The 123,724-nt window shown below is 51.5% G+C and overlaps 5 protein-coding genes across 6 annotated transcripts; 4 read left to right on the top strand and 1 right to left on the bottom strand.

Annotated features, from left to right (window-relative positions):
• Positions 1-13,658: 13,658 nt before the first annotated feature.
• LOC128977740 (protein argonaute-1) lies at positions 13,659-25,396 on the top strand. Of its 2 annotated transcripts, XM_054395396.1 has the most exons (17): positions 13,659-13,778; positions 13,909-14,090; positions 14,334-14,470; positions 14,610-14,744; positions 15,026-15,113; positions 16,373-16,520; positions 16,804-16,923; positions 17,752-17,874; positions 18,691-18,824; positions 20,034-20,218; positions 20,384-20,543; positions 20,949-21,039; positions 22,806-23,000; positions 23,128-23,262; positions 23,738-23,839; positions 24,789-24,988; positions 25,288-25,396. In XM_054395396.1, exons 1-17 carry the CDS (start codon positions 13,674-13,676, stop codon positions 25,394-25,396), a joined length of 2,349 nt encoding a protein of 782 aa, XP_054251371.1. In that variant the 5' UTR covers positions 13,659-13,673. The 2 variants fall into 2 exon arrangements, with proteins under 2 accessions (XP_054251371.1, XP_054251372.1); XM_054395397.1 differs by lacking the exon at positions 23,738-23,839.
• A 7,424-nt stretch (positions 25,397-32,820) lies between these two features.
• LOC128977771 (protein argonaute-3) lies at positions 32,821-62,638 on the top strand. Its single transcript, XM_054395447.1, has 19 exons — positions 32,821-32,839; positions 41,755-41,926; positions 44,247-44,367; positions 44,902-45,110; positions 46,670-46,806; positions 49,802-49,936; positions 52,971-53,058; positions 53,202-53,349; positions 53,600-53,719; positions 53,960-54,082; positions 54,500-54,633; positions 55,096-55,280; positions 56,088-56,247; positions 56,768-56,858; positions 57,637-57,831; positions 58,481-58,615; positions 59,313-59,414; positions 61,005-61,204; positions 62,530-62,638. Exons 1-19 carry the CDS (start codon positions 32,821-32,823, stop codon positions 62,636-62,638), a joined length of 2,583 nt encoding a protein of 860 aa, XP_054251422.1.
• A 13,311-nt stretch (positions 62,639-75,949) lies between these two features.
• On the top strand, positions 75,950-80,570 carry TEKT2 (tektin 2). The gene is made up of 9 exons (XM_054395403.1): positions 75,950-76,105; positions 76,667-76,792; positions 77,428-77,633; positions 77,934-78,077; positions 78,595-78,709; positions 79,050-79,157; positions 79,574-79,717; positions 79,946-80,025; positions 80,366-80,570. Exons 1-9 carry the CDS (start codon positions 75,950-75,952, stop codon positions 80,568-80,570), a joined length of 1,284 nt encoding a protein of 427 aa, XP_054251378.1.
• Positions 80,571-81,107: 537 nt separating this feature from the next.
• Positions 81,108-85,301, top strand: ADPRS (ADP-ribosylserine hydrolase). The gene is made up of 6 exons (XM_054395188.1): positions 81,108-81,333; positions 82,979-83,075; positions 83,869-84,076; positions 84,186-84,370; positions 84,441-84,541; positions 84,985-85,301. The coding sequence occupies exons 1-6, from the start codon at positions 81,108-81,110 to the stop codon at positions 85,299-85,301; spliced, it is 1,134 nt and encodes a 377-aa protein (XP_054251163.1).
• Positions 85,302-91,678: 6,377 nt separating this feature from the next.
• Positions 91,679-98,871, bottom strand: COL8A2 (collagen type VIII alpha 2 chain). Its single transcript, XM_054395402.1, has 2 exons — positions 98,712-98,871; positions 91,679-93,600 (listed from the first exon to the last, which is right to left on the bottom strand). Exons 1-2 carry the CDS (start codon positions 98,866-98,868, stop codon positions 91,679-91,681), a joined length of 2,079 nt encoding a protein of 692 aa, XP_054251377.1. The 5' UTR covers positions 98,869-98,871.
• Between the last annotated feature and the right edge of the window lie 24,853 nt (positions 98,872-123,724).

Genomic DNA, 123,724 nt, shown 5'->3' with positions numbered 1-123,724 from the left:
TGGACTGAATTTTTACCTCAAAGAGAAAAAAAAAAAAAAAAAGGCGCAAAAGGTTTGATCATGCTGAAATTTTTCAAGGGACTTGGCACGAAAGGTTTCTTAGTGAACGTTTTGCTGTCGTTTTTAAGTTCTCTTCTCATCCCTTGAGCCTGATCATGATGACTGCTTCCCCGTCTCCGTGCACTGCTTTAGTGAGTACCTGTGTGATGGCAAAATGGTTTACTCCAGTTAAAACCTTCTATTGTGTGGGGCCATAGGTTTTTTTAATGGAGATTTTAGACTTCACTACTGTAAATGCCTTTTAACCAACGTAACTTTCACAGGTATTGCAGGTTTTTTGTCCTTTTTTTTTTTTTCTTCTTAATTAACCTTCAAAAAAAAAAAATCTCTGCAGACTTGGGGCTGCAAAAAAAAAAAAAGCAATTGCACTATAATGCCAGTTTCAAATAGGTGGTTCTTGTTCTGTGAATGTGTAATATATAAGCAGATAGTGATGCCTGTCAGTAGGTTTTTAATTGTAATGGTTACAAATAATACTGCCATGGTATCTTAACAAGTTACTGAACCATCATTTTTTTTCCCCCTCTAAAAATGATAAAAACCAACAAAAAAAAAAAAAAAAAGGAATTTAGCTTTTAGGTATTTTGCAGACTTTTACAAAAGTGCCCACTTTATGCTGCTGTGTGGTTTGATAAATCAAAGTGATTTTAAAACTTTTTCTCATAGAAGGTTTGACTTTGGCAATAAATCTTTTGGTTTTTTTAAAGCCCCCCCCCCCTTCCCCAACAGTGTAATTTTCTAGCTGAGGATTGTGCATGAGTTTAACCGAACCAACGTTCTCGTGTCCTTTTGGGAACACACAATTTGGCAATTTCTTGAAATTTATTTAGAAAAGACACACACTTCCATGCTTTTTTTAAAAGGATTATTTTTAACTGTTTTATATTCACTGTTGGTGTCCTGTCTACAACATTTTTTATAAAGCTTGGAAAACTGGGTGTTAAGTGTAGGAAAGGTTTGCCAATCTGTACAGTCTAAATGTATTGTGTGACAGGCAACCTAAGGACTTGTTACCAGCATTTTAACCCTGTTTTTTTTGGTTTGGTTTTTTTTTTTTTTTTTTCTTCCCTGGGAATCTGGGTTGCCCCCACAACTGCATCCAACAGCATGTTTAACCCATGTGAGTCCCATGTACTGATTCTGTCCCAGCCTAGAAATTAGGGATTTTTTTTAAATCTGCTTGGCTTTTTTTGTTGTTGTTTTTTTCAGCTGCAATGTGTAATCAAGAACAGGGGCTTGGTTTCACCGAATACTCTTGGAGAATCCATGAGCATAGTACCTTGAGAGTAGATTCCTCTTAGTGTTAACCTGAGTTAGACCAGATTAAAAGCTTGTTCCTCCCCTGAGTAGAGCCGACACCACTGCTTTGATAAAGAGAAGTTTGAGAAGTCCAACGATTGCACTGTGGTCTCCAACACTCGTGTGGGGTTTGCTGCTAAGTCGTCTGCTGTTCCAAAGCTTAGGAACCAGCCCCCTCCAAATGTCAGCAATAGGAAATGCTGTTTCCTTCAGTCTTTAAGCTTGTGTAAATAAATTAAAGTTTACATTTCTCAATGCTGGGGTTGTTTTCCTCTCAGTTGTACCCAAGTACACTGAACTTAGTTTTCAAACAGTTTTAGAACCTTCTTTCAAGTAGTAAATTAAGTTTAAACATTTTTATTTCTGTTGCAAATGGGACTGAAGTGAACTCTGCTCCTGGCACATCCTGTGCACAGGTTTAGATTTAAAAAGAGAATTCTTTTTAGTTTTAGTTGCTTTGGGGTTTGGGTTTTGTTTGTTTGTTTGTTGTGGTTTTGTTGTTTTTTTTTTTTTTCTTTTTTTAAAAGAATACCTCACTTGTGTAATGAAATCAGGACACGTGGGTGGGAGACTGACCGCTGCTTCAGCTAGATGGCTGCTTTTCTCAGTACTTGTTCAGGGAGAATACAAACAAGAAAAAACCCTTTTTAGAATGAACTCTGACTGACCCAACACATGTGTGGAGAACTTTGGCACCTTGAAAAGAAACTGCACCCACCTTAGGTGGTAGGATCCAAGATCGCTATGTTGAGTTTGTGCACTAGGCAAGAATATGAGGCTGGTTTCATCAAGGGTGCATAATGAAATACTGCATTTTATCATCAGTTAGTTGTCCAGTGCCAAGCACTCTTAGTTCAGATTGAGTGAAGTGAGAGCCTCTCCTCTGTTCGCCTGTGACTGGACTGAATATTTAACCCCAGATTGTCAGCCCTCAGCTGGCCCCAGGCCATGGGGTAAGGACCTGAACTCAGCCTTGAGTAAGGGGTGCAGTGCTGGCACTTTGGGAGAAGAGCTCTCAAGTCGAGGACCATTGTGTGCCACTCACGGCAAGATCAAGGTCCTGGCAGCACTGTCCCGTGCAGCTCTGAGGCTGGAGGTTGGGCTTGCCAGTCTGGAGTAACCCCTTGGGCCTGGCTGAATCGTTATGCATGTGTCAATCAATGGGAAAATGTGCATTCTGTAGATGTAGTTCTTAGGGTGTTTTTGTTTTGGGGTTTGGGTTTTGTTTTGGTTTGGTTTGTTTTTAATAAGCCTGTTGGCCACTGTTTTAGCTCTGTGGTGTGAAAGATTTAAATGTAGCAAAGTTTAAAGAGTTGGGGAAGGGGGTGGTTGATTAAAAAGGGCAGAAATCCCTTTTTCAAAGCAGTTCTGCTTGCTTGGTGAACAGCTGATTCTGACCCAGCTCTGGCAGTCCTGGTGAGCCCATCTCAAACACCTGAGCAGCCTGGCTTAGGTGTTGTGAGTGCCACCCTGCAGGGCCGTGCCTGTGGCCACATTCAGAGCGGTCACTCAGGCTCTGCCCCTGGGCCGGGGAAGGGCATCTCTGTTCAGAGCCAGTTTGACAGAACCAACACCACCCCCACCCCAAACTACCTTCGTGGATGTGCTGTAGGATTTTTCTTGCTCAATAGCAAGGGAGTAGCTCTGCTTTCATTTTAGGAAGGCAGGGTTGGGAGGGCATTGTATCAATACTGTTCAACTACAAGGTTTTTTCCTTGTGCATCGGAGGAAAGATCTTGTGAATATCACTTTGAGATTTTCTTATTCCTTGCTATTGACATTTTCATATTTCTATGTCTAGAGGCTGAAAATTTCAGTGTAAGATGTTTGCATTTGTTCTTTTCTTTTTTTTTTGACTTCTGATGTAATTTTGTTTGTTCGTTCGTTTGTTTTTGGGGGTTGGTTGGTTTGTTTGTTTCTCTATTGTTAGACTTGTAATGTTTCCAACTGTATTTTATTCAATTGGGACTGGATGTATGTCTATAGCAATACGAGGTACTCTTTTATTCTGGCTGGGTTAGCAGCCCCATGTTGCGGTAAGATGCTGGTCGTGTACAACTTGCAATGTATTTTATTATTTTATTACTTTTATTATTATTATTCCTTTTTTTTTTTTTTTTTTCGCCTGCAGGGATATTTTGTGTTCATGTGTCCAAAAATAATAATAATAAAAAAAAATTGGCATTCTTGTGCCAAATGTTGTTTTTTCCTTGTTGATGTCGAATAAATGCAATGTACAGAGTGAGCAACTGATAACTGCTGCCTGTAAACAAATGTCTTAAATTATTTAACTTTTAATTAAAACTTGTACACCATGTGTAACCTGTGGAACTCATTGCCACAATATATTTATTTCTGATCAGAGAATGCTTGGAAGGGACCTCTAGGGCTCATCAAGTCCAGCCCCTCTGCCAAAGCAGTATTACCTAAGGCAGGTCACACAGGAACGTGTCCAGGTGGGTTTGGAATCTCTCCATAGGAAACTCCACAACCTCTTTAGGCAGCCTGCTCCAGCACCTTCACACCAAAGGAGTTTCTTCTAATGTTGAGGTAGAACCTCCTGTGTTCCAGGTTATATTCTTTGTTCCTTGTACCTGTTAATGGGTGCCACCCAAAAGAGTCTGGCACCTTCATCTTGACACCTACCCCTCACGTATTTATAGACATTGGTAAGATTCATTCTCAGCCTTCTCAAGACTAAACAGCCCCAGCTCTCTGAGTCTTTCCTCAGGGGAGAGGAAATGATGTAGTAGGACTTGGAAACCTGATATAATTACCCATGGAGCCCATCTCTAGTGATGGAGATACCCATGGATACTATATAGTGATACTAAAAGGAGGGTGTTGCTGCCTCTGTGTCAGTCTCCCATGGGGTGTTCAGGACAGGGATGGATTTTTAATGCTCTCAGAAATTCCATAGCCATGTGTAGAAAAAAAATTGGTGTCCTTAGGCTCCTTGTCTGCACAGAGCAGTGATTGTGTACTGGAGTCACAGATGAACCAATGAAAGCTGTTTGCTTACTCATTTTCTCCATTTCAGGTGAGGCTTTGTTGTTTCCTCACTAGAAGTAGGATACTGAGAACAGGAAAAGTTTGGTTGAGGCCAAAACAGAACAGCTATAAAGGAACCTGTGACACACAGTTGCTTTAAATAAGCATCTTGGGCAAAGCTTTGCTTCCAGGCTTGAAATGTTTTTTGTAGTGGATATCCTGTGCGTTTGGGAATCAGGATGGTTCAGCCTCAGGTCTGAGGAGCCCAAAAGCAAGAGATGACTTTGTCCTAGTGCCTTCTGCAAACAACACAAAGATCATCACTTGGATGGAACCCCACGAACTGGGGCTGGTGTCCATCCCAGCCTCAAATGTGCCTTAAAAACCCAACTGCAGGTGGATTTGTCCCCCAGGGCTGTCCATGGGGACACCAGGAGCTCCTCATGCCTGCTCCTGTGCACGGACACAACCACACCATGGAATGAGAGGGGAAAATGCTTTAGCAATTTCAGTTTCTGTGGGTCTCTTCTACTTCCTTGCGCAATCCAGAGCAGGATTACAAAGCCCAGCTCATTCAGCATGGAAAAAAATGAATGGATTAATCAACAAAAGAGTCCAAAAAAGGGATTAAAAAAAAAAAAAGTCATAAAGGAAATGTTTTAAAATGGGGAGAATGAAGAAAATAATTAGTAAAAAAAAAAAAGCGGGGGGGGGGGAGAAAGGAGGAGAAACAAAGAGTCAAAAAAAAAAATGAGTAAAAAAAAAAATTTGAGTCAAAAAAAAAGAGGGGAAATAACCCAACCCTGTCTCTGGCTGCGGAGCGGGGCAGGCCGGAGCGCGGACGGGGCACGGACGCTGCGCCGCTCGCAGGCCCGGGCCCGAGTTCCCCCTCGGTGCCTCCTTCGCCGCCGGTCCCAGCCCCGCTCTGACCGCTCCGCCTCGCACGGGCCCAAGATGGCGGCGGGCACCGCCTTTGTTGGTGGCGGGGCCGGGCGGCGGCGGCGGCGCGTGCGCGCTGAGGCGCGGCGAGAAGCGGCTGCGGCGGGCGGCGGAGCAGCCCCGGTCCCCGGCTCCGGCCTCGGCCCCGACCGGCCCCGGCCCTGCCCGCGGCTCCCGGCCTCTGGCTCGGTAGCGGCGCCCGCGTGGATGGGATGGAAGCGGGACCCTCGGGAGCAGGTAACGGCAGCGGCCTGCGGGAAGGCCGGGGAGCTGCGCACCGGGGGGCGAGCAGCGTGCGGCCGGGGAACGTGCAACGGGAGGCGAAGAGCGTGTAACGGGGGGCTGGGAACTGCAACGGGGAGCAAGGAGCGTGTGCCGGGGAGGGTCGAAAGCCGGTAATAAGAGGCGAGGAGGGTGCAGTGGGAAGCGAGGGCCTGTGAAGGGGGCCGTGCAATGAGGGAGGTTGCAACCGGGGGCGAGTCTACAACGGGGGTGGGGGGCTGCACAATGAGGGCCGGGAAGCTCCGGTCGGGGAGCCGAAGGGGGGCTGTAACGGGGGGCTGCGCGGCGGGGGACACGAGGTAGGGGCTGTGTGATGGAGGGATATGTTGGGGGCACGGGGGCTGCGCTGCGGGGTGCGGAGGGATGTGCGCCGGGGGTGTGCGGTGGGAAGCGCGGGGAGAGCCCCGCGGGGGGGTGTGTGAGGTGTGTGGGGGTCTGAGCAGTGGGGGGTGGGGGGCAGAGTGTGCCGGGGGGTGCCTGTGCAATGGGACGTTGTCGGGAAGGCTCCTTTCCGGGCCTGCAGCCCACCAAGAGGGGCTGGGAGTGTCGGGGAGGGAGCTGCTGGGCATCTTTGCGGGGGGGAGTCATAGGGCTGGGAGCTTTGTCCCCCTGGGGTGCCTTGCGGAGGCAGGGCACCCGGTAAGGGGGCAACGGAGGGGCTTGTGCGGGGCAGAGCACTGCAGGGTTGTGTCCAGCTGCAGGGTTGTGTCCAGCTGCAGGGTTGGGGGTGCCGGGTGCCCCCGGAGTGCGGTGCCAGCCCTGTGCAAAGAGCCTGTTTTTCACGGAGCAGCAGCAGCAGTACCTTGGCTCCCTGTTCCCTTCCCGAGCTCCCTGAACCCCAGTGCGGTGTTTCGGGACAGAGGGTGCAGGCCAGGAGCTGGCAGAGGCTGGCAATGCCACACGCCGTGACAGCACGAAGCGGCTCCGCTCCTGGCACTGAGACATGCGCGAAACTGGGGCTGTGTGTGGCCAGCTGTTGGCGAGGGACCGCGGGGGCCCAGATCCAGGGTCACCCCGTGTCCCCCCAGCCCTGTCTCTGCACACGCGGCTGCAGACGGGAGCAGCTGGCAGTGCTTTTCACCCCAATCTCTTCATGTGGGCTCCCCAAAGCCTACCCAGCCATCACATCAGCAGATGCTCGTTCCCGTGCCCAGCCTGAGCATCGTGAACTTGAGCTGCTAGAAGTCACAGAAGGATTTCGGTGCCCGAAAAAAGGAGGGGGGCAGAGAGCAATGGGGACTGGTAACTGTTGTGTCCTTTCTGGCTCTTATGCCAGCAGGTTTGCTGCCTACTGTAACGTAGCAGAGAAGTGCTGCATCTTTGCAATCAAACTTTGGTCCTTCCTTGCAGCATTATTTTAGCGAGGCGTGGAGATCTCTTGGTGTCTGTGTTACCTTCTGCCTGCTGGTGCTTTGTGTTTGGGGTGATTTATTGGCCTCTGGAAGCTGTGATTTTGGCCTTGTCACAGGCTTTGCCGGCGCCTCGGGGTGATGCAGATAACGCTGCCGGCGCCTGCACCCTCCTGCTCCTGCCAGCTTTAACAAATTCTGCTAAGATGCGTTCAGACTGCCTCCCAGATGGGATGGGGCCATGCTTGGAAGGAATGGGTTTAGGTTTGAGTCCTGCTGACTGTGCTGGGGTAGTGGGGGTTGTGCTTCTGTGCTCTTGGGAGTCTTTCTTTTCGTCCCCGTATGGGGCTGGGGGATCCCAGGTCATCCTTCATGCAGAGCTGATGTTTACCCCATGCTGCAGGATCTGCTGCAGATCCCACCCTGCCTTAGCATCCCTTTGGCTGCCTGTGGGCCCCAGGTATGGGGCTGAGCCTCCTGTGTGAGCTCTTACAATGCTGGGCTACAACCTATCAGGGTAATAAAGCAGAAACGTGGTGTGTGCCTGCATGTGTCCAGCGTGAGGATGCCTGGAAAGGTGTTGGGGAACCCAGGCCATCTTCTGACCCGCAGGCACTGCCTGGGGAGGCCTGCTCTGGTTTTGCAAACTGAAGTCTGTTTCCCCCCCACCCAACTTTTCGTTTTCTGTATCCCTCACAAACTTCCTACATGCTGTTAATTGTAACCGTTGCCTTCCTGTGCTGGAGCCCTGCACCAAGCCCCAAAGCTGCTCCGTCGGCTGGATCTCTTTATCTTCAGGAAACATGAAATCGCTTGTGCCTGGTTCTGGGACAGGATTAGACCAAGAAACAAAGCTGGGAGAAGCCCCTTGCCTGGAGACACGGCCGCTGATGATTTATCTCTGAGCACTTTCTGCAGCCACTCTCTGAACCCCGGGAAGAACAAAACAGGGGCAATTTATTAAGATGGCAGACGGTGCAAGGGAGCTAAATCAGGCAGAAAAGCGCTGCTCTTTCAGCAGGGTGATCTGTGGTCAAGCTGTGTGTGGGTTTTAACCTCCTCACCCAGCTGCCAGCTCTGCGGGGCTGCCCGTGGCGTGGCACGCCCGACACGGGGACGTGGTGGGATGCAGAGAGGAGCTGACGTCGCCTTTGTCCTGTCCCCTCTGGCGCTGGGTCTGCCTTTGTCTGCTGCTCCCAGCTCTGCGCGTCCCTGGCTGCTGTCTGGAAGGTCAGCAGGAGACCCTGCAGGGTGTCAGCCTTTGCCAGCTCCAGGCACCGTTACAGGGACCCTGGGGTTACGGAGTGGGGTCACATAGTTCAGACAACCACCCAGTGTGTTCGGTGGAGGTGATGGTGCTCAGGTGCCAGCTGCTTCTCACACCCCCTCAGAGGGATCAAAAAGGGGCTTGTGGAGCTGTTGGGCAGCCATGGTCAGAGTAAGACCCTCATGGGTCAGAGTATGCCACCGTGGATCAAGTTGTGTCTGTGTTGCTGGCATCACCACACTGCTCTCCCTGCAGCCCAGGCAGCTGTTTGGTGGCGATGCTCTTGCTGCTGTTTGTCCATTGCAGCATCTGCAGGTTCAGTCTCTGGCCCAGCCTGGACCCATGGGACTGTGTGTGCAACTGCTTTCAGAAGTAAACACCTTGGTGAAACAGATTGGAGGCCGCTTGACACTTCTCTGGGATGCAGCCACCACAGTGCAGGGTGGGAGCAGTGCTTGGTCAGCCCATCAGAAGATGGGCTCTGGGTACAGGATGTGTTCAGTGCTGCACGGGGATGGCTGCCTTTGAGTGTCAAACCAAAAGTGCCTGCAGCCACCTGCACCTGGTTGTGCTCACAGGGACTTGGGAAGGGGCAGGCAGCAGTGTCTGGGCTGGCAGAGGCTAGATGCTGCTTTTTGAAGTCTGAGCTTTGTGGGACAGCTTTGGTCACAGCTTGGAGGTGGAGATTGGGAAGCCAATTGCCTACCCCACCACCACCTTTCCTGCTGGTGGTGCTGCTTGCTTCACTTCCCCATGGGAGGAACGGGGGTTTTCCCCTCCCTGCGAGTGTTTTCACTTCCCTGGCAGGTTTTGGGAGCTGTTTTAGGGTGGGGCATGGAATAGGTTAGCCAGGGAGTTGGTGGAATTACTATCCCTGGAGGTATTCAAGAAACGTGGGGACATGGCACTTCGGGATGTGATTTAATGGCCATGGTGGTGTTGGCTTGATGGTTGGACTGGATGATCCTAGAGGTCTTTTCCAGCCCGAACGATTCAATGATTCTATGGCTTGGAGCGAGGATAGACCATGCCACGTCTCCGGCAGCGCTCGGCGTGCCGCAGCTCCGCTTGCCGATTCCCGGCGGGATTTTGGTGGGGAGGGGGCTGTGGCGGACCGGCCGCCGCAATAAACCTCCCTTTTGTCTGGGCCCCGTTCCCGCGGCCCCTCGGCTGAATGCGGCGCTGGGCAGGGTTTCAATGGCAATGGTAATTTCACGCCGGCCCACCGGCGGCTCGCCCGGGTGCAGGCAGCTGTTGGGCAGCGGGGTCGTGTTCCCCAGCTGTTCCAGTAAAGCAGGGAAACAAAGCCCCTTCCAGCGCTCATTACCCCAACTGGGCTTTCACCTTGGCAGCACTGCCCTCGCCGCCGCCTCTTCCCGCCGGTGCTTGGCCGACACCCGGTGGAGGGAGCGATGGTTGCGGCGGCGGTGGCGATGCTCCCGCTGCCGACACGTCCCCGGGGCACGGCTTTTGTGTAGGGCGGTCTGTGATTCCTCCGGGCTGCTGAATTTATAATGGCAGGCGGATTCCATCCCCTCACTGCCCGCATTGTGCTGCAGGAGCAACATTGGCCCCTCCAGCCCCCGGCCCCGCATTTACATGACAAAGTGGGAGCCTGTGCAGCTTGCCATGGAGAGTCGAGGCATGCAGAAGCCCCTCTGTCTCTGCGAGGTTTGGGATGCTTTTTAACCAGGCTTCTGCCAAAGGAGAACTTGCACGTTTTGCCCTGGCCCCTTTGCTGCTGATCCCTGGCTGCAGCTGGGGACTGCGGGCACAAGGTGCCCAGGGGTGCCACATCACGCTGCCTGGGCTTCCCTGGCACGGCAGACATAGGTGATGCTCCTGGCAACTTCTCACGGAAGCCCCCCACTACCAAAACCTTGCCACACAAACCCAACACAGCCCTGAGTGCCCTGGCACAGGGATGTGGTGCAGGAGGGGTGAGCCCAGCCTGTGTGTTCACCAAAGGGCTTTGGGGTCTCTCTTACCGTGGCTGAAGCAACCATTGGCCAAAACAGAGCCCATCCTTGCATGCCAGGTACAACAGCTCCCATCTGGTGTCACCCCTGGACCCCTCCCTGTGTTGACTCCCCCCTTGTCACTGGTCTTGTGAATAGCCATGTCCCAGGTAGGCATCACTGTGCCAGGCTGCTTGCAGGCACTGGGAGATGATAGCTTCTGAAATATCTTCAGATCTCAAAATCATTTGGACAGGAAAAGTCATTATCACTCCCATCTTTGCATGCACCCCGTGGTGAGCCTGGGGCTGTGCTGCCGAGGAGGTTGCTATGGCTGGTGGTATTTGAGGACCTTGAATTTGCAGTCACCAAAACTCTCTGGATCAGCTCAGGGATGAATTTTCCCATCCTTGATGGACCAATCTCATGTCCTGCCGTGATCTTTGCACAGCATCTCCCTCCCATTGCCGTGCTGTTCCCTGGATGCAGCTCAGCTGCCCATCGTTGTTACCTTGTGTTTGCAGTATCTCCTGGCTTCCATCAAACTCAGGAGCCAACTTCTGCCTTGCTGGAGGCTGACTCCTTCATCTGTGATCCTGCTTGCAAGGCTTTATGTTGATAAAGCATCTCATGATGCTCCAGCAAGAGGCAGAGTGTAGTGTCTGGGCTGACCAGTGCAGCACTGGGATTGTGAGATGGGTGTGAGACTGTTGGGTTGCTCCTCTGCAGCTTCTGCCAGCCCCAGACCTGCCACAGCTCCTTTCTTGGCACCCAAGTGTGCAACTGTGGGTGCTGCCCTGAGTCCCCTGCATCCGTGGGGACACTCTGGGCAGCATTGTCCTGCCAGGATCATCTCAGGGATGAGCACGTCTGGAAGAGGAGCACCATAAGGTGCCAGCCCTGGTGTGGTTGCAGGGCAGGCAGCAGAGAGCTGCTGTCCTCTGGCAGGTCTTGCAAGTGGGCTCTGTGTTTTTTAGCTCAAAAGGCAGAGCAAGGACTGGAGGCTCCAGCAGCGCTGGCAAATACTCCTGATTGCAAACCATGGTAGAAAAATGCATCAGCTCACAGCCAGGGAGCTGGTGAGTGCCAAGAAATGTTTGTCATGTGGAGACATGAATTGCACCATGAGTAGATCATCTGAAAATCCTTTTCTTAAAATCAGCTGCCCCTGGAGCACCTTTATCTCAGGGATGCTGGTGGTCACCATGTCCTGGAGCAGCTGTGAATGCCTGGGGAGAAGTCCAAGCCCCACGTCAGCCTTGAAGGTCTCATCCTGCTTGTTGTCTGCCTTAAGTCCTATGCTGCCTTGTCCAAGGAGGTGCTGAGGCTGGGTTAGCTCCACGCTTAGGGCTCCTGGTAGATTTGGAGTTCCTGGGCTCCTGCCACAGGGCACAAGCAAGAGCAGGGGTTGGCTTTGCAGAAGCTAACACTGCACTTCAGCCCCTGGGTGCTCACCAGGGTTGTCCTGTCCCCTTCTCCTGCGGTGTGGTGGCCTTCCAGCAGCAGAAGTCTTTCAGAGATGGGGTGCAAAACTGAACAGCAAATCAGGAGTTTGCTGCTCTTCTCCTTTTCTGTTTTTGATATTTTTAGCCTGGAATTGAAATCTGGATTTAAAAAGAAGGTGGCTGGGAGCAGGGGGTGCTAAGAGTTCCATGTGTTCAGGAGCCAAAATTGGAGCCAGGACACTGTGTAGGGGCTGACTTGGACAGTTGGCCACCCAGATGGAGTGCTCCAAATATCCCAAACGTTGTGCTCCCCACACCCATCCCAGCTGGCCAAGGCCTCACAGGGTTTGAGGAACAGAGAGGCTGGAAACTGGGGTAGGTGAGGATGGGCAAAGTGAGAACAGGGCAGGAAGGGCAGATCTCAGCTTGGGGAGAGCGGAGTCCAACACTGCTTTGGCAATATCTAGGAGTCTGAGGGTGCTGTCAGCTCAGAGCTGGGTTCAGCCCCATGGCCATGCTTTGGTGCCCATCCTTGCATCTCCTGAGCTGGAAAGAGATGAGCACTTGGTCAGTTTCTTGCTGCTGTTCTGATTGTTTTGAACAGTTCTTGTGCAGAACAGAATTGAAGTGCAGCTTTGCAGCAGCATAGGCACATTCAAAGCTCTTTTAGTGTGGGCATTAGGTACAACATGTCCTTCACTGTCAGGAGGACTGAACATGGCCTTCTGTCCCCACATCTGGTCAGAGAATTGAGTCAGAGCTATCCTGGTGCATGCCAGGACAGATGTGCTCATGGTCGGGGTGGGTGATGGGACTGTTCCACCTTGTCCTCTGAAGGTCTGTACTGCAGCCAGACCTGGCTCCAGATGAGTTACCTTCTGTGAGGCAAAGCAGAAGCTACTTGTCTGCCAGTGTGTGGGATGAGGTCTGCACAGCTGGTGGTGGCACAGCAGAGCAGTGGGCTTGGCACTGCCCTTGGACAGCTTGGCTGGTGCTTGCCAGACGGTTGGTGTCCGGGGACCAGCTGCGCCAGTCTGAATTCTGCCACCGCCACCTCCTGCCAGGAGCTGAGTACTGGGAGACCTCCTGGGCCAGAATGGAATGGTGGTGATGGGAAGTGCATCGTGTGTGTGCTCCCAGCCCTCCTGACCGCTGTCTGTCCCGCAGCTGCAGGTGCATACCTGCCTCCACTGCAGCAGGTGTTCCAAGCACCGCGTCGGCCCGGGATAGGAACCGTTGGGAAGCCCATCAAGCTCTTGGCCAACTACTTTGAGGTGGACATTCCCAAGATTGATGTCTATCACTATGAAGTGGATATCAAACCTGACAAATGTCCACGCAGAGTCAACAGGTAAGGCAAGTATTAAAGGTTTTGGCACTCATTTCTTGCTTCCTTGTGAAGGATCCATAAGTGCCTGTCTCTGTCCTAGCGGGGGGAAGCCATCAGGGTGACATGGTGGCAGGGGTCATAGTGCTGCCTGGGTGGCTGGACCCCACCAGTCATGTTTGTGCAGCAGTGCTGGTTCCTGTCCCTGGCAGTCTCAGAGATCCTAGACCTCTACACAGTCCCCTGCTTCTTCACAGCAGCTGTGTGATTTTGGCAGCAGTCCTGTGTTTAAAAATAGCAAACCTGACCTCGGGCCATCGCCTGCTTTGCTTTTCTTTGTTTTTCTTTCTGATGTCCTCTGATTCACTGCCTGTCCCCTCCTGCCCCGGCAGCCAGGGTAGCTCTGTGTCCTGAAGGCCAGTGAGCAGCTGCTTTCAGTGGCTGCAGGCAGTGAGTGACTCCCTCTCACCCTCCTGGCACATGCCAGCCAGCTCTGATGGGCACACGTTGCTGTGTGCCATGGAAACTTGTTCTGCTGGAGCCAAAACGCCAAGGGCAGGGCACGTGGCTGCTTGTCTGGGGGACGTTCACCTCTGCTCCCTGGTGTCTTGTGGTTCAGAAGTGCCCTGGGTGGAGACTGGGCAGATCACAGGTGATGTTGAGTTGTAAAGAAACCATCCAAGTGAACCTCACCCTTTTCTCCCCCTTGCCCCTCTTCCTGGCCACGCTCACCTGCATAGGGAAGTTGTGGAGTACATGGTGCAGCACTTCAAACCCCAGATCTTTGGAGAACGAAAGCCAGTCTATGATGGGAAGAAGAACATCTACACTGTCACAGCCTTGCCCATTGGAAACGAGAGGGTAAGAGAGGATGACAAGCCCCATTGCATGCACCACACCCTGCCTCCTGCTGGGAAGGACCAGCCAAAGCCAGCCTTCTCCCCTTGTTCCTGCAGGGATGCCACCATTGCTTCTCTCCTTCTGTACCCAGGTTGATTTTGAGGTGACAATCCCAGGAGAAGGCAAGGACAGGATATTTAAGGTCTCCATCAAATGGATGGCCATCGTCAGCTGGCGCATGCTGCACGAGGCCCTGGTCAGTGGGCAGATCCCTGTCCCTCTGGAGTCCGTCCAGGCGCTGGATGTTGCCATGAGGCACTTGGCTTCCATGAGGTACCTGCACCAGGGGGCTGCCATGAACAGCAGCACCAAGTGTGCCAGGGACAGGCTGCCCTGGGCGTGCTGCTGTGGCTGAGACTGCCCTTGATGGTCTTTGGGAGGAGGTGGCTGAATGTGATTTCTCTGGGTGCTCCTGCAGTAGAGATCAAGGAGGTGATGCAGTCAGTGGGGCGAGCGCTGCTGGGGGGGCAGGGGTGCTGAGGGTGGCTGTCTGACCTGGTGTGCCCCGGTTCACAGGTACACTCCCGTCGGCCGCTCCTTCTTCTCCCCCCCTGAAGGTTATTACCACCCCCTGGGAGGTGGCAGGGAGGTCTGGTTTGGTTTCCACCAGTCGGTCAGGCCTGCCATGTGGAAGATGATGCTCAACATTGATGGTGATGTGTTTTTCATTCTGGGGAACCACAGAGTCGGGGCTGGATGTGTCTGGGGAGGCTGGATCTGGCTGGCTTTTGGCCAGGTCTGCCTGCTTGGAGAGAGAGGAGAGACTCATGGTGCTGTCTGTGTGTCCTGCAGTGTCAGCCACTGCCTTCTACAAAGCCCAGCCTGTGATTGAGTTCATGTGTGAGGTGCTGGACATCCGGAACATCGACGAGCAGCCCAAGCCCCTGACGGACTCGCAGCGAGTGCGTTTCACCAAGGAGATCAAAGGTAGAGCCCCTGGGGATCCATCCCCAGCCAGCTGCTGCCCCAGACACCGCTGGCTTCTCTCTCCCCTGCCCCTGCAGCGAGGTGGGGGTACAGGGGTTGCACCTTTCAAATGCCTCCTGGGGCAGCGTTGCTGCCTCCACGCACTTCACTGGATGCCTGCAAGCACCTCTGCTCTGCTGACAGTTAATTCTTCAAGGCAGGTGGTGGTGGGGAAGTGTGGGCAAGGGCGATCTTTCCCACTTTTACTGGTGCCTCTGCTGTGTCTCCCTGTCCCACCCCAGGTCTGAAGGTGGAGGTTACCCACTGTGGGCAGATGAAGAGGAAGTACCGTGTGTGTAACGTGACCCGGCGGCCGGCCAGCCACCAGACGTAAGGCAGCTGGGGAGCAGTCCCTGCTCTCCTCCTCTTTAGCAGCTGCTGGTGTCGTTGGGGAGAGCTGGACAGGAACTGCCAGCCTGTGGTGGCAGAAGGGAGATGGGTTTGGGGCTCTGCAGCTCGCACAGGATGCAGGGGAGGGTGGGAGGGCAGAGGATGCTTTGTCTGGCAGGCGCTGCGCTGCAGCGGGCGGGAGCTGACATGCCAGGAATTGTCCTAGATTTTACCTCCTGAGTTTGGTTTTCTTCTTGCTTAAAATAGGCACTGTCAAAGCAGAAGCTTTGTCAGAGGATAAAGCCATTCCCTGCTTTGAAATTGCTTGCATGTGCCTGGCAGCAGGCTGGCCCTGTGCTTCTCCTCGTGTTGGGAGGCTGCCCTCCTCCCCACATCACCCTGCCAGCGGGGACTGTAGCACCACCAAGGTGCCCTCAGCACCAGGCTGCTGGGTGCCACACCCCATGGGTGATTCCAGGGCTTGTCGCTGGGGTTTGCCCTGGAAATTGCCCTCAGGGAGGCTTGGAAGCAAAATGAGGTTCAAGGCAGAGGCTGGGAAGAGAGCAAAGAGACCCTCCAGAAGTCTCCATTGGGACAGTGCTGGGGCAGGAGGGACTGTGCTGGTGCTCTCTGCTGGGTGCTTGCTGAGTGGAGCTGGAGGGGAGGAGAGATGTTTTTCAGCCTGCACACCCCCTACATTTTTGCAGTGTTTCCATAAATTTTTCCATCAGTAAAGAGGTTAAAAGAAAAAAGAGACAAAAAACAGGGTGAGAAATTTTGGCTCCTGCTGTGCAAACCTGAGCAGTGCTGGAAAATCTCTGCTCCCAGTTCCTGCCTTATACCAAACCAGCAGTGCATGCTCAGGCCAGCAGTGTTGGGCTGCAGAGCCCCAAGAGGGGAACCTCCCTTGCCACAGCCACATCTCTTCATTACACAAGTTCCCAGGGAGGGCACCAAGCACATCCCAAATACCAGTGTGTTGTATTTATTACCTGGCAGTGGCATGCATGGCATGTCCTGCAATCAACATTTGCCCTGATGAGCTGAATTAGTGAGGGCAGCTTTATTTAGGGACCTCAGACCCACGCTGGGCTCAGAGTATTTCTGACTCCATTCCTGTACTGCTTTTTGTTTTCTTTGATGGGAGCCTGGAGTGGGAGCCTGCCAGTTCCCTCTCCTCCCAGCCGGAGTCAGTAGTGCTGGAGGTGTGGAATTGCCTCTTTTGAGTGGGTGCATCCTTTGTGTCCTGCCTCTGCCAGGTTTCCCCTGCAGCTGGAGAGTGGTCAGACAGTGGAGTGCACAGTGGCCCAGTACTTTAAGCAGAAATACAACCTGCAGCTGAAATACCCTCACCTCCCCTGCCTCCAGGTTGGCCAGGAGCAGAAGCACACATACCTGCCCTTGGAGGTGAGTGTTGGCTCTGAACTGCTGCCTGCTCAGCTTTTGGGCACCATGCAAAGCCAAGGCAAGTGGCCGTGGTGGCAGCTGCATGACAGTGTGTTGTGGACACTAGTTGCCTCAATGTTGACCTGGCAAGAGCCACTTCTAGTAAGTGAGGGAGGTGTAAAACACCATTGTCCTGCACTGCAGGCTTGGCTCCTCTGGCTGCGGCTGGCTGCAGGGCTCAGCCATGGTCCCCTGTGTCTTTCTGTCCCTGACACGTGGCTGCTGTCTCTCCCTTGCCCTGCAGGTGTGCAACATCGTGGCAGGCCAGAGGTGCATCAAGAAGCTCACAGACAATCAAACATCAACCATGATAAAAGCCACAGCCAGGTCTGCCCCAGACAGGCAGGAGGAAATCAGTCGCCTGGTATGTGGCAGGAGGCCCTAGGAGAGATGGGAAGGGCAGGGTTGGGGCTGTGGCTTTGTTGGAAGGCTATGGTGTCATGTCTTTGATAGACCTTGTGGTCCTGCTCCTCAGCTCCTCTGTGCCTGGAGAGCTGCAGCCCTCTCAGAAGGTGCTGGTGGGGTTAAGAGGCTTGGTTTGATCCCCATCTTCTCACTGCATCCCTGGTCAGAGACACCTGCATGGGTGTGTAGAGGAGCCCAGCTCAAAGTGACTGTGGAAACTCATGTGCAACAAATTCAGGTCCTGATGGAACCTGACCTGAAGGGAGCTGGAACTAAAAACAGGAAAGTGAAATAAGAGAAATGAACCCAGCTCTGGGTGTATGTAGGGACCATGGTGGGACTCTGGTGGGAGAACTGTCTGCAGGTCAGCTTGGGGAACCCATCTCTGCAAGAGGCCAGGCAGGAGCTGTTATGGCCCAAAGTGATGTCTCTGGGCTGGGGACATTTGATATTCCTTCTGGGACTTTTGGTAGTCTTGCCAGTAGTAGTCTTAGATTCTCTTACCAGTCTGAACTTTCAGCATTAAATCTCAGGAGCATGTTCTGCTCTCAGTTGCACTGGTTAGTGTTCAAAAATCAGGTCCCATTGTGGATCAGTTGGGAGCAGAGGGTTTGACCCTTGGCGTTGAACCACTGGCCCTCCCCTTACAGAGAGGACTGAGGCTCTGTAGAGAGTAGGACTTGTGGTGCCCATGTTGCCCAGCCAGCTGAAGCTGTGTGGGATGTAGCAGTTGATCTCACTCCCTCCTGTGACCTTTCCTTTCTTCCTTCCTTCCTTCCCTCTGCAGATGAAGAATGCCAGCTACAACCTGGATCCATACATTCAGGAGTTTGGGATCAAGGTGAAAGATGACATGACGGAGGTGACCGGGAGGGTGCTGCCAGCACCCATCCTGCAGTACGGAGGCAGGGTAAGCAGAGCAAGCAGGGCTGCCTTGGGCAGAGAGATGCTTTCAGACCAGAAAATGCTGTTTCTCAGCAAAACTTGTGCTGCCTTCAGGTTCTAGGTTAGAGCTAGAATATTTTGTCAGAGTACCTTGGGTTTGGATTTTGGTGGGGTGGGTTTTTTTTGATATAATTAGAATCACAGGATTGTTTTGGTTGTCAAAGCCCTCTAAGATCGTGCAGTCCAACTACCAACCCACCACCACCATGGCCATTAAACCATGTCCCAAAGTGCCATGGCCACAGGTTTCTTGAACACCTCCAGGGATGGTGGCTCCACCACTTCCCTGGGCAGCCTGTTCCAGTCCCTGACCACTCCTGCAGGAAACAATTTTTTCTTAATCTCCAACCTAACCCTCCCCTGGCACAATTTCAGGCCATTTCCTCTGGTTCTGTTACCTGACACTAGAGAGAAGAGATCAACCTCCTCCTCGCTCCAACCTCCTTTCAGGCAGTTGTAGACAGCAACATGGTCTCCCCTCAGCCTCCTCTTCTCCAGACTAAACCACCCCAGTTCCCTCAGCCAGTCCTCTGAAAGTTGTAGCCAGGAGTCATTTGGTGAGCTGAAGGGGAGATGAATGCTCAGGGGAGGGCAGCTCAGGTGAATTTTCAATCAGCTTTGAGGAGCTGAGCTTGCCAAGTCCCCATCACTGAGCACTCCCTTGGCAGTGCAGGCAGTTGGCTGCCGTCAGGGGCAGCTGTGATGGGGAGCAGGAGAGCAGCACTGGAGGTGCTCCCTGGGCAGGTGGTGGCAGTGCTGTGACCCTCTGCTTGCCTTGCAGAACCGAGCCATTGCAACTCCCAACCAGGGCGTGTGGGACATGCGAGGGAAGCAGTTCTACAACGGCATTGAGATCAAAGTCTGGGCCATTGCCTGCTTTGCCCCGCAGAAGCAGTGTCGAGAGGAGGTGCTGAAGTAAGGAAGGGGGCAGCCCTTGCGTGGGTGGGGTGATGGTGGGGAGCTGTGGCCACCCTGCTGTTCCCAGCCTGGGGCTGCACCTCTTTCACCTAATGCTGGATCTGAACGGCTGGTGGTACGGATCAGATGCAGGTTCAGGCTGGGGGTTCAGGGTTGTTTCTGTGAGTTGATGCAGGGTGCCTGTTTATCCTGGCTGCAACCAAGCCCCTGAGCCACCCATGGCAAAGCCTGTGGGGTTGGAGTCAGCACATCTGCCCGTGGGAGCTGGCAGTCAGGCTCTCCTCCATCTGCTCTTTGCATCAGGTAGCAGCAGTGTTGTGATCTGACGCTGCCAGCCCTAAAGCTGGACTGAACCCTGAGCTGAGGCTCCTGAGAGAGACGGGCCTGTGAGGGATATTTCATCAAAAGTTTCCCCAATACTTGGAGATGGTTTAATTCATCCTGACTCACCATGGGGTTTTATGACAGAGAAGCTTTGAGCTTTCTGAAAGCCTTTGGTGGCTCAGAGCTACCAGAGCTGCTGCAGTAGCAAAATGATGCAGAGTGGGGACAGTTTATCTGATTTAGGGAAGTGGTCACCTGGGCTTTGGATTCTGCTGGAGACTCAGGTTTCTCCTGACCAAGAATGGATGCATCGAGGCAAGCATTTTGTGTGCTTCCTCTGGGTGTTTGAAATGGTTTGGAGCAGCTCAAAGTCTCCACATCTGCAGTAACTGGGTGGAGGTGACAGTGACACCACACTCACTCCTGTTGTGACCCCTGTGGGGCAGAGCTGGGAGCTCTGTGCTCCCTCTGGCTCTGCCTGCATCAAATTAATCCTTGGCTGTCCAAAAACAGAGAGTGTGACTGAGCTCTTTGTCTGGTTTGGTAAGTGAAGGTTTGCAGCAGCTCTGCAAATCATCTGGAGGTCCAGCAGGTCTGCTCCTCCTTCTCCAGCTTGCTCATGGGGAGCAGCTCACAGCCCTGGCACTTCAGGAAGAGTCAGTTCCTGGGTGGGTAGAGGCACCAAGAGGGGCCAGCTCAGCTCTGACACATTGGCCTCTTGTTTCCTGCACTGTGCACTTGCAGGATGCTGGAAAGCCACAGGCATGGTGCTGTGATGTCCCCATCTCTGTCCTCTGCTGGGCCTCTTCTCACTCAGTGCCCAGGGTGCATGGCAGAGGTGCCAGGTGGGCTCAGGGCTCACTGTTCTCCTCCTGGGCACAGGAACTTCACAGATCAGCTGCGCAAGATCTCCAAGGACGCCGGGATGCCCATCCAAGGCCAGCCCTGCTTCTGCAAATATGCCCAGGGGGCAGACAGTGTGGAGCCCATGTTCAGACACCTCAAGAACACCTATTCAGGGCTTCAGCTCATCATTGTCATCCTGCCAGGGAAGACCCCAGTGTACGGTGCGTGTGGGGCTGGGGCAGCCAGGGCTTCACTGTGGCTCAGCAGGGCTGGCTCTGCTCCTCCTGCAGTGCTACCCCTCCCCATTTCCCAGGGCGCTGCTGGAAGTGGTGCTCACCTGCTTCCTCTGGCTCACCTGGCTGCTCACCTGCTTCCTCTGCCCACAGCTGAGGTGAAGCGTGTTGGGGACACCCTCCTGGGAATGGCCACGCAGTGTGTCCAGGTCAAGAACGTGGTGAAAACCTCCCCACAGACCCTTTCCAACCTCTGCCTCAAGATCAACGTCAAGCTTGGCGGGATCAACAACATCCTCGTGCCTCACCAGCGGTTCGTAGGGACCCTGCCCTCTCTGGGGGCTTGGGAAACAAGTCCCTGCTGGAGTTTGTTGGCTTTACCTGGGGCCAAGGGGAGCTGTGGGTTGCTGTGGAAAGTAGCTCTTTGAAATCATAGAATCATAGAATGGGTTGGGTTGGAAGGTACCTTGAAGGTCATCTGGTTCCAACCCCCCTGCCATGGGCAGGGACAACTCCCACTAGATCAGGTTGCTTAAGGCCCTGTCCAACCTGAAGTGGGGGTTTGCAGCCTGTCTCACCTTGTACTGAGCTGTTGTTGATGTGCCCAAGCCGAAGCCCAGGAGGTGTCCTCTGTGTGGAGGTCTTGCCTCTCTTGGGCTTGCATCACCATGCGATGGCCCCAACTGACTGACTGTTGCTTTCTCTTCTCTCCCACCAGCTCTGCTGTCTTTCAGCAGCCAGTGATCTTCCTGGGGGCTGATGTCACTCACCCACCAGCAGGAGATGGGAAGAAGCCCTCCATCACGGCTGTAAGTTCCCTCTTTGGGGCCACCCTGGGTGCCCGAGAGCCCTGCAGAGTTGCAGGGACTGGAACAGAACTCTTGTGTCCATAAAGGGGCTCTGCCACTTATGTGTGACACTTCTCAGCCTGTCCCCCATGCCCTGTCTGGCTTTTTGATCCCACTCCCTGGGCAGTGAGTCCTTGATCTTATCCTGCCTTTCTGCAGAGGAGCTGCACTTTTGGGGAGCCGCTGGTGGCTGCCAGCAGGTGGGGCTGGTGATTTGCTGGACCCCCGGTAGGGTGTGAGGAGCTTGGTGTGCCTGCTCTGCTCACCAGAGTCATCCCTGGGCATCCCAGTCCGGCAGTGCAGCCCTGAGAGGGACCTTCCTCAGGCAGGAGGGGTGGGGGTTTGGACATGGGGGAGACTGGGCTGCTTCTGAGCCTTTTGGGGAGGAGGATTTGCCTTCACCTCAAACGAATGATGTGCACCCCCCCAGAGAAGGGCTGCTCATGTGCTGGTGAGGCTGGGTGGCAGCTTGTGCCTTTCCTCAGGCTGTGGCAGCAAAGGAGAGTGTCAGGTTCTCATGGTGTCTGTTTTAATGAAGCACGTCAGCATTTTCCTATTAAGTTCTTAACTTTCCAACACTCATAGCTCAGGTTTTCCTTGGTATGCAGATGCCTCTTTGGAGGAGTGTGAGGGTTTGTTGGTGTTTTGGTTGGTTGTTTTTTTTTATTTCTTAATTAGAAGGGGTTGGGAAAGGCTTTTGGCTGTTTGCTGTAGGTGTGGGTGGGACAGAGCAGTCTGTTTCCTGGCGGCACCACTTCCCCTCCAAAAACATCTGCTGTGGGTTTTTTGTGCAGGACCACTCTGGGGAATTTTTTCTTTAATTCTTCTGAAAGCTTTTTTGGAGCTGCAGAGGGGAGGAGAAGGGTAGAACCTTCAGGTTGCCACGATCTTGTCCTTGGTGTGTCATTAATTAGCCCCTAGAAGGGGCTCTGTGGCTGAGATTGTGCACAGCAGCTCTGGTGGCACAGCCTACACCCCGTTTGCAAAGCAAAAGTGAACCTGGTACAGAGGGCAGGGGCAGGAGGCTGGGTATGGGGGCTGCTGAGGTTGTGGGGGCTGTGGTGTTTCCCCTGCACTCAGGGGAACATGGACCATGTGGTGCAGCTGGGCACTTGTCTCCCAGGATGGGCCAGTAGCTGCTTTGGCACCCATGGCTCATGGTGAACCCTCAGCCCTGCGTCACTGCCAAGCCTGGCTGTACTTGGCCTCTTTGCCCTAATGTCTTTGAGGTGTCCCTTCCAGAGGGCCTGGCTGTGATGGGAACTCCTGCTGGAGGACTGCCATGTGGTGACTCAACCAAGTTACATATCTGGGGGCAGCTCCAGGGCTGCAGTGGGGCTAGGGCAGGCCTGGGGGTGTGGTGCCAGCAGATGCTCTGTGCAAATGTCCTGGTTCAGGCAACCCTGCTTGTCCCTCTGGTGTTGGGCAGCAGCAACCCCCACAGCTGCAACACTCAGTGGCACAAGCCAGGTTGTCACGCTGGAAGTTCCCATGGATAACTCTGGGCAGAGCATGAAACCAGGACATGGCCACAAATAGGGATGTCCCTTCTGGCTGCTAGCTGCCTGTCCATTGGCTGTGCCATCCCTGATCTGTGAGCTCAGGTGCTCTGCCCACGGCCAGCTGTGGGTGTTGGAAGCAGGTGGAGGCCAGCAGTGTCTCATGTCCCCCCCACCCCCATCCTTCCCACTGTAAGGCTTGGGCCTGGCCCATGTCTGTCACCGCAGGTCGTGGGCAGCATGGACGCCCACCCCAGCCGGTACTGTGCCACGGTGCGCGTGCAGCGGCCTCGCCAGGAGATCATCGAGGACTTGTCCTACATGGTGAGGGAGCTCCTCATCCAGTTCTACAAATCCACACGCTTCAAGCCCACCAGGATCATCTTCTACCGCGACGGCGTTCCCGAGGGGCAGCTCCCACAGGTGAGGACCCCTCCGCTCCCCTTCAGCCAGTGTGGCTGCACCGGCTCCCACGGGGGCTCCCTGTGGGTACATGGGGACAGCTGTGGGCTGGTCTGTCCCCTCACTCTGCATGCCCTTGTCTCTCCAGATCCTTCACTACGAGCTCCTAGCGATCCGAGATGCCTGCATCAAGCTGGAGAAGGATTACCAGCCTGGCATCACCTACATCGTGGTGCAGAAAAGGCACCACACTCGTCTCTTCTGTGCTGACAAGAACGAGAGGGTGAGCACCAGGGGGTGCTGGGGACAGCTGATTCATCCCCAGCCTTTGGGAAGAGCCAGCCCTGATGTCGCCAAGGAGAAAGCTCAGCCCTGGCAGGCTAGGAGCTCTTCCTTGGGTGAAACACACTGCCTGGCAGCCTCCTGCATCCATGTGAATCAGGCTGCTTCTGGAAAGCCAACCAGGTGTTTGCTGGTACCAGCACTCACCCTGACTGCTTTCCCTCTGGTGCTGGGCATGGGGCGCGGTGTTGGTGCTTGCAGAAAATGCCGTTCAGGCTGGGAGCAGAGCAGGGTGAGCTGCTTCCCCTTAATGGGCACTTGGGGAGCAGCTCTGCGTGGTGCTCTCAGACATGCTGAGATGGGGATCCTGTGCTGGGGTCCCTCGTGCGGGGCAGGGGTGTTATAGACACTGCTCTGGGCAGCTGGAAATAACCAAACTGTGCAGCGCTTGGATCTCTCTTTTCTATTCCCTGTAGATCGGGAAGAGCGGGAACATCCCAGCGGGAACAACAGTGGATACAAATATCACCCACCCCTTTGAGTTTGACTTCTACCTGTGCAGCCATGCAGGCATTCAGGTACTGTGCTGTGAGCTGGCTGCTGGGCTGCTGCTGGCCCTCCTGGGCTGTTGTCAGGGGCTGTGCTGTGGGGCACAGCCCTGCCTTAACCTCCCTTGGGCACCGCAGCCACAGTTGGTTCAGTTCACACTGCTGTGGCCATGGTTTGGCAAGCAGATGTTGCATTAGGTGGCATGTCCTGGATTCCTCTCCTGGAGCCAAGGATCTCTCCTGTGAGCTTTTCCTCCTTCAGAGCAGCAGCTTGTCAACTGGTGGCTGAGCGTGCTGGGCTCGCTGAGTGCCTGCTCATCAGCAGGGACCTGCTGTCTGGCTGTGGGTGGGAGAGCCGTGGCCAGCAGCCTGCCTGCAGCAGGGGCTTGCAGTGCAGCTGCCTTTCTGCAGGCAGCCAGGGTTAGTGAGAACCACACTGCAAAAGCTGCACTCCTTTAATCACTCCAGCTGCTTCTGTCAGAGGTTCTTTGGCTTCTCTCTGAGGACAGTGGGAAGCTGGCCTGGTTCAGCAGGGAGCATGTTGCAGTGGGACTGTGGCAGTGCCAGGGGCAGGAGTACCTGGGCATAGGGCAGCAGAGTTGACACTGGTCTGTACCTTGGTGCTGGGTGGGTGCTGAAATGGGGGAAGCACAGGCAGCCCTCCTGCCCAGGCTGTCTGCAGGACATTGTAATTGGGGAGGGGGTGATCAGAATCCCAGTATGGTGAGGGTCAGAAGGGACCTCCTGGAGATCATCCAGTCCTAAGACAGGGTCACCCACAGCAGCTTGCCCAGAATCACAATGTCCAGGTGGGTTTGGAATCTCTTCAGAGAAGGAGACTCCACAACCTCTCTGGGCAGCCTGCTCCAGGGCTCCAGCACCCTCGCAGCAAAGTTTCTCCTCGGTTTACTAGGATGTGATGCAGCTGCTCACATCTGAGTGTTGGCAGCACCTCTCACTCTGCCCCTCTGCTGCCCAGGGTACGAGCCGGCCGTCCCATTACTACGTGCTGTGGGATGACAACCGGTTCACGGCGGACGAGCTGCAGATCCTCACCTACCAGCTGTGCCACACCTACGTGCGCTGCACCCGCTCCGTCTCCATCCCCGCCCCAGCGTACTACGCCCGGCTGGTGGCATTCAGAGCCCGGTACCATCTCGTGGACAAGGAGCACGACAGGTGAGGAGGCTCTGCCCTGGAAGAGTCTTTCAAAAGCGTGCAGGGTTTCCTTTCAAAGACCTGCAGATAGTTCCCCAGTGTAAAGGAGGGTTAAATCCCATCCCGAGCCTGGGGGAGCATCCCCAGGATGTCACCTTGAGGTGCTGGGGTCATGGCAGTGCCAGGCACACTCAGTGGCAATCTACAGCCTCTCAGTGCTGCCAGCACTCACAGACCTTGATCTCTGAGGGAGGAGGGGGGTTTCTCAGTGTTCCTGTGGGGGAAACATGAAATAATTGCAGTGATTCCTTGCTTTGCAGTGGCGAGGGCAGCCATATCTCCGGACAGAGCAACGGCAGAGACCCCCAGGCCTTGGCCAAGGCTGTGCAGGTTCATCAGGACACTTTACGTACCATGTACTTTGCTTGAAAGCCTAACTTTTGTTACCTCACTCAAGAAAGCTTTCAGATTTGTAGGAGCCATACAAAAAAGGAAGCGTTGGGACACCTTGTGTTTGTTTTATTTTTTTTTTCCTGGGTTATTTTTTGTTTGTTTGTTGTTGTTTCTTTTCTAATGAGAAATCACTGCAGGGCAGGCAGCGTCGATGCGAGGCAGGAGACCAGCACCACAGGACAGAAAGATTTGACACCTTTCTAGGATTGGAAGAGACTTTGACAATTTCTTTGGGTTTTAAAATTTTTTTTTTGTTTTGTTTTTTTTACAAAATTTTGACCTGACCAAACGCAAATGAAGGCATTTCAAGGAGGGGGATAAAACTCCCAGGAGGTGGAAGCAGGTTTTTTTGAGTTTTAAGATGCAATACTTATAGACTCCAGACTGTGAACTGGCGACTTTTGGTCCTCCATTGCCCACCAGGCGCTGGTAGGTATTTTTGGTTTGGTTGCTTGTTGGTGTTGGTTTTGGGTTTTATTTTTTTTGGAGAAGTGGGGAAGGTTTTTTCTTTTGGGGGGGGGGGGAGGGGCAGGGGAGGGGAGGGGATTTTTAGAGCCTTAAAACAGAAGACTTAGATTTATAAAACTAATATTTTAGAATATGAGATGCTTTAATGGGTTAAGGGGGAAAAATAATTAAAAAAAAAAAAAACAAGAAAAAAAAACAACAACTAGTTTCTAGGAGAATTCTAACACTAACAGTTCCTTGCCCCTCCAATAATCCCCTCTCTGTGTAACGTAAGGCACCCTAGCACTTAGCTCAGACTGAAAACTGTCTTCCTCGTGTTCCAAGCTAGTTTAGCTGCTGCCACTTGAAGCAACAGTCACAGACTTTCCCATGGGTGAGTGCCTTACTATGATGCTGCAAAATTTCCATGTTTTTTTAATCTCGTGAGGGAAACAGTTACCCTTGTCTGGGTGGTGGCCGTGTTTCCATCAGAAGGAGTTAATTTCTCTTGAAGTTGCAGTTTTGTCTTTAGCTCACGACCTCACGGTGGTTCAACTCCATTCAAAGATGTGCACTTTTCACACAGGACACCTTTAATGGCTGCTGACCCAATGTTTATGTTTGTTTGGGGTTTTTTTTCTTTAGTTTGCCATGTACTGCTTGTTATTTAAAACTTCCTGACAGGTGGAGGTTTCTCCATCCCATGAGGACAGAAATCGCTGTCGATTCGATTCGATTTTTTCTTTCCTTTTAGTTTGTTTTTTTTTTCTTTTTCCCCTGAATTTTTACAATGGACACCAGGATTTTTTTACTAAACATTATTTTTATATGATACCGAGTCTGTTGCCAAAATACACAAGTCATTAACCTTCTCAGAGTTTACATCATTGCACCTCCCAGGGCTGTGCACTCGCACCGGAGATCTCCCAACGCTTCCTGTCTGCTGAGTGCCACCATGTGCAGCACCGGGTGCCCCCCAGCTCCTCTCTCCCCTGTGCCCTCAGCACATTTCTGCCTGGGCCAGCTGCTTTCCTGTCGTGTGTACCCCAATCCAGCACCTCCACACTGACACCCTCTCTGCTGCTAGGTTTTGCTGCTCTTTGTGTTATGGGCTGACTGATCCTGTGCACAGGGTTGTGTTGTTTGTTTGTTTTTTTATCCTGGAAGCACACCAGATTGGTTCCTCAGAAGGATGAAATCCTCACTGTCATGGGGGTAAAACTTCTCCTGATTTGTGTTGCAGCAGGAGAAAAGCCTTTTCCCCCCCTCAGTGACATAGAGGCTGCTTTTCAGACCCGTTTTGCTGCGCAGAATGACCACAGTGGCAGCAACTCCTTACCAATATCCTGGGGGCAGGTGATTTGGTTTTTGCAGGGCAGGATGCACAGCTCTTCCTCTGAGAGCAGAGCCATGGTGCACACTCCCACCCAGCTGCTCCAGGGCTGCGCACTTCTCCTCCTGCCAAACGTCAGCGCTGGCCCACCAGGTGCACTGCCCTCGTCAGCCCACCTGGGCAGAGCACACCTTTCTGTTCTGTACCTTCTGATGGTTCACCTTGCCTTGCCTTCATGGTCCCGTTGGCCCACTGACCTGTCCTGACGCCGGGAATTCGCTTTTCCCGTTTTCTTTTTGGGCAACGTCTTTGTGCAAACCGAAGGCATCACTACGCTATGCAAACCAAGTGCTGAGTCCACTGCTGTCACGTTTGGTGAAGATCCTACCTTGAACACAGTCCTGGTTTTCCTCCAGGCTACAGCATTTGGTTCATATTCTTCTCCTTTGCACCTTGTGTCAACCTCCACTGCTGTATATTGGCAAGGTGATGGGGAGGAGACCAGGAGCTCATCGTGGTCAGGAGGGGACTGAGCTCTAGGAAGGCTTTTAGAGAGTAGGGAACACATCAACACTAAGTGTCCACGTGAGAAGTCGACATTCCTGTACACAAGTGCCTGCATAGTGACACAAACCCAGCACCTCCATCTCATCCTCTGAGCTCTGGCTTGTATTCATTGAAAGCAGAATGATCTCAGAGGGGCCCTACCTGCTCCCCCTCTGTCAGAAAGCCCCTGGGTAAGAGTAAAATTGGGGTTAAGGTCAAGGTTCTCTCTCTGCAAATCAGTTTGTTCACCAGCATTACAACAGAAAGCTCCTGGCTGCTGCTGTTCTGCAGCGAGGGGCAAAGGTGTTTTGGTTTCTGGTTTTTTATTTTGGTGTTCTAGTTGGGTCTAGGATTCTGAAATGTCTTTTAGTAGCTGTGGCATCTCTCGTGCCATTTTTAACCATTTGAAAAGAGATAGTGTGGGCATTTACAGAAACAGCTTGTTGCTCTGTAACAATTTTGTTGTTTTTTTGGGGGGGTTTTGTTTTGTTTTTTTTTTTTAACCTTGAGACTTGAAATGTAAAATGGACCTTTAAGATTTGCACTCATTTGTAAGGTGGCTGTTCATAGAAAACTATGAATGAAGACTTGCTGATGTAGCACCTACTTTTAACAGCAATTTTAACTACACAAAAGCTTCACAGCTTCTGAAACTCTCAGCTGTTGACTTGCAGATCGTGTTCTGCCCTTATTTCACCCTCTGCGTTGGGTTTTCATGGTTTTGAATAAATGGAAAAAAAAAAAAAGCCAAACTCCATAGCTGCTGTGCCCTTTGAACCCTCTTTCCACCTGGAAGAAGTCGAGGAGGGGTCCGAGTTCCCCGCATGTTTTGTATCATGGACTATGCACCTTCTGTGCGGCTCCAGCCTTTCCACCCTTTCCTTCTCCGAGATGCAAATGGTAACTGCATGTTGAGGTGCTGTGCATTTTTGCTCCCTGTAGCAGATAGGTGTTAACCCCAAGACATATCAGGTTCTGTAGTTAGCCGCAAGCCCCACACAGGACGTCCCCAGCGGCTGCCTGGGCTCTGCCTTCTCCCTGCGCTCGGGGCTCCTCCCGCCGCTGGAAGCGTCGCCCAGTGCTTGCCGTTCTGGGGAGAGAGGAGTGACTGCCCGTTCCCCGTCAGTGGTTGAATGCTGTTGGTCACCCTTACCTCATATCTGAGCTTATTTGAGGCAGGGGGACCCAGCAGCCCGCTCCCCACAGCTTCCAGGGGGTGTTCTGCCATCCACAGGCCAAGACTTGATGTCTTAGTGTCAAAAAGGCCAAGCGTTCAACGTTGCCTCTGCGGAAGGTTTTCTTCTTGGAAAAATGAGTGTGACATAAAAGAATGTGCTTGCTTCAGGAAGGGAAAAGCCAGGCAGCAGGACAGCAATAAACAAAGAGAAACGAATATCTTGCCTGAGCGATTTGCACTTCAATAGTTGTGAAAGAAAATTGATGGGACTCCAGTGCTTTTGTGTTCCATTTTTAGCCCCTTTCGTACCTCCTTTAGACGAGCAAGCGTTGAACTGTACGTGGGGTGTTTACAGGACACTCTCCTTGGGCTGTTCTTTTTCTTGTGGGTTGGGGTGGGGATTTTTTTGTTGTTGTTGTAGTATTTGGGTTTTGGGGGATTGTTTTTGTTTTTTTTTTTTTGCTTTAGCTTGAACTCTGTATGGTCCCTTTGTTGACTAGATGTGAGCAGTTGATGTACAGTACTTAACAAACAGCAGCACAAAACTTATTTTATTAAGAAAATGTGGCTTATATTTTAAAGGTTTGAATATCGATTTGGTTTTGTATGCGTGGAATCAAGACTGCTAAAGAGTAACAAAATCCTTGGATTAGGCCAAAAGAAAATACTGTAGAATCATAACCACCTCTTTATAAAAGAAATTGGTATGATTAAAGAGCTCCAGAACACTGTATTTAGGTTTGATTTGATTGCTTTGTGGGTTACTCTTTTTTTTTTTTTTTCCCCCCTTAATCATGATTTTTGCTTGCAACATTGACTTTGCAGTCCCAAGTGTCTGTTACCCTGTAACTGTTGGCAGAAGACCTAAATAAAAGCAATGTGAACATGTTGGGGTGACACTCCTGAGTCAGATGGTGGGAGGGAAGGTCCTGGCTGCTGGTGGAGAAGGGCTGGGGAGTAATGGTGAAGTGCTGACTGGAGACAGAGTGCACCTGATACCAGGGAGGATCCAAACCCCTTCTCTTCCAGGTTAAGAACCATTTAGGGGAACAAAGATGTGTTTAAAGCTTGTTGGAATGTGATAGCCATGCCCATTCATTAAAATGCCATCCCTCTGAGAAGTAATCTTTGAGCTCCATGGGCTGGCAGGTCCCAGGAGCATACATCACAGGATGCTGTTCCCCAGCCACCTCTTGGTCTTTAGGCCTATCAAAGGCTGGTGTCTGCTAGATGCTTTAAGGATGGATTTCAGATTCCCTTTGGATCGGGGTTCAACCTGATCTGTATGCTTTCTGCACTGCATCATGTTTTACATTCCCAGCACTGGAGTTTCTTGCAAACATCCTTATCCTCTCCAATGCCAACAGCTTACAGTGGTGTCTGTGGGGTGAAAACTGGAGGCCGTTTGCAGAAAATCTCTGACTTCTTTGGATCTGCTGGTGCTGTGACTGGCAGATGTGCATTGACATACCTTGAGATGATGAATTATTTAGCAGCTGAGCTGGAACTGGGGTTTTGAATAATGCTGAGCAGTTTTAAGGAAGTGCTTGCTAATGGCAGGCACATCCTCACTGGCTGCTGCAAGCGATGCAGAGTGTATTGGCCCAGACCAAGCATCCCCACAGGTTCTGCTGCCATCCTCCTGCTGGTTTTAAGGCCATATCACCTTTTCTTCAACTCTGCTACATAGTAGAAATCTTCTTTGGCAGTTTCAAGGGGAGAGTTTCTATGGGAGAGATGTCAGAGAAACCGTGCCTTGTGCAGCTGGGTCTGAAGCCCTGGAAAGAAGGTTGGAGTCCTGGTTTCAGATGTTAGCTGGGCATTTGAGCCCTGGCCCTCAGTTCTGATTACAGGGGCAGAACCAGGAGTGCTTGGTACCTCCAAGGTACTGCACTTCGCAGAGATCTCTCCCTCTGCCATATCTGCTTGATCTCGGTGATCGCATTTCCCTATCCCTCTCAGGATTTCAGTTCAGGAAATATTCCAGTAGTTTCCTTTTAATTGTCATGGATTCAGAATCCTGAGTCTGTAGCTTAAAATTGTAAGTTGAGTTTAGAGGACGATATCCAGCATGATCATTCTCAATGATGCTGAAACCTGGTTTATGAATCTCCAACTCCTATTGGCCCGAAGTTCCACTTCTTCAGTACCTCCTCAGCTGTTTACCTGGGGACAGGCCCCTCTCACCACCAGGCAAGGTGACATCCTCTCTTCACAACAATTAGCAAGTTCAGATCTGCTTGGAGATATCTCAATATATAGTTCAGACCAAAAACTGATCTTCTGGGGACAAAGGATATAAATGTGTCACTGCCCATCACAGAGATGGGTACCTGGGAACCACTCCCCCACATGGACACAGTCACTTTGCTTGTTTCACTCTCTGCTTTGTTTAGGAACACTTTGGCTACGAAATCTGTAACAGAGTGGAACTAAACCTTGTGAAAAACATTGAGACAAGGGCAGCCTTGTGCTCTGAATTTATGCTGATGTAGCAAATCGTAGCCTATTCTGCTCAGTCCCAAGTTAACTTAGTCTCATAGCTCCTCTGCAAATGGAAACAATCAACACAAGCCAATCCTTTGGTTGTTTTGGGAATGCCACAGGATAACATGGCGTTTATCAAGATTTTTAGTCAGTTGAACGTACACTTGTTGGATGTTTTTACATCTCCCTCCCAGAGGAGGCTGGCTTAAAGCCTTGGGGGAGGAAGGCTGTGCAGTCACACCTGCACCCTCACTATCTGCAGCAGCTTTTAAAAACATTTTTGCCCTGTCTACAGTTGTCCCAGTTTGTGCCTCACCCTGCCGTCAGCTCTCTCCCCACGACCTCGCTGAGCCATTTGGCAAGGTGCCCTCCGGCCCCGGCGGGGCTGCAGTCACACACGATGCCTGTTACCAGATGTTTCACACAGAGGAAAAAATGTGTTCACTGAGTGTCCCTGGCAGCACGTAGAGAACGTGCCGGCGGCAGCCAGAGCTCCCGGCCAGAGCTCCCCGCCAGCACGTTGCGGTGTCCAACAAACAGGGAAAGGCTCGGCGTGGTTCCTCAGCGTGACCACGGTCGAGGCGTGGGGTTTCTGCTGGTGGAAAACCAGCAACGTAACTCACGGGGAACTGGGCTGGAGCTCCCCCAGGCCTCCGTACACCAAATCGCCACAGCAGGTTCGACCGGCTGGCGGGAAGAGAAGGCACACGGGCGGGTTGTAGCTCTGAGGTACCGGGGAAAACCCACTCCGTGCTTTCACCTCCGACTCTTGACGGCCCCACAGGGAAAGGCAGCGGGCGCGGGCCCGGCATCCCGCCGCGGCTCTGGGCACAGCCAGGTCCTTTCTTCCCCTCGGTGACTGACGGGCCCACCCTGCCCCTCGGTTCCGTCCCAGTCCGCCCATATCCCGGCCCTGAGGCTGCCGCTCACCGCCGCCTGTTTCCGCTCCGTTGCCGAGCAACGACGCCGGTTCGCGCCTCCGCCGCGCGCCCCCGAGCCGCTTCCGGCCCCCTCTCTCCCTTCTCCTGCGCGCGCGCCCTACCTCCCGGAAGCACCGCCCCCGGAAAGGGCGCGCACGCGGCGGGGCGCGCGGGGGCGGGACTTCCGGCGGTTGGGGTGCTCGTGTGTGCGTGTGTGTGCGCGCGCGCGCGCGGTGGGGCAGAGCGGCAGCGCGAGCCGGGGCTGCGGGCGGCCACGCAACTTCCGCCCGGGGGGCCCCGTGCGCCGCTGCCGCCGCCGGAGAGAACGGGACGGGACGGGACGGGAGGTCCGGGCGGCCGAGGCGACGTGCCGGGCTGCGGCCTGTGGGGAGCGGGGCGGCGCAGCCCAGAGAAGAACTCTCGGGCCGGCCGCCGGGCCCGGCTCAGCGGCGGAGCCCGCAGCCCTGAGCGGCTGCGTCCAGCTCCATGAATGGAAATCGGCAGCGCAGGTGAGAAGCGCGGCGGCGGCGGAGCTCGGCCGCGGGGCGGGGGAGGGAGAACGGGCATCGGCTTTGCCCCTCGCCCACGCCCGCCGCCGCTCGGCTGGAACTGGGCTTCCCCGCGCGTTTCACACCCTCCCACCCCCCGCGCCGCGGTTCCCATCCCGGTGGAGCGGCGTGTGCTGGAGGTAGTGGAGCGGAAGCGGCGGGTCCGGGCCGTGCCGTTCGCCTTGGGGCTTAAAGCGACTGAGGAGGAGTTGTGCCCCACCGGCCGCGCGGGAAGAGCCGCAGAGCCCCGGTGGTACGGCTCTGGTAACCGGGGACAGCCGGGCCCCGTTCCCTGCCGGGCGGCCCGTTCTCCCATGCCGGAGAGAGCGGAGAATTAATTTCTTGTATTTCATAAGCGGTGTTGCCCAGGCAGTAGCTGTAGGCCGCCTTGCATAATCTCGTAACCGTGATGGTGTCTGAGACACTGCCGTGAGCACCGAGGCTCTGCCTGCGAACAGCCGCCGCCGAGGGCCGGGCTCAACGTCTCCTGCCCGGCAGAGATGAGCTCCTTGGCCCTTGTGCAGCTGGTGCCTGGACTCTGGAATTTTAAGGCTGATCGCTGCTGCACAGCCCCAGCCCAGCGTCTCTTCATTCCTGCTTCTAGTCGCTTGAGCCTTTCCTGTGGGAAGCACATCCTTAATATTTATAAACTTCGTATTTAAAGCATGTTTTGAGAGTGGGAGAAGGAGCTTACCTTTCAGTTTGCCAAAAGAATTCATCTTCTGATGGAAAAGTGGAAGGCGAGTTCAGATTTGGGCAGTGTTTAATGCGTGGCGTGGTGAGATGGCAAAGGGCACATCCGGAGCTACCTGGAGCTCCGTTTCTGTCACTGCAGGAGGTGCCACAGCGAGTGGGAATGTGAGGCTGAAAGTGTCAGGGCAGGAGATGCTTTTTCGTCTCTCCATGCGTAACTTTACGTGGAAATAGAAGTTAATCATGGACTGGGCAGAGAAATTTGCCACCTAAGTTATTGTCCCTGCTTAGTGAAGTATGTGTTGGGGGTGAAACTGTTGTAGGAAGATGCTTTGTTGTAGCAGTTTGATGGATTTCAGGTGATAGCCTCCTAAACTCAGTGTTCAACTCTGATTATAAGCTGATACAATTCAAGCTGTGCCATGATAAGAAAGAGATTTGCAAGAGTTAGCCAGTAAACCTTTCAGTTTTGCTTCGGTGTGGGTTTCCCTGTGGTTAGGCTCCAAAATGTTCAGCACAGCATACAGTCAGCTCCTGAGGGGCTCAGCATGAGAGGTGACTCTTCCCACCTCTGCTGTGCAGTGAGGGGAGCATTTGGTGCTGTCAGCATCCCCTGTTTTGGGGAGCCTTCTGGCACCCAGACCTCAGGATTGGCTCAGGAGGTCACAAACTGTCCTTGGCGGAGCAAATCAGGGTTGAAGTTCACCCGTAAAAGGGAGAAGGAGGTTGAGACCTGCTTCCTTTTCTGTATGTGAAGGGAGAACATGGGAGGGAAGAGGCAGAGTGGAGTGGCAGGGTTGTGAGTACACTTGGAGTAAAGTGTGGAAGCGTGTGCCAGGACATTTGAGGTGAAGCAGTGCTGTAGGTGTCTTTCTGCTTGTGCTGTAGGCTTAGCTGAGGAGACCCAGAGTCTGCCTCTGCCAGACCATACAATTTGAACAGTTTAAAGTAGGAGCAGGTGAAGCTGGGCATGCAGGGCGCAGGTTATGGTGAAATCAAGCAGTGAAACATTCCCTGTCCAGCAGTGGAGAGAAGTAAAAGTAGCTCTCGGTCACAGGTTGAGTTTAGCAGCATCCAGCAAGCGAACTCCTGAAGGCAGGAATGTTAAACAGTGTTGCTATGGAACTGGGGATGCTCTGTGGTGTCAAATCAGAGCCCTGTGTATGGCTTCATTTACAGCTCCTTAGTTGTTCCCTCGAAGTTCACAGCTTTTTGTGCTCTCTGATTGTGTTTTTCATTCAGTGTTGCAGGTTTTAATGAAGCACTACAGACACCTTCAACCTTCTGTTTGCTCCTTTGTGCAATCTATGGGCAGATAAAACACTGAGAACTTGATTTTTTTTCTCTCTGCCTTCTGAGCAGGGATTTGGGAGGACCCTTAAAAGTCACATTTTTGTGGGTGGGGTAGAAGAGGGAAGGGGATGAATCATAAGTACTTTCCAAACTTACTCTACTCCAGCCCATGTGTGAAGTGAGATACAATGGGAGTTCTCTGGAGTTGCACTGGAAGCTGTTTGACTCACAATTTGAACTTTACAGACTGTTCCATCCTCATGGCTTCACTTCCTTAGTGGGAAAGGTGTGGTTTGTTCTGCAGGGGCTTTCCTAAAATCAAGAATGTGAACTGAATTTGTCTTGCCTCTTGGTGTTCTGCACTTTTTCAGGCAGTAAGCTGGAAAAAGGAGAGTTGCAGCTGACTAGCAGGTAGCTGGCCAGCAGGTGAAGGTTGATAACTGAGGGGGAGGAATAATGCTCTCAAAACAGGAAATGGGAAACCAGGAAAATAAAAATGAGTGCAGGAAGAATTCCATGTGCATAGATTCACAGAAGGGGATAGGTTGAAAGGGACCTTAAAAACCATCTAGTTCCAACCCCCCTGCTCTAGCCTGGGTGACTCAAGGCCCCATCCAACCTGGCCATGAACACCTCCAGAGGGAGAGGACATTCACAGCCTCCTTGGGCAACCTGTTCCAGTGTCTGCCTACTCTCACTGTAAATAATTTCTTCCTCATCTCCAGTCTAAATCTGCCCCCCTCCAAGTTTAAAGCTTAAATGTTTCCTTCCAAAGTGGGGTTTTAGTGTCAGTGCAAGCACACGGTGGGAAAGGTTTCTTGTGGGGGCAAATGGTGGTTACAGTGGAGATTGTGTCAGTTTGCCTTCTGACTTTGGGGTGTGGAAATACCTTCCCAGAAGGAGTATCCTTGTGTTTGGAGGTTGCTCTCCTCTCCTCGAGCGGTTGGGTATTAACTTTACAACTTGCATATAAGCTGCTTCTGTTGAGCTTAAAGTTCTTTATGATTGGAGGTTGAAGGGCTCAGAAGCATTTATGATCTTCTAACTGCTTCCAAACCCCTTTGCTGTATTTCCATAACCACCTTAGAGTAGAACAAGTTAGCACACAACATTAACTTGTGCACTTGGCTGTCGCTGAGCCTGGCATCCAAATGATGGCTTCTGATGAGTTGTAGCACGACTTATTATCTGAAACCTTGCAGAGAAAAAAGCCCAAATTACGAGTAGGAATGTTTAGAAAACGTGCATTGCATTATTCATAACTCATGTAATGCCACCCAGCGAGGCTGCAGCCACAGAAATAAGGCAATTCATGATGTCTGGCAGAAGTAAGGAAGGAGTTCCATTATTGAAACCAACATCTAAATCTAATCTTCCCTCTCTGTTTTGTTTTAATCTAGAATTAACTTATTTTTTCGTAGTGATAGGATTTTCTTTGAGCTCCACAGGCTGGGCCTCTGAGTCTAAGCAGAGGCCAGGGGCCCTCTGAAAGGGAATCTATTTTTTTTTTTCTTTTCCATCCCCCCCCTCTCCATGTTGAGCTTTCTCCTGTGTGCAGGTTCCAGCCTGGCAATGGGAGCTGCTGGACGAATCTGCCTTGTGTTGCCCACCTGGAGTTAAACAATATTTTACCTCTTAAGTCCTCTTAAGGCTGTTCAATCACCCATTCAGTTAGACGTTTGGAACTGTTTTATAAAGAAAAAGAAACCTGTTAAGTAATCACAGAATCACAACAGCTGTTGATTTTGGTTTTTTTTTTTTTTTTTTTATATAATGCTGAAGCCATAGTAGGAAAAGATCTTTCTTTTTCTGGAGGCTTGGTGTAGATGTAAGGATGCAGAGGAAAGGACTCTGTGAGAAAATCTGTGTTTTCTGTTAGCATCATGCTAGAAATGAGTGTTTTGCTCCATGCTGTACAACTGCCTCGTGTGCCAAAAGCTGCAGTTCTCTGTAAAATGGGTTGTTGAAATTGTTTGCAGGTTTCTGTGCTTCTGCTCTCCCTGTTGAGGCTTTATTCCTTTGGTTGCTAGGTAGATTCCAGCCTGGCTTTGGATGCAGGCCAGATGTGCTCTGTACCACCGGCTGCACTGCCAGAGAAATCACAGCCAGGCTGGGGCTGTTTTATCTTTATTGTCACATCTGTAGTTCCTCAGAGGAAAAGGTTCTGATTCAGAGCTCATTTAAACCAGTGGAAGTGCTGCCATGTGGGGCTGGGGTAAGAGCTGGCTTCAAAAGGGCTTTGCAAACTGGATCTGAAAAATGACCCTGCAGATTTCCATGGCATCCAAGTTCTGCTGGAGTGAGTGGTTCCAGTGTCACCTAATCACACCTGAAGTTGTGGATGTCCCCTCCCTGGAGGTGTTCAAGGCCAGGTTGGATGGGACCTTGAGCAATCTGGTCTAGTGGAAGGTGTCCCTGCCCATGGCAGGGGGGTTGGAAGTAGATGGTCTTTAAGGTCTCTTCAAACCCAAACCAATCTATGAAATTCACAGACAGCTGCCCAGAGTGGAGCTTCTCTCCTGGAGACACCAGGAGCCCAGAGGTTCCTCCATCTCCCATGGAGCCAAGCTGTGCTTCCGTGGTGCTTTAGGAAAGGCTTTTGAGACTTCAAGTGACAACTTTGGTTTTGTAATGGTTAAGTGACACGGTTCTGCCAGTCCCAGCCATCCTCTGCTGTTGAGAAGAAATGCCACTTGTAGTGGTTTGGGTTGGTGTGCTGATTTCCATCAGCTTGACACAGGGCTTAGGCATGAGCCCGAGTGAGTCACCCATAGGCTCCAGGAGCAGGAGCTGTCCTGGGAGAGCAGTGCTTCGTTGTTTGTGTTTTACTGGGGTTTGAGTCACAGCTTTGCAGCCAGGGACACAGACTTTCACAACGTGCAATCTGGCAGCTGGGTGGCTGTGGCCAGCGGGGTGTTCCCCGTGGCTGCTGGTGTGCTTGGACAGCCATAACAGAGTTCAGTTGCAACAGGGTGGTGTTCCCAAGGTAGCTTGGCCAGGGGAGCACACCAGCTGTGTTTGGAAGTCTTTCCTCAGCAATGAGCAGGCATTGCAATTCTTATTCATGGCCAGAGAGGTGTAGAGATGTAGCTCAGGCAAGGACCAAAGGCAAAGGCCTGAGCTTGAGGGCAGTTCTCAAGTCAAACCAGAGAGATCTCCAGGCAGGCTTCTCTCTGCTCAAGAAAGACAAAGAGCTACTGGAGAGACTCCAGTGCAGGGCCACTAAGATGCTGAGGGGCCTGGAACATCTCTCCTGTGAGGAAAGGCTGAGAGAGCTGGGGCTGGTTAGCCTGGAGAAGAGGAGGTTAAGGGGGAGAATCTTACTAATGCTTACAAATATCTAAGAGGTGGGTGTCAGGAGGATGGGGCCAGACTTTCCTCAGTGGTCCCCAGTGACAGGTCAAGAGGTAATGGGCACAAACTTGAACATATAAACATGAGAAGGAACTTCTTCACTTTGAGGGTGACAGAGCACTGGAACAGGCTGCCCTAGGAGGTGGTGGAGTCTCCTTCTCTGGAGACTTTGAAGGTCTGCCTGGATGTGTTCCTGGGTGATCCTGCTCTTCTCAGGGAGGTTAGCCTCGATGATCTCCAGAGGTCCCTTCCAAGCCCTATCATTCAGTGCTTCTGTGATTTATTGGCCAGTTTGTTCCTGTTGCCAAAGTCTGGGTTCTAACTCTTCCCAAGGCAAGCAGTTTCCTGAGGAGCTGTGCGTGGTGCAGCGCAGCCAGGGAGGCTGAAGAAAGTCCTTGTCCCACAACAGCTATTTTCTTGGTTTGCTCCTCACTCTTTCCCAAGGAGCAGAAGTTGGAGGACTGCTTGTTGTGTAGTTGGCTTTGGGCAGAGCATTGCTTCCATGACCCAGGATTCTGAAGAGCACACTGCCTCATGTTAGTCACCAAGGGTCATTTTTCAGTTTGAAGGCTTTGTCCCAGTGCAGCTGGTCACCAGGAATCTGGCTGAGCAGTGGGATGCCATTCCCAGCAAGGGCTTTGTCACTCCTCCAGCAGAGCAGCGCTCAAACGTTGAGCTTAGTGTCCCTTCCAGAGGAGACAGTGGCAAAGGGCTCAGCCATGCTGGATCTTCCTGTTCTCTGTGCTTCAGCTTCAGCACCTAACTAACCTCCAGATCTCCACGCAGACTTTCTTCTGTGCTTACAGATTTTTAGCAACTCTTTTTACCTTTTACATGATTTTAGCAAATGGGGAGGGGGAGACAGGCCAGGCTCTAGCAACCCTTTTCCTGTTCTCTTCATTTCAGCATTTCCTGCAGATAGGAACTAAATATAAACTATGGCACATGTGGCAGCAGGATATTAAAATCAGCTCTTGAGTCATTTGTGTCACTCAAGTGTTCAGTAGTAATTTTTTTTTTTTGCATGTGCTTGCATTCTGAAAATATATCTGGAGTAGATCATGGAGCTGCTTTTACTGGTGTGACAGTATTAAAATGAAGAGAAAGTTGAAGAGAACAGATGCTTGGAACAAGTTTTGCATAAGCAGAGTCTGTGAGGCTGGTTTAAATGATGCTTCTTGGTTTGTGTTCTTGTTTCATCTCATGGATCTGCTGGAGAGGGTCCAAAGGAGGGCCACGAAAATGATCAGGGTGCTGGAGTGCCTCTGCTATGAGGACAGGCTGAGGGAGCTGGGGGTGTTCAGCCTGGAGAAGAGAAGGCTCAGGGGAGACCTAAGAGCAGCCTGCCAGTACCTCAAGGGGGCTATAAGAAGGCTACAGAGGGACTGTTTCCAGAGGCCTGGAGTGATAGGATGAGGGGCAATGGTTTGAAATGAGGGAAGAGGAGATTTAGATCGGATGTGAGGAACAATTTCTGCACCATGAGGGTGGTGGAACACTGCAACAGGTTGTCCAGAGTGGTAGTCGAGACCCCATTCCTGTAGGTATTCTAGGCCAGACTCAACTGAGGCTCTGAGCAACCTGATCTAATGGAGGATGTCCCTGCTGACTTCAGTGGGGTTGGACTGGATGACCTCTGGAGGTCCCTTCCAACCCAACCCATTCTGTGATTGTATGGCTCCAAGCCAAGCACGCTCAGAAGTTTTTGGTGGTTTCCTGGGTAGAGTCAGACAAAGGTTACAGTGGAGCTGAGCTTTGCATTCACCTCTTCTCAGTACATTCTTCCTCCAAGGCAACATGATTTATTTTTTCCCAGGAATTATGGAGATTAATCAAAAGGCAAATGAAACAATTTTACCAGCCCTTGACGTTTTAACTCTTATCTGAAAGGAGTGGGCTGGAATTGCTGCCTGCGTCAGCGAGTAGGAGTTGAGGGGAGAACTTGCAACTGACTTAACCAACCACTCTGTAAATCCTGGCATTTGTGTGATGAGTAATTGCTCAAAGCTTGGGCTACAAAGCATCTTGGTTTTGTTGTTGTTTCTTGATTGCCAAGAGATATTTTCAAGTGGAAATACCAGCAGAAATTCCTGGAAGTGCACTGGGTTTTACTACTGTGTTTGGTTTTTTAAAGTGTGAGCAACCCAGAGGTTGAGCTGAGGATTCTCAGCTAAATGAGGCACAGTAAATTAAATCAATAAGCAGATGAGAATGTGACATCTATTCCTAGACAGATGTTTTGAACTGGCTTTTCAAGTGCCCATTTCTTATTGCAGATTTGGATGGTTGCTCTGAGCAGCTAGGGATGTGCTTCTCTAATGTGTGAGTAATCAGGAGGTTTACAATCCTGAGTCTTAATCTGAGTCTTTCCTCTTCTGGTCAGTCAGCTTTATTCATGCAGTGAGACAGGAGGTAATGGGTTTACTCCTCATCCATTTTCAGCCAGCAAAGTTCAAGAATCATCTGTCCTCACAGACTAGGATAATGATGGCAATGAAATTAAGAGTTGTTCACAAATAGAATCCCAGCATGGTAGGGGTTGGAAGGGACCTCTGGAAATCCAGTCCAACCCTCTTGTTAAAGCAAGGTCACCCACAGCAGCTTGCCTAGGATCACAATGGTCAGGGGAGTTTGGAATCTCTCCAGAGAAGGAGAACTCCACAACCTCTCTGGGCAGCCTGCTCCAGGCCTCCACCACCCTCACAGCAAAGAACTTTCTTCTGTTCAGATGGAACCTCCTGGGCTCTAGTTTGTGCCTGTTATCCCTTGTCCTGTCCCTGGGCACCACTGAGAACAGTCTGACCCCATCCTCTTGCCCCCCATCCTTTATCTCTTGCTGAGCATTGCTCAGATCCCCTCTGGGGCTGCTCTTCTCCAGGCTCAACACCCCCAGGGCTCTCAGCCTTTCCTCCCCACAGAGATGCTTCAGGCCCCTTAGCATCTTTCTAGCCTCCACTGGACTCTCCCCAGTAGTTCCTTGTCTTTCTAAACATTACAACATCAATCCAGGTCTGCTTCCATATTGTTGTATTCTGTGTCACTGGGGTGTGCAGAGGAGACTTGCAGAGCTGTGTGTGTTGGAGTGGCAGAGAGAGTCTCCACAGCAAAGGAAAAGCAGCTTCTCTTTAATTTGTTATGAAAAACCTCCTGATGTTGGTCATGCCAATCACTAACTCTCATCAGTAAGAGAACAGCCTAGATGTGGGTGGCTCATGGAGGAAAAATGGGCAAGTGTCCATGTGGAGCTGAATAGGTTAGCACCCTGTGCCACCTGTGCTGGCTGGTACAGCTCGTTGTCACCTCGCCCTGCGTGCTGGCTCTGCCTCCTCGTCCCTCCAGCTGGTTCAGGGCATTGCCTGAGAATGAAACTACCTAGAAATGAATAAGTCTGAAGGGGAGACAAACGTGTCCCAGCAAGGGCATGGAGCAGTATGTATTTTTAAACTGCTGAGGTGTAAGCAGGCAGCACCTCTGCAGCACGGACTGTCTGCTGGGCTGATCTTTTGACCTCTTGATACCTTCTTCTTCTTCTGCAGGACCCGTCGGGGCACAGCCCCTCCTCATGGTGCCCAGACGTCCTGGCTATGGCACCATGGGCAAACCCATTAAACTGCTGGCCAACTGCTTCCAAGTTGAAATCCCAAAGATTGATGTCTACCTCTATGAGGTGGATATCAAACCTGATAAGTGTCCTCGAAGGGTGAACAGGTAAGAAGGTGAAATTTCTCTTGTTAAGTTGTCCTGATACTGAAACTGTAAGCAACCTGCTGAAGTCAACCTAGTGTCTGGGTGGCTTCAAATCTGAGCATTGTGCTATGGAGACCTATCTGCAAGTTCTCACAAACATCTGTGAGATGGGTGCAGAGCTTTTTCCCAGCTTCTCTGCACTTTGGTCGTGACCAGATGCTATGAAGTGGGTCAGCCATGTGTGCTCACAGTACTTTATGAGCCATTTATCAGCAACCCCCATTCATCAGGGCAGCATAAATAAGGTATAGCTGCAGGCAGATGCCTTTTTTGGTGCAGTACTGGCTGGTGAATCATTTGAGTTAGCAGGAATATGCTCCTCTGGGTGTTTTTATTCTCAGTTGATATTGAGATACATTGCAGCATAGGATAATCTGAAGGGTTCCTCACTTTAATTCACTTGGCTGCTGTGCTCAGGAGCTAGTGAGTAAAAGCCATGGCTGTAGGTACAGGAGGAGACAGCCTTCAGCTGGAGCAGTGCTGTGAAAATACCACAAACAAACTGATTTTCCCTCTGTTAATAGAATTTCAAGCAATCATCTCTAGTATATGTGAAAAGGGCCATCCTTGGCTTGAGCTCCACCTGTGTCCTCCTCTCTTGGTACAGCATTTTGTACAGCAGGTTGTATCCCATCTTGAACAACTCCAGGGGTGGGACCTCAACTACCACTCTGGACAACCTGTTGCAGTGTTCCACCACCCTCATGGTGCAGAAATTGTTCCTCACATCCAATCTAAATCTCCTCTTCCCTCGTTTCAAACCATTGCCCCTCATCCTATCACTCCAGGCTTTTGCAAACAGTTCCTCTGTAGCCTTCTTGTAGTCCCCTTGAGGTACTGGCAGGCTGCTCTTAGGTCTCCCCCGAGCCTTCTCTTCTCCAGGCTGAACACCCCCCAGCTCCCTCAACCTGTCCTGGTAGTAGAGGTGCTCCAACCCCCTGATCATTTTCATTGCCCTCCTCTGGACCCTCTCCATCTGGTCCAACTCCTTCTTGTGTTGAAGGCTCCAGAGCTGGATGCAGTACTCCGGGTGAGATCTTATCAGAGCAAAGCCAAGTGGCAGAGTCACCTCTCTCAATCTGTCTGGGTGTATTTTGTCCTAAACCTCATAAATTTGAGGAGCCAGAGAAGCCTTTTCAGAACAAATGGTTAAGTTGAAAACCTGATATGAGAGCTATCATTTTTTTAATTTATTTTTAAGGATTGCAACATTTCCTATTTCCTGTATTTCTTCTCTGCACTGAATAACTTTTTTAGGAGGAGTTCCTTGTTAGTCTCTTGTGAAATCCATTTCATCAGTTGAAGTTCAGGGTAGCTGAAAAGCAATTTTTCCCTCTTTCATCTGCAGCTCAGGTCTTTTACATTTTAACAATAGCTTATTGCTAGGCCCTGATTCTGGCTGGTGAGGAAGAAAAGTGTTTTGTTTCTCTAGAATAAGAGAATTGTGATGTATAAAGTAGGATGGAGTTGGTGTGCCACTGAAACACAAAGAATCCCCGAGGAGTTCAAATCCTGAAGTCATGTTTCACTTAGAGGTATTGCAGAAGTCTTCTGGGATTTGATATATCCACTACTGAGAGCAAGAAGCCTTTCTTATACCAGATGAGGATTTTATGGAGGTTTTTTCGAAGTGTAATTCCAGTGCCCGGATCAGGTCACTATTTTCTTTATTGTCATCAGCTTAGATTCTCCCAGCTTTTCTTTATTCTGTAACTGCCTGTAAATTTGATCAGGCTCTTACTTGATTTTGTTGTAAAACCTCAGATTAAGGATTTAAAGTGAAGACTCTTTTTTTTTGTCAGGGTGCCTCATTTTTATACACACAGTGCAGGCAGAATTCAAACCTGCTGTTAATTGAGGAGCAGCTGAACGTTACTGGATAGGCTCCAATTAACTGCTGCTCCCGGGAGCTGGCACAGCTTTCCCTGGTGGATTTGTGCTAGTTTTTCATAAAACCAGCTTGTGGGATTCTTCCAAGGTAAGTCTGTCCTTGTTTTCCATCACAGAGGTTGTACAAAGGCCTCACTCATTCCTGGGACTTTCTGAAATTATTTCAGTAACCATAGTTTTCCACGCTTTGAGCATTTGTGTTGCTGATGATTTTATTCTTTTTTTTTTTTTTCCTGTCATTTTAGCTGCAGTTTGTGAAGCACCTCTCTGGAATACCAGTGGGTGTTGGATCATTCACTTGAGTAATGTGATTGTTGAAACACAGGGGGATGTGGGAGCCACTTCCAGTCTGCTTTGAAAACATCTTCAATGTAAATATCAACTTTTCTAGGGAGGTGGTGGACTCAATGGTGCAGCATTTTAAAGTGACAATATTTGGGGACCGTAGACCAGTTTATGATGGGAAGAGAAGCCTCTATACAGCAAATCCACTCCCTGTGGCCACTACTGGGGTAAGATAACTGGGGGGAGGTGGGGGTGAGGGGGTAGAATGATGCTTTTGATGGCTTTATAGGAAAGAGAAAGGAACAAACCCAACTTGTGACAAAACTGAAAGTGTCTTACAACATCTGTACTGAACTGGAGTCCTGCTAATGTGTTCTCTGCAAATCCCAGTGTGCCTCTAAAGATTGCATCCAGGACTTCCCCTCGAATGTAGCAGCCTCTTTCTACAGCAAAATCTGTTAAAGACTCAGTTTTACAGACTGTAATCCAATCCCTGCCAGTGAAATGCTGTTAAAACATCAAACCACAGGTTAAAAGTTTTCTGATTCAAGATGACAAAGGCTGACATGATCCTTTTCTGCTTGGTGAGGGCCCAGTTTCTCTGTGTTGTGTGTATTTGCTAGGGTACTTCCACCAAACATGCTGTGTCCTCAATATCTGAGGTTTTGAGTCTTTGGCCCAGTTATAGGAAGGAAGAGAAACTCAAAGCTCTCAGACATGGAATTAAACAACTGTTTCTTTTTTTGTCTTTCCCCACCCAGGTGGATTTGGATGTGACATTACCAGGAGAAGGTGGAAAAGATCGTCCCTTCAAAGTGTCAATAAAGTTTGTTTCTCGGGTGAGCTGGCACTTGCTGCATGAAGTTTTGACAGGAAGAACCTTGCCTGAGCCTCTGGAACTAGACAAACCTATCAGCACTAACCCTGTTCATGCTGTCGATGTGGTGCTACGACACCTCCCCTCCATGAAGTAGGTTCACTGTCTTCCTGCAGTTTGTCTTTACCCAAGGTATCCCCACTGGGAGACCCTCATCCCTGTTTTTTCACAGGTGAAGAGAGAAAATGGGCATTCCCCTCAGGTAGCACAGCTGGTTAGCTGAGCAGGGGAGAGGGAAGCTAGAGAGGTACCAGTGTGTTTCTGGAGGCACTGAAACTCCAGAGCAGCTGATGGGTTTGAAAAGATCAAACACCAGGAGACAACTGGAATAGACCTTAATTGAAATGCTGTCAGATTATGGTGTGCTGCAGCCCTGCTTTCATCTTGCTTTCTGGAGTTGAGCCAAGTGGCACCCACCTGATGGTTTTGACTATCTTTAATTCATCACCTGTCGATGGTGCAGCTTCTCATGGTTTAGATAGACACTGGAGACCATGTCCCTGTCCAAACAAAGTCTGTTGTTCTTTATCTCAGGACCCTGAGCTTAGAGAAGCTCAAATTCATTTTGCTTTATTTGGTTAGTGAAAGTTAATTTTGAAGTGTGATTGCTGCTGTTAGGCTGGAGGATGGTTTTGCACTGGTGTTTCTCACTGGGTGTAACTGACTCTTAACAAAATGACTTGTGGTTTTCTGGAAGCCAGAGTTCCTCCCCTACCCTTGATCCGAAGGAAACATGACAGATGTGTCTGGAGAAAAGAAGGCTCTGGGGAGACCTTATAGCAGCCTTCCAGTACCTGAAGGGGGCTACAAGAAAGTTGGGAGTTTTTACAAGGGCTTGTAGTGATAGGATGAGAGGGAATGAAGCTTGAGGAGGGTAGATTTAGACTGGAGATTAGGAAGAAATTCTCTACAATGAGGGTGATGAGGCACTGGAATAGGTTGTCCAGGGAGGTTGTGGATGTCCCCTCCCTGGAGGTGTTCAGGGCCAGGCTGGATGAGACCTTGAGCAACCTGGGCTGGTGGGAGGTGTCCCTGCCCATGGCAGGGGGGTTGGAACTGGATGATCTTTAAGATCCTTTCCAACCCAAACCATTCTGTGAAGTTTACCTCTGTGCCTATGGCTGGCCATTACAAATGTGAGGAGGTGTGCAAGTTCATGAGCAGCTGTGTTCCACCTGAGAGAGAAACAATAGTTTCTCTAGTTCTTTGTTTCCACCATAGTTATGCTCTCAGTGTGCCTGGTGCTTAAATGCCCCCTAGTAAATCATGCACATTGCTGTTTGAGGCTCAGTCCAGTATATGGAGTGCTGTTGTACAGAATCTGCTCTGGTGGAGATGATACTTTCTTGAAGTGGAAGATCAGGAAGAGTAAGTTAACTTAGGTCTTGACTTGGTGTAAAAACTGGAAGTGGTTATGCCTTGCTAAAAGTGGTAAATGTTTTGTCCAAATTTAAAACCACTGCAACAGGAGCAGAAGTGTCCAGGGTGTGGTGTTTGAACTTGGTTCTGGGCACTGATTCCTGATGCACAACCTTCCCCAAAATAATAATGCTGTGTGTTATAATCCTTGTTAGAGAATTCTTTTCATTTGGAAAGCAGCATTTTATATCTGGACATCAACAGCATAAACGTGTGGTCATCTTTTTCCCTAGGTACACTCCTGTGGGCCGCTCCTTTTTCTCAGCTCCAGAAGGCTATGATCACCCCCTAGGGGGTGGCAGGGAAGTCTGGTTTGGATTCCATCAGTCTGTTCGGCCTGCCATGTGGAAGATGATGCTCAATATTGATGGTAAGCTGCCCTTCAAAGTTAAGAATAAAGAATACAGAGAATAATATATAAAGAATAAAACATGCCTCCAGGAATAAGAATGACCTTCCCATTGTATCCCACTGTCATGTGCTTGAGTTTCTGGTACCACATTGCTGTGTGGTGGTAACTTCTGGTGCTCCCTCCACAGAGGGATTTAGTCACCAGAAGTCACTTTGTACACTGTTTTCTTAATTCATCTTGTAAATAGTGAAGAGTTAAAGTAGCTTGGGGTGTTTTGCTGGAATTTATATCAGAATGAGAAACATTTCAAAGTCTTCATTGCTTTATGGACAAGCAGTTTTCAGCTGGAAGGTCTTAATGCTTGTGTCTCGTTGCTCAGTTTTGAAGATTTAGGATTCAGGATGTCTTTTGTGACATCCTGAGCTGTGGAGTCAGCCAACTGCAGAAGTTGTGACCATAATGGTAGAGTGTGAGTGCAATAATGAAGTGTATGTGTGCATACATTGGCTTCCTGTTCAGCCAGTTCAGGCCAGACCTGTACAAGCAAAGCCTGTCTAGAAATCTAACTTTTGTTTTTCTCTCTGGAGTTATCATCATGTTGATGTTTTGGCAGAAATTTGGACCAAAAAAAAAAAAAAGTGTACCTAGGAAGGAAAAACCTGGCAAAGCTTGTTTCCCTGCTTCCTTTTCTGCTTGGGTAGGGCCACAGTAATCCAGGCAAGCTGCTCAAGATGTGTCTCTGTGCAGCTGGCCACAGTAGGTGCTGCTCAGTGCTTCCAAGAAAACTGCAAAACATATCCCAAACACTTGTGTGAATAGGGCTAATTGAGATGGGCTTTCTTATGCAAAACCAGCTCTGCTTTGCACTACTTTATTAAGTCCCAGCTGAATGCATCTGAGATCAACTGGTGCATGTGTCAGACTCCCAGCTCTGTAAGCAGGCTGAGCCTATTTAGTTGTTAAACCCCTATTGAAAAATGTCAGGCTTGGAGGTGCAGGTGCTGCTGAAAGTTTTCTCTCATTCAGATGCTGCTCTCACTGTCTGTTTGAAATGCTTTAGAAACCCAAGGTAAACAGTCTGGCTGTTCTGCACTGGGTTAAGCACTCTAGGTCAGACTGTGCTTAGCATCTGTCAGGGAGCAGGATGAAATGTTGCAGATGATGCTGTGCTTTCACAGTGCAAATCTCCCCAGTTTATGTGTTCCGGTTTATCTGAGTTTTGGATGATACTGATGTGACTCCACATGGGTTTGTTCTTGTAAAATTACCTTTCAAACAGCTGCTGTGGTGGAGCTGTTGGAAAAATGAATGTCAGAATCTTACAGTCTGAGAAACAGTAGTGAGCGATGAGAGGGAATGGATTGAAGCTTGAGGAGAGGAGATGTTGCCTGGAGATTATGAAGAAATTCTTTATAGTAAGGGTAGTGAGACACTGGAACAGGTGGCCCAGGGAGGTTGTGGATGCCTCCTCCCTGGAGGTATTCAAGGCCAGGCCAGATGAGGCCTTGGGCAGCCTGATCTAGTGGAAGATGTCCCTGCCCATGGCAAGGGGTTGGAACTAGATGACCTTTGAGGTCCTTTCCAACCCAAACTATTGGATGAATGTGTGAATCTGAAATAGCCAATGCTAGTGTCTGCATGCTAGCTACTGGGGGAACTACAGCTCAGGTAGGACAAGAGTATTAATTTATACCAATTCATGAAGTCCTTTCTGTGAAGACAGTTTCTCCTCCCATCGTTTGAGAGCCTAGCAGTCCTAATTCCTGCAGCAGAGAGAGCCTAGCAGTCCTAATTCCTGCAGCAGAGAGAACCTGGGAGTCCTAATTCCTGCAGCAGAGGAAACCTAAGAGTCCTAATTCTTGCAGCAGGAATTGTTCAATCCTTTCTGTGAATGAGAAACTGAAGAGCTTCATGAGTCACGATTGACAGGGCAATCCCTTGGTGTTGTGGTTTGAGGCTTGGGAAGATTAGACTCAAATCCCATCACTTGATTTTTCTTCTGGTTGTTTAACTCCTACAAAGTTCTCTGCAAAGTCTCTTTCTCCCCACGCTGCTGTGGGAGACAAACCAGAGTTGCTGACAGCACTGGGTGTCAGCTCTTTGTGTGTTCATTCAGCCCCCAGCAGCCCGAGGTGTTGGCCCCAGTGCCTCGTGTGAAGTTGGCAGCCTGCTGAAGTGACACATGTCTGAAGAATGTTGTGTTAGCACAGAGATGTGGTGGGTTTGGTACAGGAGATCTGGAAAGCTAATAAAATGCTTGTCAAGTGGGGTTTTTTTTCCTGTTGTTGCCATTTTAAGGTGTAAAGGTGCGGAGCAGCTGGGCTGTGTCTGGTACCTCTCACCTTTCCTGCACTGTGGTGGTTCAGTTGTTTATAACCTTTGTCAAGCAACTTCTTTATACTCTTCCTTCCATCAAGTGAGTCAACTCTCCTGCTTAAAACTGAATATATTACCACTTAATGGCATTGTGTCATTAGTATGCAGGAGGGTAAGAGATTTTGGTAGATCCAGGTAACATAATTTGTGTACAATCAAAATAGTCCTCATGTTTCTACCAAGTATTGTTGCAGTAATTGAGCAGATTGTGTCCCTGACTAACTTGACAGTGCACATTCAATCATCTTAGCTTCTCATGTTCAAAATCCTTCAGCAGAGATCCAGTAATGCTGCTTCTGCTTGCAGCTCCATACAGGGCCCACAGAGAGGCTCTCTCAGGGACATTGCAGCTCTCTAGAAATAAATTCTTTGGGGAAAAACCCTTTCAAAACCCTGCAATGCAAGGTGGTTGCAGGATGACTGTGCTGGAGGCTGATGTGTCACAGTGGGCCATGTGCTGGCTTTTACACTTAATTGTTGCAAGCTTTGCTCATCTGCTTTTAAAATCCTGTGCCTCACAACGTTTGCTTGGGGGTTATGTGGAGTTTTAGACAGCATTTATTTATGTACTGCTTCACAACAGTCTTGACTTGCTGTGGTTTTTTCTTTTTTACACTTCCTATTTTGCTCTTTGTAGTTTCTGCCACTGCCTTCTACAAAGCACAACCTGTCATTCAGTTTATGTGTGAAGTTCTTGACATTCATAATATCGATGAACAACCAAGACCTCTGACTGATTCTCATCGGGTAAAATTCACCAAAGAGATAAAGGGTGAGTAGAAATGTGTCTGTTCTGTCCCAGCCAACACAATCAAGGCCTTGTTTGAACTGCAAGCCTCCTGGTTAGCATCAAAAGGGCCCTAAAGCTGCTAGGAGAACCACAGTGTGTGGCCCATTTGTAGTTCTAGTCCTGAATGAGGCAATGAGCTCTACAGAAGTGAAAGCTGAGAAATGAGGAATGTTCCCAGTGGCTTGAAGAGGGAAAGAGAAAGTGTGTTGCTTCTGGCCTGGATGGAGGGAAATTCTTTGCTGGATGGCTAACCTGTAATAGGCAAGGGGCACTGAGGCCACAGTAGCATTGTGCTGTAGCTCTTCTCTTTAAATGCTAAGGCAAAGAGGAAATGGATTTCAAAGCTACCATCACTGCTTCTTTGGAAGTGTGCTGTTGTAGTGACTTCTAATAGCCCAGTGCCTTATGGAGGAACAAGTGCCACTTGCTAACTTGCAGCTGAAAGCCAAATTCCATTCCAAAGGAGTTGCATAAGCTGCTGATTTGAGTAGTTTCACTCCATATATGCTACTTGGCTTTGCTTGTGCCCATATCCTTTCATTCCAGGGTGATCTGCAAGAGAGAGAAGCCTGGAAAGAGCTCAGCTCTGCAAAATTCTGCTCTTAAACACTCCTGCTAGTTGATGCAGGATTACACCATACTGAAAAAGTGGATAGTAAAAAAAGAAATCTCAGCTGTAGACATAAACTGATGTGTTCACAGAATAGTCATTGGTGGAAAAAAAACACCTTAAAGGAATTATTTTGTAGCAGTCCTGACATGCCTCCCTTTTACACCTACCTGTCTGTCTTCATTCTGGAAGACAGGTAACTGGAGAAGGAGAAGCTGTCTCTGCTTGCTTGTGGATTCCTCAGAGGCTCTGCTGCTGCAGTCAGATGATGCTGAAAGGTTACCTTTGCTGTCAATATTTATTTTTACTACTGTAGTATCTGGGGACTTCAGCCAAGATGTTGTGATCACAGAGAGTGAAGCAAAGCCTGCGTTCGAGAGTTGGCAGCCTGAGCAGCTCTGTGGGAGGGCAGCGCCTTCTGTAGTGTCACAGCAGATTAATGACAAAGCAGTGAATGGGTTCCAGATCTCTCTGTGATCACAACCCTTTGCTGCTTGACCACAGTGCTTCATGGGTTCCTTTTATTTCTTTTTTTTTTGTGTGTATTTTCTCTTAATGCTTGTCATGGTTTTTAAGCCCAGCTGGTAACTAAGCCCCAGGTGGCTGCTTGCTCACTCCTCCCTGCCCTGGTGGGATGGGGAGGAGAATTGGAAGAAAAAGGTAAACTCTTGAGATAAGAACAGTTTAATGGGACAGCACAAAGAGAGAAGAACTAACAATGAGAACACTAATAAAGGAATATATCTAATGTGAGTGATGCACAATGCAAATGTTCACCACCCAGAGCATGATGCTCAGCCCATTCCTCAGCTGTGATCCTGGCCAGCTCCCCCAGTGATGTCCTGTGGTCTAGAATATGGTGTGGAATATCCCCTTGGCTGCTCTGCCCCTTCCCAGCTTCTTGTGTAAATCAGCCCCAGCCCAGCACAAGATGACATCAGGCTGGGTTTTGGTGATAGCAGGATGGTTTTGGTGATACCATTTTCTAAGTTAAGGTTGCAATTAGTGTTGTCAGGAGTCAACTAAAGTCCAGTTGGAAGTTCTTTGGCATGTCTGTGTCCCTTGTAACTAAACACCATAACAGCTCTGTGGTGCTTCAGGGACCTGATATGATGTGGGGTATTCAGTCTGAGGTTCACAATGCACACGAGGCTCAATGTGTCAAGTCATCCAGCTGCTCTCTCAAGCCTGCACAAGCAGACTATAGGTTGTATTGTTTGGGCATTAAGGCTCTGTTTTCACCTCCTTTTTCTTACTGTTAGGGCTTTTTCTAGCCTCACAGGTGGTGTTGCTGTGCAGCACTGGTGTGATAAGCTCAGTGCTCCCAGCAGATGTTGTCTGTTCTCTGTAGAGCCCAGACAGTGCACACACAGTGCACAGAAATAGCCCCTGAAAGCCTCTGTGACCTGCTGTTGTTGCTGTCATTATCCTTGTGCTTGGAGATTGAGATCTTCAGCTGCTCAAAATCTAAAGTTAAACTTGGTCTGTGAAGTGAAAGAAAATTACAGGCTGAATGTGTGCACAAAACTAAGGGGGGAAGGAAATGAGCAAGAAGGCAGAAATCTGGGTTTGCCCAGATTTCCCATTATGTTGGAACTGCTGATTTTAAGAGGTATCAGCATTGAGAATGGGAAGAGAACATGGTGAAAACAGCTGTGTCTGAGGTTAGTCATGTGCCTGCTAAATGAAAGTGCCACAAGAAGTTCAGATGACATTGAGCATTAAATACGCTATGATAATGGAAGCAAAATGTTTGGAGGATATTAATTTCTGATCTTGTGCTGTTTGACCCTGGTGAGACCACACCTGCAATACTGGGTCCAGTTCTGAGCTCCCCAGTTCAAGAGAGACAGGGATCTGCTGGAGAGAGTCCAGTGGAGGCTATGAGGATGACTTGGGGGACTGGAACATCTCTGCTGTGAGGAAAGACAGAGAGACCTGAGGCTGTTTAGTCTTGAAAAGAGAAGGCTGAGGGGGGGGGATCTTACTGATGCCTATAAATATCTGAGGGGTGGGTGTCAAGGTGAAGGTGCCAGGCTCTTCATCTTCAGCGGTGCGCAGTAATAGGACAAGGAACAACAGGTTACAAGCTGGAGCCCAGGAAGTTCCACCTCAACATGAGAAGACACTTCTTTATTGTGAGGGTGCTGGAGCCCTGGAGCAGGCTGCCCAAAGAGATTGTGGAGTCTCATTCTGTGGAGAGATTCAAAACCCACTTGGATGCATTCCTGTGTGACCTGCCCTGGGTGACCCTGCTTTAGCAGGGAGGTTTGACTCGATCTCTAGAGGTCACTTCCAACCCTTAACCCTCTCTGATTCTGTGACACTGATCATCAAAGCTGTTGGATTAGAACATGCAGACCTTTGTGCAGTTGTGACATGAGAGGCCTTGGTGCTTTTGTGCAGGTCTCAAGGTGGAGGTGACTCACTGTGGCACGATGAGAAGGAAATACCGCGTGTGTAACGTCACCAGACGGCCTGCGAGCCATCAAACGTAAGCTGCTCTTTGCCAGTGTAAAATGTGTGACAGCTGAACACCAAAGATGGAATAGGACTTAATATTTTGTTAGTTTGGGGGGTGCTGATGCTTGGCAACTGAGCTTTCTGTCTGTTTTAGTAAAATCTGTGTCTTTTCAGCTTTCCTTTACAGTTAGAAAACGGGCAGACTGTGGAAAGAACAGTAGCACAGTATTTCAGAGAGAAATACAACCTCCAGCTGAAATACCCTCATCTTCCTTGCCTACAAGTGGGACAAGAGCAGAAACACACCTACTTGCCTTTAGAAGTAAGGAACCTGTTCTGTTACATCAGCTTGTTCTTGGTGGGCTGTGTCATTCTGCAGGCCATTACAGCAGGACACTTGGCAGTACCAGGTGTTACGTATTCTGCACCTTCATTCTTCTTCTATTTCACTAAAAACCTATCTACATTTGATGCCCTTCAAAGTTTAGAACTGTGAGAATGCATATGCAGGGGTGGGATGTTGTGTCTGTGTGGTTCTAAGTGTGGATTGACACTTCTGGGTTTCCCTTCAGGTCTGTAATATTGTAGCTGGCCAGCGCTGTATCAAGAAGCTAACAGACAATCAGACATCAACCATGATAAAGGCCACAGCAAGGTCTGCTCCAGATAGGCAAGAGGAGATAAGCAGACTGGTGAGTTCTTCAGTTTCAGTTGTGTGTCACTAAATGACACTGGGATCAATTACATTAATGCCTAAATGTCTTACACACCTCCATGACCACTAAACCGTGTCCCAAAGTGCCACATCTGCTCCTTTTTTGAGCACCTCCAGGGATGGTGACTCCACCACCTCCCTTGGCAGCCTGTTCCAACGCCTGACCACTCTCTCAGTAATTAGATACTTCTGTAACATGGAACAACTCTTCTTTTAGGTGAGAAGTGCAAACTATGATGCAGATCCATTTGTTCAAGAGTTCCAGTTCAAAGTGCGGGATGAGATGGCTCACGTGACGGGGCGCGTGCTGCCAGCCCCCATGCTGCAGTACGGAGGGCGGGTGAGGCTCTGGCTTTTTGCTTCTCTTTTGGAGGCTCATTTCCAGTGCATGCTGACCATTTCAGTCTCTTCACTTGCACTGTGCAGTGCAGGGACCAGTTTGAATGGTAAATTCTGCCTTGCTGCCCAAGCTCCCTCTCTCTGTGCCTTGCTGCCCAAGCTCCCACTCTCTGCCTTGCTGCCTAAGCTCCCTCTCTCTCTGCCTTGCTGCCAGAGCTCCCTCTCTTTCTGCCTTGCTGCCCAAGCTCCCACTCTCTGCCTTGCTGCCCGAGCTCCCTCCCTCTCTGCCTTGCTGCCTGAGCTCCCTCTCTCTGCCTTGCTGCCCGAGCTCCCTCCCTCTCTGCCTTGCTGCCCGAGCTCGCTCTTTTCTCTCTGCCTTGTTCACTCACTAGAGTTTCTGTTGCTTTTGTTTCCACAGAATCGAACGGTGGCAACCCCAAGCCATGGAGTGTGGGACATGAGAGGGAAGCAATTTCACACTGGGGTTGAGATCAAAATGTGGGCTATAGCTTGCTTTGCAACACAGAGACAATGCAGAGAAGAAATACTGAAGTAAGGCATGTCATGGTTCAGGCTTTGGACTGTTCTCTTAGTGAAGCCATCTTAGTGAAAAGATGAATACAGGACTCATAATGAACACTTTACCTGGGCTTAGTCATCTAAGATGTTAGGGAGAGAATCCAAGCTGCTTTCCATCCTTGCTGGAAGCTCCAGCCAAACACTGTACCTCGATACACTGTGGGGGTTTGGTCCTCTGATGTTGCTGCTCTCTATGTAGTTCCTTCTGATGGCTGGAATGAAATACCAGAGTTGTCTAAACTTTTCTTTTGCCCCATTCTGGCCTGTGGTGTTTCAAAGCTGTTACATAGCTCCACATAATGAATGTGATTTGAATGCTGCTTTACATTCTGTTTGGAATCATGTTCCTTTGAGTAATGACATCATCTGTCCCCTTATGCTTTGGTGGTTGGGTGCTATTGTACTGCCAAAATTCAAAGAGCTTCTCCTCTCCAGGGGTTTCACGGATCAGCTGCGCAAGATCTCCAAGGACGCCGGGATGCCCATCCAAGGCCAGCCCTGCTTCTGCAAATATGCCCAGGGGGCAGACAGTGTGGAACCCATGTTCAGACACCTCAAGAACACCTATTCAGGGCTTCAGCTCATCATTGTCATCCTGCCAGGGAAGACCCCAGTGTACGGTAAGGGAAACCCACTGTCTTTACCTGTTTGGTCAGGTATCCTGAGAAACTTGCTGCCTAGTGTGTTAGGACCTTATCACCTGGAGTACTGTGTCCAGTTCTGGAGTCCCTATTGCAAGAAAGATATGGACATGCTGGAACATGTCCAGAGAAGGGCCACGAGGATGATCAGAGTGCTGGAACTCCTCTGCTATGAGGACAGGCTGAGAGAGTTGGGGTTGTTCAGTTTGGAGAAGAGAAGGCACCAAGGAGACCTTATTGTGGCCTTCCAATATCTGAAGGGGGACTACAGGAAAGCTGGTGAGGGACTTCTTAGGGTGTCAGGTAGTGATAGGACTAGGGGGAATGGATCCATGCTAGAGGAGGGGAGAGTTAGATTAGACCTTAGGAAGAAGTTCTTCACCGTAAGGTTGGTGAGACACTGGAACAGGTTGCCCAGGGAGGTGGTGGAAGCCTCATCCCTGGAAGTTTTCAAGGCCAGGCTGGACGTGGCTCTGGGCAACTTGATCTAGTGGAAAGTGTCCCTGTCCATGGCAGGGGGGTTGGAACAGATGATCCTTGAGGTCCTTTCCAACCTGATGATTCTGTGATTATGTGAAATTCTTCAGGGCCATTCTTTAGACATTAGAAAACCAAAAGTTTTGTGTCTGAAGATAAAATTAATTTGAAGCAGGTCTGGGCATGGAGGTAGGCTGGAAGTTATTTTGCAGAGTAAACACATTGAAATGAATGTGAGTTAAACTAAGATCAAAATACTTGCAAGGATTTCAAGCAGCCTCAAGTTGCATCCTGATGTTTGCTTCTCAGCGGAGGTGAAGCGAGTGGGAGATACGCTTCTGGGGATGGCCACGCAGTGTGTTCAAGTCAAGAACGTCATTAAAACATCTCCACAGACCCTCTCAAATCTGTGCCTGAAGATTAATGTTAAGCTAGGAGGAATCAACAACATCCTTGTACCTCACCAACGGTAAGGCTCTTTGGGGAGACGGATTTGGGATTTGTTTTAACAGATGTGGTTAACTTTGCTTCTTGGCACCCAAAATTTGCACATGGCCAAGTAAGCAGATTTGGTCTGGAGATTAGGAAGGAATTCTTTACAGTGAGGGTGGTGAGACACTGGAACAGGTTGCCCAGGGAGGTTGTGGATGTCCCCTCCCAGGAGGTGTTCAGGGCCAGGTTGGATGAGGCCTTGAGCAACCTGGGCTATTGGAAGGTGTCCCTGCCCATGGCAAGGGGTTGGAACTGGATGATCTTTAAGATCCCTTCCAACCCAAACCATTCTGTGAATCTATGACTACTATGCTGGTTTTGAAGCTCCCACCCTGTAGCAAAGGTTGCATTGTTAGGATTTGGCCAGAGTTACCTGCTGAGAAGGTTTCTCTGGGCAGCTCAGCACAGAGAAGCAACCCCCCCCCCTTACATTGAGCAATGATCTTGCACTAACTCTTCATCTACAAGCATGACTTAGCACTTTTTTCTTTTTGAAGACCTTCTGTGTTCCAGCAGCCAGTGATCTTTTTGGGAGCTGATGTCACTCACCCTCCTGCTGGAGATGGAAAGAAGCCTTCCATTGCTGCTGTAAGTTTGATTCAATTAGTGTTGGTGTTTTTCATCTTGGGTAAATACTAGAAGAATAAATGCAACTCATGGACTGTGTCTACATCAAATATCTTTGCCAGCTCTTTGCATGCGTTTCTGATATTCTTAAAAATCATGTCTTGGAAAGGAAAACACAGCCTCATACTTCAGGCTATTGCCTTAGATTTTTTTGACTTACAGTCAAGGTAAAATAGCACTTTGTTAAATAATCAAGCTCTGCAGAAATATTCTGAGGGGAATAATGCAGCTTGGTGATCTTAGATGATAATATTCTTGCATTTTTTAAGGAGAAAAGTGTAATTAAAGGTTTGGTTTAGCAGGGATGTTTTTCATACCTCTCACCTTTTGCATTGGTACAGTCCAGGAGATCAAGGTGGTGGTTGGATGCTTGGTCAGTCCTTATTTTGTCCCCTTGGTATTGATTGAAGTGTTTAAAGTCACTAAGGCAAACTGCAGTGTTTCTCTGTGTAAAAAGTGAGAAAACTTCAAATTAAAAAAAATGTCTCTTTGGATTATGATACATGAGTGCTGTCCACAAAGAAGACTCCAAGGCAAATTCTGCAGCTGTGTTTCAGGGTGCTTGGAGGTGTTAAATCTGCACCTACTACAAGCCTGTGGTTAAAAACATTACTGTGGTGGTTGGTTTACTGTGAGTGTCTTCTACTTGAAAATCACTGCTCTTGCCATTTTTACTCTTTTATTTGTCTTGGTACAGCTTTGATCTTGAAGTCTTGACTCCTGTCATCTTCTCCTGAAGGTTGTAGGTAGTATGGATGCTCATCCAAGCCGGTACTGTGCCACGGTGAGAGTTCAGCGACCCCGGCAGGAGATCATCCAGGACCTTGCCTCCATGGTGAGAGAGCTGCTCATCCAGTTCTACAAGTCCACACGCTTCAAGCCCACACGTATCATCTTCTACAGGGATGGAGTCTCTGAAGGACAGTTTCGACAGGTTGGTTCATTTTGTGGCTTTCTTGAAGGACTCTCTAGCTTTGTTACTAACTCCAGTCCACCATTTATTGACACCAGGATATTACGAAATACTGACCAGACAATAGGGAATGGATTGAAGCTGCAAGAGGGGAGATTGAGACTGGGTATTAGGAAGAAATTGTTTACAGTGAGGGTGGTGAGACACTGGAACAGGTTGCCCAGGGAGGTGTGGATGCCCACTCCTTGGAGGTGTTCAAGGCCAGGCTGGATGAGGCCTTTAGCAACCTGTGCTAGTGGGAGGTGTCCCTGCCCATGGTAGGGGCATTAGAACTGGGTGATCTTTAAGGTCCCTTCCAACCTAAACCATTCTATAAATCTGAAAATAATTGAGACTTAAGGAGACAATTTCTTAAGGACATTGGGTAAGAGAAGTTGTAATTTCTTTTCTGTCTGGGAAGGAGAGGTCTTGGAATTTAGAATCATAGAATTGTTTTGATTGGAAAAGACTTTTAAGATTATTGAGGTCTTAAAGGTCAACTGGAGAAACCCTGCCCCTAAGAACTTCCTAAGTTGCACTTAATAGTGTTAACTGCATGGCATTTCCTTGGTGTTGTGTGTAGAAGGCAATGGAAGGAAAACCCAACCTGTTCTGCTCTTTACCCTTGCAGGTTTTGTATTATGAGCTGCTGGCCATTCGAGAAGCCTGCATCAGCCTGGAGAAGGATTATCAGCCAGGAATCACCTACATAGTGGTGCAGAAAAGGCATCACACACGATTGTTCTGTGCTGACAGAACAGAAAGGGTAATGAGCACCTTATGGGAAAATGCTTCTCAGTAAATGTGATTGTCTTTGCCTTCAGGCAAGGTGGTGAATTAATGAGCACAATGTTCTGTGTTGGGATGGTGGGGAGCCATAGAGTGTCACTGTCAAACTTGGAACATCTGGAACACCTCTGCTATGAGGATAAGCTGAGGGAGCTGGGGTTGTCCAGCCTACAGAAGAGTAGACTTCAGGGGGACCTTAGAGCTGCCTTCCAATACCTGAAGGGATCCTACAGGAAGGCTGCAGAGGGACTTTTTCATAAGGGTGTCTAGAGATAGGACAAGGAGGAATGGTTTGAAGCTGAGGCAGAGCAGGGTTAGACTGGAGCTTAGGAAGAAGCTCTTCAGTAAGAGGGTGGTGAGACTCTGGAATAGGCTGCCCAGGGAGGTTGTGGCTGCCTCCTCCCTGGGGGTGTTCAAGGCCAGGCTGGGTCAAGCCTTGAGCAGATGAGTCTAGTTCAGAACTGTCCCTGCCATGGTAGGGAGGTTGGAGGAGATGTTCTCTGAGGTCCCTTCCAGCCTGAGCTATTCTGTGAACATCCTTGGCTTCTGCACTGACAAAAGCTCTGAGGCAGTTCATTCGCTGACACCTGGCATGTCTTGAACAGAACTTGTAATTACAGCTGAGGTCTGTAAAGATTTGTTAGCTGCACTTTTTAACAAGGCTTTTTCTCTAGGTTGGACGAAGCGGCAATATTCCGGCTGGCACAACTGTAGACACAGATATCACACATCCATATGAGTTTGATTTTTACCTCTGTAGCCATGCTGGAATACAGGTATGGCAGTTTCTGTGTAAGTAACTGTGGATTTAGGACATGTTGGCTTTCTCCCTTATCTGCCACTTGTGTCTGCGAACAGTTATTTAGTAGAGAAACGTCAGGTAGCTCAGTTTTATCCCAGATATCACATTATGGCTTAAGAGGTGCTCTCTGCTACCCCTTTAAGACTTTAATGGGTGGTGAGTGATACTTCTTAAAATTGATTTTAAACAGGTCACCTTATTTTGTACCTTTGGTATTTCTGAAAAGACGACTTGCTATTTTAATGATTTGGAACCACAATGAAATTTAACATCGAATCAAGTTCTCCAATGTAAACTATTTGGAGGACTGAAGGCAATGTTTATTTGCTGACTAAATGCAGACTGGTGAATTACAGGCTGTGGAAATTAAATCCAGCAGTGTGCTGGTATTGCCAGCAGCACCGTGGAGTCAACTTAATGACAAAAATTGTACCAGAACATTGCTTAAAAATGGAGACAAAAATTGACTCTTATGTTTTTACCCTGTGAGTCTGACCACATTGTCATAGGGTTTGGTTAGATTGGGTGGGGATTTCCAATTTGGTTTTATTCAGGAGTTGAAACTCCTGCTGCTTTTCTCCCCTTACTTGTCTGTTTCTATGCTGGGTCTGGGAAAACTGGGGTTTGACCACTTGGAAGTAAAAAATAGTCTCAATCCAAACTGAAGCAGAATTCCCAGATGTAGTTGCAGCTCATTGCATTTCATATAGCAAGCCACAAAAGTCTCAACTTAATTGATACTTTTTAAATAGATATATTTTTAAAAGGAGAGACTTCTTGCCAGGCTAAAACACAGCTATTGACCTAATTCAGTTACACTGCAAGATTTAACTCTTTGTAGGGGAAATGAGGAGGGAAAAGGAGTGTTCGCTCCAAAACAGTGTCTTACAAAGTGCAAGTCAAATCATTTAAGAGAGAGCTAAGAGTTCCTCAGAACTGTACTGGATATTCAGAGCTTCTTCATAATCTGTAAGGAAACGTTTGAGGACTGATGGTGAAAGTGTGTGTCTAGGGGAAACCTTCACACCTTGACATGTACAAATCAGACTCAGCATAATGCTGAAGAGCAAGGCAGCTCCTGAAGCTGTAGGACATTGTGGAGCTCAGGAAGTGTTTGGGCTTGAGTAGGATTTTGGAAATGCTGGAGCTGTTTCTAGTCTTCATATTCTAAGTTAAGTTGCTAAGGGGTTGGAATGAGTTAAAAGCAGCAGTTATTTCTCTGGGAAATGTGTCTTGATGAGGAACAGTTTTAATTGAAGGTAGTTAAGAGGTGTTGTAATGGTGGTTTAGTCATGTTGGAAGCACATTTTGATCATTGAGAGGTATCTAGAAGGCACGAGGGGTTTTTTTCCAGGCAAGAATAATTACAGTAATATAATCATGTAAAGCATGTTAAGGCTTCTTATTAATCATTAAACACATTTAGGGCTGCCATAAAAACTGCCTTTTCTTTGGCTGCTGTTACATAGAAGTTCAGACAAGACAGTCTGGCCCTTTCTGAGCTTAAAAACTGATGATTGTTTGGCAAAGCCAGATAAGTGAATCGCTGTTCCCTTCTTCTCAGGGTACGAGCCGTCCCTCACACTATCATGTTTTGTGGGATGATAACTGTTTTACTGCAGATGAACTTCAGCTGCTGACTTACCAGCTCTGCCACACATATGTGCGCTGCACACGGTCGGTTTCTATCCCCGCACCAGCCTATTATGCTCACTTGGTAGCATTCAGAGCACGATACCATCTTGTGGACAAAGAACACGACAGGTAAGTAACAATGGAAGCCTCAGGTGTGTTGTCCCCATTGGTCTTTGCTCCATTGTCAGGTATAAAACCATCTGACTGGAGATAATTACTGCTCGTTTTGCAGTTAATTTGTGTTCCCTCCGGGACTAGTCTTAATATAATGGTTCCTGACAGCTGCTGCTCAGCAGCAGGCAGGGGTGGGTTGGGGGATTCAACTGAATAACACTCAAATTAAGAGAGTTTTAATTGCACCCAGGGAGGTTTAGGTTGGATATTAGGAAAAATTTCTTCCACGAAAGAGTGGTCAGGTATTGGAGCAGGCTGCCATCCCTGGAGGTGTTCAAGAAGCCTGTGGCTGTGGCACTTCAGGACATGGTTTAGTGGCCATGGGTTGATGGTTGGACTTGATGATCTTAGAGGTTTTTTTCCCAACCAAAACAATTACATGATTCTTTGCATTTACTTCAATGTTCTGCTAATCCTTTGACGTGTTCTGAGGGAGGAAAGCCACGCATTTAGGGTTTTTTTTTTCTCCTTTAGAATTATAGGAATCATGAATGAAGCAAAGGTTAAGTGCCTGCCACTTACCTAAATCTTCTTTCTACATCAGAAGTACTTTATAACCGTCAAGCCATTAATATATTTGTAACAGGCTTATTTATAGATGAACAAACTGAATAGTTGAGGTGAGGGGATTTGTCAGAAGCCTTGAGTTTGCTGATGAGCAGACAAGTAGATTTTTTTTTTTCAGGATAACCACTCTATTAGTGTTGCCATGGTGCTCTCCTAAGGATTGAAGAGACGTCAGAGTGGCTTTTTGATGAACATGGACCTGCTGGAGTGGGTCCAGAGGAGGGCCACAAAGATGATCCAGAGGGCTGAAGTACCTCTTGTGTGAGGATAGGCTGGGAGAGTGAGGACACCTGAAAGAGTTAGGACAGGCTGAGAGAGTTGGGGTTGTTCCCCCTGGGGAAGAGAAGGCTCTGGGGAGAACTTATAGCTGCATTTCCATATCTAAAGGAGACATACAGGAAGACAGGGGAGGGACTGTTTAGAAAGGCTTGTGGTGACAGGACATGGGGCAGTGGTGGAAGCTGGAGCAGGGTTGGACAATAGGACGAAGTTCTTCACTGTGAGGGTGGTAAAATACTGAAATAGGTTGTCCAGGGATGTGGTCGAGGCTCTGTCCCTGAAGACATTCAAAATCAGACTCGGTGTAGCCTTGGGATGCTTGCTGTAGTTGGAGACGTCCCTGTTGACTGCAGGGGGAATTGGACAAGATGCCCTTTGAGGTTGCCTTCCAACCTGTGATTTACAGCCCTGCTTTACCCCTGTCTCTCTGGCAGTGCTGAAGGAAGCCATGTTTCAGGACAGAGCAACGGCAGAGACCCGCAGGCCCTGGCGAAGGCCGTACAGATTCACCAAGACACCTTACGCACGATGTACTTCGCTTAAAGTCACTAAGATGGGAGCATCACTCAGCGAGAGGAGGAAGAACTGAACAATTTAAGCCACATACAATGTATGTTTTTTCCAGTGGGGTTGGTTTATGGGGTGTGCCTCCGAAAAGCTGACACTGGGGCAGGGGTTGAGAGGCTTAACCCTTAAATTGACACGAGGAAGATTGTTTACTTCATCGAGGAACACGGCACTATTATGCAATATGAAACCAGCCAACTGCTTTCTTTTTTTTTTTTTTTGGCACAGAAGCACCGCCATCATCATTGGTTTCTTTTATTTTGGTTTTTTTTTTTTGTTGTTGTTCTTGTTGTTTTTCTCCTAGTTTAAAAACCCTTTTTACGCCTTTACCTCAAGTTGCTCGGCAGCACAACTCTCTTTGCAAGAAAAAGAAATAATAGTAAAGTAAAAAAAAAAAAAAATTAAGAAAAAGAAAAGACAAATCTCCTTTCCTAGGAACAATCACAGAGATTGTTTTGGGGGACAAGTGTGCAAAAAATAAGCAGTTTTGATTTTTACCCCACTGCGGGGAGGAATTTTTTTTCTCTCTCAGTATTGCCATCAAGCATTCAAACGTGAACATATCCCAGCATGTTTGAATGCCCAGCGCTAGCCAGAGAAAAGCTGAAGGAGAGGAAGACGTTTTGCACACTAATCCAAAAATTTGAACAGAATTGAGCCAACTGCTGCCTTTGTGTCTTTTCCTCACAGCTTTGGAGTTCTCAGCTCCAATAGTTCCCTTTCACAAAGCAAAGAAGCCAGTGGTATCCTGGGCCAGGCAGTAGTGACCCCTCCACCCCCAGGTTGAATTTACTAAAGCTGCTGTCTTACCTAGTCCAAAAGTTTCAATTCTTTTCTATCTGGCAAATGAAATACCTTGAAGCTTCACGTGTCATCAGCTGTCCCATGTTTGATGGGATTTCACTTAGTAAATACCAGAACTGAAACTTTAGAGCTAAGGCCTTTTTTTTTCTTTTTTTTTTTTTTTGTGTAAAGAAAAAAAAAAAGCAAAATGCTACTTTACTTGCTGCCTCTCACACCTTAATGTGATTTCACATGGATGTGTTTTGGGGTTTGTTTTTTTTTTTTATGTTTTAGCTTCCTTTTTGTTTTCTTTTATATTTATTAGAGTAATAATAATGCTTTAATTTAATTATTACAGAACATATGGTCAACATCAACTTTTTATTTTGTAGAAGTGTAACCATGTTTTTATTTTATACAAACTGACAACTTGTTTTTGCTATCTTTTAGTGCAATAAGCGTTCTAAAGGTAAAAAAAAAGAAAAAAAACAAACAAAAAAACCTGTGTCCATTGAGGCTGTACTGAAGCAGTGTTTGTACCACTAACTGTGGGAGAATGGACACCTCCATGATTTTAAAAGGACAGAGTTAAAAAGCCTTAATTTTGAAAGGAAAGTTTTCTAGTCAGAAGGAATCTTGGATTTTTTTTCCTTTTTTAAATCAAAAGAAGAATAGCAAGAAGTTCTTCTAGAGTTCTGCGAGCTTTACTTTGGCACTCCAGCATTTTGATTTAACAAAGGAATTGGCTTTGAAATGCAGAGGATGTTTGAATGAAATGGAAAGGGTTGGGGTTGTTTTTTTTTAATTAAGATCCTAAGTTTTTACATGCTTAGTTAAACCTATTTGACGTCTGGGATTACTAAGAGTTTTTAGGCTTTTTTCCTCTTTGATAATGACTTTCCTTTTAAAATTAAGTTATTGGTAACTTCATTTCACTTTGCAAATAAAGAGGGCTGGGATAGTTCTAACGTGTTAAATCACTGAAATGTGAAACAGATCAATGGGACTCTCTTTCATTCCACTTTAAAGGTAAAACCAATATTTAAGATGTCAGAGACGAGCATTTATTCAATGAGGGGGACTGGGGAGTTTTGCACTTTGTAAACTCGTGAACTGCATTTTTTGACTGTTTTTATTTGCACTGGTTCATAGGATATATACAGATAGTTTGTATGGGCATTGCTGTTATCCCAGCCCTCCTGACCTCCACCTGCTCTCCACATGAAAACCAGCGGGTCGGCATCAGTAGCTTAGCTGCTCTCTCCTGAAAACCCCTGTTTGCCAAGATACTGTATTTTGAGCCTAAAATCTGAGCCCATTTTGCTTCAACAGGCATGAATCTTTCCCCCCCCACCCCCCTTTTTTTTTCTGCCAGAAGACAAAGTACTGTATTTTGTGCATTTCTTTGTTGTACTGAGATGTCCATAGTGCTGTTGACAAGATCCCACAGAGCTTTACTAACCACTGCCTGTACAGACAAATCTTATCTCCCAGGATTGAGGAAGATAACATAAATACTAACTTTGCAAATCACAGCTTCACTGGAAATAGTGGTGACAGTAGCCAGCTGGCTGCTGGCTCAGGGGGTCCCTAAGAGGAGGAGGTGGAAGGGTGATGAGGACAGCTCAGCAGTCCCCACCATGTCTGATATGGGGGTCTCCAGGGAGTCATGAGCCTGTGCTGGCTGCTCTCACACACCCAGGATGGACCCAGCCACGCTCTTCAGCTGCTTCGTCCACTTGCCCTTCACAGAAACCTGCTGCAGGGAGGTTGGGGAATGAAGGAATCCCAGCAAGGTGATTCCCAAATAGGTCTCTCAGATGTTCTCCTTGGTTTGTGACCTGCCAGTTTTCTCTTAGAAGCTCTCTAGCTGGTAGATCTGTTTATAAAAGAAACTGGAGCAGTGTAGATTTAGGTTGGACATTAGCAGGAAGCTCTTTATTATGAGGGTGGTTAAAATACTGGAACAGGTTGCCCTGGGACATGGTCAAAGCCCTGTCCCTGGAAACATTCAAGATCAGGGTTAGGCCTTTTTACAGAAAACTGTTTTCAACTAGAGACTTTGTTTTTTTAGGATTAAAACCAACCAAACCCAACAACCCAATTCTTTTACAAAAACTCCTAGTAGATTTCTGGCGTTTAGCTGAAAAATTCCTTTTTTTTTCTTTTAAACCTCCTTTAACACTCCCTTCCCACGCTACGCTTCTCACCCTGCCCACGCTCAGCGACTGCTTCGAGAAGCTTCGCACCCAAAAAATAAACAAACAAATGAATAAATAAATGAAAGAAACTTCCTTGGGAAAAGTGAATTCCTTGTCAAGCTGCCTTTTTCTTTTTTTTTTTTTTAAAGAAACAAACCTGGTTTTCATGTGAAGAGTATTTGGATGTTTTAATCTCTCCTCTTGGTTGTTTTGCAAATTCTCTACGTCAAGTGCCGATTACTTCTTTGTATTTCGAGTTGTGAGGGCCACACGGTGATGATGCTGTAGCTGCTATATTTATTTAAAAGGAGATGGACAATTACTGCACTAAGGAATGAGGATATAAGCAAGGAATCAAGGTTAGTTAGATATCTAGTTTTCTTTTTTTTTTCCTTTTCTTTTTTCTTTTTCTTTTTTTTTCCCTCCTTCAAAAGAGAATTAATGGTGTGAAATATCAAGTCGTTAACAAAGGGTGCTGTCATTTTAATGGAGATTAAATAGCCAGATATTCTTCCTTTTGTTTAAAAACATATATTTTGATGTTTGCAGGTTTTTTGCGGGGGGAGGGGTTGGGATTAAGTGGTACCTCATCCGTGGTGGCAGTTTCCAGTCTATTTTCAGAGTATATGGATTTCTTTTATTTTTGTACCTGCTCTCCTTTAAAAAAAAAAAAGAAAAAAAGAGAAAAAAAAAAGAGAGAAAAAGTTAATAATAATAATAATAATCTCTCAAATTTTATGTGCTGTTTGGGGAAATCTTGGCATACCAGATCCCTCCCCCCACCTTTCTGTTGGGAGCTGGCTGTGTATAGTCCAAAGAGGGACGTGGGCAAAGGCTGGCACTCCTGCTGCCTGCGCAGATCTGCTGGCCTCTTGTTTTATGCCTGCCTAGGAAAACAGTTCCTGTCTCCCAAGCCGCTGTACCAGTTGACTTCATCAAGACCTCGCTTGTAATTAACAAGTGCCACTAATTGCTCCTGTGGTGGGAGCACACACACAGGGCTGGGCAAGGAGCAGCTGTCCAGTAGCAGCCGCAGAGACCTGCAGCTGCAGCCCTGCTTCGGTGCCAGCAGCCGGAGCTGCTCCCGGGGCTGCTCCCAGCCCCAGCCGAAAGCCTTCTTGAAACCTGGCAACTCCTAGATCCAGGTTTGGAGAGAAGTTAGAACCTTTTGTAGTTGAGGCATTGCAACATCTGCTGCCAGAGTGACTGACTGCACTGTAAGTAGCAGATTTTTCTTTGTAGGGCACTTCAGCCGTGGGCATTTTACTCAGGATCGCTGTGTTACTGGTCAGTGTGGGATCTGGTTAAATGCAGCCAACAGTTATTTTTATAGGCTTCAGTCTGGCATCCTTTCGGAAGCTCAGCCACAGAAATGGTTTTCAGGAGTAAAATGGGTTTCTGGAAGTTGTCAACCAAATGATTTCAAGATGCTTTTGCTCCTAAACTGTCCCTTCTTCATGTATAAAGTTTTGTCCTTAAAGTGATCAACGTAAGACACCAGATAGTCATCTTCTATACAAATTCCAGCTGCAAATACTGGTTTTCTACTAGTCCTGAAGTCCACTCTGATGAAATTCCAAGCTCAGCCTAGACGTAAAAAAAGCTTGAGGCCTTTTGTTTGTTTTTGTTAACACTTCATATTTTGTCCTCTTTTTGGTATTTTCCATGTTTTGTGAACTGAGGGTTTAGAACCTTGCTCGGAGCACTTTTTGTAACCAAGGAATCAAAAGCTCAGATTGTATTGAAGCTATAAATCCAGTTTTTAGAGGTTGCTATTTCTAAGTGGCCTTCATAGTCTCTGGTCACATCAGGCAAATTCTCTGTCCCTTCAGTCCTGGGGAATTTTGGTGGCTGCTACGGGCAGGTTGGTTGGATCTAGGGAAGAAACCCATGAGGATGTCAAAGGGAATGATTCCTGTCCATATGTTCTACCCAAAGATGGCACTTTAGGTTGATGCTGGGTGTCAGGATATGGTTTTTGTTTCAGCACGTGTTATGTAGAACTTCACTTAGCCAGTTCCCTCATGCTTTTGTAAAACCTGAGCAGGCAGTGGTTAGAGTTGAGCTAACAGAGGGCTTCCTGCTAGTAGAAGATTTTTTACTTGCAGTAGCTGAGGTTTGAATGCAATGGGTACAGGATCCTGTATTTTACCTCCCTAGCAGAGTCTCAAGAATCCTGATCTCTATGACACTAAACCAAAAACCAGATAGTCCCTCAGTAGACAAAGGTGCACGTGGAGGGGAAGGAATCACAGAGGAGAGGCTGGCGAGGGAAAATGCTGAAATGTCCGTTTGACAGAGACAAAGGTGTGGATGGGAGACTCCCATCTGCTTCCCATCCTACTTGCCCTGGCCTTTCAGGTCTTGTCTGAGGTGCCCCCTCACCTAACACGGGTAGTTAACAAAGGGTCCTTTCAAAACAAATCAGTTCCACTGTTGAAAACTTGGAGTGACTTTTATTTTTTATTTTTAAGCAAGACTGTCCTCAGAAAGTGCCTTTTTAGAAGATGGTGCTGTAGATTTTTATTTTCCAGTTGTACGTGGCTGAAAATTTAAGATAAACTATTGAAAATGCCAAGTGTTTGATGGTATCTTTCAGGTACTTTCAAGCATCAGCTTCTCTGAGTCAGGACCAAGAATAATGAGGAAGGTGTTTCCATTTGGAGGGAGAGGTGTTGAGGAGTGATCACCAAATGCAGCTGGTAGGCTAGGACTGGCTTGGATTTAGTCAATGCAATTTACCCTTTCACATTGAGGGGGGTTGTAGGGGGGAGGTGTAGGAGAAACAACAGGAGTCTTGGGGTGATGGAATGAGTGCTGAAAGGGAATCCATAGCTACTGAACTGAAGGATGTCATCTCTGGGGTGTAGCAAGCTCCCATAGATGAAGTAGACAAACTGAAAGCTGTCTGAAGGTTAGGAGCTGGCCAGTCCTGCTGGGAACTGACCTCAGGTGGCTTCTGTTGCTGAAGGAGGGATGTGCCTGTGTCAGTGGGATTTGTCATTCCAGACTGGGAGCTTTGATAACTCTGGATAGGTGCAGCTTGGTGGGGTAGGGGATGCTGCCCTGCTCCAGGAGTTGGAGAGGGTCCATGGTGGGTTTGGTGAGCATTCCTCTGGTCAGGAAAAGCTGTAGACTAGGCTATTAAACACTGCACCTCAGTAACCTTGTAATGCTGCATAAAGTAATAATAATAGCAAAGTTCTGCTTTGATTACACTGTAATGTGCTTGCACATGCCTGCAAAAAAAAAAAAAAATCCACACTTTCAGTTTTGTAAAGGTCTTAATAGCAGTTGTAGGACATTTTTTCTTTGGTGAACCTTGTCCCTTATCGTGGTGTTTCTGTATATTTATCAGTGATCTGTGTGCAGCTCATAGCTCTGTGTGTCTGGTCTGTATGTTGCTTTTAACACTTATTTTTTAATGGGGTGGGAGAAGTTTCTGAATGTTTTGGGGTTCTCCTCCAAAGTCAGCCCTACCTAATCACCTTTGAGAGGAGACTGACTGACTGAAACAGCTCAGCAGGCACAGACTGCTTTACCTGGTACCTTGTTTCTTTCAAACTGATGTGTGTTCGTTTTGCTGCTGTCCATACAGCGTTGGGCATTGAAGATGTGGAATAACTTCATGTCAGTCAGGATATTTTGGAATAACAGGAGCTTAAGTGCAAAACTCCCACTTGAATTGCAGGTGGTGTCTTTGCAGGAATAGATAGGCTCCTGTCCAGACCTTTTCTGGGAGCAAGCAGAGCTTTCCAAAACCCATTCATTTGGACACAATCAGCAAACTCTTGAGGGTACCCCCAGTGGGGCAGGGACCCTGTCTGGAGCTGCCCACCCCTCTGTGTTTGGAAGGGATGCTGTTGGATTAATTCAGCACTCAGGCTGCCCGTGGAGACTGAGTCAAGGAACTTTTGCTGTGTAGCTGCTTCTGATCCAATTTAAAGTGAATTGATGTCTCTGGTAGTTTATTACCAACTTTCTTATCAATGCCACTTTATTGGTATCTAAGCTTGCAACAACGTGAAATGTTTTTTTATTCCTAGTTTCTTAATGTTCCTAGGCTAGGATTTAGAGAGCTTGTTTTCAGTCTAAATCTGAGCCAAAACTGTCTTCTGTTCCTTTTAATAGTCAGCATTTTTACCTTGTAGACCAAAAAGGGCCAAAAATCTTGTACCATCAGCTTGTTTGCAGCAATACTTTCCATCTTCCCAGTTCATTTTCAATCTGTATTTAGCTAATACTGAAGCTGTTGAGACTCTGAAGGAAGTTGCTGCCTCCTCTTCTACCAAAAGAAACGAACTGAACCCGTAGCTGAGGATGTTGGTTTGTTGGGCACAGATCTCTTCCTAGAAGTCTTGCAGTGGTGATGATGAGCTGAGGCAGTCGTGGGTGAATTACAGCAGAAATGTGCTGTGTGTTGTTTGCATTCCTTGGAGGGTGTGTGATCTGACTTAAATACAAGCTAATAAACCACTGAAGATGTAGGCTCTTAAGTCTTCAAAGGACAAAATACAAACATCACCAAAAAAAACCAATAAACCAAAAAACAGACATGGAGAGTTTTGGATTCCTCCTCCTCCTCCTTCCTGACAGTTTCAGGATTCGCTCTAATGGATGCCGCTCAGAATGAATTGTGCTGGGATTAATCCTAAAGCTGAATTGACCCAGCTGTGTTTTAGGAGGAGGAGAAGTGGTGTCTGGGCTGCTAAACCCATAGGAGAAAGCTCTAAAAAAACAGAAGGAAGAAACTTGTCTTCAAGCTGAAAAAGCTGAATATGCTGATAAAAAAACTCTCGTGCTGCTAGAGCCTCGTGAACCTGTATCCACATCCTACCCAAAAAGACCTCCCCATGACTACTTCAGAAACTGATGCATGAGGGGGGAAGCGTTTTCCTGTCTTTTCAGCGTGCCTGTTCACCTCCCAAACGGACCTGTAACAAACTGTTTTGTTTTAAAGGTTTTGTTTTAAAACCTTGAAGCTACCTTACTTGGTCAAACAGCTGCAAGTTCAAGTAGATCGGTGCTATTTGAAACAATGGAGCCAAGGGGGTTTGTGAGCAATATCTGAGCCCTCCATCAAACACAGATGCTCCAAGAGATTGCTGGTTGCAGTTTTCACACAGCCCACGTTGAAGTGTGCCTGGCTACCAAGAAGAACAGCAGCAGGCAGTTGTAGAGTTAATTTTGTTGTAGCACTACAGTTGCTCTGCTCTTCCTCAGCTCTTACCTACCTCCCTGTTCCCTTAGGCAGGATCACTCTCCCTCTGCTGCCTATAGAATGAGCCACATTGAGCTGTGTGGAAGGTAAATCAGCTCTGGATGTGAGGGGTGGTGGGAATGCCATGGTGATGAAAGCAATTGCCTGTGGAAATAAAGGTCTGGTTTGGGAGTGGAGTGAGTTGGGTGGGTGCCAGGTAAGCCATGGTCAGTTCAAGCCCTTCAGGGAGCTTGATGAGAAACGTCAGACATTAGCTTAGGTGTCCTGAACTGTTTGTGTCAGACTTGAACTCATTGAGAGCAAGCATGTGCCTTTTTCTGATCAGGAACAGAGCTGGCAAACTGGTGTTTGCATTGGTGATATGGTTAGTGGTTTTGTTGAGTTGTTTATTAAGGCTTTGAAGTCCTTGGTCAGAATGGAGTTGGTTTTGTGTTGAATTACTTCAAGCGAGCCCTGAATTATTTGTGAACTAGAACTAATCAGAGAGGAGAAGCTTTTAAAATAGTGTTTCTGGAGAGTTAATGGCATCAAATAAACTTCCTGGGAGACTTGCAGGTTTTTTAATGAATTTAACCTTGCTTCTATTTCTCTGTCTAATGAGAATCATTAATTCTGCCTTTATTTGAATGTTGCCTGTCCAGTGATGTCTTCACTGTGTGCTGTGCTCCTGCAGCTTTCCATACACTCCGTTGCTTCTTCCCCCCTGCCCTGTTGGGTGGCTGTAAGGAGATGAAGAATGTTGTTCAGTGAATGTTGGGGAGCAGTGCAGAGCTCTGGTTCAGTGAGAATGTGGAAGTGAGGATGAAGCATCACTGATGATGCCTCAAGAACCTGTTTGCCAGCAGCCAAGGGGGGGTGATGTCTGCATACAAGATTGTGCAGTCTCTTGGATATGGAAGGAGTCAGCAGAGTGGTACCAGGGAAGAGATCTTCCCTGCGCTCTGGTATCAAGGTAGTGGTTGGGTGAAGGCTGTTGTAGGCTGTGTGCTGTGCAGAAGTAGGCAGCTGTGTCCTTAGGGGCTAGTTTGGCCTTAAAACTGCCAAAAAAAGTGGATTTTCAGACTGCGGTGGGAAAGTTTCTCAGGTTGTATTTTGTGCAGTTTTGAGATACTGAAGAATCATCCAGCCAGGAACTCTGGTCTCACTGCTGGCTCTGAAATGGGTTCCCTCTCTGACCTTGGCTACTTGATTCTGCCTCCTTTTTCACCCCATCTAGCAAATGTTTGTGATGATTCACATCGCCTTATGAGAGCCAGCTGCTGGGTGGGTGAAGCACACTGTGGAAGTGCTGACAAACCTGTGCACCTCCTTGCATGTTTGCATCTCCACTTAATACAGCTCTGCAGCCTGTCTGCCATGAGCCCCTGCTCTTCACTTGCACCTCATCCCAGCTCTGCCCAAGGAAAGCTGTTGGGGCTGGTCCCATGATGTTTACCTGTTGCATTCTTTTAAGGTAATCCATTTATTGCAAAACAGACTGTCGGAGGGCAAGTTTATTTAAATGAAAGGGGTTAGTTGTTGTTTTTTTTTTTTTCATTGCTGAGGACCATGTAGGTCTTCTAAACACATTTGGCAGTTGGAAAATTAATACCTACTGTAATACTATCTAGCAACAGAGAAAAATGTGACTGTGTGTTGAGTTCAGGGCTACGCTAGCCCATAAATCATGGGTCCACAGCCCATTTTAAGTACAGGTGTGCAAAAATAAGCTATTAAAATAGTTACTAATAAACTTTTATTATGCTTACACTTGCAAATCCCTTAAACATATTCAAAAGCAGTTCCTTTGATAGAAAAATCCCTGTCTTGCCAGTTAGTGTTCACTCAGACGTACAGCGAAGTGCTACCCACTGGAGCAGTGCTCAGCGTAAAGACCCTTTGGAAGTTTTTGAACCTAATGGTGTGTGCCAGCAGAGCAGAAACTTGAGCAGGGCTCCTGAACTGGGGAGGAAAACCCCTCCAAAAAAACTGTCTGAGAGGAAGCCTGCTAGACATGAAGTTTGCTTTCTGGCAACTTTGAGGTGAAGAAAGCTTCTTTGGGGTCCACGGTTTTGTACATCACTTTCCTCCTGTGGCTGTAGGTTTTAGTATTCTCTGGACTTGATTTCTATTTTTCATCAAAGTGGTCTCATTTCTACAGTTTTCAGTGTTGAATCTCACCATGAGGCAACTCGATGTTGTTTTCCTGTAGGGAAACCTGCTTCTAGAAGGTTGCATTTTTATGTCTGTTTTGCAGGCAGCTTGGAACAGCCAGGTTCAGCAATAGCAATAGGGTTGGCAGGACCAGTTTGTGGTCCAAAATGTTGCTTTCACAGACCCATTGGCCAGCCCCTCCTGCCATGACCAGGGACACTGGTGTGTGGATGTTGCCTTTCACAGGCTGGGTGAGGCACTTTGTGCTCACAGGGTTCCTCCTGGCTGTTTTATTCATGTCTCTTCCCATGGTGTGAACAGTCAAGTGTCCCCAGGTAGCCTGTTGGTGGATAAATCATGTTGGGTCTCGTGTGGGGAAAAAAAAACCTAGGCTGGTGATGTGGCCTGGAGGTGTCTGATCATAGATGAGATCATTATCAGCAGGTATTTAAATCTTTCACAGTACTTGGTAGCATTCTGTGATGAGTGTGGGTATTATCTCGAGGAGAAGGTGGCTCTGGTGGCATTGTGTGTGCCATGGACACTGGTAGTGATCAAGCTGTGTTGGTTCAGGAGCCTACTGGAGGTAGTGTTGTGCATATACATTAATTACCATATGTTTAAATTGAAATAAGAACCCCACCGTATTGTGCTCTTTGGGATTCTTTTTCACAATAAAACTCTTAATAAACCAGTCTGGTGGATTGAGGTTCCCTCCTACCTGCTCTTTCTCATGTGCTGGTAACTGCTCCCCTTCTTTTGGTGTTCCCATTGCTTAAGCAGGAACCCGAATGTGTGTTCCCACCATGAAGGTATTGGGGGGGAGTTTCCAAAGCAAAAGGGAATTGTTTCAAGAGTGAAGCAGAGCTGTGACTCGAGACATTGCACAAACAGATCGTAGATGGATGGCAAACAAACTGGTAAAAGCCTTTATTTTTACTTAACCATCTTGACCATGTGTGCCTCTTTGTATTGCGGATGTGGGCTGCAACCATGTGGGGTGGGAGGGGAAACCATGTGTGGTGTGTTTTGAGATGTACTTGCTAAGCAGAAGCGGTGTCCTCTGCCCCTTCTCCCTTTCCAGACAAATTGTTCTTGCCAAAATTTTCTACCTGTTGCAAGAGTTGCTTTCTTTCCAGCACAGTAAAATGTCAACTTCTTTCACTGTTCCTTCCCTCTTGTAGGCATCTGTAACCTTCTGTACGACTGTGTATAGTACACGACAGTCATCAGATCTCTACTGGCTTTAGATACCATCAAGCTGGGTGTATTGTAAACCAACCGTATTCATTTGAAAAAAAATAAATTTTTTTTTGAAATGCAGATGTGATGTTTTATTTAATTTACCACCCCACCCCACCCCCAAAAAAAAAGCCATGCCCCACGGGAGCAGATGGGAGATGGAGGTGTTGAGCGGTGGTGGGTGGGAGCTGGGGGGCATCTGGAAGAGGTACATGGTTGGGGCTGCCAGAAAATGATTTTAATTCCAACCTTTTCTGTCTGGTTTTAACGTGCTTTAATAATTGGGGTTTTTTTAATAATAATAATAATTTTTAAAAGGGGAGAACTTATCGATGTGCTCAGGTCAGTGATTTAAATCATGATGCACGCAGAACTAGAGCTGTTGTGAGTGACACCGATGCTCCCTGTGGGTGCCATCGTGTCCAGGACAGAAAGCCGTTGTGATGCTGGTGTGGCAACACTCGATCTTGGGACACATCCCCCCAGCCTGCTCCCCGCTGGGTTTATTGGTGATTTTTGTGGGATTTTTATTATTAACGCCTGCGTTTGGTATCGCTTTGCCTCCGTTTGTTCATCAACTCCACAGCCCGGGGCCAAGGACCCCCGGTGGAGAGCCGATGGGGGGTCGGGTGTCGTGTCCTGTGTTGGCCCCAACCGCCCCCGCCGGTGCCTCCTGGCAACGGCCCTGCGCGCACCGCGCAACCGAGCGGCGGCGGCGGCCAGAGGCGGGGCGGGAGCGGTGAGGGGACGGGCACCGGGTGCTGAGGGAACGGAGGTCGGCGCCCGGGCCCGCCGGGGCGGGAAGAGGAGCGGAACCGGCGTCTGGCGGGCCTGGGCCAGGGCCCGGCGGTGAAAGGAGCGGGAGCGGTGCTGCAGGGGGAAGGGACTGTGCCAGCAGCAGCGTTGGCCCCGAGGAACTGGGAGCTGGGAACGGGGCTAGGGCCGGGCACGTTGGAGCGGGGGCACCCTGCTCAGGGTGAGGTTTCCTTCGGGCTGGGGCTGAGCCCCTTCACGGTCTGCTGGTTTCAACGTAGGGGTCGAGCTCCTCTGCCCTGCAGCCCGAAGTCCCGGCGGGGAGGCTTCCTTCCTTTTAGAGTTCCCCAGCTTCTCTTCCCTGGTGTGATCCAGGTGCTGTGCCTCAGCTGCCTGGGGGACAGCCATGGGGTGTACAGCCATGAGGGTGTATCGAGGACAAGGACTCTGCGCCAGAACTTGCCCTGACCGTGGGACTCTGGGGTGCTGCTCTGATCCTGTTGTGTGGTCCCTACAATTCCTGTCAGGATGGGGTAGCACTGGATGACTGCAAACCACACTGCTCCTGCAAAGCCTTCGAGTCCCCAGGAGCTGCAGCCCTGGACCGAGCCTGTGCAGCTGTAACACAAGCTGCAGTCATGCAATCAGCCGTTTTGTCCAAGCTCATGAAGTACCATGTGGGAGACGGTGCAGTGAGCAGCTCCTTGCCTCTGCACTGTTCCCCAGGGAGAGGCAGGTGGAGAGGGTTTTCCTCTTTGCCCAGGGGCAGAGGGAGGCTCCAATCCCTTGTGCTTCCCTGGTTGTGTGGGCACATGTGTCTGCCTTGGGCGAGATGCCAGCCTAGAGCTTGCTGCATCTTTTCTCCTGAACAGCCTTCCAGTTTGTGGATGCACCTCCATTTGTGGGGTGTTTCCACAGATAAACAAAAACTTTCTGCTCCCTTTTTTCAGCGAGATGGCCACGCTGAGCGTGAAGCCAGGGCAGCGCTACTCCGTGCCAGACTGGCACACCAACTCCCATCTCATCTCAGCTGATGCTGAGCGCCAGCGCTCTGCTTCCCACCAAGTCCGGCAGGAAGCCAGGGCCCTCCGCAATGAAACCAACAGCCAGGTGGGTGTGCTGCCTGCTCCCAGGGGCTGAGGGCTTTTTACAAGGGCTTGTAGCGATAAGACAAGAGGGAATGGGTTTAGGAAGAAGCTCTTTACAGTGAGGGTGGTGAGACCCTGGAACAGGTTACCCAGAGAAGTCCTGGATGCCCCTCCCTGGAGGTGTTCAAGGCCAGGTTGGATGAGGCCTTGAGCAACCTGGGCTAGTGAAAGGTGTCCCTGCTGTGGCAGGGGGGTTGGAACTCTGTGATCTTTAACATCCTTTCTAACCCAAAATATTCTACAAATCTATGAAGATGAGGGAGTAGGGGAAGACTTTATTTCCAAAGAACTTTCTTAGTATGTACATTTCTATCCCATAAACCCTTGTGCAACCGTGCAGGTGTACTGTTACAGAATCCTGGGGTGTGATTTTTGTATCCATTGTGACTTGCGTTCTGTGTGTGCTTGCTCCTGGAAGGTGGGCGGGGGGTGCGTCAGTCAACCCTGAAAACAGGCAAAGGTTTCAGCAAGGCTCACAACTGCAGTTCAAAACAGAGTGATGGTGTTTCTCCTCTAATTCCAGACGGAATGGGATGAGCACGACAACCGAACCCGGCTGGCTGATCGTATCAGCAGTGTGAACAGATGGAAGGAGAAGCTGGACAAATGCCTCGCAGACATAGATGCAGAAATCGATGCCTTAGCCAAAGTATGTTTGGGAAGACAGATGGCTGGAAATCAACTTAGGCTCTCCACATGGCATGTTAAATAATAGAGGCTTGTCTTCTATGATGGGCAGGTCCATATGGAGTTCAGAGGGGCTTAGCACAGGTATTCTGAGATCTGTACCTGAGGAAATGTTTTCCTGGAAAGCAAACGGTTGTGTTCTGGGCTGTGCCAGGCTGTTGGAGGGAGCTGTGCATTGCATCCTCATATTAGGGGTGGGTTTTGTGTTGGGTTTTTTTTTGGGGGGCTCTGAAGGATAATGAGAAACCTGTTAACACCATCATTTGAAACTGTTTGGTTTTAAATAGATTTGTTTGAAATGTTTAATTTTTAATAGCAGAGGGATATCTCTCTTGCTCTTTCAGCACTAAACCCAGAGGCTGCTTGCTACTCCTGCAGTCATTAGTCCCCAGCTAGGTGTGACTCCCAATGCAAAGAGCAGATGGAAAGGACTAATATGTTTGGCTCTTCCACTTTTCACTGCACACTTGCCAAAAGGTTTCAGAACTGCAAAGATGGGCAGCTTGAGGCCCTGTTAACAAGGAGCTCGAGTGGGTTCTCCTTCCTTTCTTCCTACCCCTAAAGGAGATCCCCACACACACTGGTTGCTTCTTCCAGGTGAAGGAGGCAGCAGAACGTGCCCTGCAGGCAAAGAACTTGTCTTTGGATGTGTCCATCGAGTGCCTGACGCTCCGGGAGAGTCGCCGTGCCATCGATGTGGTGAGAGACCCTGTGGAGGAGGAGCTGCACAAGGAGGTGAAGATGATCAACAAAGCCAAGAGAGAACTGCAGGAGAAAGTGACCGAAGCCTTCCAGCAGCTCTGGTGAGGAGAATGACACAGCTTTGGGCTGGACTCTTGGCCCAAACAGTTCCATGTCCCTCGTTGGAACCTCAGTTCATGAATTGGTGTCCTGGAGTTGTTAAAGGTCCCAGGCCCTTATCCCTCATGTGTCATGGCCTCAGAGGGAGGAGCCAGGCAGGTGGGGATGCAGGGGTGCTGCTGCACCAGCTGAGATCCAGGTCACTGGGAGGGCAGGAGCTCATCACTCTCTCTAAAAAGTACTGGAAGCTGTGAGCTCTCCCCTCTGCCTGCTCCTGCTGACTCCAGCCCTGCTCTCCACAGCCACTTGCAGGAGGCTCGCCAGCGGCTGAGCTGTGACCACCGGCACAAGATGGAAGCCCTGGAAATCGACCGTGTGTGCTTGTCCCTCAACGTGAACTCTCCCAACATCTCCTTCAAAGTCAACCCAACACGGATCCCAGGCGGGTAAGGAAGGAGCCTGCCCTTGTGTGGCCAAATCCACGCCAGTGCCATATCCTGGTTTGATGGGTGCAGTGTGGGAGAAAGAGCTCAGAAGAGAAGTTGGCTGCTGGGGTTTGTCCTGGCTCTTGAGTTGGGAAGCTGCAGGTTTTGGGGAGTTACCTAAGTTGTCCCCACAAAAAGAGAAGCCAGCTGCCCTGCCTGCCTTGTGCCTGGCTGGAGGTGGCACTCAGGAAGTTTCATGGTATCAGCCTTTGCAGAGTTCATGGAGAAGTTGCTGCATGTTTTCACTTGCTTGGCATTTTGTAGCATGGTTTGGCCCTGTCCCCAGTTTGAGCAGATGTTGGGCCACAGGGTAGCCATCTGCAGCTGGTGTGGTGAGGAGATGAGACAGGATGTGATCTCCCCAATTCCCCAGTCGTTTTCTGCTGCACAAAACCTTCTTGGCCTGCAGCAGGCGGCTCCTTTTGGACCATCTTACAAACACTCAGCTTTATTTTCTCAACTGCTGATTTGTTCACAGGACAACTACACTTGGTGAGTGGGAACAGCACAGCCGAGACAACAAGGAGCATGCCGAGGCAGAAATGAAAGCCTCCAGCCAGCTCCGAGAGGCAGCAGTGCTGACCATTGCCCAGGTGAACCAGCTCTCTGGCTGGCAACTTTTGCAGCAGTGTGGGAGGATGGACTGGCACATCCTGTGCCAGGGAAAGGGGAGCTCTGAGAGTAGCTGCCCCTCCAGGTTTAAGAGAGGAGCTTGGTTGTGCTGTGGAGCTTGCAGCCATCTCAGCAGCCTGGCAGACATGTCCCTGTCCATCGTCCCCTGCCTTTTGATCGGGGGAATGTGACACCTGCACACATGTGATGGCTGCCAGAACCCAGCTGGGTTTGCTCAGAGGCTTGTCCCAACCTCCCAGGCAAGAGCTGGGAGGGAAGCCCCTTCCAGAAGTGTGTGACTGGAGCCTGTTCTCTCTGCAGACAAACAATGAACTGGAGGCTCAGCGCGTGGCCACTGAGTTTGCCTTTCGCAAGAGGATTAGGGACATGGAGAGAGCCTACGATGAGCTGAAGTGGCAGGAGCAGAACGTAAATGTTGCTTCTCTGGTGATCAACCACAGCCTTGGGTGGGAATTGAATCCAGAAGGCTCTTTGTTATGTGGCAGGCTCCTTGACCTGAGCGTGGTTCCCACAGGAGAGCTGTTAAGTGGCACATGTATGATCCCCACAACATCCTACCTCCCTCTGCCATCAGAGGTGCTGCTCTGGTGTTCCTCAGCAGCAGTGCCAGGCTTGGGCCTTTTCGTTTCACTCCTGCTCTCAACCGCTGTGGCCATAAACCAGCAGCACCACATGAAAAGCCCAATCTGTGGGCAGAGAGGTTCAGTACTCAGAAGCCCACCAGCCCTCATCAAAAGCTCATTGCCAGTGCCCACAGATGTCCTGGGGGCTGTTTCCCAGTCTGTATCCCTGGCTGTCATTCCTGTACGTGTCTTCATCCTTAGACCCTTGAGGAAATTGCTGAGCTGGAGGAGGACATCCGGCGCTTGGAGGAAGATCTTCGGCGCAAAGCACAGGATCTGAAAGTGGCACACACCCGCCTGGAGACCCGCACCTACCGTCCTGAGGAGGAGCTCTGCAGGGACCAGGTGCCAGCATGCTCCTGCCAGGAGGGACTGGGGGGCATCAGCTGTGGTGGGGGCTTGTGTGGATCTGAAACATGTGGATGCATTTTAGAGAAGACCCACTGAGGGCCTGAGAATGGATCCTCAAAGAGAGGAAATAAATGTCAGAGCTGGGCTAAAAGGGGAACAAGAGAGCTGTGGCCTTTCTAAACCAGGCCAGGTAACTGTCACCTTCTCCCTCCCACCTCACAGGCCCAGTATGGGCTGACAGATGAAGTCCACCAGCTGGAGGCGACCATCCGTGCGCTCAAGAAGAAGCTGGCAGAGTCACAGTAAGTCTCCCTAAATGTTTTGGTCCCCTCAGCATCTTCGTAGCCTCTGCTGGACTCTGTCCAGTAGTTTCTTCTCTTCTGAACTGTGGAGCCCAGAACTGGACACAGTACTCCAGATGTGGCCTCACCAGGGCAGAGTAGAGAAGGAGAATCTCCCTTGACCTGCTGGTCACACTCTTCAGAACACACCCCAAGAGTCCATTTGCCTTCTTGGCCACAAAGGCACATTGCTGGCTCATGGGCAGCTTGTTGTCCAACAGGACACTCAGGTCCTTCTCCATGGAGCTGCTTCCCTGCAGGTCAGCCTCTCACCTGTCTTCTCACTTCTGCTTGTTCCCAGGGATGCTTTGGATGCTCTTTACAGGCAACTTTATCGCATTCAGACTGATCTTGGCTACAAAGCCAATTCCTTAGTACTGGACAACAAGTGCATGGACAGCCGGAGAAAACTTGTGGTTCCTGCTGAGAAATTTGTGCCAGAGGTTGACACTTTCAACCGAACCACGAACCGTGAGCTGAAGGACAAGCAACTAGAGGTGGCTTAACGTGGTAGAGGAGTGTTGTGCAACGAGGAGAAAGCAACCAAGTGACTCAGTTCCGTAGCAAGCAATGTGGACATCTGTGTCCTGTTAGCATCATACCATTCTCCTCTAAGTTTATATAAGTGTCTGCCCCCTTCTATGATATTTATATCCTCTTGCACTCCCTAAAAAATAAAGAATTTATCCCCCCAAAAAATAATCCAAAGGCATTTGGGAAGCATTTTTCATGTGTGGGGTGGTACTGATTAAATCCAATTGAGTGCTTTAAATCTGTTACAAATGCAAGGGCAGCGCTCTGAAAAGCCTCTTTGTCATCGTGGGGACAAGCTAGATCTGCTTTGTGGGTGGACCGACTCAAATTTGTTCGATTAATCTCAGATTTGGGTTGGAATTCGGGAGGGTTTAGGGTTTTTTTTTCCCCGATGCTCACATCTCAGCCGCTTTCCTCCAGGCCGCCAGGGGGCGGTGTCAGCAGCGGCGCGATGGAGCTGCCGCCAACACCGCCCCCTGGCGGCGCGGAGGGGAGCGGCGTGGAGCGAAATGGCGGCGGCCGCGGGTTCTCCCTCAGGGACAGGGCGAGCAGCGGCGAGATCTCGGCCAGCGCTCTCCCGGTTCCGGGGATGTTTGGCTGGAGCGTTGCTGGGTGACTGTCTAGGTGCCGTCTTTGAAGGCAGGAGCGTGGTGAAACTCCCCGATCTGCTGCATTTCCTCCAAGGCCTGGAATCGCCACCTGAGGAGGGGGACCCGGCCGGCAGCGCCCGCAGAGGTGGGCGAGAATCCGCTTGGGGTCGGACCCGGAGTACATCTTCCTTTCCCCGAAGCCACCAGCTCGGGCCTGGCTCCTAACACCCCCAAGACAGGGCTTTGAGGTGCTTTCACCCACGCATACGGCACCCCAAGGCTCCTCCGAGGCGTGGGTGCCCCCAGTGCTGCCTCTCACCTCAGCCTGAGGCACCTCCCGTGGCACATCTATAGCCCTGAGCTGTGGGGTCTGGAACACCCAGCCCTGCCCTGGGATATTCTGTGCTGTGGGGTTTGGGACACTCAGCCCTGCCCTGGGATATTCTGTGCTGTGGGGTTTGGGACAGTCAGCCCTGCCCTGGGGGTGGGGTCTGGAACACCCAGCCCTGCCCTGGGATATTCTGTGCTGTGGGGTTTGGGAAACTCAGCCCTGCCCTGGGATATTCTGTGCTGTTGGGTTTGGGACACCCAGCCCTGCCCTGGGATGTGCTCCTGTGCTGTGGAGTTTGGGACACTCAGCCCTGCCCTGGGATATTCTGTGCTGTGGGGCTTGGGACACCCAGCCCTGCCCTGGGATATTCTGTGCTGTTGGGTTTGGGACACTCAGCCCTGCCCTGGGATATTCTGTGCTGTGGAGTTTGGGACACTCAGCCCTGCCCTGGGATATTCTGTGCTGTGGAGTTTGGGACACCCAGCCCTGCCCTGGGATATTCTGTGTTGTGCGGTTTGGGACACTCAGCCCTGCCCTGGGATATTCTGTGCTGTGGGGTTTGGGACACTCAGCCCTGCCCTGGGATATTCTGTGCTGTGGGGTTTGGGACACCCAGCCCTGCCCTGGGATATTCTGTGCTGTGGGGTTTGGGACACCCAGCCCTGCCCTGGGATATTCTGTGCTGTGGGGTTTGGGACACCCAGCCCTGCCCTAGGATATTCTGTGCTGTGGGGTTTGGGACACTCAGCCCTGCCCTGGGATGTGCTTCTGTGCTGTGGGGCTTGCCTCCCCTGCCCCTAGGTGAGAATGGCCTTGCTGAAGCAGTGCCCAGTGTCTGGCTACCCCAGGGTGGTTGCTGGCTCCTCTGCACATCCCTCTGATGTGGAGGGAGCTGGGGTTTGCTGTGCTCAGCCTGTGCTGCTCCTTGCTCGAGTGTAGCTGGGGTGTGTGGTGTGCTGGGAATGGGGGAATGTCAGCAAGGAATAGATGTACTAGAAATAAAGGGAAGGACATAAATGGTTATTTGAGTCTTTGTAAGAGAGGATGGATTCATGTTGGGGTTCTGAGCTGTGCAGCAAGCCCTGTAAAGCCTTCCAGTAGCAGCTGATGGCATTTGATGCTGTCAGTCTTGTGCCTTCTCTGCTTGTCAGTGTATGCAGTAAACTTCTTGAGACAGAGACTTGTCTTGCTTGTCCATGTGCACCTCTGGACATCAGGTGTTTTCTTGTGGCTCTGACTAATCCTGAAATTCATTCTGCCTTGTGCTTGCTGTGGGTGCATCTCTGTTACTCTGCAGGCAGTGATGAGCTGAAAGTGCTGGGGAACTTCTGGTCGTGTTTTAACTCCAGCTGTACAGCTAACGAGGCCTTGGAGAGTAGGGAAGTGCTGAGAGTGGAGAAGGACAGGAGCAGAGTTTGTCCCTGGGTGGTCACATTATGTTCTGACCTTCTCCTTTCAGAAACACTTTCATACACGGATGACACTGCCATGAGCAGGTCAGTGGTGCAGTCCCTGCTAGCCAAGAAGGAGTTTGATGAAGTTGATATGGCCAAGAGGTAAGGGCTGAAGCCAGCTACAAGGCAGGGTGCTGGTGGTTTCTCATGGAGGCAAAAACTTCTGAAAGATGAAGCAATCACTGTAAATTTCTGTGGAAGGGGCTATGGCAAAGTCACTGTTGGTTTGTGGAGAAAAATAATGAGCAAGGTGCTGGCAAATGCTGTTGTTTCTTGTGTGTTCTGCACTGTCCTGTGAGCTTCAGTGTGGTGTTCAGAGTCTGCCTTGGACTGAAGCAGGGTGGGACCTTCTGGACTGCATCCCTGTGTGGCTGTTCACCCTTCTGGAAGCTAATGCTTAGGGCATTTAGAAGCCTTGCCTTCCACGTTTATTTGTTGCTATTTATGTTTGTTCTTCCCTTAATTCAGTTAGTGAATGTTGGTGAGGTCAGCTTCGGTTTGTTTATGATCTCTTTCCTTTTTGAATCCCCAGCCCTGGTAGCATTTGGTTCCACTTAAGGCAGAGCATTTATTTGTTTAGAAAACTCTTCCACTGAACTCGAACAAAAGACTTTCTTTGTGGTTGTGACCCACGGAAATGCTTCCAGTTTTGCTTCTATTTCAAGGCAAAGCTGAGAAGGAAACAAGTGGGTTGTGAGAGGTGATGTTTATCCACCCTCCCCTTCTTTCACACCAGTTTTTGGGAATCAGATTCAGTCCCCACAGAGCTGACTCACTTGGCCCCTGACTGTCACTGGGTTGCCCATGTGTTGCTAATTCACTTTGAGTAGCTTTACACAACCTCACTTACACATCCCCTTATTTCCTGTGTTTTTTTCTCTCCTGCCTGTGCCAGGTTTGCTGAGGAGTACAAGAAGGAGCCCAACAGGGGCTATGGGATGGCTGTTGTCAATGTCTTCAAGAAGCTCCTGAGCCCCAAGTGCAGTGACGTGTTTGAACCAGCAAGAGCCCAGTTCAATGGGAAGGGCTCCTATGGCAATGGGGGTGCCATGAGGGTGGCAGGCATCTCTCTTGTGTACTCTGACACCCAGGATGTGAAGAAGGTACCATCCTTGGCTCCCTGGGGTACCTGGGCTCCTCAGTGCCTGCTGTCAGGCAGGTCCCATGGTGGGGTCTCAGGGGGGTATCCTAACCACGTGTTCCCATCCCCAGTTTGCGAAGCTGAGTGCAGAGTTAACCCATGCCAACTCCTTGGGCTACAACGGGGCCATCCTGCAGGCCCTGGCTGTGCACCTGGCTCTGCAGGGAGAGCTCAGCAAGGAGACCTTTCTGGAGCAGCTCATTAGCCACATGGAAGATGTGGAGGCAGATGATAAGTCTCTTACTGATGCCCGAGCGTAAGTGGCTGTGTCCAGCTTGCTCTCCCTCTTCCCATTCTCTCTTCCTCATTGTGCTCTTTGTTTCCAGGCTGGGATTTGAGGATTTACCCTTTTCAAGGCGTCTAAAGAAGATAAAGGAATTCTTGGAGCTCAGCAGTGTTCCCACAGCAGATGTGCTGTTTGAATTAGGTGAGCACCTTTCTTACTGCAAGGATTAGGAGGGAGCTGGGAGCAGGACTGATTCAGCCAGCCTGTCCCTGATCACCCCTTCAGCTTCTGCTGCCTCTCAGCATGGAATGTGCTGGAAAGGCTTCCTGTGCCCACCAGCCAGCAGTGCTGAGTCCAGTGATTCCCTTTCTGTGCTGATAGGGGGGAAAAAAACCCTCTCTTGCTGGGACAAACCATGAATAACATTTGTTAGTGCTCTGAAGCCTCTTGTCTTAATGGCTGCCGTGTTGGAGGGGAACAGGTAGATGTGTGTTGCCAAGCTCTGCTGGTGGAGCTGGCAGCTGGTCTCCTGGATGAGTGGCACTGGGGAACTAGAGGGAGGTCTCACTGATACTGGTGCTGAAGGTTGCTGGGCAGCTGCAGCTGGGTCCTGCAGGACTGAAGGTGTTTGGTTTTGTCAACAGGCAACGGCATCGCTGCCCTGCGCTCGGTCCCCACTGCCATTTACTCCTTCCTGCGCTGCATGGAGGGTGACCCTGATATTCCTGATCACTACAGCAACCTGCAGAGGACCATCATCTACTGCATCTCTCTGGGTGGAGACACAGACACCATTGCTACTATGGCAGGAGCCATCGCTGGGGCATATTATGGGGAGGAGCAGATCCCTCCAAGCTGGGAGCAGAGCTGTGAAGCCTTTCAAGAGACACAGAAAATGGCACAGAGCCTGCATGAACTGTACTGCCAGAGGCTCTCAGGCCATGGGCAGGCCGGGCTCTGAGGGTGAAGCAGGTGCTCACCTCTGCCATTCTGGCCAGAAATCAGGTGGTGGATCCAAGGGAGAGATCCTGCTGCTGTGAGCAGAGAGTGGTAGGCACAAGCTGAGTTGGGAGGGAGGGGACATCCCCTCCAGGTCTGCTTCCTTGGGAAGTGGCTGCGTGTGGCACTTTGGACAGTGGGTGCTTCTCCTCTGAAGTGTGTGGGAGCATTGAGTTTTCCATAAGAGTCCTGCTTGCTTTGTCCACTCTTGTGCCATTTATCATGCCAGTTACTGGGTGTCTGAATCCGTTGACTTTCTTCACAGAATCATAGAGTGGTTTGAGTTGGAAGGGACCTTAAAGATTATGCCATGGGTAGGGGAACCTTCAACCTGGCCTTGAACACTTCCAGGGTTGGCCTTGAACACTTTATGCTGTTTTCCCCTATTCCTCATACTGTGGCCTTTGAGTTGTTAGTGGCCTATCCTGCAGTGGCTGACCTTTGGCTGAGGAATGTGGGTGGGAAGTGATCATGGAGGCACATCCCTGGATGGTGTCCTGCATGCTGGCATGGGATGTGGAGTGAGGATGCTAAGGGTGGACCTTCTGGGAGAGTCATTTCCATAGAGGCAGAACTAAAAGTGCTGGAAATTGGAGAAGGGATTCCTCAGCATTCCTGGGCATTGTCAGTGGCACTGGGGAAATGTCCATGGTGACAATCCCAGCTGGCTCATGGTTACTGTTGGAAGAGGTTGGAACTGGTCACCTGTCCTCTGGTGTGCTTTGCTCTGTGATCCACCTGGCAACCCCCCTGACCACATTCTGTGTTCCCTTATGGAGCTTTCACCTTGCTGCAGCTCCTCTTGCTCGCCTCAGTGCCTAATTCTGCCTTTTTCATGCTGTCCTACCCAGTGAGATTGCTGTTCAAATCTGTTAGGCAAGGCCCCTGGTTCTGCTGCAGTCAGTGACAATTGCTTCAGCAGGAAGCAGGAGTTACTTCTCCCAGCCTTAAAGCTCTGTCCTTGGTAAGAGTGAGTGGAAAATAAAGGGAAAGAGGGAGAATTGAGGGAGAATTCATCAGAGTTGAAAAAAATTTCTGCATTTGAAGCTGGTGGCACTGGTGGCCAAGAACGTTCTAGTACTGCTGTGTTGTTCCACTAGTTGCCAGTTTCAGACCTTTTCCCAGTAATCACAAAGGGAGTCACAGCTCAGTCTGAAAAGGAGAAAAAGCCTTTTAATAGCTGAAAGCAAAAAGAAAGCAAGAGGTGAGCCTGTGGGAATGTTTACAGATCTGAATGTGAGGATGTTCTCTACAGCCTGGTGTTTCTGTCACTGCAGGAAGGAGCTCAAGCAGAGCTCACTCCCTGTGGTGTCACAGCACTGGGGGTGTCAGCTCCATACCCACATGGGAAATCTGGCTCCATGCCTCCTTCCAGTTTTTCCTGTTGTCTGCTTCCATCAAGTGCCAGGCTTCTGTGTGATGCTTTAATGGGTTTTCCTTGTATAGATAAATTCTTGTGCCCTGGGAACATGTGGAATTTTGGTCTCTTGTATATTTGAGTGTTGTGCTGCAGATCTGGGGTGTAAAATGTCATTTTTTTTCACATTTCTCTGCCAGAGGTATGAAAATCCTCACAGAATTAGTTAAAAGAAGATACTTTCCTTTGAAAGCAACTTTATAATTTGGAATGTTTGGGACTCACCAAGAGCAGAAGAGCTCTGTTTGAAAAATAACAGCTCCTTTTGGGTCAGGATTTAAATGTGCACTGAAACATTCAGCTCTGATTTCCTTGGAAAGAAATAAAATCACTTGGTTATCTTTGTTAATTAGCCATTGCTCATGTCTCTTCATTCAACTCAAGTTGTGCTTCCACACTAAATGACAAGAAGTGTCATGTGAAAATCTCTGGACTTCTCCTCCTCACCCTGTTTTTCACTTTAAGGCTCAACCTGGAACCAGTTCTTGGAATCCTTCAGTAGATAGCAGAATGGAAGGTGCTGGGCAAAGACATCCTGCCTGTAGCTGAGGCTTGAGCTTCACTTGGGGTGAGTTCTAGCACTGGAAATCTGCCCTAAAAATGATTTCCAGGTGCCCACTCCTGCCTGTGAGCAGCTAGGGAAGCTGAAGCTGGTGAGAGGCCTGGAACAGCAGTTCCTGTTAGCAGGGTGAGTTGCTGCAGAGGCTGTTTTCTTTTGCAGGCTGTTTGCTGTGTGTGGAAGGAGCTCAGTTGCTGGAGAGCAACCTGTGATGATCCTGCAGAGACCATGGAAGGTGCTGAGTGCTCCATGACTCCCAGCTGGAGGATCACTGCTTCTTCATGGAGTCTGTGGCAGCCAGGCTTCTCTGGAGGTGGTGTTCCTCTAACAAGGAACATCTTCTTTTCCAGGTAAGAAACTGGGTTAGAAAACATATTTTCTTCTCTTTGTTATGTGTACTTCTAGCCTTTGGAAGTGATTTGCCTACAGGTGATTCACCATTTCTTCTGTGTGCTGCTGAACTGACCACAGAGTGTGGAGGTTGGCTGTAGACAGAATTGTGGAATGTGGCAAACAAGTATCATGAAAAAAAAAAAAAAAGAAAGGGGATCCCCAACACTTAGATTTCAGTTCCTCAAATAATTTCCAGTCTAGAAGGGTCTGGATTTCATCCTTTTAAAAAATGAGCTTCTGGAGAGAGGAATCTTCTCCTTAATCACAAGAAACCTGCAATTCACAGAATGCACTGGGTTGGAAGGGGTCCTTGAAGGGCATCTTGTCCAACCCCCTGCAGTCAGCAGGAACACCTCCAAGCTAGAGCAGGCTGCCCAGGGCCACATCAAATCTAACCTTGAATGTCACCAGGGCCTCAACCACATCTCTGGGCCACCTGTGAAGTATTTCATCACCCTCATTGTGCAGAACTTCCTCCTAATGTCCAACCTAAATCTCCCCTGCTCCAGTTTCAAACCATTGCTTCTCACCTAAGAGCATTCAGTAGCAAGCAGAGCTGCTGGGGAGGAGTGAACTGGGGTTGGGGAAGGGAGAAGTCTTTGTGAGTGGTCTCCACAGCAGGACAAAGGCACAGCAGAGCCACCTGTTATACAACGGGTTTTATTGATGTTTTGTCAATACAATCAAGTACTGCAGTTTTAGTTCTGAAGAGAAGGCCAAGTTCTGATCACCAAAAAAACCCCAAAAGAGTGCATTTTAAACCAACTTTTACTATGAAAGACAGTGCATGTAATAAGTATTTACAAAACTAAAACCCTCTATATACTAGGTTAGAAGTGAAGATACTAGAGGCAAATTTAACAAAAATAGTAAGAATTTTGTATATAAAAATGCACATTGTAATGCAGTTTTCGATCATTAAAATAGAACTTCATCCAACCCAACCTTTTATTTATTTACTTTAATTTTTTTTTTAATTATTATTTATTTATTAGGATTGAATCCCAAATCCCACACGCTCACACACAAACGACAGAAAATGACCCTTTTTTCTGCTGGCAAATGTCACCTACTCAGTCCTCCATGAAAACAAAAAAAAAAAAGCAGAACATAAAACCCCAACCCTCAAACCCTCATCCTTGACAGTGTCTGGTTCAGGGAACAGCCTCCCTTCATCCTGTGCATCGTTGCTTATTTCTTTTTTTTTTTTCGCTCTTATCCTAACTCTATGTGCGTGTAAAATATCTTTGCCTTTTAGACTGCTGTGTAAATGTCAGGGGTTAATATAGCTGCAGAAGGTTGATTATGGCTCCTGCTCTGCACGTGAGGGGAAGGTGAAGTTGCAAACCAGTATCTACAGCACCCAACGAGCTGTCCTCTCGCTGCGGTGAGAGTGCTTTTGTCATCGCTTTCTGCCAGCCAGAACAAGAAGTTTGGAATAAAAAAAAAAAACAAAAAAAAACCAAACGAGAGCAAAAAGAGATGGAGGTTAGGACACAGTATAAATAAGTTGCTTTTGCTGAGGGACAGGATGAAGCTTCCAGCCCGGAGCATGGCCCTGCTGCAGGTAGTGTGGATGTGCTGCCGGCACTCCGGTGGTGTCCACGGTGGGAGCCAGACCTGCCGCTCGCCAGGGCCTTGCGTGGCACCACCTCAAGCTCGTTGCTGTTCTCCACAGGAAAGACAATTCAATAAAGGAGACACAGGCCCCATCCTAGTACCCTCCTCCCAAGCCTGGGCTTGTTCAAGATACGTGTGGCCATGGCACTTTGGGATGTGGTTTAACGGCCATGGTGGTGTTGGGTTGATGGTTGGGCTCGATGGTCTTAGAGGGCTTTGCCAACCAAATCAGTTCTCTGATTCTGTGATCTCAGTCTCCACTTTTAACTTTAGGGACTTTCTGTATGACTCCTGCTGGGAAACAACCTGATCAAAACCTGATTGGCCCCAACACTCCTCTGCCTTCAGGGGTTCAAAACACCCAGTGGCAGCAGACCCTGGGGCAGCCTTTCGGCTGGAGAAGGTTCCATCAGGACGTGAAACCTGCGGCTTGGTGTGGTGAAAATCCCAGGGATGAGGGCCGGGCCAGCCCAGCTCCGGTGGGGCAGCAGCTGAAGCCCTGACCTTCCAACTGTACATTTCCTTTTTGTGTTTAGCTCCAGGGATAGGTGAGTTTTTCAAAGGAAGCCCAGGATGGCAAGAGGCAGAAACACAGGACAGGCTTAGGGAGAAAAACAAACAAACAAAACAGGAACAGAAAAAAAAAAAAAGTCTTTTAAATATCTTGTACAGTTCCATCTGGAGAACGATCCCAAGTCCCATTCTTGCTACATTTCTTTGGCCGTAGAACAGGCTTTAGGACAATTTCAGGGCAACGACTGCTCAGCTGGTGACCAAATTGTTGCTGTTTTCTCAGGGATGTGCCTTTGTGGAGGGACAGGCAGCGCGTGGATTGACTTCAGCAGCCTGCTACTGGCCTGGGATGAGCAGAATTGCTGTTCTGTGAGTGCAAGTGGTGATGGATGTTCTACCATGAGAATATCTGCAAAGCAGGAGGCTTCAGTTGCTCCCTTTGGCAAAGGACAGAGCAGTCTCTGGTCAGCGTCTGTCCAAACCTCTCCCAGAACCTTGTAGCTCATGCTCAGGTTGGTGACAGCTCAAGCATTAGTGAGACAAAGTGGTAACCACAGACAAACGTGGTGGTTTTGTTTAGCCAGGTCACAGACTGGCACCGGGGGACGGTGCACTCTGACAGGGACATATTGCACTAAGACTCGTCAGTGACATCGTTAAGTAGCTAATAGCACCCTTGGGAAATGACGGAATGGGAAGGTAGGAGGAACACTACTTTTTTCTTAATCAAAAGGTCCCCAGAGGAAGGGAGGACACCAATGCAGAGGTTTACACATCCCGAAAGAGTGAGACAGTAGAAGCAAGTTGTCCATAAGTGGCACTTCCAAGGAAGCCTAACCAAGCCTTCTGCCAAACCAGGCTAGGAGCGCCGTGAGCTGGGCTTGAGGTGCCCTCCTTGGGTGGTCACAGAGCAGGATGCTCAGGAGGCCAAGTGAGTCTCTGGGCTGCAGGGAAATAGGACAGAACTAGCCCTTGGACTTGCCAGGAGGCGAATGAAGCCAAGAGAAGATCATCAGGGGTCCCAGCTGTCCTCAGCAGCTTTGGGCTAGGTCATCTGTCATCCTCCCAGACACCAGCGCCCGGGCGGGTTTGTTCCCAAAGGTGCTGGAGGTGAGGGTTAAAAAGAATATTTACTTCTTACAAGAAGGTGCTTATGCAAAGTGTTCCATGTTTGATGGTTTTAAATCCAACCAGAGTGAATCCAGAGTGAATCAGGGAGACTGCTGCAAATCAGTCTGGAGAAACAGCCATCAGTGAGACTGGAACTTGGGTGTCCAATGGCTTAGGAAGGAGATGTCTCAATCCCTCCTGGATCTCCACTGCCGGACAGGTTTGTGTGAAGTGCCTAGGTTAGCAAATCCACCATCCATGACAAGAGCTGCTGTTGATTTCACTCGTGCTCAACATGGGAAACCAGGGCGCTTGGTCACAGACCAGGAGGGTCTGCTCTTCGGGGTGACCCTCTATGGGTCCCAGAGCAAGTTCACTGCAGAGCCAGATCTTTGCCATCCCAAGCTCATTCCTGTGTTTGACAGACAGTCACTAGGGTAAAACTGATCCCAAACAGGCATTGCTGAGGGGGTTGCTCTCCTCCCTCCCCCACAAGAGAAAGAAAGAAAGAAAGAAAAGAAGTCTCCTTTCTTGATTGCCCTCAACTCCTGGATCAAACAGCCTGAAGCAAGGTCCCACGACAATGGCTTGCGTGTTCTTCCCAGTGATTTTTCTTTTTTGTATTAAGTTTAAAAAAAACTTTATCAAAACAAAACAAAACCAATAAAAAAAAAAAAAAGACAGTTTATGGCTAAAGTGGGTGAGAAGGCAACGAACCCAACAGCTGTTATGTGGGGCAAAGCAGGAACCCGGAGAAGGAGGAGTGGATGTATTCCGTGGAGTACAGCCCGTTGGCCTGGTCCGAGGGCATTTGTACCCAGACTTGGTCGTTCTCCTTGAGTTCAAGCACGGCACTGCCCGAGGCCTGGTCCAGGTAACCCTTTTTGTACTCGTCGTAGGTGTAGGTGGCGGGCACGTTGTTCTTGTAGAGTGCCACCCAGACGTTGGTCCCTTTGACGTGCACGTGGTAGGCGAAGTAGTAGATGCCAGAGATGGGGCAGGTGAAGATGCCGGTGACCGGGTTGTAGCCGTTGTGGCCGTTGTACAAAGTCCGATCGAACTTGACCGGCATGCCCGACGCTGGGAAGGGGGAGGTGAGGATGGCGGTGAAGGCTGGCGCGATGCGGGCGGAGAGCTCCCCTCGGCCGTACTGCGGCTTCCCCGGCTTGCCGTTGCCCAGCACGGCGCCTTCCACGCCTCCGTCCGGCAGGTGCAGCCCCGCGATGCCCGTCTCGTCCAACACCCCGGGTGCTCCTGGCGGCCCGGGTGGCCCTGGTGGGCCTGGTGGCCCGTTCAGCCCTGGTGTTCCCGGCATTCCCGGTGGGCCAATGGGTCCAGCCATGCCAGGCTCACCGGTTTTCCCCTCACCGGGAACTCCAGGGAGCCCGGGCTCCCCTTTCAGCCCTGGTATCCCCTGAGGCCCCATGGGACCTGCAGGTCCTTGCAAGCCTGGGATGCCAGAGGGGCCTCTCAGTCCTGGCTGCCCCGGGATCCCGCCATCCCCTTTTGGCCCGGGGCCACCCGTTAATCCTGGCACCCCCGGGAGGCCAATGAAGCCTGGTTCTCCTTTGGGGCCAGCTGGGCCAGGAGGTCCCAGCGAGCCAGGCAGACCCCTTTCTCCTGGCACCCCTGGCTTTCCCGCAAAACCATTTGGTCCCTGGTCACCGCGTATCCCTGGCATTCCTGGAGGCCCACTTGGCCCCACATCCCCTTTGATTCCGGGCAGCCCGTGCTTGCCTGGCAGCCCCATGGACCCTGGTGGGCCTGGTGGCCCGATGATGCCAGCAGGGCCTGGCTCACCTGGCTCCCCATCAACACCAGGTTCCCCCTTGTCGCCAATGGCTCCTTGTGCCCCAGGCTGCCCGCGGTCTCCTTTGAGGCCAGGCAAGCCTGGCTTCCCGTAGCCTGTTGGGCCTGGCAACCCAGGGAGGCCACGGATCCCGGGCTCTCCCTTCGGTCCCATGGGGCCCTGTATCCCTGGCACCCCCGCAGCGCCTGGCACACCGATGCCATCAATTCCTGGGGGGCCCCGTGGTCCCATGGGGCCAGGCTCCCCGGTGATGCCAGGCCCACCCGGAGGCCCAATGTCGCCCTTCTCCCCTGGCGCTCCTGGCAAGCCGTTGAGGCCAGGTTTGCCAACGCCAACTGGCCCTGGCGGCCCTGCAGGACCAGGAGGGCCCCCGTTCCCCCGGGGCCCCGGTAACCCTGGCTTCCCCACGCCATTCTCACCCTTCATCCCTCGCTCTCCACGAGGCCCTGGCTCTCCCTTTGGGCCAGGCTCTCCCCGAAACCCAGGCAAGCCAGGGCCACCCTGGGGTCCCGGCTTCCCGTTGACTGAGATGCCAGCTGGTCCTGGCAGCCCTGGGGGGCCAGGCAGTCCTCTTGGCCCTTGCTCTCCTCGCATGCCAGGCTCACCCTTGGCTCCAGGCATCCCTTTCATACCCGCCTTGCCAGGGAGCCCTGGGATGCCAGGTTTCCCGATGCCCGAGAAGCCAGGGGGCCCAGCAGGGCCAGGCTGGCCGTGCATCCCTGGCTTCCCTGTGCCTGGCTTTCCTGGATAGCCAGGGGGGCCGGGGGGTCCACGTGGGCCAGGCTTCCCTGGGGGTCCTGGCTCCCCTTTGAGGTCCATCGGCAGCAGCGGTGGCATGTCTGTGGAGAGAGGAGATAGAGAACTTTACTGGTGGATGGTGGATGGAGGAGTGCCTGGTGGTGATGCTCTCAGGGCATTCCAGCCCGAGGCTTCAGTGCTGCCTGGGTCTGTACTTGTGAGGGTGCCCTTCTCTACACATGGAATTATTTAAACATGGCCACAGTGGCTCCCTGGGCCACCACACCAGCATGATTGTCCTGAGGCAAGACCTTGGCCAGAGCCCAGGGTACTAATCTGAGCCTGACTCCATCCCTGCCTCCACAGAGGGTGTCAACATGACCAGCAATTGCCGTTGGCTCTGGCAGGGTAGTTTGATGATCTGCTGGGATTCTTTTTAGGAGCTGGGTTCAAACCTCCCTCCCTTTGCCTCGCTTCCCAGTGGCCTCAAAAGCACCGTGGGATTCGGTTGCTCCTGCCTGTGCTCAGCTGAGAGGATGGCAACAGAGCAAGCCAAGAGGGAGGATAATCCCTCCACTCCATCCCTCCAGTCCAGAGCCTCGGGAGACCTTTAATCCTTTTGGATTAAAAAGAAAACTCTTGGGCATGTACTTGAGAGACCAAAGAGGTGACTGGTGTGTCGGTTAAGACATGGCCACAGTGCTCTCTGGCTCAGCTCCTGTGTCCAACAAGGCAGAGAAAAAACTCACCAAGAAGAAAATAAAAAGTGCTGAGGGTGGAGGAAAAGCCAATAGCTGGGAGGGAAATGCAGCCTCTGCTGCGTCCAAATGAGTCAGCCCAGCTGGGAATAGGCTGCAACCACTTGACACTGAAAGAATTTATTGAGGTCTTTTGCAAACGGATATAAGAAAGAAACTAATGGGCTGAGAGGCTACAAAGCTGAGGAGAGCCAGGACATGCCCCAGCTCAGTCCTTGAAGCACAGAACTGAGTGTAAGTCACTCCTCGAGGCCGGCCCAGGCAGGGTGCTGCTGCCCATGGGTGAGAAAGAATAAAACTCTGACAAATTCTTTTACTTTGCAAAGGTTGAAATGAAGGAAGCACCTGGCAGGCACATGTCCAAGGGATTAGGATGACAAAGGAAAGGCTAGAGGAAAGGGCTTCAGCATTGTGGGGGCATGGTACTTTGGGACATGGTTTTTAATGGCCATGGTGGTGTTAGGTTGAAGGTTGGACTTGATGATCTGGGAGGTCTTTTCCAACCAAAACAATTCTATGATTCTGTGATTCTATCTCTGCCTAAGGTGGATCGTTCCCATTGGGAGCAAACAGGACTGTATGGGTAAGTTCCCAGGATGGGAATGGATCCTATCTGGGATGGGAGCAGAAGTGGAGACTGTGTGCCCCAGTATGGCCTTGAGGAGGAGCCCGGGGGGAGGTCCATGAGGTCTGCCAGCCTGGCTCCAAGCTTGGGCAGCATCCACAGTGCCAGGATCTGCCAACACTGAGATTTTCTCGGTCAATGGGAAAAGATTAGGAGAGATTTGAGACACGTGAAAGGCATAACTGTGGCAGCCTTCCCGGAGCATCAGAGGTGGCTTTGCCTCTCCTCAGCAGAGTGATTTAGCTCTGACCATTTCCAAGCCCAGGACCTGCTTGTTTTCCTTTGGTAATGGAAACCTTTTCAGAGCTTATCTGTCTCTCAGATCCTGGCTCACATCCTCAGCTCCAGCAGAGGTCACTTGGCTGTCTTGGTTAAGGAAATACTTGTCTGTCATGACACTGCCACTGGATTTCTGCAAACCTCCTGCTCCTCACCCCAGAAAATGGTGTTGTGGGAAAGGCAGAGAGGGAGATGTGCTGTGTTGCACTAAAAGCAGATTTCTGGGGTTTCAATTCTGGAAAAAAAAAAAATCTCCAGAAAATTATTTCAATGTGTTTCCCCCTCCTCCTTTTTCTTTTTTTCTTTTTTTTTTCTTTTTTCTTGCAAGGGTTTGAAAAGAATAAGTTTTCTAGGTCATTTTGCATGGAATCAGAACAAGGATCTACAGCTGAGCCCAGGGAGGAAAGGAAGAGCACACACAGGCTCTCACACAAGGCAGGAGGAGAAGCGCCAGGCTGGAGCTGCCAACTTGCAGGCGGCCAGAAAAGCAGACGGGAAAACCAAACCGGGGACGTTAGCGGAGAGAAACTGGGACACTGCAGCCCCAGCGGTGTCCGATTTCAAAAGCCCATGTCTGACCACAGACGCATGTCTCCGAGCTCTGCATTTCACAGCAGCAGCATGGGGTTCTGAGTTCCCCTCGAAGCATGAACAAAGCTGCCATGAATGCTAATGCAAGGAGCCAGCTGGGGCAGCAGGAAGGGGAAGGAGCAGGCGAGGTCCCTGCGAGCTCTTGCCTGGCCACCACGGAGCTGCTCACCTTCTGAGGAGCACAGGCATGGCCAGGTGGACCCTGCAGTGCACTCTGGAGCTGTGTTCATCCCAGTAAGGTCCCCAGGATGCCTGGAGGAGGGAGCCAGCAGCACAGACTGGCCCACAAAGGAATAATCCAGCAGGATGGGAAGTGGTTCCCAGCCACAAGCAGCCTGGCCAGCACGGCCGGATGACACTGCAGGAAGGAGACGTTGGCTGCTCCATGGCAGAACCCAGCCCAGCTCCTTCCAGCACTGCTGCCAAGCCTTGTCTCGTGAGAACGAGTTTCACAGGCTCCCAGGGACACTGCAAGGGACCAGTGCTGCTGCATCTCATCCCATCTTCCATGGCAGCAGGAAGGGCTCAGAGCAGGACCCAGCCACTGCCCTGACAGATGGAGCTGCTGTGCAAGGGGATGGCAGCGAGATGGCAAGAACCATGGAAGTGATAAAGTTTCCCCATTAACAGGAACTAAGGGACTGGAGGCTTCTTAGCTACATGCAGCAAGCAGCAGCCCCACAAGGAGCACAGGAGTTTGTTCAAAAGCAGCAGGATTTGTGGGTCACTGGCACTGGGAACACTGGGCAGCAGCAGCCCAGATGCTGCCCAGTACTTGCCTGCTCCCACCTCCTGGGCAGCCCGGCAGGCAGAGCATGGGCCTTGCCCAGGCATAGAAAGGTGAAAAATGCTCCTTTACCCCTGCACCTCGGACTGCTGCCCTGGTCTGAACCCTCTGTACTATCACTGGAGGTGACCCCCACCCCAGGCATTGTCTGTGGGTGCCCAGGTGGACAGGGCCTTACTGGCCTCCCTGATGCCTGGCCAGCACCCAGTGATGGTTTTACCTGCTTGCAAGCTGCACAGTCCTGAGTTTAACCCAGCCAAAATAAACCCAACTGTGCAAATTGCTGCTTCAATGCTTTCAGCCTTCAGCAGCATCCCCTGTCCAGAGGGGCCTCCATGCTCCTGGGGAGTGTATTTTTGGGTCAGAAAAGGTGCCTGGCACCCTGAAGAAACCAGCCCTGGCTCTCACTAGATGGTATCCACTGCCCAGGGCCTGGCTTGGCCCTGCAGGTGGGGGTCCTGGCCCCGGGGCCAGGCTGGGGCAGCCCATGGGGGGCCCAGCACAGTTCCCTACCAGGTCAGGGGTAACCCACAGGGGCACGGCACGGCCCTGCGCCATCGCGGCGAGTCAGCTGAGCTCCCCGAGCAGGGCAGAAGGCCAGCAGGGATTTTCCTTGCCAAATTAGAGGTTAAGCAGAGATAGGAGCTCGGTGGGATCCAGGAGGCACCAGCTTCCCCAGCTGCCTGTGTGCAGCCCTGCAGCTGGTGGCTCAGGCTGCAGCTGCCTCCCTGCCTGCATCCCCCTGCCCACATCCCCCTGCCCATTCTCTCTTCCAGGGGTTTTAAGAGAGTCATGGCCAGGAGATCCTCATGCTCTGCCCTGCCTCAGTGTCTCCTTGAACCCATGCCCTGTGTAACCTGGCAGAGCTCACACCCAAACTGCACCTTACTGAGGCAGCCTGGCACACTCACTCCTCTCTCTGCTACACTTCACAGAGGCAGCACAAGCTGCATAGGAAGAAAGGGGAGAAAAAAAAGAAGAAAAAGCAGCAGGGAGATACTTGAATCCAGTCCCACCAGCAGCTGAAACGTTCCTGTGCTACGCTGGAAGGTTTTGTCTCTGGCTGGGGTTCAGGGAGCAGCTTTACAACAGCTGGGAAGGGGGCAGGGAAAAGGGGGGGGCTCGATGCATGCTGCGGCTCCAGGTTTTGCTGTGTTTTCTGACACATGTGCTGGGCTGAACTCCTGATAAGCCGTTCAGCCCAGCAGTAAATCAGCCACTGAAGCACAGTCCTCTCCAGTTTCTCCTGCGAGAGCCAAGACTTCAGCTCCCAGGAGGATCCGGGGCTGTGCGATCCCACGGGGAGGGCTCCAGCGGCTCTTCCAGAGGACCAGACACCTGAAATCCCAGCACTGCCTCACCCCTCGGTGTTCAGGGAAGAACGTTGAGGACTTTGTGTTTGGTATCAAGCACAGGACTCAGATCCTCCCCTCCTGAGCTGAAAATGCCTTAACGAGCATCATGTGCACCTCGGGGATGCCCTGATGAGCCCAAGACCTGCCAGACTTGGTGGGAAGTGATTTCACACGTGTGGAGTTTCTGGTTGCTGCTCTCCGAGGGAGGGAATGTCTCTCCCTTGCTCTCCCCTGGCTAGGCTGGTCTCAGCTCCGGCCCTGGCCCTCTTTCCTTTCCCAGCTGGTGCAAAACGCAGACGGGAAAACCGGAATAGGTGGAGGAGTGGAAAAAGCCTCGCAGGGACGGCTCAGGTTTAACGGCAGCGAGAGGGAGAGACAGCGAGCGGCGGGGCTCAGCCTCAAAGGTATCAGCAGACATGCAGGAAGGGAGGAAGGAGGAGTAGGAGGAGGAAGGCGAAGGGCTCACGGGGCCCCTTTGTGCACCAGCTCCCAGACTGAGCACCCAAATTTTCCCACCCAGCCCAAGCAAAGGTTTCTGCTTTTGCTGAGCCTCTCGCTGTGCTTGTCCCTGTGCTGGGTTAAGGAGACCTAAACAGCCCCTCCGTGCTTGGCCAAAGACGCTATGGACATCAGCACCCTTGGCCATGGCAGGCTGCTCCCTGGGGGCACCAACTCCGTGCGTAAAGGGTTGAGGAGTGCCTATGGCTGCGGGGTGCTGTGGCCCCGTCCCCAGGGTGCTGCGCTCCCTTCTCACCGTGCTGGCAGGTCTCAGCAGCCCCAGCCGCATGTGTGTGCCTCTCCACCGCACCGTACTTACCCAGATACTGCCCTTTGCCTTCACGGAAGGGGGGTCCCAGGGGTCCCTTCACCATGGGCTGCATGTACTTCACTTGGGCATAACCTGCCGCGCCGCCTCCTGCCGCCGAGCGAAGGCCGAGCACCACCACCAGCAGCACCGCAGCGTCCAGCAGCATCCTGCTCCCCACTGCTCCTGTGGACAAAGTGACAGTGAGAGCAGACACCCACAACCCCCATCCTGTGAGCATCAGCTGGGAACCTGGGAAGGATCCTGGTGGGAGTGGGGCTGCCTCGAGTTTGCCTTTTTCCAGACCAGAGGTGCCCTGGACACGTTCCCTTCCCACCATGCGCTGGCTGGGAGATGCACAATGAGTGCATGGTTGGTGAGCAATAACTAAGGACGGGCACCCAGCAGAGCCTTTCAGAGGATGCCCTGGCACCTGTTTGCCTGGGGTTATGCCCACGTCAGGCTGCCCTTGCATGTTTCTAACGTACATAAAGGGGAATGGAGGGGGCAGTTAAAAGGAAGGATGAAAACCACAGCCACTGAGCCCAGCGGTGCTGTCACATCTCTCAGGCAGGCAGGGTCTCCTCTAATTAAAGCTGTGTCCACTCTGGTCATGGCTCTTATGGGCAGCTCAGGCTGCTGCAGCTGACCTCTGCCTGCACAGGGAGCAGCTGGGTGAGTGCTGCATCTCCCAAATGGGTGCTGGACCCAAGCTATGATGGTGAAGCCCAAGACTTGCTGTGTCCGTGGCTCAGCTGCGTCCCTTTGCGGGCAGCAACGGGAGCTCACTCAGAAGGTGAGGGATGGGAGCCCTTGGCCAGGAAAGCCTAGGGGAGGAGGGCTTGGGAGTAGCAGCTTCTGCTTTAAGTGTCTGTTTATTTAAAATAAATGCTCTCTATAAATAAACTTCTCCTCCAGCAGCTTGCTCCGCGCCAGCTCCACGCGCGGAGCTGCAAACAGATTGCTTCGCGTAGGACATTTATTTTCGGAAGCTCAACCAACACGTGATGGCAAAGAGCTTTGCTGATTTTTCCTCTTTCTCACAATAATTGACTCGTGGGGGTTATTAACGAGCGCTGAGCCCCCCGAGCAGGGGCAGGGCTGCTGAGCGCTGGGATTTGGTCGGAATTTCCTGAATCGCTTTTGCTGAAGCAGCACTGAAGATGAAGATAAAAAAAAGAAAAAGCTGCAGCCTAGAGAAAAAGCAAGTGTCTGTGTCTCCCCCCCAAAAAAAACCCAAACAACCAAAAAAACCAACCAACTAACCCCCCCAGGAAAAACAAATTAAACCAAAATTAAAGCAAATTACATAAAGGGAGGGAGGAGGCCTGGCTCATGATTGTTCCTGATGGACCAACAAATTAAACCAAAATTAAAACAAATTACATAAAGGGAGGGAAGAGGCCTGGCCTGCAATTGTTCCTGATGGTGTAAGTGCTCGGCAGGTTGTTGGAGGTCTTCAGGGACCTCTGCTCTGCCTGGGAAATGCCCCCAGAGATGGGCATCTTGTGCTCCCCATGCCGTGCTCCCCATGCCGTGCTCGGGGCTGGAGAGGACAGGGCCAGCTCTGCCACTGGTGGCACGGCGGAGCTAGGAGCCTGGGAGGATGCAGGTGGCCACAGCAGATGCTAGGAGAGGAGCTCAGCTCTGCCCACATCCCACCGGAGCCAGTGGGATTGGTGCTGTGCCAAACCCACCGTGGCACCCACTGGGCAGGCCAGGGCCGGGCTCCAGCTGGGGTGGGACAGCCAGGGACACGCGTGACAGCCACCGTCAGCCTCCTTGGCGGCAAGGAGAGCGCCTCAGCGGCCTCATTGTTTTTCTGTCTTCGGGGTCGAGAAGAGGAACGCTTATTTTCATGAAGCATTATTTTACAAGGATTTGTTTAAGGGAAAAAGAATCCCATGTTAAGGAATTGCAGCTGTGAAAATACAGTTTCTGCTAAATAAAAGAGGAGAACAAACCCCTGAATCAGCTATTTATTTGTTTTCCTTACCTGGGATGACCCCTGTGCCTCCATCCCTAACTCCCTCCCTTCGCAGCTTGCTCTTCTCCTACCTGGGCTTTAGTCACCCCTGCTCCTCCTTGGCTAGGCTGTTTCCATGGAGAGCTGCTCATGGCTCTGCCAAGCCCATGCCACAAGAGCAGCACCCTGGGGTGGCTCAGCCCCTCACTTCTGGGTGCTGTGGAGTGTCCCCCTGTCCTTCTGTGAGACCCCAGCCCTTGGAGAGGCACAGTACTGGAGGGACACTGGAGCCAGAGGGAAGGGAGAGGGCGGACAAAGTAATCCAGCTGCTTTGGCTCTGGCCATGGATGAGGAATGGAGTCCCCTTACTTCATGCCAACGTGACCAGTTGTAACTTGGCATCGCCAGACATGGGCTGAGCTCCTGACCCATGGTCCAGACAGGTCATTCCACCTGCCCTCACTCTCCCAAGATGCTGGGGAGCAACAGCAGGGTTTGCCTTCAGACCCCCAAGCACACATCTATGTCCCTCAAGGAAAAGGGTTCCCTGGTGCTTCGCTGTCACCTGCAGCAGTGCCCAGCAGCAGGGCAGGAGGCCTCACGTTAGCCTGGCTCTCCAGGCGGTGATTTAATATGAGAATAAAATGGAAACATCTGGAGTCTCATATGATGGATAAAGTGTGCAGGACGTGTCTGTGAAGAGGCTCTTTCATGCCTGAAATCTCCTGCGTTATGAAATGATAATTAATCACAAGGAGCAGCCCTGCAATGTTCTCCTCTCCCAGGGCAGGTTGCAGACATTGGCTGGTTCGTGTTGTGGGTTGCTGTGTCTGTGACAGTGTCACCTGCCTGTTGTCCTGTGGGATCAGAATGCCTCTGGCACGGCCAGCAGAAATCCCTGGAGTCACCTTTTTCCCACCTAGAGCAGGGCAGATGCTTGGGGGGATGCAGAGGAGATGCTTGGGGGCATGAAGGGAAGACGTTCTCGAGCAAAGTCCCTTCTAGCCCTGGCACTGTGGGATGGGGCTCACCCCATTCTGCCACCCATGGCTAGCTCTGGGCACAGAAGTGCAACACCAGGCTGGGCACCATCACCAGCCAGGCTGCCATCCTTGAGGTGCAGCTCCAGTCCCCCAGCACAGTTGGGGAGTTCGACCACAGCCGCTCCCTTTGGAAAAGCCAAGCCCAGCAGGAGCAGCTGGGCCAGGAGGGCTCATACAAAGGACTACTTGAGGGGTCCCCAAGATGCTGGAGCCAGGACAGGACTCAGCAGCACTGCACCACTTGGCTCTGGAGGGGGAGTGGGAGCTCAGCACAGCTGCAGCCGGTGCGGTGGTGGCGCAGCACCGAGACCCTTGGCACCGCTTCAGAGCGGGCTGCCGGCGTGCAGGCTGAGCAAGTGTCTGCTCCCCTGGCAGTCGGTGAGCAGACGTGTTAAAAACCCCTGGCACGCCATGAAAGCTCCAGCAACGGGGAAAAAAATCTCACACTTAAAGCATGAGAAAGGAGACAAGAAATGTCACCTTGTTCTCCAAAGAGTGTGAGGGCTCAGGCAGCCAGAGCTGCCTCCATTGCTCCAGAAACAGCCTGTGGCTTGTGCTTGTGGGACTGGTGAGCTCCCAGCGAGCTCCCAGCAGGCAGCTCCCCACCATTCCCAGCAGAACGGGGCTGCTGCTGCCCCACACCACCCTCCTTTCCCCACAGCATCCATGCCAACCCTTCTGGGCACAGCCTTGCCCACGGACCGGGTGACCTTCCTGTGAGGAACACAGCCATGCACATCCCCTGTGTGCACAACTGGGGGCTTGTTCGCTGAGCTGCAGCTGATTTATGGCCCCTGTTACTTACATATTAATGATGGGCCTGGCAGGCAGGCCCTGCGCCTGCTCCCTTCAAAGCTAATTATTTTCTGAGTCAATATATGTGATCCGTGGGGGATCTGTGATTGTGGTTGAAGGTCAGTAAAATGGAGCACTTGTTTAAACCCGGCAGTAAAACGCTCAGTCAGCGTGGGGCTCAGCATGCCGCTCGCTGGCCTCCACCCCGGCTCTGTCCCCACACCAAGCCGGGGGCCACGCCAGCCCCCCACGGTAGTTTGCCAGGGCACAGGATGGGGCATGTGATGCACTTCAACTGTTCACCCAAGCTCACTGCTGTGGCCCCATCCTCACCCCTGTGCCGCATGGGAAATGGGGACCAGCCCTGCAAACCACAGCAGAAGCTCAGCCTGGGCTGTGGTGAGCAGCGGTGAGCTCCTCGCATCCTCGCCTGGCTCAGGTGGACAACACAAAGAGAAAGCAGCAAGAAGGCAGCAAGAAGGCAGGCAGCGCGTGTGGGTGGGCTGCAGCAGGGTGGGTTTGGACGCCGCCGTGTCCCATCGAGCCGCTCCATCCTCCGGTCATTTACAATTTAAAAAAAAAAAAAAAAAAAAAAAAAAAAAAAAAAGAAAGAGCAGGGAGGTTTTCCAAGCCCAACACGGGGCTGGACCGACTCCAGCGGGAGGTAGATGATTGGGTTTGTGCTACACATGCTTTAAAAATAATAATAAAATGAGTCAAAGAACCTGAGAAGTGAGCTATTGAGCAGGAGAGCGAGCACGTTGTTTCCGTGGGCCGGGCTGCGAGAGCCAAAGGCAGCAGGAGCAGCTCGGCCGAGCAGCGCCGGGGCGCGGGGAGAGTTCTGGCACAGGCTGGTGCTTGACACCCGATCCCAGCCCCAAGCTGCTGTATGCGCCGCCTGCCCGAGCCTCGCCCGCCCCTCAGCCCAGGGAACAAGAAAACATTTTCCTTGACGAAATAAAAACACCCCAGCCCATCTGCAGGCAGCCTCTGGCCACCCCTGCAGCGCCCGCGCCTGGCCCCTGCACCGAGCGGGATGGGCACGGCGTGGCACTGCATGGCGTGGCACTGCATGGCATGGCACGGCACTGCATGGCATGGTGCCTCGCCTTACGGTGCCCTCAGCCCGTCTGGCTTCAGGTGCTGGCTGTGCCCATCTGTCCTGCGCTGCTCCAGGCAGGGTGGCAGCCAAATTAATGCCCAGGCTAGGGGAGTCTGTGTTAATTAGCTCCTGCTGTGTTAACAACTACCACAGGGGCAGGTGAGTGTGAAGGGCTGAAGGAAAGGCCGTGGGCAAGCAGCTTTTGGCAGCCACAGGTCAGCTGGCACTCATGGCAATGCTGGGTGCAGGAGAGGAGCTGGTACTGGGGGGCCTGCAGAGGAAGGAGCCCAGGGATGGGTGTACAACATGAGGCACCACCACGCTGGGCTCTGCCACTCTGCTGGGTGTCAAACAGCTGCTCTCCAGGTGCTGCAAAAGCAGCCTGGGTGGTTCTCCCTGGCTGGACTTACCTCCTGGCATGCCTGAGCTGTCTATGATGTGCTGAGAGTGGGGAGCACACGGGCACTACTTGCTGCCCCACCACAGGGGCCAGGTAGTGTCCTGCACTGGGGGCAGGCTGCAACTGAGCCACGGCAGGGACCTGTGTGGTGCATGGTGTCTGTGGTACTTACTGCCCACGGGGCATGATGCCCATCATACACACATGGTGCACACTACCCATGGCCGGGTCCAGTGATGGTGCTGCCAACCACCACTTGATTCCACAGCCACCAGGTCAGGGCTCAGCTCAGGGGATTAATGACCCTCCACGTGTGTGCTGGGAGCGCAGCGAGCTGGAGCCTGCAGCAGGTCACAGCTCAGGGCTTAATCCCTCACCTCCAGCTGTCAAAACTCCTGTGCCGAGCGCCGCACAGCCCTGGCTGATCGCTGCCGACGTGCCCATGGGGTGAAGCCATCCCTGAGGCACTGTGGCAGGTGGAGACCTGGACAAGAGACCTGGGACTGGGTGGAAAACCCTGACCAGAAGCTGCAGAATGCCAGGTTTCTGCCTGGAGCAGAAGGCTCAGCCCCGCTCATCACATGCCCTCACTGATACACGGCTGGGCTGTGCCCCTGGGTGCACATGGAGGCAAGTGAGGCCTAAGGGTCATGTTCCTCCCTCATCCTGGCCCCAGTGGAAGGTTTCTGCACCCCGAGCTCCCTGGTCCCATCCTTTCCCCCCACCCCAGCCTCAGCTCCACTGAAATACCAGACTGTGCCGAGCATTAATAGCAGGGTTGCCTGCCAGGTGCATAGTTTGACCAGTCAGATCACACATGCCAAACCACAGGTATTTTATGAGACGTTTCCTGTTATGAAGACATTTTTGTGGAGATTCATTCTTCGCTTCCCTTCTTCTTCCCCTCTTCTCCTCCTCCTCCTCCTCCTTCTCCCAGCAGGATGGTGGCCTGCCCCGGGGGGCAGCAGTGATGCTGACCCTGATAGCCAAAACCCAGAGCAGAGAGAGAGCTGGAGCTGGGGTCTGCAGTAGGGATGGCAGTGCTGGGGGGGAGGGGAGTCCTATCCCCTTTGGCATACTGGCAGCCACTGGGCAGGGTCTGGAGCCCTTCTCTGGAGTCTGGGCAGGGTCTGTGTGGGTGCAGTGGTGGAGTTTGAACTGCCACATGAGCCCTGGCTCATGCCACACCCCGCGCACAGCATCTCTTACGAAGATCCTGGTGTGGGATATGGAGCCCAGACAGCCTGGGGAGGGCCACAGGTTGTGAGCCCCAGAGAGCTGCAGGAGCTTTGGGGCAGCTTCAGGGTCCTGGTCAGCCAAAGCAGCCTGGCTGCAGAGACACACAAGCTGTGGTGGGAAGCAGAGGGTGTTTGCCCAGCTCTTAGGTCAGACACTGCTTTGCCCTGTGTGGAAACAATGATACAAGGAGACCTGCTAAGCCTGGAGGGGCATGCAGAGAGCAACTCCCATCCTGGGGAGCTTGTGGGCAAGGGGCCATCAACTGAAGACATGGAAGCCCCCAGCCTCGTGCTGGGGTCACCAGCTTAATTATAATAAGCTGTGGTCTGAGGCAGGGGTGCTTTGAGTGGCCAGGTCAGCTCACCTGGGGAGCTGCTGATAGGATGTGTAGGGGGCAGAGGTGCCCCAGACACCTCTTGTGTCCTCACCCCTGCTAAGAGCTGGGGTGATGGAGGTGCTGGAGCCCACTGCACCTGCACAGCATCATAGGAGGGATGTGGCTTCATCTCTTAAGTGAACACAGGGACACTATGGATGCTCCAGCCCCTGCTCCTTGCCCTGTGGGAAGGGAATCCCATGAAGAGAGATGCAGCTGGGGAGCAGAGGGAGCTCATAGCATCTCTAGAGCAGTCACAGCCATGGGGAGCCTCCGGTGGCTTCTTGGGGAGACCTGTGGTGGCTTCAAAGTTCAATTAGGAGGACCATGCCCTATGCTGGGCATCTCCTCCTGTCTCTCCAGGGCTCTCAGTTTGAGTCCAGCAGCATTTTCAGCCACTTCCTCAACGCCTAAGGATCTATCCCTGGGGTGAAACTTGGGATGGAGGGTGCCAGAAATGCCTGAGCTGCCAAGAGCAAACACCAAAGAGCACAGCCCCAGCCTCCACTGCCACCAGCGAGCCTGGCTGCCTGGAATGGGAACCTGCCTTGCAGTGTTTATCCTAACAGTCACTTTATGTTTTGTTGGGCCTTTGATCTCCATTCCCTCTCCTCTACCAGGCTTCTAGCAACACCCTCAGGTGACCATGCCTGCACCTGGCTGGTGCCTGCACTCTGGCAGTTGTCCTCACTCATGCATGTCCACCACAAAACCCCTTTGTGACACCATTCTGGTGAAACCAACTTCACCCTCAGAGCAGCATTTCCTTGGAGCTCCAGCATCTGGGGGGGCAACCCCAGAACCCAGCTTATGGTTCCCAGAAGATAAAACCCCAGTGGGGGCACCCCTGGCTGTGCCAGCCTCCCCTATCCACTGCAACCCCCCACCGGTGGGATGTCTCCTCAGCTGCCATCGCTCCCCAGCCCGGTCACAGCCCCTGGGGACAGGGTTGACCACATCTGTCTGCACACCAATGTGGCCACAGGTGATGGGGACATGCTCCAAGGTCCCTGGGGGTTAACCCAGGCAGGTGCTGTGGCTCTGGTGGGGTCCAGACACAGGGTCCCTGCCGCCGCCGTGTCGCCAAGTCGGCTGCTGCTCTGCTTCTGGGGCTGGGGGAGGCTGGGGGGGGTGGGGGGGGAAGGAAATCTTGTTTATGCTTCTCTAATATCTGCCTTCTGTTTTGCATTTGCCTTTCTTCAAAGATAGGGAGCCGCCTCTGCCAAGATTCCTGAGGAGATCTCCTCAGCAATGCCGACCACGCTCCCCACCGCACTCAAAGAAAACAAATGTCAGGCCAAGGATTGATATGAAATAGTTTAAAAATGAGAAAAAGCTGCCTCAGAGCTAGGTTTACATTAAAAGAAATTTCAGGAGCGGGAGCCTGGGCTGTGTCCCTCCCCGGCGCAGGAGTGCGGGGGGATAGGGTTACCTGCCGGGGTGGTGGCCTTGCCCTGCCTGCTTGCCCTCGCCTCGATGGCTGCTCCCTGCCTGTGCCATGGGGTCTCACCAGGGCAAGGTGCTGCTCCCCAGGCACAGTGGAGTAGCACAGGGTTCCCGGGCAGGGTGGGTTCCGGTTCCCAATTCTTCCCACTGGCACTGCTCTGAGTAGTGCAGGCACAGTGACCTCCACCGCACTTTGTTCAGCAAATCTTCCCTCCCCCCACCAAGGTGGTTGCTAACCCCCTGCCATACTCCACCCCTGCTCAGGACCCCTCCCAGGGCCTCCCAGGCACAGCTCCCAGAAAAGAGCATCGTGCTGGGGACTGGTACCTGCTGGGGAGTGAGATGGGTAGCAGCGTCTAGGTGAGCTGTGAGATGTCAGGGAGGAGAAACAGGAGCTGCACCACTCAGGCAGGTGGGACCCCTCACCTCCCCTGCCCTTGGCATGCAGGGGGCTGTCAGGGGGTTAAAGCATGTGGCTTTCCTGCACTCCCAATTAGCCCAGGAAAGAAAAGCTGCAGTTCCTCTCTGGATGGCAGGGGCTCCCAGCAGGACCCTCATCCTTCGCTGCCCGAACCCTCCCCATCCCACTGCTCTGAGCACCCTATCATTGTTTTCATCCTTGTTGCCATCCTCATCCTGTTCCCATCCCCTTCTGCCCCCGGGGCCGTGCGCCGTGCAAGAGTTTTCCTGGCAGGGCAGCCCTGGAGCAGCTCGGAGGCGTTCGCGGCGCGGCGCGGGGACGGCGCAGGCTTTTCAGGCAGCATTTTGGTTTCTGTTCGTTAATTTAATTGAATTTGTGTGAGCTGAGCCCAGCAAGCCCGAGGTGTTCAGTGGAAACTCTGACAAGACGCTACCATAAACCGCGCTGGCCCCGCGCTGCCGGCTTGGATTTCAGATTTTCCCCCACGCTCCCTACTGCCTGTTTCAGTGGGGCCAGTGCCACGGGCTCGGAGCGCTGCAGGGCTCCTGACGCCCATCCCAGGGTACTGATCCCAGGGGGTACTGATCCCAGGGGGTACTGATCCCAGGGCAGCCCCCCACCCCCGCACGTGCCTTTCTGCTGGGCTGGATGCTGGTTGTGTAAAATCCAGCTGATTTTTTCCCAGAATTTTGTTTGGAAGAATGTCCCCAGCACTGTCACAAGATGTTTCGACATCGCTGAATCAGCTGCTTTGATTTTTCCAATTTGAGATTTTTATTTGGGGTTGCTGCTTTTTTTAAATGTTTTTTTTTTTTTCCTCCTAGTTTCCACATTTCCTTTGTCTCGCAGCCGAAAGCCTCACAGGGGATTCCAGTGGCCCTGCTTTCCTGAGGATTATTCCAAAGCTCCTCTGTTCACCCCCAGCCCTGTGGCACAGGCAGCAGAGAGTCCCTGGGGCAGCTCTGCTCTGCTCCCCTCTTCCCTCAGAGTTCTGGGGTCTCATCCAGCAGGGTGCTGTGCCCCAGGAGGGGCAGGCAGCTCACCTTTCCTATGTGCACCATCTCTACTTGTCATGAAGCAAGAGCTTTCAACCCCAAGCAGTGCCACTGCTCAAAGCCACAGTCTCATTACCAGGCTCCTAATTGCCAGAGCAGTCGAGTATCTCATTTAATTTGCCTTAAAAGGTTTCAGACCCCCATGGCCTGCCTCTGGCTGGACCCCTGCACCCACAGATCTCCTTCATCTTCTGCTGCTCCTCCTGACACAGCACCATCCACCAGAGATGCCTGGCAGAGCCAAACCTGGACCGCACCAGGGCAGCCCAGAGGAAAATGGGACGGATTTTGTGTGTCCCAGACCATCCCAGGGAGAAAATACTTCTGGACCCAGGTTGGAGAAAGGAGCAGGAGGAGCAGCTCTGACAGTGCTGGGAACAAGTTGGTTTGGAACTGCAGCAAGGAGTCAGTGACCTTTGCAGAGCCCCAGGGCCAACCCTGCCTCCCCACAGGGCACAGAGCATCTTCCCAGGCCATCACTGTTACCACTGACCCTTTGCCAAGCAAAACTGGGAGCCTGGAGTCCAAGCAGGAGTGGGAATCAGCATGGAACACACCGAGTGTTCTCAGATTTATTTCTGCCAGGCGCCAGCCCTCGGACGTGCAGCCAACAGTGCTCAGGGTCATCCCCATGTCCCTGCAGTCTCCTGGGGCATGTTTTGCTGGGGGATGGCATGGAACTGGTGGTGGTGGTGGCACAGAGCCTTGCCCTGTCCTGAGCGCACCAGGGTGAAAAGTCAGGGACCAGTTCAGCGGTGACTGGGAGGTCTGTGCTGGCCACTGTGGCCAGCCAAGCTGGGTGCTGAGCTGAGGCCAGGGGGCACACTTATTGCAAAACCTTTTGTTTAGGCTCCAAGCTGGAACAACATCCAGCTCCTCTTTTCCAGGCAGAGCTTTCCTCTAGGCTGTGTTGTGTGGGAACCTTCCTCTGTCCCCACTAAGGACCCATTGCCCAAAGAGGATCTCATCCTGCCCAGGGCCACAAGGTCTGGCAGTGACACAACACTGAGCCCAGTGAGAACATTCCACCTTGTCATGGGGCTTCCTCCTGGTTTGGGCACAAGTGCTGGAAGGCTGCCATAATGCTCAGGGTGGGACTGGCACCCATTCCCACTCCTGATGGACCCCAATGCCAATCCCAGTTGTTCCCCTGCAGCTGCCCCCTCCCACAGCCCCCACTGGGCTCTGCCAGGGCTCAGACCATGACCCCAGCCAGCTGGGCTTTCTCCACCAGCAGAAAGCAAATGTCACACAAGGCCAGTGTCCCACGGCCTCTGACCATCCCTGCCAGTGCCAGGCCAGTGCTGCGGTGAAAATATGGCACATGGCCAGGCAGCCGGGCATGGGAGGTGAAGCCCTGAAGCTGGCACCCTCCTTCCAGCTCTCCTCCATCCACCAGAGGTGGCCAAGGGGGCATTTGGTCAGAGTCATGTCCCCTGCACGTGGTGCCTGGCATGCACCATGCCCCAGGGATGCTCTGCTCCCCTGGCAGCGCTGTGGCACAGGATCCTCACCAGCACTCATCTTTTTTCACACCACCACATGCCTGTGCTGCTGGCAAGCTCAGGCATGGCTGCTGCCCACTGCCCACCCCTGGGACACCCTTCCATCCTGGGGACAGCCAGCTCCGGGGGGACACATCCCATCAGAAGGCAGGAGCAGGGACACATCCCTCCCAGTGCTGCAGGAGCCGGAGAGGGAGGCTCAGGATGTTCCAGGGTGGCCAGGATGGGAGTTGGGGAGCAGGGGGAGCCCAGCTCCCACCTCCAGCTGGGGTTGCTGCAGGGGCCATCCCGGACAGATACGCCTTGGCCGGGCACGGGGCTATTTCGGGAGCTTTCAGCACCACCCCGAGAGGTGTCCGATGCTTTTATTTATAACCCCCCTGGCTCCTGCCCAGCTCCAGCCGCTCGCATGCAGGAAAAAGCCCGACGGAGCCAAGACAAACGGAGCCAGCAGCATCCCCGCGCCGCAGGAGGCAACGGCGAGCGGGCCAAGGATGCTCCTGCTGCCCCGCCCGGCCCCAGGCTGCCCGTCGGGCTGGACACGCCTTGGCACCATGGTCCTGGGGGCTGGGCTTGAGCAGCACAAGGCTACACAGCCACCTTAGGTGGACCTCGATGTGCTGGGGCTGCTGTGGAGCAGGTGGGGGGCTGCTGATAGGACCCCAAAATCTGACCCCAGCACAGGGGTTGCTGCTGTCTGTCAGGAACCTGCATGTGTGACACAGAAGTGCCCATGCCCCGCTCGAGGTCTGCAAAACCACCTTGGGTAACTGCAGAACTGCAGTTGCCATGGTGCCCCCAATGCTGTGACTGCTCCCCACTTCCCACCCTCCTCACAAGCACTCCACTGGGGCAGTTGGTCCCACTCATGGTCACGGCTGCTGTGGGAGGGAAGTGCCTCAAGTACCAGCTGAGGCTGAGGCCAGAGCCCTCATGCCCAAGCGCAGAGAGGAAACAAACTCCTACAGCTCCTGATGAGCTGCTGAGCTTGGGTGGATAGAGGTGAGGCTGTAGCCCCATCGAGGGGGGCAAAGGGGCTGCCCCACAGATGCTCCCCTGGCACTGGCTCCAGCCCCCAGCAGCTTTGCAACAATCAGGGCATTGTCAGCGTGCTGCCAGGGACACGAGTGTGCCGGGAAATCCAACCAGCCTGGCGCTTTCTGCCTGTGCCCCTGGCTTTCCCAGCCCAGGCTAATCCCGTAAGATGCCCAGTCAGCACAGCCCTGGCCCTGCAGCTGGCAAGGAGGGATTGCAGCTCCCAGTCCCCTGGCCCCCATCTCCCCTGGGCAGAGCCATGGGCACACAGCCCCAGCAGCTCCCAGCGTGGCCAAGGTGGGCGCAGACAAAGGCACGGCGAGCGCTGCGCTGGCTCCGGCGGCGTCGGGGGCTCGGTAACGGGGTCCGTTCGCTGGGTAGTTGTTGGAATAACAAATTGTATCATCCGAAAAAAGCCAAACCACAAAAGGGGATCGGCTTGCAGCCCGCCTCACAAAAGCCCCTTGTCTGGAGGCCCCCCGCGCCCCCCAGTCTCCCAGAGCAAACTCCGTGTAACCAAAACAAACAGCGCGCCCGGCCCGGCGCTCTCACGCTCCCCGGCAAACCGCGGAGCCAGCGGCGCGGCGCGGAACGGCTCGGCCCGGCTCGGCAGCTGGCAAACACCAGCGCCCCCCTCACTGAGTGCCCAGGGCATCCCCACCAGCCCCAGATGCTCAGCTGTGCCCTGCCAGAGAGCTGCTGACCTCTCCTTCTCAGGAGCCTCAGCCAGCCGCCAAAACTAAGTGGTACTGAGGGACGTGGTTTAGCACCAAGCTTGGCAGAGTTAGGGAATGGTTGGACTTGGTCATCTGGGAGGTATTTGTACAGAATCACAGAATGGTAGGGGTTGGAAGGAAGCTCTGGAGTCCAACCCCTCTGCCAAGGCTGGCCCACCTAAGGAAGGTCACACAGGAACATGTTCAGGTGGGTTTTGAATGTCTCCAGAGATGGAGACTCCACCATCTCTCTGGGCAGCCTGCTCCAGTTCTCCATCACTCTTAAATTAAAGAAGTTTCTCCTCGTGTTTAGATGGAACTTCTGATGTTCAGGTTTGGGTTTGTTACTCCTTGTCCTGTCTCTGGGCACCACAGAAAAAAAGAGTGGGTGGTGTGTGGAGGGCTCAGGGCTCAGGGTGGACCCCCTGCACTGGTGCAGCCCCCCCTGTGCTGGTGCAGCCCCTGCTCTGTGCTGGTGTAGCCCCCATCTCCTGGGGTCAGCAGCAAACATGCAGAGGAACAGGGCAGCCCCAGCTCCAGCACGGCTTACACAGGAGCAGGGAAGAGCGAGCCACAGGCTTCCCAGCAGCAGGATGAAAGATGAGGTTTGACACCTGCTAATGCCTCTAATCCTCCTCCTGCTCCTCACTCTCAGCTCTCCAGCAGGCTTGGAGCCCACCAGCCAGGCGGGAGACAGATTTACAGCCAGCGAGCCTCTGGGAACGCCGGCGAGCGCAGCAGGGAGCGATCCCAGCCCAGCAACGGGAGCAGCCAGCCAGACCCATCAGCTGGTTTCCAAATCCCCTGGGCACATCCCATGCCTGTGCTTGTGGCCAGACACTCGAGGTCACCAGGAAAGTGCCCAAGGTCATGGCCTCCCCCCCCCATTTGCATCCTACAAGGACACCTTACAGGAGCTGCCCACCTGGGTCCTGTCCTGGGAAGCTGCAAGAGGGGGAAGTACCTGATGGAAGGAGAATCAAAGCCCTTCCCAGTGGGGTTGCCCTCCAGAACAGTAGGGTTTGGGGCTGATTCCTGATGGATTTGGGGCTGTTCCCTGACCCCAATGAACAAACTCCATCCCATGCCAAGGGGCCTCTCAGCAGCTGGCCCCACAGGAGTCTTGCCATTGGAAAGGTGCCCAATGCCATGTCTCCAGCAGCCCAGCGATGAGGTGGACAGAGCTTTGCTTCTCTCACAGCCTGGACTTCATACTTTCACATGCAGGGCAGCAGTGTCAGCTGCCAGTCCTGATCTGGGAACAGCTCTCCAGCCTCCAGCCCCAAACTCATTTGAATTATTTGCAGCCTGTCACCTGAACAGCGCTGCTTGAGTTCTAGCTAAGGTTGCCACTAGGACAAGGGACAGGCATTGGAATAAGTTACCCAGGAAGGTGGCAGAGTCACCAGCCCTGGAGGTGTTCAAGAAACATGTGGACATGGCACTTTGGGACCTGGTTTAGTGGTGTTGGTTTGATGATTGGAATCGATGGTCTTAGAGGTCTTTTCCAACCAAAACAATTCTATGATTCTATGAAACAGATTTGTGACACCCTCTCCCACCCGGGCAGGCTGCCATGACCCTGCAGCATGCTGGCACTGGGCTGGCAAACAGCCAAGCTGGCACTGGCCTGACCTTTGGCGATAACCGCACCTGAACTGGCATGTCCCCTGGCAGAGCAGGACGGGAGGGGGCTGCCAGAGCCTGGCTGCATTCAAGATGGGCACTTTGGCATCTCCCAGCTGGATGCCTGGAGCAAGCTGAGGGGTGACCAGGGGCAACCTGACTGTCACAGCTCCTCTGCTGCAGGTCATTTGCTGCCTGCCCGGCAGGGCCCTGGCTACATTCCTGCCCTAAGCAGCGCGGATTTGCTGTGCTTTAGGAGAAACGAAAAGAATGTTTTAAATGAAATTAATTCTTACAAACCCAAGATTTCATCAAAGTGCTGCCTGGGCACAGGCTGGCACAGGCCTGCTCTCGTTGGCTCAGTTGCCCTTCCCCTGGGGGGAGGAAAATACTGGGCTTGGTGTAAAATAATTACAGACCTGTTGTATCGTTCTGCTTAGAATTGCAGAGTGGTTTGGGTAAAGATCATCGAGTTCAATGCCCCCACACCATGGGCAGGGACACCTTCCACTAGACCAGGTTGCTCAAGACCCTGTTCAGCCTGGCCCTGAACGCCTCCAGGTGTGCTGTGGTCTGAGCTCAGAGCTGATGTTTGGCCATACCATCACACTTGGTCTTTAAGAAACAGCTACAGGAGAAGGTGCAATGGAAAAAAAAAAAACTTTAGTGAATGTACCCAGAGACATCAAACATGCCCTGGCTGGTGCAGCAGTGCTGAAACCTTGAGCATCTTGCACTGGGACTGTGCTATGTGAACTGGTGCTTCCCAGCTGGCACAGCACAACATGGCATGATGTTTGGCATGGTCAAGGTCACTGCCCAGCTCTTCCTTTCACCTTTACTTTGAAAAAGTCACTAAATTAAACTCACAAAACTCCCCAAGCCCCAAAGTGAGTCTCTGCTGTCCCACTAGCCCCTGTGCCAGGGGATGCTCAGCAGGATGTGGCACTTGCTCAGGGCTGGAGCAGCTCGTGGGCACCCTGACCTTGTGTTTAGGAAGCACAAAGCACCATCTTCATTGCTCAGGCATCACCCGTGAGCTGGCAGCTGAGACTGCCCCAGTGTGACCCTCATAGGTCCGTGGGCACACAGAGGTTGCTGAGCTCCAGAACCCTCATGCCACCATGGCCAAGGGGATGGTCCAGTCCCAGCTGTGTCCAAGGTGCCCAGGCATGGCCCCACATCACCCTCACTGGCCCAGCTTGTGGTCTGCTCTGGATGTCTGGGCTGCTCTCCAGGGTGGGGGGGGGTTGCAGTCTCTGCCCATCAGCCTGAGCCCTTTGGGGCCCAAAGCATCTGAAATTAAAGGCAAAGAAAAGACAAAAGTATCACTGCTGTAATCCAAACCCAGGACCTTTGGGGACCTGCCCGCGGGTTGTGAGTGCCAGGCTGGCAATATCAGGAAATATGAAGAAATAGCAATAAAAAGCAGCTTGTTTCTGTCCGCTGGCTGCCTGGCACCGGAGCAGCTGAGAAATACCTTCCTGCAGCCATTGACAATGCATGTTTGAGGCTGGAAATCTGCTTCTCTGGCACAAGCCCACACACTTAACCCTGGTGGGCACCAGCAGAGCACCAGGGGTTGCAGCAGGACTTCACAGCCTCCCTGGGCACGAGGAGGGGGGCACATTCCTTTCAGCTGCTGACATGGAGAACAGGCTGAGCAGAGAGCAGGATGCAAGGGCGATAAGTGGCAAGTGTTGAAGTTCAAGCTACATGGAGAGCAAAGGAGCTGCTGCAGCTCCCCTCTGTGCCAAGCTTCCCAGCTCTTTATCAGTGCTTCCCTGAAAAATATGGCTGTGTTGTCCTGACACGAAATATCCCCTTTGCAGTGATCCATATCTCTTCTCACCCAGTGCTCCAGCCCTGGTGCACACCCTGGATTCACACTCTCGCCCCTCAGAGCCAAGCCTGGAGCAAAGCCAAAAATCTCCAAAGGAAAAATGCAGCCAGAGCTTCCAAGTTTTGTGGTAAAACCACATGATTTTGATGGGAAGCCATAAATCAATCCCAGGCTCTCTCAGCCTCCAGTAACTTCTTAAAACAAACCTGGGCTGAATTTTAGGACTTGTAATGAAAGCTGAAAGCAGGTGAGTTGGCCACAGGGTTTGAGCATCACTGCAGGAGCTGTGCACAGGGGGATGCAGCTTCTCCAGAAAGTCCTGGTCTCAGGGTCTCAGCTCTTCCTTAAAGATGGGACACAACCAAAGCACCTTCCACCTTCTGCAGGTGTCAGGTTCATCAGAGTCACCATCCCTGGAGGTGTTCAAGAAGGTGTGGGCATGGCACTTTGGGACATGGTTTAGTGGTCGTGGTGGTGTTGGGTCAGTGGTTAGATTTGAAAACAATTCCTATGCTTCTCTCTCTTTGTCCCAGAGCAGAAGAGCTCTGAGCATTGCTCCATCCCTGCAGCATCACAGTGAGCTGCCCAGTCCCAGGGGCACCGACACGACCCCCAACAGCCAGGAAACACTCTCATGATGCACTGGGCAGGACCTCTCTGCCCTGCCCTACCTGCAGCATGGGCATGGGGCACAGGGGGTTGTGGCAAAAGTGGTAAATACTCCTAGGGCTGTGAGGATAGGGGCAGCTGCACAAGGTGGTCTGGCTGCAGGGTCTTGGGTTTCGATACAACACAAAGCGAAGGCTCTTACTTGGCTAATGTGCCTCTGAAGAAAGGCTGTATCCTTGTTTGCTCCCACTGCTGCATTGTCTGTGGATAAAGACAGGGGATAGATCTCATCTGATACCAGCAATATCATCCCATCCATCTGGACAGGGCTCTTTACAAGACCCTGCTTTAGAATTTAGATCCCTGGGAACTTGGAAGGCAGCAGTGAAACAAAACCCTCGGCAGGAACAATAAAGAGGCTCTCGGCAACAGCCAGGGAGATCTGCAGGGCAGCGTGGGCAGTGCTGTGAGGTCCCAGGGGTCTGGCACTGCTGGGCCACTCGGGTGAGCTGCAAGTTTCAAGAAGTTTCCTGGTTTGGGGGATTCTTGCGGCCGCATCCTGCCTGGGGAAGATAAAGCTTGTGCTGGGAGCTTTGCACTTCAGGGCAAGAAATGGGGACTCTGTTATTTGAGGCAAAATATGCAAACTGGGAAAGCCCTCACCTCTGCCTCTCCACATCCACAGCAGGTGGACACCAAGATCGTTGTCATCCTCCCTGACTGCTTCTTGCCAAGCCCTGTCCTGTACAGAGGCGCCTGGAAGAGTCTCTGAGGACAAACATCTCCAGATGGGGCAGCGGGACAGGCTCGGCCCCAGGGAAGGTCGCAGAGACAGGACCCGGCTGCTCTGCAGATTTTGGCTGCAGTTTCTGCCTGTGATGTGCAGCTCTGCTCCGTGAACTCGGCTGACACTGGGGCCAGGGCCATAGGAGAGCTCTGAAGGGGCTAAGGATACAGCAGGAATCCTCATGTAGCCACTTTTGGCTCTTTTTGCCTCTCAAACTCATTTTTGACAGCACCCACATCCCAGCTGTGGCACCCTGGCCAAGCTCGGGAGCCCTGCAGGGAGGCAGCAGTGGGGCTGTGGGGTCCCTGCTGGGATGCTCCTGCAAGGACATGGGGGTACAGGGCAGAAGGTAGGCCTGGCAAAGGGTGCAGCACCTTGGGAGCAGCTGAAGGATGCCAGTGAGTGATTTGGACTCTGCAAAACAGAGCATCCTGATGGCCCCCCTGACCTTGTGCAGATGTTTCCCGGTGCAGAGCCATCCAGCCAGCCTCAGGAGAGCCCTTCCCGGCCAGATTGGATCCCATCGCTTTGAAGTTGGCAGGGTCAGGCAGCCAAGAGCAGCCGGCCCTGGGGAAGAGGCCAGGCAGGCAGGGATGTGACTCAGGAACGGCTCCAGTGACAAGGGGAAGAGGAAAAGTGGTTTATTGTGTCTGTGTCGGCGTCCAAATCGCCAACGCAGGGGAAGCGGCTGAGCCCTGACCGGGAGGGGAGAGCCCAGGGGAGCCAGCGGTGTGGGGCACTGCCAGCAGTGTGGGGCACTGCCAGCGGTGTGGGGCACTGCCGGAACTGTGGGCCATCACCCCTAGCTTCACATGCCCCTGAGAACCCTGCTCCCACAGGATGGCTGCAGGACACGGCCAGGTCTCCAACAGCATCCAACCTCTCTCCCCAGAATGCCTGGGACAGGGAACCCCTGGCTACGAATGAGGGAGTAGGTGCCAGTCAGTGCCCCTCTTCACCTTTGCTAAGGCAGCTAATTAACCTCTCTAATTAGCCAGTGACTGTGGAGGCTTACAGCCCAGCCCATGCCCAGGGAAGCAGCTGAGAGAGAGAAACTAGGGGAAGACAAATGCAATTTGGTGTCTTTTTATCCCTCCCTCTCCTGAACTCCTCAGTTTTATTGTCACAGACATTTTTCTGCAGCACAGGGCAATGGAAATTCTGCTCCTTCCCAGGCTGTGGACAAGCTGGAATAGGAGCAAATGACAGAGGGAGGGTGTGAGGATGGGAAGGGACCAGCCCCACATGCCCTCCCCACCGAGGTTAATGCCTTTTGCAGGTGCCGTTGCCCAAATCCCCTCGATCTGTCATTCCCAGCTCGTGAGTAGCCCTGCTGCTGGAAGGCCATGGGGCCTGCAGAGGCGGTTTTGTCATCACAGATCCCTCACATCACAGATCCCAGGAGCAGACAGAACATTAAAACCAGGCAGTTTCATCTCAACCTTCAGAAGAGAGCCTGCGCCAGCAGCCAAGTGCACCATGCAGCGCCCGCATCCCGTGATGGATCAGCTCTGAAAACAACACCCTGCTAATCTTCCTCCCCAGCAGCCATAAAACTGTCCTCCTGGTTCCTTCTGACAGGATTTACAGCAGCTCAAAGCATCCCTGAGGGACTGGTGGGGGCCAGAGCCCCCCATGAGTGCTGGCCCTGCATCCTGGCAGTCATGCGATGAGCCTGCACCTCTCAGCCTCCAGCTGTTGTTCCCCCACGTTAGTGCTTCCCAACAGAGACTTGGCAGCCCCCCCATCCCAAGCAGGTCAGTGCCGCCAGGGCCATATCTGACCCCCAGAGCTTCTTCCCAAGATTCCAGCCTGGCGACCTCAGGCAACATCCCGAAAGGCAAAGTCCAGAAGGGGTTTCTCAGCACTGAAATGGGCACAGCCACCATGGAGCAGCTGAGGGAGGGCTCCACTTGTGCCAGGCATGGAAACTCTTCTCACCCAAGGCTGAGATGTTCTCACAGCCCTCCCCTTTACTGGGCTGACTCCCTGGAATGGGGGGCAGACAGGGCAGGACTCTCCACAATGGGGACAACCTGCCTATAGCTTTGGTCACAGCCTTGGTGATAGCCCCACGAGTGGTGGCCCCATGGGCAGCATCTCACCCAGACACGGATCACTGAACTGCTTCCCAGCATTGGGGGCTTTCTGGGTCCAAACCCCTGTGCGGTCAAATGCTGGAGGCCGCCCCACAACCCCTGGGCACAGCCCATGCCAGGCCTCTCTTGAGAGCTGAGAAAGCACAGAGAAACACTTTGAGAGCTGGGCAATGGGAGTGAGAGGGCTGCCCCTATGCTCCCCCTGCACCGCATCCAAGCGGGAAACCGAAAACCCAGCGCAAGGCGAGCTGTGCTGAGCCACTGCCAAGAGCCACGGACAGAAATATCCTTGATTTCACCAAGGTGTGAATAACTTTTGACACTTCTAGGGCTTATTGCCTTAAAAAAAAATCCCCCAGCAGCCCCCATTCACACTCGGCAGGGCTGTGTTTCATATGAATGGAATATATGAATCACTGTAAAGAATTTAAATGCTTCCCTGTACAAAGCAAAGCTCCCTCCCCTCCTCTGCTGCTGCGCCTGGGCTCTGTGCAGCCTAAAACAAAGAGATGGCAGGAGAGGGGACAAATCCCCATCCCCAGACCTCTGCTTCTGCATGGCAGCTGGGCAGAGCTGGGCACCCTCCACCACCCGCTTCAACCCATCACCAGCTCCTTTAACCACAACACTCATGTTTCCCCAAATCCCAGCAAGCTCCTGACAGCTCCCAGGTTCACGTCTCTGTGTGCCTTTCACGTTTCGGCTCAGCTCCCACCCTTAAATCCCAAATTTCAGTCTGGAACAAGCCAATAAAGAAACTAATTTTGTTTCGATTCCTCTGCCCAAACAGGGCAACCCAGTGCCCAGCTGCTGAGCAGGGATCAGGTCACCCTGGCTGATGGAAACAGGGAGTTTTCCCCTGCAAGAATCTCTCTCCCATTTTTCAGCAGTTTGGGTTTTGCTGCTTCTTTTCCCCTTGGGCAATAGGGCGAGGAGGAAAAATGTAACTGGAAGCCTGGCACAGCCTCGCTGGGTTTCCAGCTGGGATCTTTCGCCTGGCATTGTGTCCCCAGCCCCAGCAGCTCAAGACAAACCAGAACAGGGCTATGGGCACCTCAAAGAGCAAAGGCAGAAGAGCCGAGCACAGCTGGGGATGGCTGCGGGAGCCCTCATCTCCCACTTCCCCTGCCCAAGAGGGTCACAACCACCACCCCAGTGCCCTAAATTCAGGGGATAAGGCTGGGAAAGGAACAGCTTTGTTTCCCAGTGTCCCTTGCAGACAGATCAAAAGTGCATTTTTACAGAAGCAATAAAAATCCCAGGAATTCACCGGCCTTATGATTTATTAAACATGTTCCCTATAGCAAAGCTGCCCACAGATGAGGAAAGATCTCCGGTGGGTTATTGCCTTGCCTGGGGCTACCACAGAGAGTGGGATGCCTCCTGGCATCTTGGGGACATTCAAAGCCAAGGAACCGGGTAGGTCAGGAGCCGATTAAGAGCACTGCTCTTAAAAACAGACAAATAAAATCAGCACCTTGCATTTCCCAAGGTGTTTGTGGAAGGAGCCACAGTGACCTGATCCTGCCAGTACCCAAGAACCGTTGGCTGCAGATGCTGGGAGCTTGTGGGAGGAGGACTGACCTCCTGGTGGGACCAGGGCATCGATCAGCAGCAATCCCAAAGGTCACAGAACTTTCCCAAAACACTTTTGTTCTCACAATCGTTTTTTATAAGAGCAGAAAGAAAGGGCTGACCGTTGGGGTATGGCTCGGTCCGTCTGCTCCCTGAGCACGGCAAAGCCTCGGGGTAGAGGTTATTGGAAAAGGCATAGGGGGAAAGTGGATCAGGGTTAAAAGAAGAAATGAGAAGAGGGAAAAAGAAGGGATGAGAAGAAGAACCAAGAGAAGCAGGAGAGGCTTGGAGCTCGCCTGGAGAGAGGCGCTTGAAAGAGCCCTTCCAATATTCTTCTCTGCATGGGGAAAAGCAATCAGAGCTACAGGGACTCGTGACTGAGAAATCCAAGAGATTTTCTCCCGTCCGAGCCCGGCGGAATCCGCGGGGGCCGCTCAGGTGAGCATCGGGAACCGAGAGCCGGGAACCGAGGACCGGGGACTGGCGGAGCACTTACCTCGGCGGAGCGCGGCTCGGGCGGGCACGGGCTGGCGAGGAGCAGCCAGGACGGGCCGGGACGGACGGGACGGACGGGTCGGGCACCCCCGCGGCGGGGCGGAGCGGGCCGGTGCGGGGCGGAGCGGAGCCCGGTGGGGCGGTGCGGAGAGGAGCGGGGCCGGGAGGTGCGGAGCGGAGCGGGGCAGGGTCGAGTCGAGCCGGGCCGGGCTGGGCTGAGCTGGGCTGGGCTGGCTGATGGTTTATTATTTTTTTTTAATTTTCCTTCTTTTTAAAAAACTTTTCCCCCTCTCTCCCTCCCCCGCAGGTCGCAGCCCAGCGGCGCTTCTCCTCCGTTTCCCCCTCCGTGCAGAATAAATCACTTTAAAATTGTGCCTCCCTCCCGCCCCCCAGGGTGGGAACTGTGGGCACTTGGCCTTTTCCTCATGAGGGCTGCGTGGGGTCCATGGGCACGGCTCAGAGCCTGATGCTGTTGCGGAGCAAGGATGCCCAGTGCCCGGGGGATGTTGGTGCCAGCAGCGGTGGGAAAAGAGCCCCTCCCCCGCCTGCTGGGATCCCAGCACTGGGTGCTGGCAGCATCTGGCACTGCCTTTCCACTCATCGGCCCGGTTGGCAGCCCAGGACTGGAGCAGCTTGCTAAGAAAAGAAAGGAGATAGAAGAAAGAAAAGTAAGAAAAGAGAGAAAAGAAAGACAAGAAAAGCAAGCAAGAAAGATGGATGGATGGTGGGATGGAGGGAAGGAGGGAGGAAAGGAATGGAGGAATGGATGGATGGATGGATGGATGGATGGATGGACGTTCCCTTTGCGTGCACAGGGAGCAGGAGGTGCTGCCCCTACTATGCTGTCTTCTTCACAAGCCCAGAAATCCTGCCCTGAACAGAAAAAGAGAGCAATGTGCTGCTGGTGCAGCCAGGTCCTGCTGCCTCTTGGCTCAGCAGGTTCAAGCCATGCCCCAGTCCTGGGGGAGCAGGATGCCCACAGCCCTCACCTCCCTCTTTGCCCAGCCACCACATGCAGCTCGTTGTGAGGTGGCAGAGATTCGACGTCCCGCTGGCAGCCTCGTGCCTGGCACAGCCAGGCCACTGCCGGCACTGCCGCAGCCGTGGGATCCTCGCCATGTCCTGCCCGTCGTGGCCAAGGCCGGGGGGGGGTACAGGTTCCTGGTGTGCCCCGGGAGGCAGATTAGGGTTGCTGAGGCAACGGGCACGGAGAAAGCCCGTCTGGACCGAGCCGCCGGGGTGCACAAGGGTGTTTGTTTTCTGTATTAAGCGCTGGAGCAGGGGGGGCAGCAGACGCCTAATCCCCCCTCAATGCCTTCCCTGGGCGAGCGGCCGCGGGCCGGACCCTGCTCCCAGGAATGCTGATGTGCTCTGGGGCTGGGCTCCCCTCCCTGCTCCAAGCAGGCAGGGCTGGGGGTCCACCCTTGGCTGGTCCCTATCGCAGGCCAAAGCAAAGCTGCTCCTGGTCGTGGCTGAGCCGCAGTGCACCATCACCTGCTGCCTGGGGATCGGCTGCTGGCACAAACCATTCTGCCACCAGCCATGCCCTGGAGATGCCAGCTCTCCTGCCCTCATCCTTACCTCACCTGCAAACTGTGGTGCTGGGGAGCCCAGGTGCAAGCATGGCATGGAGGGGCCTCCATCAGCACGATGGTGCCAGCAGAAGCAAACCAGTCTCGTCTGGTTTAAGCAGAGCTCTCATGGGCAAAGCATTTCCTCTGCTCGCAGCCTCATCGGCCAGCACAGACATTCCTCTGTCCCACACAGCAAACCAACGCCTGCAGCCTCTCTCCACGATGTCCTCCCCACCTGCCATCACCCCTGCAACACCTCACCCCTCCATGCCCTGCATGCCTGCCCCTTTGCCAGGATTTAGCCTGGGAGGCAGCCTGGCTGTGCCACCCTTGCCCCACCTGGCCTTGCACCAGCTCCTTCCCTCTGAGGGCATTTGTTTCATGCTTGGCCACATCCCAGTGGTGCATGGTGCATGTGGGGCACTGGGGATGAGCATGGCTGTGAGGGTACATGCAGCCACAGGTGCTGGTGGCACTGCCACCTGGGATAGTGCTCATCCCTGGGCATGGCTTCTCCTGGGACACAGCACATCCCCGGAAACAACTTGTCCTGGGCCATGGCTCAGGCTGGGCACAGCAGCACAAGGCCAGACACCAGTTGTACTGAGCCACTGCTGAGGGCTCTGCTTCCCGGCGGGAGGGGGAAGCTGGGCTTAGTGTGGGATTTAGCAGCTCTGTTGCTTCTAACCTCTGGCAGCTCCGTACCCGCCTGCTGTGCCAGGGCTCCACGGAGGCCCCGGCCTCCCAGGAGTGCGAGAGATGCTGCCTGGCAGACTGGCATTGAGCTCACCTTGCCAATGGTGGTGAGTGAGCCGACAAGGATGCCAGCACCACAGCAGCACCAAAGCCTGGGTGCATGGGCACTGCTGCGCCCAGGAGCTGCTCATAGGGTCCCAGGTTTGCTCCCTCCACAAAAAGCCCCATCCCAGCGACTCTTCTGCTCCACACCAGAAGAATGAAAGAGAAGGAGGAGAAATAATTCAATCTAGTGCTGAAAAATGCCTTAACTTAATTTTGGTGGGTCACGGACGTAATCGAATCAGCCTCGTGCGCTGGAATCTCCTTTCCATGTTTCCACAGGATGGATAATTGTGCTCTGCAAACCAGCTCATAGTGCTCGTCAGGAAAATCTGCCATGGGGCTGAGAGGGGGCCAGGGACCAGGCTGGTAGCTGGGAGCAGAGCCCCATTGTGCTGGCATCCACGTGCCACAGCATCCCCACCGCAGGGGAGGCTGAGCCCCACCGGCTACGTGTGCTGGGGTGCAGCAGGATGCTCCCTCAGCTGGCTGGCAGAGCAATACCAGGCTGTGCTGAGGG

This window comes from Indicator indicator, chromosome 33 (assembly GCF_027791375.1).
Source record: "Indicator indicator isolate 239-I01 chromosome 33, UM_Iind_1.1, whole genome shotgun sequence".
Classification (NCBI taxonomy): Eukaryota; Metazoa; Chordata; class Aves; order Piciformes; family Indicatoridae; genus Indicator; species Indicator indicator.
The sequence above is the reverse complement of the archived record's forward strand: the minus strand, read 5'-3'. Positions and strand labels throughout refer to the sequence as shown.

Coding starts and splice junctions, on each gene's coding strand:
- LOC128977740 (XM_054395396.1), top strand. CDS start 13,674: ATGGTGCAGCACTTCAAACCCCAGATCTTTGGAGAACGAAAGCCAGTC. Junction 16,521..16,803: donor ACACATACCTGCCCTTGGAG/GTGAGTGTTGGC, acceptor CTTGCCCTGCAG/GTGTGCAACATCGTGGCAGG. Junction 23,001..23,127: donor CCGAGGGGCAGCTCCCACAG/GTGAGGACCCCT, acceptor TTGTCTCTCCAG/ATCCTTCACTACGAGCTCCT.
- LOC128977771 (XM_054395447.1), top strand. Junction 44,368..44,901: donor TCCCTGTGGCCACTACTGGG/GTAAGATAACTG, acceptor TTCCCCACCCAG/GTGGATTTGGATGTGACATT. Junction 53,350..53,599: donor ACACCTACTTGCCTTTAGAA/GTAAGGAACCTG, acceptor GTTTCCCTTCAG/GTCTGTAATATTGTAGCTGG.
- TEKT2 (XM_054395403.1), top strand. CDS start 75,950: ATGGCCACGCTGAGCGTGAAGCCAGGGCAGCGCTACTCCGTGCCAGAC. Junction 76,106..76,666: donor GCAATGAAACCAACAGCCAG/GTGGGTGTGCTG, acceptor CTCTAATTCCAG/ACGGAATGGGATGAGCACGA. Junction 77,634..77,933: donor GAAGCCTTCCAGCAGCTCTG/GTGAGGAGAATG, acceptor TGCTCTCCACAG/CCACTTGCAGGAGGCTCGCC.
- ADPRS (XM_054395188.1), top strand. CDS start 81,108: ATGGCGGCGGCCGCGGGTTCTCCCTCAGGGACAGGGCGAGCAGCGGCG. Junction 83,076..83,868: donor GAAGTTGATATGGCCAAGAG/GTAAGGGCTGAA, acceptor TGCCTGTGCCAG/GTTTGCTGAGGAGTACAAGA. Junction 84,371..84,440: donor TCTCTTACTGATGCCCGAGC/GTAAGTGGCTGT, acceptor CTTTGTTTCCAG/GCTGGGATTTGAGGATTTAC.
- COL8A2 (XM_054395402.1), bottom strand. CDS start 98,868: ATGCTGCTGGACGCTGCGGTGCTGCTGGTGGTGGTGCTCGGCCTTCGC. Junction 93,601..98,711: donor AGGCAAAGGGCAGTATCTGG/GTAAGTACGGTG, acceptor CTCTCTCCACAG/ACATGCCACCGCTGCTGCCG.